General features: G+C 42.2%; 4 protein-coding genes across 7 annotated transcripts; 2 read left to right on the forward strand and 2 right to left on the reverse strand.

Annotated features, from left to right (window-relative positions):
* Positions 1–8955: 8955 nt before the first annotated feature.
* Positions 8956–22356, reverse strand: TMIE (transmembrane inner ear). Of its 2 annotated transcripts, none has more exons than XM_079300527.1 (4): positions 22201–22356; positions 19177–19294; positions 16006–16155; positions 8956–10597 (listed from the first exon to the last, which is right to left on the reverse strand). In XM_079300527.1, exons 1-4 carry the CDS (start codon positions 22285–22287, stop codon positions 10206–10208), a joined length of 747 nt encoding a protein of 248 aa, XP_079156653.1. In that variant the 5' UTR covers positions 22288–22356; the 3' UTR covers positions 8956–10205. The 2 variants fall into 2 exon arrangements, with proteins under 2 accessions (XP_079156653.1, XP_079156654.1); XM_079300528.1 differs by lacking the exon at positions 8956–10597 and adding an exon at positions 11850–13625.
* A 4785-nt stretch (positions 22357–27141) lies between these two features.
* On the forward strand, positions 27142–69190 carry ALS2CL (ALS2 C-terminal like). 2 transcript variants are annotated; one of them, XM_079300493.1, is made up of 26 exons: positions 27142–27393; positions 37198–37306; positions 38449–38641; positions 39791–39856; positions 40533–40698; positions 41776–41904; positions 43577–43696; positions 44877–44953; positions 45493–45559; positions 46020–46216; positions 49957–50022; positions 50951–51049; positions 52025–52183; positions 52434–52545; positions 53401–53478; positions 57027–57151; positions 59078–59251; positions 60242–60335; positions 61707–61864; positions 63503–63565; positions 64506–64679; positions 65545–65587; positions 65808–65869; positions 67035–67184; positions 68597–68693; positions 68948–69190. In XM_079300493.1, exons 1-26 carry the CDS (start codon positions 27157–27159, stop codon positions 69008–69010), a joined length of 3078 nt encoding a protein of 1025 aa, XP_079156619.1. In that variant the 5' UTR covers positions 27142–27156; the 3' UTR covers positions 69011–69190. The 2 variants fall into 2 exon arrangements, with proteins under 2 accessions (XP_079156619.1, XP_079156620.1); XM_079300494.1 differs by lacking the exon at positions 27142–27393 and adding an exon at positions 31896–33523.
* A 1358-nt stretch (positions 69191–70548) lies between these two features.
* Positions 70549–79392, reverse strand: JMJD4 (jumonji domain containing 4). Of its 2 annotated transcripts, none has more exons than XM_079300512.1 (6): positions 78890–79392; positions 77539–77704; positions 76322–76447; positions 74924–75191; positions 73046–73192; positions 70549–72256 (listed from the first exon to the last, which is right to left on the reverse strand). In XM_079300512.1, exons 1-6 carry the CDS (start codon positions 79146–79148, stop codon positions 71945–71947), a joined length of 1278 nt encoding a protein of 425 aa, XP_079156638.1. In that variant the 5' UTR covers positions 79149–79392; the 3' UTR covers positions 70549–71944. The 2 variants fall into 2 exon arrangements, with proteins under 2 accessions (XP_079156638.1, XP_079156639.1); XM_079300513.1 differs by having other exon boundaries at positions 74924–75155; positions 78890–79271.
* Positions 79393–80536: 1144 nt separating this feature from the next.
* Positions 80537–94917, forward strand: SNAP47 (synaptosome associated protein 47; the record flags this gene model as incomplete). Its single annotated transcript, XM_079300532.1, has 5 exons — positions 80537–80579; positions 86181–86733; positions 87989–88473; positions 92441–92598; positions 94771–94917. The coding sequence occupies exons 2-5, from the start codon at positions 86240–86242 to the stop codon at positions 94915–94917; spliced, it is 1284 nt and encodes a 427-aa protein (XP_079156658.1). The 5' UTR covers positions 80537–80579; positions 86181–86239.
* Between the last annotated feature and the right edge of the window lie 48068 nt (positions 94918–142985).

Here is a 142985-nt window from a genome sequence, read left to right on the forward strand (position 1 = left end):
CCAACTCAACCCAACTCAACCCAACTCAACCCAACCCAACTCAACCCAACCCAACCCAACCCAACCCAACCCAACCCAACTCAACCCAACCCAACCCAACCCAACCCATTGCATTCCATGGTTCTATGGAGAGAAGGAATTGAAATCCAGCTGGAACATTTCCATGGGATGAGGGAAAACAAGGAATTTTGGTGCTTTCCATGTTGGCATTTTTTCAAGGGAGTTCTCCGTTTTTCAAGGGAATTTTTAATTTTGAAAAAGGAATTTTCCATTTTGAAAGGGATTTTTTCAATATGAAAGAGAATTCTCAATTTTTTAAGGGAATTCTCCATTTTTAAAAGGGATTTCTCCATTTTTAAAAGGGATTTCTCCATTTTTGAAGGGAATTTTCCATTTTGAAAGAGAATTTTTCCATTTTGATATGAATGTTCTATTTTTCAAAAGAAAATTCTCTATTTTAAAGGGAAATTTCCATTTTTAAAGGGAATTTTTAATTTTTAAGGGAAATCTTCATTTTTAAGGGAATCCTCCACTTTTTTTGAGGGAGGATTCTCCCTTAAAATTTTTCTCCATCTTCTATTCTTTTCATTAAACTCAATTTGGGCTCTTCTGAGTCAAAAGAAGACACTAAAAAGGCTCAAAAATCCCAGGATTTTCCAAGGTCTGAGTCCTCAGGGATGGGAATGTGAAACCACCTCGTGGTGAAGAACAGAGGAAGGGACAAAGAATTTTTTCCTTTGGGATTTTTTTAGCAAATCTTCATTTTAAATGGGAAAATCCTGTCATTCTCCCATTGCAGCTCCAGCGTGAATCCCTCTAATTAATGGGATCCTTCTAATTAATGGGAAAAGCTGAAGGGCTTTGGGATTAAATCCATCCAGGATTTGGAATGGGATACACCAGGATTATTCAGGAATGGTTTTCAACACCTGGAGTTTCCTGAACCACATTGATGTGGATTTTTAGGTGAATTTCAGGAATCTTCAGGGAAGATTATCACAGTGAATTTATCAACTCCCAGATATTTCGGACAAAAATGAGTTTTTTCACCATTCCCTTAGATTATTAAATTCCCTGAGTCCCTCATGAGGAGGCACAGATTGGATTCACAATCCACCAAAATCCAGATCTCTCCACTCCCACCCATCCTGGTGCTCTCATAGGAGTCAGGAGTGAAGATTTTAACTGGGTTTTTTTTGGAACTCAGCATTTTGTGGTTGTAAAATGAAGCATTTTCTCCTAAACCACTCTTGAGGAGAAAAAGGTGTATTTTGAGAGCCAGACTCCTCGAGTGGTTTGCTGGTTTCATTTTGGGTGGTTTTGTTCAAAGCCAGGGGTGAATTTGGATTTCAGTTCCCAAAACCCTTTGGTTATGAACTGAAAATAGAAACCCTTGGCCCACTCAGAGCCAGATTTTTTTTTTAAAACCTATTTTCTTTTTCCCCCACATTTTAAATCCCTTTTTAAATGAAAGCCAGAAACTCATTTCGGGGGGGGGACAGCAGGGAGAATGTCTTGATCCATTCCAGTTTTTCTATCTTTAATTATTTAAAAATTATGAAATATTTTTTGTCTCTTCCAAAGGTTCCAACACTACTAAAAATGGTGTTTAATTAGTGCAGAAGGTTTTAATGAGGGTGGAGCACTTGTTCATCTGGAGATAGGGGGAGGACTGGGGATGTTTTCACACTGACAGAGAAGAAAAAGGAACTTCCATCATTTTTCATTTTTTATTTTAAGCATCCCCATCTGCCTTGTAAATCCCCCCCCCCCCCCCCCCCCCGGCTGCTGGGGAGTGGAACCTTCTTCCCTAAAATCCTGATTTTTTTTGAGGAGAAATCCAGCTAAAAATGCAACTTGATTCCAAATCCAGATGTTTATTGAGTCCAAATCCACTCCCAGCCCTCCAAAGGAATTCTCTGGTGGTTTCAGACCTTCTGCTCTAATGAAATTTGGGAATCATTCCTACTGAGAGCCTGGATTAACTTTAGGATTAGGATCACAGGGATGGCCTGGATGTGGGGTGACATCAGCAGTGACTCTGCTCTCACTGGTGGAAATAAAGACACCAGGAACACATTCCCTGCAAATGGCTTCCAGCAGGAACCAGATTCATCCCAAAATTCACAGATGTCTTCTCTGCTGGCCTGGGATCACAAAATGAAGATTTTTTTTTTTATTCCCAACTCCCTGGCTCTGACTCAGCTCCGTGCTCACAGTCACTGCCCTTGAAGTTCAGCTGGCAAAGGATGTGATGAAATGAGGGATGAGGGAGAACTTCCAGCAGATCATCCCATCCCTGCTGGTTTGGGGAGCAGCAGGGACACCTCCCACCCTCCCAGGCTGCTCCCAGCCCTGGACACTTCCAGGGATGGAGCAGCCACAATTTTTCCAGGAAATCCAACCCACTCCCTCCCTGCTCTCCCACCTAACCCCACTCTCCTTCAGGTTGAAACCATTCCCACTTTTTTTGTCTCTCCAGGATTTTACATTTTTACATTTTTTGCAGGTGTCCCTTCAGGATGACTCCAGGGATTTTGCAGTTTTCACACAGCACAGGAGATAATTCAGCTCCACTTGACAAAATCAGAGGGTGCCCAATTAAATTCAGTCCCTGCAGGAAAGGGGAAAATGTGGATATGCAACAGGAAATGGTTTTCCTTAAAAAACCCAAAGAAATCTGGATATTTGAACAGGATTAGAAACTCTTCTTGATGTCCCTTTTCCTCACAAACTGTGATTTCTTTCATCTCTTTGCTCACCTCTCTTTTCCATTCTCTCCATGCACAGAAATTCACTTGGATTTAATTTCATCACCTTTTGACAAACAGTATTTAATTCCTTGGGAAGAATTTGAAAAGGGAGTTATAGATTACTTTACCTGAGGCAGGTGCAGAGCCACTGCTCAGTGATGGGATGGAATTCCTGGATTTCCACACAATTCCCTGGCTACTCCTTGAACTGGGATTATTTTTCAGATCTAGCAAGAATACCCTGAAATCTTTGGGAGCTGAGCAGAGTCAGAGACAGGAAAGAGGGAATTTGTGCCAGGAGAGGTTTGAATTGGATCTAAGGGAAAATCTTTTCATTAAAAATGTTTTTCAGTGCTGGGTTCCATCCCTGTGGATGTGGCACTTGGGGACATGGTCAGTGGTGGCCTGGGCAGTGCTGGATTAATTCTTGGACTTGAAGATCCCAAAGGTCTTTTCCAACCTCAACAATTCTGTGATTCTGTGTTAATTTAAGCCTCAATCTTCTGTTCTTTGCAAGAAGAGGGGCTGAGCTGCTGTTTTGAGTTAATTTTGATTAATTTTACGAGAGCTTCAACTGATTAAACTCAGACCCACACGGGCCCCATCCCTTTTTTATAATGGAATAACTGGATTAAAACGATTCCAGCAGATAGAAAATCTCTGTTCTGTACCAAGCAGAGCCTCACAAACTTATTCTTGCCACAGAAATTCCAATCAGCCTCTGTGAGAGCAGCTGCAGAGCCCAGAAATGATTCAAATAAAGAGCTGAGGGTAATGAATTATCCCTCCTGTCCCTGGGCATGGCAGGGAGGCAGTTTAGTGGAATATCCACATGGATCAGCAGGAGATAACATCCTCACTGGGGAGCTGGCAGAGAACTCAACACAGGCATGAATGAAATTCCTGGATTTTACTCAATTGGGAAGTGCCAAAAAAAAAAAAAAAAAATCCCTGAAGGTGGAGGATTTGTGGGAAGGGGCCAGAAGAGAATGGGATGATCCTTCAGACCCCTCCCAGCCCAAATTCTGGAATTCCAGGGTTGTCCAGCACTTCTTTTACACAGGGAGCACAAAACAAATTCCAGCAGAGTCAAAAACTGCTGGGACGTGGAATATTCCCAAGGAACTCTGAGGAAAACCACTTGGATTTTCGATTTTCCTCAAAATGGATCAATATTGGGAATCTGCAGCTCCATAAAACACAGATTTGCCTCCTCTAAATCCCCTGAAGGCAAAAAACATCCCTTTCCACAATCAATCAGCTCTTATCAATTCACAATTACTTCTTATCAATTCACAATCAACTCTTATCAATTCCAAATCGCCTCTTATCAATTCACAATCGACTCCTATATTCAAAACAATCTCTTATCGATTCACAATCAATCACTTCTTATCAACCTCACAATCAGTTCTTACAAATTCCAAATTGCCTCTTATAAATTCAGTCATTCACCTCTTATCAATTCCAAATCACCTCTTATCAATTCACAATCAATCATTTCTTATCGATTCACAATCATCTCTTATCAACCTCAAAATCAGCTGAATCTCAATTTCTTTTAGCATTGATCAGCTTGTCTAGAGTTTTTTATGAGGAAAGAAAACAGAGGCAATTAAATGAAAATCATAGCAATTATGATAATTAATTAATTATTGTCTAATAAAGAAGCGATTCATTAATGACCAGATTATTGCCATGCTAAATGAAGCAGAACAATTTTTTTTAAACATTTCTTTTAGCATTTGTCAGCTTGCCAAGAGCTTCTGTGAGGAATTAAAGAAGATACAATCTTTTAAAAATTACAGAAATTATGATAATTAATTAATTATTCGTTAATAAAGAAGGAAATATTCGCTGATGATCAGATTATTGCTGTGCTAAACAAAGCAGATTAAGTTTTTTAACAGCCTAATCTCAATTTCTTTTAGCATTTATCAGTTTGCCAAGATTCCCTGAGGAAATAAAGAAGAGATGATTAATAATATAATAATATATTTATTATAAATAATGTATTTATTATAAACAATATATTTAATATATTGAATATTATATAATTTAAAATAATTCCTTTATTTTCCCTTTTTTTTTTTTTTGAGTCCACGAATTTTAACATTGATCCAAGAGTTCCCATGAGGAAATAAAGAAGAGATAACTAAATACAAACCACAATAATTCATTAATTAATCCCTAATAAAGAACAGATTAATTAATGACTGGATAAAAACTCTCCTGCTCCAAATTTTCCCAGTTTGGAAAATTCCAGACTTGGTATTTTTGTCACCCCACCTGGATAATTGAATTCCTCCTTTCCTGATCTCCTCCCACAGAATATCCCACAAATTTGAAATCCCAATAAACGCCCCTGGCAGCTTTTGTTTGTTTTTCTGGTTAACCAGATTTACTCCTCCACCTCCTCCGTGTTTTTCCAGGAAGAATATTCTGTGCAGACCCCACAATTAAATTCCAGACAGAGATCTGGGTTCTTATGAAAGACAAACCAAAAAATAAAAAACCAACAACCCAAAGTGCTCAAAATATATTTGACCACCCAAAAATGAGGTGAGGATCCTTCCAGGCAAAGGGGGAAAAAAAAAATCCAAAAATAAAAAGCTGAACTCAGCTGCTGTGGGAGGCTCTTTTTTTGGAAAGGCAAAACCAAACCCTGAGTTCAGCCCTGATGATGAATGCAAGAAAAAAAGGAAAAAATTGTGGTTTGATAGAGCTGGTGATCCCAGAATTACCTGAAATCCCAAATATCCTCCCAGTTAGAGCTGGTGATCCCAGAATTACCTGAAATCCCAAATATCCTCCCAGTTAGAGCTGGTGATCCCAGAATTGCCTGAAATCCCAAATATCCTCCCAGTTAGAGCTGGTGATCCCAGAATTACCTGAAATCCCAAATATCCTCCCAGTTAGAGCTGGTGATCCCAGAATTCTCTGAAATCCCAAATATCCTCCCAGTTAGAGCTGGTGATCCCAGAATTCCCTGAAATCCCAAATATCCTCCCAGTTAGAGCTGGTGATCCCAGAATTCCCTGAAATCCCAAATATCCCCTCCAAGATAGAGCTGGTGATCCCAGAATAACCTGGGATCTGAAATATCCTCTCCCAGTTTGAAATGTTGATTCTGGAATTCCCTGAAATCCCAAATATCTTCCCAGTTATAGCTGCTGATGCTGGAATTATCTGAAATCCCAAATATCACCTCCAAGATAGAAACTGCTGATCCCAGAACTGCCTGAAATCCCAAATATCCTCTCCCAGTTTGAAATGTTGATCCTGGAATTATCTGAAATCCCAAATGTCCTCCCAGTTACAGCTGCTGATTGCCTGAAATCCCAAATATCCCCTCCAAGATAGAGCTGGTGATCCCAGAATAACCTGGGATCTCAAATATTCTCCCAGTTTGAAATGTTCATCCTGGAATTATCTGAAATCCCAAATATCCCCTCCAAGATAGAGCTGCTGATCCCAGAATTGCCTGAAATCCCAAATATCCACTGAGAAAACAGAGAGGAATGTCAATCCCAAGGGATCATTCACTCAGCGTCCCCCTGGAATCCAAGGAATTCTCTCACCACAACATTCCCACATGGAATATTCCTCTATATTTAGACCAGCTTAGATGAGCCCAGTGCAAGCTGCCCGTGGTCAAGGGCTGGAATTGGATCTTTCCCAAAGTTCTTCCCAACCCAAACCATCCCCAGATTTGATGGACAAGATCCCAAAAATTCCTGGCAGGACAAAGACACAAAAGGCACCTCCAGGCCTCGGTTTTCAGCAGGAGGATTTAATCCCATCATGTTTTCCTGCTCTGGCACGAGTGGGAAGAGCCCATTCCATGCCCTACTCCCAAAAGTATTTTGTGGAGGTGCTGGCTGGTGCCTTGAGGAGCTTGCACATGATCAGAGTTAATTACAGGGATTAATCCAACGGCAGTTCCAGCCTGGCACGTCCCCGTGGATATCTCTGGAGACATCCACAATTCCCAACACCAAAATCCACCTGAGCTGACACTTCCACAAAATTCTGGAATTTATTTCCCTGCTCATCCACACTCCCACTCATTCCTTTTCCTTGGATTACCTTGGAAAAGGCACAAACCCAGAGCTGCCCTGACTTTTCCCTTTGGCAATTCCCAGTGCATCAGCTCCAGGCTGCAGCAGGACTTTGCTGGGAGTGTGTTTTTCATGGATTTGCTCCCTTGGGTTCAGTCTAAGAGGGAAAAATCCTTGTTGGTGTTAAGGGAGGAATTCCTGAATTGAGGGAGATTCCTCTCTTCCCACTGCAAACATAAAAAAGCAAAATATTCCCCAAATGTTCATTTCTCCACATGGATTGTATGGAGATGGATAACATGGATTTCTCTGGAGACATCCACGATTCCAACACCAAAATCCACCTGAGCTGACACTTCCACAAAATTCTGGAGTTTATTTCCCTGCTCATCCACACTCCCACTCATTCCTTTTCCTTGGATTACCTTGGAAAAGGCCCAAACCCAGAGCTGCCCTGACTTTTCCCTTTGGCAATTCCCAGTGCATCAGCTCCAGGCTGCAGCAGGACTTTGCTGGGAGTGTGTTTTTCATGGATTTGCTCCCCTGGGCTCACTCCAACAGGGGTCAGGCAGTTCCTGCTATTCCCAAAGGGGATTTTCCAAGGGCTGGTTAACAGGGGACAGGAATGTCACAGGAATGTCCCAGGAATGTCCCACAAGGGGCCAGGACTCAGGTCACTGCTCCTGCTGCCCGAGGGCTGAGCCAGCACAATTCCCTCCATCCCTGCTTCTCTCTGTTTCCATGGATTCTGCACTCCCAGGCACTGGGAATGTGCTTAACAAATGCTGCAGCACTCCATTTTTCCTTCTGTTTTCCATATAAAATTAATCCAGGGAGAAAACGGAGAGAAATCAGCAGCAGGAGGAATTTTAGCTGGAAGATTACCCAAATCCAGGCTTAATTTCTCATCCCAAATAAGCCCAAATTCCTTAAAACTGGGTCTAATATCCCCTCTAGTGGGAATTTTAGGAATATGTTGAGATCCTGGAATTTATTCCTGGTCCTGACTGGGTGATTTCTCCTTCTCCAGGACCAGCATCCCTTGAATCCAAGAAAATGAGTGATCCTGTTATTATTCCCTGGATTTCCGGGAATTCAATGCAACTTTTGGCCTCTGGAATTTCCCAAATCCAGGAGAAAAATCAAATTTTTCTCTAAAATTGTGGCTGTGGCTTTTCCAAGGCAATTTCTCCATCTGCTGGTGGAAAAGCAACTCAAAAAAATGCTGGAATTGCTCTGGGCTGGAATTTTCCATGTTTTTTTAAATTTCCTGACTTCCAGATCCCATTGGAACAGGGAAAACATCAGATCAAAGCTGGGAATTTCTTCCCTCTGTTTCCACTTCAGGAATTGGGATTTTTATGGGCAGGATAATCCCTGGAAACTCCAGGAAAGGATTCCCTGATCCCAGGGATGCATTCCCTGCATTTCACCCCCACCCTGATAATTCCAAAACCAATTATTCCCAAAGGATAAATTATTATTAATTTTTTTTAAATAGAAAATCCCTTTTTAAAAATCAATAAAACATTCCCACAATTTTTTTTTCCAGATCTGCTCCTTGATTCCAAACATTTGGAATGTTTGCTTGGAAAAAAGGGATTGAGGTGGATTTTAAAAGATTCCCAATCTCAATGAAATTTTTTTAATTATTTTGATTATTTTTAACAGGATAGAGATGGAAATTGGATGAGGCAGAAAAAATTCCATGGAAAAGGAGCAGATTTTCCTCCTGTGCACCTTTGGATTGGGAATAAATCTGCTCCTCTTCCCTCTCCAAATGGAGCCACATCCCAAATTTCCAGTGTGATTCCAACTGCAGGACAAGGAATCTGAGGTTTCCTGCCCCAATCCCAGATGGATTCCATCCTGGAGTTTTTAAGGCATGAACATCCCTTCCCAAAATTCCCATGGATCTGAGAGCAAAGCCTGAATCCAATGGATTTTTTTTTTTTTTTTTTTTTTTTGCTGTGATTCCTGAAAAAACAGGGTCTTGAATAATTTTGATTTGGATTGAAATCCCAAATAAATCCAGTCTGTGTCCATATTCCCATTTCTGATTAAACATGGCCTTGGAAAATTCAATTTCTTGGGAATTTCAGTCCCAATCCCAATCTTTGTATCCATATTCCCATTTTTCCATTGGTGCCATTCCAAGGATGGAGATTTAGGGTTGTTCTATGTCCAGGAGCAGAATTCCTGACCCTGGAATTCCAGATTTCTCTGCATCATTCTCTTCCCAAACATTTCCAATATTCTGGGCATCATTCCCAATCTCTCTCAAGTTTTCCACCTTTTCAGGAGTTCTGGAATTTTGGGGCTTTTTGGAGCTGAGTGACCTCATTCAGACAGAAAATTCCTTTCATTTTTCCAGGCTCTTTTCCCACCAAGATGAGTTGTGTGGGAGAGAGGAGAAAGGAAAATCAGGACAAGGAAAAATGGGAAATGTCTTGGCAATGATAAATCCAATGTTTTTCCAACCAGCAGGGAAATTTTTGGGATAAAATCAATTAAATATAAAATAAATCCCATTCCTGGGGATAAAGGATTGCAGGGAATTCTCCCTGTGGAGCAGACAATTCCAGGATATCCTGAGTTTTAATTATTCCAAGATTTTCTATGCTACCCTCAAAAAAATCTGGAGTTAAATCCCTCCAGCTGGAAATTTTAAGGCAGAAATTGTTGAAATATTCCCAAAACAGCTGGAAAATGCTTCTCCTGATAAAAACAGGAATTCCCAGGAAGGGAGGGAAGCAGCCACATGGAAGCTGAGCAGAATTCCTGGTCTCAGAATTGGTTTTCCTCAGCAAAAAAATCAGGATAAATCTCCTGGAAAAGATGGAATTCCTGATGTTTCCTGCAGCACTGCAGGGAAAGAGGCACCAGAGAAGGAAGGAAAAACTCCCATGTGTCCAAAAATCTCTTGGAATCCACAGGAGCCAGGCCTTGGAGAATTCCATCCTTTGGGATTTTCTGGGAATTTTCCATAATCCCTAAAATTATCCATGAGGAGATGCTGAGTGCTGGGAAATCTTTATCCAGGTCCTCCAGAAGAAGAAATTTGGGATGAATCCCATTCTCCTTTAATTCTCATCCTGAGCTTTCCCACGTTTATCCAAATTCCTCATTCCCATTGCAGCTTCCTCTTTGGTTCTATCCCATTCCTGCTGGATACTTTTCCATATTATCCAACCAAATTCCAACCAAATTCCCAGTTTTCCTTTGGAGAGCCGAATCCCAGTGGCTCCTTCTCCAAATGGGAATAAATCCATAAATCCTCCAGCAGCATCCCACAGGAATATCTGGAAAAGCACATCCTGCTCCAATTGCTCCTCCCACAGCAAATTGCTGGAGCATTCCCAAAAAATTCCAGCACTTTCCTTACAGGAATTCATTTCTTCTTTGCTGGAGTTTTGGAATTCCCACCAGCTTTTCCGTTGGTTTTGGCACCTCCGGATTTTCCAGCTTCACTTTCCTTTTCCCCCTTTTTTCCTTGTTTCTTGTCGTTTGTGTCCTTTTCCTTTTCCCCCTTTTCCTTTTCTCCCTTTTCTCCTTTCCCTCCTTTTTCCTCTTTTCCTCCTTTTTCCTCTTTCCCTCCTTTTTCCCCTTTTTCTCCATCTTTTTTTTTGCCTCCATCCTTCCCTTCCTTCTTGGATTCTTCCTTCTCCTTCTCCCCATCCTTTTTCTTGGAATCTTTGGATCCATCCTTCTTTCCTGCAGCCTTATCCACTTTTCCAGATACAGTGGGAACTTCTTCCTCTTTTTTTTCTTCTGCAACCTGAGCTGTTTCCAAGAAAAGAAAAAAAACAAATCAGAAAATAAATTGATGTGGATTAAACAACCCAGGAATTATCCAAATTCCAGTTCTCTGATCAAAATCTGGGATAAAGAGAAAATATTCCTACTGGGAATTTTCCCATCCTGCTGATTGCTCCCAGTGAGTTGTGTTTTTTTTGGTTTTTTTTTTTTTTTTTGGAGAGGAATTTGGGATAATCTTTATTTTAAAGGTGGGAAAACCCTGGCACAGATTCCCAAAGAAATTATGGATTCCCCTGGAAATGTCCAAGGCCAGGTTGGAGCACCCTGGGATGGTGGAATTTCCCCCTGTCCATGGAATGGGATGATCCTTAAATTCCCTTCCCCATTTTTAAGAAGGAATTTCACAGCACCAAACTTTTCCTCATTTTCCCAATTTCCCCCCCTTAATTTTCCCAACTTTTCCTCATTTTCCTATTATTTTTTCCCTGGGGGAAGTGGTTCCATTTCTCCCAAGTGCTCCCAAAATTTGGGATTGCTGCCCTGAGCTCTCATCCCTGGACACAAACAGGGATCACATTCCAGCTGTTTCTCATGGAAAATTTCCCCTTGGCTCCAGACCAGCAGAGGATAAAATTTTACAAAATCCAGGGAAAATCGGGGAAATTTTCCATCTTTTTGCCTTCTCTGGAAAGAGAGAGGGATTTGGACAAAGACACAGGAAAACTGGGAATGGCTTTGAACCAAAAGAGAGGTTTTAATGGGATATTGGGAAGGAATTCCTTCCATTCTGGGATGGAATTCCCAGAGAAGCTGCAGCCACCCCTGGAAGTGTCCAAGGAATGCTTGGAGCACCCTGGGATAGTGGGAGATGCCTGGATTTTTCACATTTCCCTAAAATATTCCTTTGTTGCAGGCACAAAAATAAAATTCCAGCCTTTTTCTTTGGGAATGGCTGTTTATTTATCCATAAAAATGGGAATAGAACAACACCAAGAATTCTTTACAGTCCCAGGGGAATTCCTGATATTCCATTAAAATAAATAAAAATGAGGGAAAAGCTAAAAAAAAATCTAATCCCAACCCTTTGTCTAGAAAAATGTGGTTGGAAACAGAATTCCCAAAAAATCAGCTGGAGCAGCCTTGGAGTGGAAAAGATTTTTTGGGATCAGGAACAGATTTCCAGAGGGAAAACCTGGGAATTTGGTCACATGGAATTTTATGTCAGCTCCAGGTATCCAGACAAAAAATTTCAGATTGGAGATGGATCCCAAAGTTTTCTACAATTCCTACTGGAATTCCTAAATTACACATGGAAGATTTTTGGGGTAAGGAACAGATTTCCAGAGGGAAAATTAAGGAATTTGGTCACATGGAACTTTTATCAGCTCCAGGTGTCCAGACAACAAATTTCAGATTGGAGATGGATCCCAAAGTTTTCCACAATTCCCATTGGAATTCCTAAATCACACATGGAAGATTTTTGGGATCAGGAACAGATTTCCAGAGGGAAAAATCCAAGAAATTTGGTCACACAAAGTTTTCCAGGACTACAGACAAAAATTCCAGCATGGAGATGGATGCCACGGGTTTCCACAATTCCCATTGGAATTCCTAAACTGTTTTTGGGATCTGGATGCATTTCCAGAGGGGAAAACTGGGAATTTGGTCCCACTGAGTTTTGGCAGCTCCAGGTTCTCTCACCTGAGCGAATCCTTTGGAATTCCCAAGGTTGGAGACACCCAGGAATTTTTTAGGCCCAATTTTCCACTCCTGCACCTCCCCTCCCATAAAAACACGGAATCTTTATTTTCCCTATGGATAAAGTCTGGAAAATCTGTGTTGACCCATTCTTATCCATATATATGGAGAATATATTTGGGAAGAGATGATTCCCATCCCAATATCGATTCCTTCTGGGAAATTTGGGAAGATTTTGGGATTTGCTAAATCCAAAAGGAGCGGGAGCTTCATGGAACAGCTTCTCCTGAGCAACCACAAAACATCAGCACCAGAATTCCTGGAATTTTCCACAGGTGATCACCATTTAACTGGGAAAAGGTTTGGATATTCCTCGTGGAATATCCAAATAAATGCCTCCAAATCAATGGATTTCTTATGGAAAAATTGTGGAAATTTATTCCTGAATTCCCACTGTAAGAATTCCCAAAGGAATGATTCCAATGGATCCGATCCTGCCATTGGATATCTGTAGATGTAAAGGCTTTTTCCAGGAGATCCAAATTTATTACAGGAGAAAAAACAAATTCCTTCTCTGTGTTTTTGGGGTATTCTTAGGAATGGATTTGGAATTCTGTTATCCACAACCACAATCCTTTAAATTCCATGGATTACTGATCCCTAGGAGTCAGAATTTGGGTTTTTGGGAAGCAAATCAAAGAATAATTTGCTTTCCCACCAAAATGTTGGCATTTTCTGCATGGGATTGCTCTGAGAGATGGGATTGGATCCTCCAGACCTTTGGATGACCTTGGAATTTCAAGTAATTGGATATTAAGGATGGAAGAACAAGGATTCAGTGGAAGGACAAGGATTTATTCATGGAATTGGGTTCAGCTCCAGAACTGGGAATTCCCAGTTTCAGGTTGGACACCCCTGAAATCCTGGGATTTGTGCAAATTCCCATTGTTCAGCTCGTAATTCTGCATTTTGCTGGTGTAGGACTGAATTTCTCCAAGGAATTCCTAAATTCCTTGGTGGGATCTGCCTCTTTCCCCATGGAATTGCTGTTTTTATGGAATTATGGAAAGGCCGTTTTTATGGAATTACAGCTCCCAGAGAGAGACACAGGAAAGAGGGAAAAATAAAAAGCCAACAAAAAGTGTTGAGGAAACAGGAAAAAAAATCCAGGAATGGAGAAGCAGAAAATCCAAGGGTTCTGTGGATACAGAGAAGAGAAGTCATAGGAAGGCAGGAATCAAAATTCCCTAAATTCCTTGGAGAACCATCTCATCCTCTTCCTTCAGCACAGGCAGGGAATGGAGAGGTCTGGACTGGCCATGGCCAGAGAGAGTGAGGAGATTTTCAGGAGAGCCTATGGAATCAGGAAAGGAGAGTGAGAGCAGCAGAGAAGAAACATTCCAGCAGGAAAAAAAAACCAGGAATGAGAAATTCCAACCACGCCGTTTTCGCTCCCGGTATTCCCCGACCCAAGGGCAGGCCCTGAAATTAATTCCAGCTGGGAATTTTCAACATGGAATTCTCTTTCCAGTTCCCTGACAGGAGGGTGAGGGTTGGAAATTGATGGGGAAATGGGATCAGGCCTCCAGTTTTCCCAGGAAAGGTTTGGATTGAATTTTTGGGAAAAGAATTCCAAATTGGGAAAGTGATTTAGGATTTGGAAGTGTTGGATTTGCCATCCCTGGAGATGTGGGATTTCCTGGGGTTTTTTTGTGGGATTTGGTGAAAAAATAGGATTTGATGAATTGGAAGAGGTTTTTCCAACTTTAATTTGGGAATGAAGGAATGATTCCAACCCAAACCAACAGAAAAATTCCCTCTTGTCTGAAGGATCTTATCCCGATATCCTGAATCTTCACTGGGAGGGTTGATCTTGGTGGTGGCACCATGGGAGGAACTTGGAGCTCCCAGAATCTCAAAAAAAAAGGTGGGAATTACCTCTGGGAATGTCAGTGAGCTCATTGAGGGACTTTGCACTGCCAAAATCCCCCAAAAAAGTGGGAATTACCTCCGGGAATGTCGGTGAGCTCATGGAGGGACTTTTCACTACAACAATCCCCCCAAAAAAGTGGGAATTACCTCTGGGAATGTTGGTGAGCTCACTGAGGGACTCTGAGCTGCCACAATCCAAATAAAGGTGGGAATTACATCCAGGAATGTCAGTGAGCTCATGGAGAGACTTTGCACTGCCAGAATCCCCCAAAAAAGTGGCAATTACCTCTGGGAATGTCAATGAGGTCATGGAGGAACTTTGTGCTGCCATAATCCCAAAAAATAGTGGGAATTACCTCTGGGAATGTTGATGAGCACATGAAGAGATTTTGCACTGCCACAATCCAAATAAAGGTGGGAATTACCTCCGGGAATGTTGGTGAGCTCATGGAGGGACTTTGAGCTGCCACAATCCCCCAAAAAACCTGGGAATTACCTCTGGGAATGTCGATGAGCTCATGGAGGGACTTTGAGCTACCAGAACCCCCCAAAAGTTGGGAATAATCTCCAAGAACGTCAGTGAAGTCGAGGGACTTTATGCTCCCAAAAATATCAGGAATTAGCTCCAGAACCATCAGTGACTCACAGAGGGATTTCTGAGCTCCCAGAACCCCCCCAAAACAGTGGGAATTACCTCTGGGAATGTCGGTGAGCTCATGGAGGGACTTTGAGCTGCCACAATCCCCCAAAACAGTGGGAATTACCTCTGGGAATGTCGATGAGCTCATGGAGAAACTTTGAGCTGCCACAACCCCCCAAAAAACTGGGAATTACCTCCGGGAATGTCGGTGAGCTCATGGAGGGACTTTGAGCTGCCACAATCCCCCAAAAAACCTGGGAATTACCTCTGGGAATGCCGGTAAGCTCATTGAGGGACTTTGAGCTGCAACACTCCCCAAAAACCTGGGAATTACCTCCAGGAATGTCGGTGAGCTCATGGAGGGACTTTGAGCTGCCACAATCCCCAAAAAAACTGGGAATTACCTCCGGGAATGTCGGTGAGCTCATGGAGGGACTTTGAGCTGCCACAATCCCCAAAAAAACTGGGAATTACCTCCAGGAATGTCGGTGAGCTCATGGAGGGACTTTGAGCTCCCAGAACCCCCCAAAAAACTGGGAATAATCTCCAAGAACGTCAGTGAAGTCGAGGGACTTTATGCTCCCAAAAATATCGGGAATTAGCTCCAGAACCATCAGTGACTCACAGAGGGATTCTGAGCTCCCAGAACCCCCCCAAAACAGTGGGAATTACCTCTGGGAATGTCAATGATGCCATGGAGGGACTTTGAGCTGCCACAATCCCCCAAGAAACTGGGAATTACCTCCGGGAATGTCGGTGAGCTAATGGAGGGACTTTGAGCTGCCACAACCCCCAAGAAACTGGGAATTACCTCCGGGAATGTCGGTGAGCTCATGGAGGGACTTTGAGCTGCCACAATCCCCCAAAAAACCTGGGAATTACCTCCGGGAATGTCGGTGAGCTCATGGAGGGACTTTGAGCTGCCACAATCCCCAAAAAAACTGGGAATTACCTCCAGGAATGTCGGTGAGCTCATGGAGGGACTTTGAGCTGCCACAATCCCCAAAAAAACTGGGAATTACCTCCGGGAATGTCGGTGAGCTCATGGAGGGACTTTGAGCTGCCACAATCCCCAAAAAACCTGGGAATTACCTCCGGGAATGTTGGTGAGCTCATGGAGGGACTTTGAGCTGCCACAATCCCCCAAAAAACTGGGAATTACCTCCGGGAATGTCGGTGAGCTCCTCCAGGGGGGGCACCGTGTCCAGCTTGTCCGCGTAGTTCTTGGCCGCCTTGCGCTGGGCGTAGCGCGCCTCGATCTCCTTCCGCGTGCGCGGGATGCGGCACTTGAAGATGCAGCACAGGGTGATAACTGGGGATGGAAACGAGGATGTGGGATTGGTGGGCTGGGAATGTGGGATGTGGGGGATTGGTGGGGTGGGAAATGTGGGATTCTGGGTGAGTTATTGGGAAGGGAGTGAGAGAAACGAGGATTTAACTGGGAATGGGAAATGTGGAAATCTGGGGGAGTTATTGGGAATGGAGTGAGAGAAATGAGGATTTAGCTGGGAATGGGAAACTTGGGATTGTGGGGGATGGATGGGGTGGGAATGTGGGATGTGGGGGATTGATGGGAATAGGAAATGTGGAAATCTTGGGGATTACTGGGAATAGGAAATGTGGAAATCTGGGGGATTATTTGGAATAGGAAGTGTAGAATTCTGGGGGAGTTATTGGGAATGGAGTGAGAGATATGAGGATTTAATTGGAATGGGAAATGTGGAATGTGGGGGATTGCTGAAATGGGAAACGTGGGATTCTGGGGGATTGTTGAAATGGGAAATGTGGGATATGGGGAATTGATGGGGTGGGAAATGTGGGATTGTGGGTGAGTTATTGAGAATGGAGTGAGAGAAACAAGGATTTGACTGGGAATATGAAATGTGGAAATCTGGGGGAGTACTGGGAATGGGAAACGTGGATATTGCTGAAATGGGAAATGTGGGATTGTGGGGGATTGCTGGGGTGGAAATGTGGGATATGGGGGATTGATGGGGTGGGAAATGTGGATATGGGGGATTTGCTGGGAATGGGAAATGTGGTATTGTGGGTGAGTTATTGGGAATGGAGTGAGAGAAATGAGGATTTAGCTGGGAATGGGAAACGTGGAATTCTGGATGAATTACTGGGAATGGGAAATTTGGAATTCTGGGTGAGTTATTTGAGAATGGGAAATGTGGAATTCTGGGGGATTACTGGGAATGGGAAACATGGGATTCTGAGGGACTTATTGGGAATGGGAAATGTGGAATTCTGGGTGAGTTACTGGGAACGGGAAATGTGGACTTTTGGGTAAGAGTTTGGGAACGAAGTGAGAGAAATAAGGATTTAACTGGGAATGATAAACATGGAATTCTGGGTGAGTTATTGGGAATGGAGTGAGAGAAATGAGGATTTAACTGGGAATGGGAAATGTGGAATTCTGGGTGAGTTATTTGGAATAGGAAATGTGAAATTCTGGGTGAGTTATTGAGAATGGTGTGAGAGAAACAAGGATTTGACTGGGAATAGGAAATGTGGAAATCTGGGGCAGTACTGGGAATAGGAAGTGTGGAATTCTAAGTGAGTTACTGGGAACGGGAAATGTGGAAATCTGGGTGAGTAATTGGGAATGGAAAAGGAAACAAGAATTCCCTGGGAATTCCCAGAGCAGCTGTGGCTGCTGCTACATCCCTGGAAATGTCCAAGGCCAGGCTGGACAGGGTGAGGATCTAATTCCAGAGAGGAAATTAAGGAAAAAGCAACGGGTGGATCTGACAGGGAATTGTTTCCAGCGGGATCCTGAGGAATTTGGGTCCAGGCGCTTTAGGAGAGATGGGAAAAGACCCTGGATGACAGGAATAAACCCAAATTTTTACTGGGTTTGCATTCCCCAAAATCCCTTTCTGTCAGGATTTCATTTGTTTTCCCAGGAAATAAAGATGAGGAAGAAGATTTGGGATTTGGATTTTCCATCTTTTTTTATGGGATGGTGCCACCTTGTGGAATCTGCTGGGAGCAGGGGCTGGAAGCCACACCTGGATGTGATTTATTTGGGATCCAATTTGATTGGATTTGTTTCTTTTTTATGTCAAATTTTATATTTTTCTGCTTAATTTTATTTTTTCCAATTATGGAATGAATTGATGAAATTCCAGTTGGGAATGGCCATATCTGGATCCATCTCAGTGACTGGGTCAAAAAAAATTTTTTGGGGTTTCACCATTGGAATGTTTGGAATTCCAATACATTCCACTTTGTTTTAGCAGGGATTTTAAATCCCAGGGTTTTTTTGGCCCAGTCACTGGGATGGATCCAGATGGAAATTCCAGTTGGGAATGGCCCTATCTGGATCCATTTCAGTGACCTGCACCTAAAAAAAATTGGATTTAAAATGCGTGCTAAACCAAGTGGAAAATCATGGAATTAAAAATATTCCAGTGGTGAAACTCCAAAAATTCCTTCTGGAAGATGTCCCTTCTTATGGAAAATGTGAAATGAAATGGTCTTGAATGCTCATTCCCAACCCAACGCATTCCAAGAGGTGTCCTGAGGGAAATTTGGGAATTTTTTGGGTTCTACTATTGGAATGTTTGGAATTCCCAACCCAAGACTTCCATGAATCCCAACCCAAAGGATTCCACGATTCCCAACCCAAAGCATTCCATGATTCCCAGCCCAAGGCATTCCATGAATCCCAACCCAAGGCATTCCATGAATCCCAACCCAAGGCATTCCACGATTCCCAACCCAAGGCATTCCATGATTCCCAGCCCAAGGCATTCCATGAATCCCAACCCAAGGCATTCCACGATTCCCAACCCAAGGCATTCCATGAATCCCAACCCAAGGCATTCCATGATTCCCAACCTCACACATTCCACGATTCCCAGCCCAAGGCATTCCATGAATCCCAACCCAAAGCATTCCACGATTCCCAACCCAAGGCATTCCATGAATCCCAACCCGAGGCATTCCATGAATCCCAACCCCAAGCATTCCATGAATCCCAACCCCAAGCATTCCACGATTCCCAACCCGAGGCATTCCATGATTCCCAACCCGAGGCATTCCATGAATCCCAACCCCAAGCATTCCATGAATCCCAACCCAAGGCATTCCACGATTCCCAGGCCCATGGCTCCAACCCAGATTTGGGTGGGAATGTGGAGCTGGAGCTGATTCCCATCCCAGGGACGTCTCCTCTGGGACAATCCCGATACGAATCCATGGTGATTCCCACTTGGAGAATCCCTCCTTCACCATTCCTGGGATAACTTTTGGTGCCTTCCTGGGGAGTTTCCCGGGAGTGAATCCCACCGGGAAAGGGGCAGGATGGAATTCTGGGACTCACTGATGGAGAGGACGAAGAGGGCAAAGATCCCGACCACCTGCCAGAGGCGCAGCCCCCAGATCACCACGGTCTCCGACGTCACCGGATCCGGCTTCTTCTTGGGAGGCGCTGTCGTGGCCTGGAAAAAAAGAGGGAAAACCACCAGGAAAAGAGGGGTTGGGATGGCGAAATTCCCAAAAATCACTCCAGGGAGTGATGGGAGCATGGGAAATGGTGGAGTGGTTGGTGAGTCCTTGATAATTTGGGAATGTTGGAGGGATTTTTATGGAATGGGTGTGGGAGCGATCCAGGATAATCTTTTTTCAGCCTCTCCTTGGCTCGCTCTGGAATTCTTTTCTCCATCTTTCCAACGGATTTCGTGGATTGGAGAATTCCTTCCTCTGCTTTTCCAGTGGATTTTAAGGATTGGAGAATTCCTTCCTCTCTTTTTCCAGTGGATTTGAGAATTCCTTCCTCTGCTTTTCCAATGGATTTTAAGGATTGGAGAATTCCTTCCTCTCTTTTTCCAGTGGATTTCGTGGATTGGAGAATTCCTTCCTCTGCTTTTCCAGTGGATTTTAAGGATTGGAGAATTCCTTCCTCTGCTTTTCCAGTGGATTTTAAGGATTGGAGAATTCCTTCCTCTGCTTTTCCAGTGGATTTTAAGGATTGGAGAATTTTTTCCTCTGCTTTTCTAATGGATTTTAAGGATTGGAATCACAGTCAAGGAGGGCCTGAATGAGAAAATTCCTGGAAAAATTTCTCTCTTCACTTTCCCAATGAATTTTAACGGAAACACATCCTCAGAATCATGGACACAGGGATGTGGGAAAGCTGCTGATCCAGGAGGAAGCAGAGTGGAATTCTGGCATAAAAAATTGTGGAATTTTTTGATGGAAAGATAAACTCAGCCTAAACCTAGAGGTTGGAAATCCTCAGAAATATTCCATGGGATTTTTTAACAAGAACTTGGAGCAGAAGCTGGAAAACAGCTGGAATTAACCCGGTGCCCAAAGCTGGACTTTTTGGGAAGTGGAATTCCTCAGCAATCCCTCTGGAACGAGGTGATTCCTCAAAGAATTTTATCCTTGATTTTTAATAAAGGATTATTCCAAATTTTTCCTCCTGGGATTGGCTCAGATTCAAGATCTGATTCCCAGGTCAATCCCTGCCCTCAATATCCTGGGATTGTTTCCTGATCTCTGGGATCAGGATCAGGGAAAGGGATTTTTGGGATCAAGCAGGGATTTAGGGGCTCATTCTGGGATTTAGGGATTTCAAATCCATCTCAGGATTTTATCATTATCTCCCTGAATTTTGGGATAACTTTTCCAAAAAGTCATTATTTTTTGGGAATTTTTCCAAAGGTCTGGAAGCGAGCTGATGTTTTCCTCAATCAAATCAAGATTTAAAGGGATTTTTGCCTCTTTCCCAAATATTCCCTTGATTTATTTTTCCTTATATTTGGGGTTTTGGGTGAATTTTTCCAGCTGCTGGAATTATTTTCCTCGGCTTCTTTTTTTTTCCTCATCTGTTTGCTCCAGCCTGGCTGAGCTGGAATCGAATTATTCAGGATAACTCCATTATCCAATTATTTCCAGGAATAAACTCCTTGCAGAGCTTCTGCTTTTCCAGGAAAAAAAACAAAACAGAACAAAACCCTGTGAAAAACAAAACAGATCCTGAAATTCTCCCTGGCTTATCCTGATTTTTGGGACTTGGATGTTTTCTGTTTACTGGGAATTGTCTGGAATAAAACAAATGGAAAATGTTCTGGCTGGCTGGATCGTCCCTGGGATTCAGGGAAGGATAATTTGGGAATTCTGCACTGTCAGGGAAAGTTCTGCTTCATTTGTCCCCTTGGGAAGGGTTGGATAGCTCAGAAAACCTGGAATTGTTCCTGGAGCAGCAGCTTGGGCTTGGAAAAGATTCCTGGATCCATTACTGGGGATTTATGGAATGCTCAGGTAGGGTGGGATGGGGGAAAATCAGGGATTTGGTTGGGAATTGGGATGGGAGGCCTAAAAAATGGGGAGGGAGGGGTGAGAAGCTGAAAATCCTGGAAAAATATATGTGGAAAGGGAAGTCCTGGGGAAAAAAACCTAAAAAATAAACCATGGAAAAGGGAAAGGGATGAGAGGCCAGAAATCCTGGAAAAAACTCAGGATAAGGGCAGGAATGAGAGGTTTGAAATCCTGGAAAAAAATTGGAAGGGAGGGACAAGAGACTGGAAATCCTGGGAAAAAATCAGGGAAAGGGATGAGAGGCTGGAAATCCTGGAAAAATATATGGAAAGGAAAATCCTGGGGGAAAAAAAAATCAGAAAAAAAGGCAGGGATGAGAGGCTTGAAATCCTGGAAAAAATCTGGAAAAGGGAAGGATGAGAGGCTGGAAATCTTGGGAAATTCCTGGATTTTTCAAATCCCAAAAATCACAGCAAAATCCTGCTCCAAAAAAATTCCAGGTTGGAGCAGCGACTCCAGCAGGGAAAAGGATCCAAAGAGGGGAAAATGAAAGTTTTTGGGAACTGGGATTTTTTTTTTCCAGGCAGGAATTTTCTCTGGAATTGCTGCCAGGGGTCAGGAGCTGCTTTTCCCTCCTGGATCATTCCCAGTTTTTCCACAGGAGTGGGAATGCAGAGTCATCCTCAGGGAAAAGCTCTTGTGGAGAGGGAGCAATTCCCTGGGAATTCTCTGGGAATTCCAGTTTTTTCCAGGATTACAGTGAATAAGGGAAGGCAGGAAAAGGAAAAAACACATCCCAAATATTTCCCTTGGGAACATCCATCAGGAATTGCATTTTCACAATCATTCCCCCCCTTTTTTTTTTTTTTTTTTTTTCTTCTACTCCTCAAATTGTTGAAAAACTGGGAAAAATCCATGATTCCAACCAAAAACCCCCAATCCCAACCCTTTAGCAAGCACCAAAAATTCCCCAAAAAAAACCCCTGGAACTCCTTGGATCCACCTTAAATTCCCTGCTGGTTGTTCTCCGGGGAAAACTCCAATTCCCGGCTCATTCCCACTTTTCCAGCAGAAATTTTACCTCGATCAACTGCGCCAGGGAAAGTCTGGAACGGGCCAGGAGGAGGCAGGAAAATCCCAAAGAATTCCAGGGTGGATCCCACGCCATCTTCTCTCTTCTCTTCCCAGGGATTTATTTATTTTATTTTTATTTTTTTTTTCCACCTCCTGCCAAGCTTGGGATATATATATATTTTTTTTATTATTTTTTTAGGGGGAAAAGTCCCGGCCTGGCTTTTCCAGCGGCGGGAGCAGCGGCTGGGAGTCGTTAATTAATTAATTAAATTAATGAGGCGGTGTCGATGACGGAGCCCCGGGATGGGGGGATCGGGAGCACCGGGAGCGGTTCCTGCTTTTCCAGAGGGGAAAAAAACCAAATCCTGCTTTTTCAAGGAGGAATTCCCGTTTTTCTAATAATAATTACTGCCCTTCGAGAGGAAGAGGGGGGAAAAAAAATTCTTTTCCAAGGAGGAATTTCTGCTTTTCCAGAAGGAAAGAATTCCTGCTTTTGCAAGAAGGAATTCCTGCTTTTCTAGCGGGGAAAAAAAACAATATCCTGCTTTTCCAAGGAAGAATTCCCGTTTTTCCAAGGAGAAATCCCTGCTTTTCCAATAAATAATTCCTGCTTTTCGAGATGGAAAAAAAAAATCTTTGCCAAGGAGGAATTTCTGCTTTTCCAGAGGAAAAGGATTTCTGCTTTTCCAATAAATAATTCCTGCTTTTCGAGAGGGGAAAAAAAAAGAATTCTGCTTTTCCAAGGAGGAATTTCTGCTTTTCCAAAGGGAAGGAATTCCTGATTTTCCAATCCTGGCTTTGCCTTTTCGGGTTTTTTTCCAGCTGTTTTCCCAAGCTCTTGGCTTAGGGAGGGAATTTTAATTTTTTTTTTCCTTTAAAAAAAAAAAAAAAAAAAAAAAAGGGATTCAAGCCAAGCTGGAAGGGGATGTTTGGAATTCCAGGATTTTGATCCCACATGGATTTTAGGGATGTGTTCCTCCACCTGGATTTTCATGGAATTATGGAATTCCCGAATTCTTTGGCTTTAAAGCTCATCCCATTCCAATATCCCACTGGATATTCCAGGGATCCACAGCTTTTCTGGGAATTCCATCCCAAAATCCCACAAAACCTCCCCTCCTTCCCTGATTCCTGAATTTCTGGGATTTTGGGATTCTGGATGGGGAGAATCCTGGGGAAACCTGGGACCCAGGAGGATTCCAGCATTTTTTTTTAGGAATCCAACAGAATTCCAAGATAAAAACATTCCCAAGGGGAATGAATATTCCAGCACCTCCATGGATCAACCTGGGAATTTTCCATGAATTTGGATTAATTCCAATGTGGATTTGGAAGAATTCCAAAGGGCTGGAAGCAGATTTTCCGGGAGAAAATCCTTGGGAATTTGAGAAGTGGGAAGAGCCACAGGGTGGCAGCAGCGAGACAGGGAATTCCCTCTTCCCAAATTTCCTCTGGAATTCCAAGATCTTAAGGAATCATTCCCCGAGCTGCTTTTCCAGTGGATTTTTAAAAAATTATTATTATTTTTTAATTTTTTTTTTGGAATGAGGCTCCTGGATCCAAGATTTTCCTTGTCCCTCTCCCTCCTTCTTGATTTTCCTTGTCCCGGATTTCCCAAATTTGCCGGTTTCCAAAAAAAAAAAAAAAAAAAATCGGGAGAAAATTCCAGGAGATCTCGAGGAATTTCTGAGATTTTCATTTTGGGATAAAATAATTCCCTGTGGAAGCCAAAGGGATAAAATCCGGGATAAATCCTGGATTCCACAGGATCTGGGAATGCTGAGCCCATGAAATCCATGGAAACTTGGATTGGACAACAAAGCAGAATTATGGAATTCTTTCTTTTTGGAAAATTCTGTGGAAATCTGGGATCTGGTTCCAAAGATTTTTCTGGGAATGCATTCCAGTATAAACTCTGGGAATTCTGGGATGGAAATTCCAGGATATTCCCAATGCTCTGTCCACCAATTGGGAATTCCAGCTTCCATCTTTTTTGTTCCCAGAGCTTTGGGAATGGAATGTTGGAAAATTCTGGGGGAATCTGGGATCTGGTTCCAAAGATTTTTCTGGGAATGCATTCCAGGTACTTGGAGTATAAACTCCAGGAATTCTGGATGAGAATTCCAAGTGATTCTCATCCATGGGCTGGGAATTCCAGCTCTGTCCCTTTTATTCCCAGAGATCTGGGAATGGGAACTCTGGAATCTGGTTTCAGGGATTTTTTTGGGAATGCATTCCATGAGATTGGAGTACAAACTCTGGGAATTTTGGGATTGGAATTCCAGGTTATTCCCAGTGCCTTGTCCATGAGTTGGGAATTACATCTTCCATCTTTTTATACCCAGGTTTTTTGGAATGGAATTCTTTTCTTTTGGAAAATTCTGTGGGAATCTGGGATCTGATTCTGAGGATTTTCTGGGAATGCATTTCAGGTGCTCAAAGTATCAACTTTGGGAATTCTGGGATGGGAATTCCAGGTGATTCCCATCCATGAGTTGGGAATTTCAGCTCCATCCTTTTATTCCCAGGGTTTTGGAATGGAATTCTTCCCTTTTAGAAAATTCTGTGGGAATCCTGGGATGAGATTCAGAGAATTTTTGGGGAATGCATTCCATGGGATCAGAGTATAAATCCTGGGAATTCTGGGATGGGAATTCCAGGTGATTCCCATCCATAAGATGGGAATTCCAGCTCCATCCTTTTCTTCCCAGAGATCTGGGAATGGGAACTCTGGAATCTGTCTCAGGATTTTCTGGGAATTCCTTCCAGGTGCTCAGAGTATAAACTCTGGGAATTCCAGCTCTGTCCTTTTATTCCCAAGGCTTTTTTCAATTTTATTTTTATTTATTTTTATTCATTTTGTTTGTTTAAATTTTTAAATTTCATTTCTTTTTCTTGGATTTAAAAATTTTCTTTGGAATTTATTTTATACTTTAAAAATTTTAATTTAATTTTAATTTTATTTATTTATTTATTTATTTTGTTTTTCCCTATTTTAAGTTTAATTTAGGCTTTATTTTTATTTTGGTATTTTGAAAATTTAATTTACTTTTATTTTTCTTTATTAAATTTTACTTTTTAAATTTCTTTAATTTTTGTTTTATTTCATTTTTTGTTGATTTTCTTTCTATCTAATTTTGATTTGATTTTATTTTAATGACCTAATTTTATTTCATTATTTTTACTTTTTAATTTTTTACTTTGTTTTAATTTATTATTTAATCATTCTTAAATTTATTTTTATTATTTTATTTTATTTTTGTTTTACTTTAACTTGATTCTATTTTATTCTTTTTTTTTATTTTTGCTTTAACTTTTTAAAATTTTATATTCTTAATTTTTTTATTTTTTGTTGAATTGAATAGAATTTTGTTTATAGGAATGATGGGAAAATAAAAAACCAACAGTTTGGTCTCCTTGGGAATGCTCCAGATCGGGATAATTCCACATTTATCCCGGATTAAATTCAGATTTATCCCAGATTTCTTGGAGTTTCCAATCAGATTTTCCATGGGAATCTCTTTTGTGGGAAGAGGGAATTCAGGGAATTCGCTGCTTCCCCTTTTCCAGAATTCCCAGTGGAAATTTGGGATTTCAGGGCTCTTTTCCTGTGGTTTCCTGGGTTCATCTCCATCCCTCCCTTCCCAAATTTCCAGGAATCACTTCCAACCTTTCTCCACTTTCCTTGGTTTTCCCCCAGAGCAGCAAATCCAAGATCCCAGTGCTTCCCTGTTTTTATGGATGTTTGGAAATTTCCAGGTTCCCAGTTTGTCCCAACTGGGAGGGAACCAGGGAAATCTGGGAAAATCCAGGAAAATAATCCAGGAAAATCCAGGGAAACCTGAGTAAATCCAGGAAAATAATCCAGGAAAATAATCCAGGAAAATAATCCAGGAAAATCCAGGGAAACCTGAGTAAACCCAGGAAAATCCATGAAAATAATCCAGGAAAATAATCCAGGAAAATCCAGGGAAACCTGAGTAAACCCAGGAAAATCCAGGAAAATAATCCAGGAAAATCCAGAAGGATCTCAGTTCTTCCCAACCAGGAAAATAATCCAGGAAAATAATCCAGGAAAATAATCCAGGCAAATCCAGGAAAATAATCCAAGAAAATCCAGAAGGATCCCAGTTCTTCCCAACCAGGTGGGAACCAGGGAAATCTGGGAAAATCCGGGAAAATCCAGGAGGATCCCAGTTCTTCCCAGTCAGGAGGAAACTGGGGCTGAGTGCCAGGAAAATCCAGGAAAATAATCCAGGAAAATCCAGGTAAACCCAGGAAAATAATCCAGGAAAATAATCCAAGAAAATCCAGAAGGATCCCAGTTCTTCCCAACCAGGTGGGAACCAGAGAAATCTGGGAAAATTCAGAAAAATGCAAGAAAATAATTCAGGAAAATCTGGAAGGATCCCAGTTTATCCCAGCCAGAAAGGAACTGGGGCTGGGACAATCTGGGAAAATCCATGGAAATCTGGGAAAATGGAGGAAAATTAATCCAGGAAAATCCAGGGAAATCTGGATAAATTTGGGAAAATCCAGGAAAATCTGAGAGGATCCCAATTCATACCCAGCCAGGAAGGAACTGGGGCTGGGTGCTGGGACAATCTGGGAAAATCCATGGAAATCTGGGAAAATCCATGGAAATCTGGGAAAATGTGGGAAAATCGAGGAAAATCAATCCAGGAAAATCCAGGGAAATCTGGATAAATTTGGGGAAATTCAGGAAAATCTGAGAGGATCCCAATTCATACCCAGTCAGGGGCTGGGTGCTGGGAAAATCCAGGAAAATAATCCAAGAAAATCCTTCTCAAATCCCTTTGGCTGCAAGGAAATCTCTGGAAAAGAAGGAAATTCTTCCCTTCACCTTTCAGATTTGAAATTCCCCCTGTTGAATTGTGGCTGGGAATTCTCAGTGGGAAAAATCCAGAAGAGCTTCATCGTTCCAGAAGGAAAAATCAGGAATATGGGAAATTTTGTGGCGTTTCCCTTTAAATCCTCTCCAGGCTCAGATTCCAGCTGCTGGAATTTTCCGCCTGCCAGAGGTTTCCATGCCGACCAGGAATGTTGTGGTGCACCTTGGGAGAAAAGAGAATTCCCAGAATTTCCCTTCCCTCCCTTTGGGTTTGAGTCCGGAGAGGAGTTGGAGCCAGGAATTTTCCTCTTCCCATTCCCATGGATCTGGAGTCTGGCTGATCCCGAGGTAAGAGGGAATTTTGCTGGGAGATTCTTCTGGAATTGTTCTTGTGGGATTTGATCCAGTTGGATTTTTGCTGTTGTGGAGATCGGGCGGTTCCGATCAGGAATTTTGGGATTTGGGAATTTCTGGTTTGGGTGGTCTGAAAAAGATCCAAAGGCACAGGGGAATGTGGGAAGCTGGGAATTCTGGAAAATCCCATTCTGTGGGAATGTGCCTCATTTCTGGGAGATATTCCCAAAATTGCTGTGTTGGATGGAAAATCAGGAATGGGATAGAACAGTGGGATAAATGTTCCCAAATCCCAAAGTCCCTGATGGAATGTTGGGAATGGGATAGAACAGTGGGATAAATATTCCAAAAATCCCATGTTGGATGGAAAATGAGAAATGGGATAGAACAGTGGGATAGATATTCCCAAATTTCTGAGTTCCCCATGGAAAATCAGGAATGGGATAGAGCAGTGGGATAAATATTTGCAAATCCCTGAGTCCCTGATGGAATGTTGGGAATGGGATGGAATAGTGGGATAAATATTCCTAAAATCCCTGTGTTGGATGGAAAATCAGGAATGGGATAGAACAGTGGGGTAAATATTCCCAAATCCCTGTGTTGGATGGAAAATCAGGAATGGAATAGAATGGTGGGATAGATATTCCTAAATTTCTGAGTTCCCCATGGAATGTCGGGAATGGGAGAGAATGGAGGGATAAATATTCCCAAATCCCAAAGTCCCTGATGGAATGTTGGGAATGTTATAGAACAGTGGGATAAATATTCCTAAATCCCCAAATTGGATGGAAAATCAGGAATGGGATAGAACAGTGTGATAAATATTCCCAAAATCCCTGAATTGGATGAAAAATCAGGAATGGGATTGAACAGTGGGATAAATATTCCCAAATCCCAAAGTCCCTGATGGAATGTTGGGAATGGGATAGAACAGTGGGATAAATATTCCCAAATCCTGGTTCAAATGGAATGTTGGGAATTTGATAGAATGTTGGGATTCCCTGGGATGAGGGGATTTGGTCTCTTCAGGTGGTGACAGAGCTCAAGGAATATTTGGATAATGCTCCCAGAAATATTTTGGGATGTCCTGGGCAGGAGCAGGAGCTGGATGATCCTGGAGGATCCTGGTTTTTATGGATCATCCTGGAGCTGATGTTTCTCACTTTTGGAAGTGGCTTCCAGCTCAGTGGGACAGATCCAGATTGTCCCCATGGATCTGGGAAAGGTTGGGGAGGGATGGAAAAGATTGGATAGGGATGGGAAAATTTGGATACAGATGGGAAAGGTTGGATAGGGACGGGAAAAGTTGGATAAGGATCTGAGAAAGGTTGGATAGGGATGGGAAAATTTGGATAGGGATGGGGGGTTGGATATGGGCAGGAAAGGCTGGATAAGGATCTGGGAAATATCAGATACAGGTTGGAAAGGTTGGATTCAGATGGGAAAAGTTGGATACAGATCTGAGAAGGGTTGGAAGGGATGAGAAAGGTTGGATATGGATTGGAAAGGTTGGTTAGGGATGGGAGGGGTTGGATACAAATGGGAAAATTTGGATAGGGATGGAAAAGGCTGGATATGGATGGGAAAGGTTGGATAAAGATCTGGGAAAGTTTGGATAAGGATCTGGAAAATTTGGACACGGATGGGAAAGGTTGGATAAGGATCTGGAAAAGGTTGGATATGGATGCAAAGGTCACTCCAAGGCCACCAACTCCCTGAGGCCACAGGAAAAATCATCCATGGAATGTTTGGACAACGCCCTTGGAAAAGCAGGAAAAGGCTGAATCCCAACTGGATCCTGCTGACCTCTTAAAGAAGGGACAAATCCTTGATTCCCATCCAAGGGCTGAGAATTCCCTGGGAATAAAATATTCCTGGTGCCTGTTGGTCGAGCTGGACCAGTTCTGTGACTTCCCAGGGGAATTCCAGCAGCAGCCACGTGCTGGAAGCGCCCCAGGAGCTGCAGCTGAATTCCCACAGAATTCCCACAGAATTCCCACAGAATTCCCACAGAATTCCCACAGAATTCCCACAGAATTCCCACAGAATTCCCACAGAATTCCCACAGAATTCTGGCTTTTCCAAAATCCTCCTGCTCACCCCAATGTGAGTCTGGAAAATTCCTCATATGGAATTTTATCGGCATTAAATACGGAATTCTATCTTGGTTTCCAATTGAATTTTATGGAATTAAACATTGATTCTGTCTGAGTTTCCAACAGAATGTCCTGGAATTAAACACAGAATTTCATCCTGGTTTTCCACAAAATTTCCTGGAATTAAATGTGAATTTCCATCCTGGTTTCCAACAGAATCTCCTGGAATTAAATGTGAATTTCCATCCTGGTTTTCAGCTGAATTTTCTGGAATTAAGCATGAAGTTCCATCTTGGTTTCCAAAGGAATTTCCTGGAATAACCAGAATTCCATCCCGGTTTCTAACTGAATTTTGTGGAATTAAACATAGAATTCCATCCTGGTTGCCAGTTGAATTTTCTGGATTTAAACAATGAATTCCATTCTGGTTTCCAACTGAATTTTATGGAATGAAACACTAAATTCTATCCTCATTTCCAGCTGAATTTTCTGGAATTAAACATGGAATTCCACCCTGGTTTCCAATCGAATTTTATGGAATTAAACGTCGATTTCCATACTTGGTTTCCAATGGATTTTCCTGGAATTAAAAATGGAATTCCACTCTGGTTTCCAAAGGAATTTCCTGGAATGAACCATGGAATTCCATCCTGTTTTCCCAGGAACATGAAAATCCTGGGATTTTGGCACAGAATTCCATGCTTGGAACACATTCCTTCATTTTAGGGATCCTCTAGATAAGTGAATCTCTTTTTTTTTTTTTTTTTTTTTTTTTTTTTTTTTTTTTTTTTTTTTTTTTTTTTTTTTACAGCATGAGATCTTAAAAGCAAAGTAGATCCATGGAAATTCCAGGAAATTCCAAGCTCTGTGTTCTTTTCCAAAATCTTGGATTATTCCCGGAGCAAAAAAAAAAAAAAAAAAAAAAAGGAAATCCTGTTGGAATTAACCAGGATTCTGGATCTGGTGATTCCAGAAATTGGGAAAATTTTAATTTTTTTTTCCCAAATCCCATCTCTGTGTTCTCGATGTGCATTGGAAACTCTTGAGAAAAATGCTACAGGAATTTTAAATGAAAATCCTTAAGGAGAAGAGATTTTGGGAATTTTGGGGTTGGATTTAGGATTTTTTAGAAGGAGGGGAAATGGTTAAAGATGGCTGAAGTACAGCAAAAAAAAAAAAAAAAAAACAAAACCAAAAAAAAACCCCAAAAAACTCTGGGAGCTCCTGAGAGATGGATTTGGGAATTTTTGGAGTTGGATTTAGGATTTTTTTAGGAGGAGGGGAGAGAATTCCTGGGGCTGAGATGTTTGGGATTTCCTGACTGATGGGTTTGGGAATTTTGGGGTCGGGTTTAGGGTTTTTTAGAAGGAAATTAAAGAGTTAAATGTGGCTGAGCTGCACAGGGAACTCCGAGACCTCCTGACCGAGGGATTTGTGGATTTGGGGTTGTTTTTAGGATTTTTTTAAGAGGAGGGGAAAGAGTTAAAAACTGAGGTGCAGCAGAGAACTCTGGGAGCTCCTGAGGAACGAATTTGGGAATTTTCGTGCTGGATTTAGGATTTTTTAGGAGGAAGGAAAAGAATTCTTGGGGCTGAGGTGTAATTTCTCAGAGGATTTAGGAATTTTGTGGTCGAGTTTAGGATTTTTTAGGCAGGGAGAGGAAAGAATTTCTGGGGCTGAGATGCCTGGGGTTTCCTGACCAAGTGATTTAGGAATTTTGGGGTTGGATTTAGGATTTTTTAGAAAAAAAGGAAAGAGTTAAAAGTGGCTGAGCTGCACAGAGAACTCTGAGGGCTGCTGACTGAGGATTTTGGGAATTTTTGGGGTTGGATTTAGGATTTTTTAGGAGGAAAGGAAATGGTTAAAAGTGGCTGAAGTGTCTGGGATCTCCTGACCGATGGATTTGGGAATTTTGGGGTGGGGTTTAGGATCTTTAAGAGGAGCAGAAAGAGTTAAAAGTGACTGAGGTGTCTGGGATCTCCTGAGGGACGGATTTGGGATTTTAACGAGTTGGATTTAGGATTTTTTTTAGAAAGAAAGGAAAGAGTTAAAGGTTGAAGTGCAGCAGAGAATTCTGGGATCTCCTGACCGATGGATTTGGGATTTTTGGGGTCGTTTTTAGGGTTTTTTGTGAGAAAGAGAAATGATTTTAAAGGTGGCCGAGGTGTCTGGAATATCCTGACTGATGGATCTGAGAATTTTAGGTTTGAATTTAGGAATTTTTAGGAGGAAGGGAAATTTAGGAATTTTTAGGAGGAAGGGAAAGAGTTAAAGGTGGCTGAGCTGCCGAGAAATCCGGGACCCCTGAGAGAAGGATTTGGGAATTTCGCGGTTGTTTTTAGGATTTTTTTGGAGGAGCGGAAAGAGTTAAAGGCTGAGAAGCATCTGGGATCTCCTAACCGATGGATTTGGGATTTTTAGGGCTGAATTTAGGATTTTTTAGGAGGAGACAAAATAATTCCTGGTGGCTGAAGTGCAGCAAAAAACTTCGGGACCCGCTGGGGAAAAGATTTGGGGATTTTTGGGGTTGGATTTAGGATTTTTTTTAAGAAGAGAGGAGACAGTTCCTGGGGCAGAGATGTCGGGAATCTCCTGACTGATGGATTTTGGAATTTTGGGACTGTTTTTAGGATTTTTTTAGAAAGAAGGGAAAGAGTTAAAGGTTGAGGTACAGCAGAGAACTCTGGGAGCTCCTTAGAGACGGATTTGGGAATTTTGGGGTTGTATTTAGGGGTTTTTTTTTAGGAAGAGGGGAGAGAATTCCAGGGGATGAGGTATCTGGGATCTCCTGACCGACGGGTTTGGGAATTTTGGGGTCGGATTTGGGATTTTTTAGAAGGAGGGGAAAGAATTTCTGGTGGCTGAGCTGCACAGAACTCCGGAATCTCCTGACCGAGGGATTTGGGAATTTTGGGGTCAAATTTAGGATTCTTTAAGAAGGGGGGAAAGAGTTGAAGGTGGCTGAGCTGCACAGAGAACTTTGGGATCTCCTGACGGATGGATTTGCCAATTTTGGGATGTTTTTAGGATTTTTTTAGGAGGAGCAGAAAGAGTTAAATGTGGCAGAGAACTCCGGGATCTCCTGACGGACGGATTTGGGAATTTTGGGGTTGGATTTAGGATTTTTTTAGGAGAAGAGGAGAGTGTTCCTGAGGCTGAGATGTCTGGGATGTCCTGAGGGGCGGATTTGGGAATTTTGGGGTTGATTTTAGTATTTTTTAAGAGGAAAGGAAAGAGTTAAAGGCGGTTGAAATGCACAGAGAACTTGGGGAGCTCCCGAGGGACGGATTTGGGAATTCTGGAGTTGGATTTAGGATTTTTTAGGAGGAAAATAAACGGTTAAAGTTGGCTGAGGGTCCCCCCCTCTGGGACCCCCTGAGAGAAGGATTTGGGAAGTTTAGGGTTGTTTTTTTGGGTTTTAGGAGGAAGTGAAACAGTTCGTGCTTCATCACGTGCTGTCCATCCCTCCCTGCCAGCAGGAAAAAAAAACAAAAAAAAACTTTTCCAAAGATTTCCTGGAATCTTCAGCAAATGGGAAGGAGCCAGGCAGGAGGAGGAAGAGGAAAAAAAAATCCCAATTTTATTTTTTTGTTATTTTTGTGGGAACAGAGAGGGGCTGAAAAATCGCCGGGAGCTGCGAAACTGCCCCCCAAAAATCCTCCCTGACCTTTTCCCTTTCACTTCCCGAAATTTTTCAACTTCCCCAAAATCCGGGCGTGACAAAATTCGGGATGACAAAATCCGGGATTATTAAAAAAAAAAAAAAAAAAAAAAAAAAAAAAAAAAAAAAAAAAAGCCAAAAACAAAGAAAAGAGGAAGAGGAGGAGCAGGAATTTGGGAAGCCCAAGTTTTAGGATTTTGTAATCCCAGCTCCCGTGGGTGGTTGGGATTTGGGGCTCTGCCTCCAAATGTGGGAGGGAGAGATGGGAGGGAAAAGTTCCAGCCTTGAGAACACCGAGAATTCCCGGATTTCTGCATTTCCCCAAGTTTTTTCCAGCCAGGAATTTTCCTGCGCTGCTTCATGCCAGGTAGGTCGCTCCATAATCCATCAAATTTTGGGATTTCCTGCTTGCTTTTGGGATCAGAACTTCATTTGTTCCGCAGGAAATTTGGGAATGTTTTCCCCAGGTAGAACCGGGATGCAATTCCGGAACGCATTTTCCCATAAAATCTCCGCTTTCCCCTAAGGAATTTCCATTTGTTTTTTAGGAATTTCACTAAAATTCAAACCCTATCCTTGCTCCCACTTTTTCCAGGAATATTCCCGGTGCTGCTGCAGCAGGGAGGGATTTTCCAGCCTCCCCTGGAATTCCAGGGTGGATCAAACAAAGCTGGAAAAGCCGCCAAGAGATCCAGAGTTAAAGCCGGGCTGATAAACTCGGTTTAGCAGGTTTCTGTCCGGGGGGAGGTGATCCCAAAAAAACCCCAAAAAACCCCTTCCAGGAGCTCTGGAATTCCGGGAAAAGTCGAGATTCAAGGCTCGGTTTGGAGGGAAAAGCGGCGCTTTGGAGGAGTTTTAAAAATAATTAAGAATTAAAGGCAGAGGAAGGGCTGCGTTTAAACTTGGGTTTGATTTGGATTTAGTTTGGAGCTGAGTTTAAACTGGGGTTTGATTTGGGTTTAGTTTAGGGCTGGGATTAAACTGGGGTTTGATTTTGGTTTAGTTTGGGGCTGGGGTTAAACTGGGATTTAATTTGGGTTTATTTTGGGGCTGGGATTAAACTGGGGTTTGATTTGGGTTTAGTTTGGGGCTGGGTTTAAACTGGGGTTTGATTTGGGTTTAGTTTGGGGCTGGGTTTAAACTGGGGTTTAGTTTGGGGCTGGGTTTAAACTGGGGTTTGATTTGGGTTTAGATTGGGGCTGGGTTTAAACTGGGGTTTGATTTGGGTTTGGTTTGGGGCCGGGTTTGAACCTGAATTTGATTTGGGTTTAAACTTGGGTTTATTTTGGGGCTGGGTTTAAACTGCAGCTTAATTTGGGTTTAATTTGAGTTTAATTTAGGGTTAAACTTGGGTTTAGTTTGGGTTTGGTTTGGGGCTGGATTTTAACTTTGGTTTAATTTGGGGCGGGGTTTGAAATTTAGTTTAAACTTTGGCTTAGTTTGAGGCTGGATTTAAATTTGGGTTTAATTTAGGGCTGGGTTTAAGTTGGGTTTCTTTAGGCCTGGCCTAAAGCTGAGGCTGCTTAAGGAAAATCCCTTTGACTCTGGAATTCCTGGAATGTGCAGCTATTTCCTGACAGTTTCATTCCCAAAGGGCAAAAAAAATTTTTGGGAATGTGGGCGGGATTAGCACAAAAATCTGGCCCTGAGTGGATTGTGAGGCCAGAAAATCTCCAAATTCCAGAGAAATTCAGGAAAAACAGGAAATAAAATTGGGAATTTGGAGATTCCTGATTCCAGAGTTGGGGTTTTTTTGGGACTAAGAGTGGAATAAACCTCGGGAAGCTCCTGGGTTTAGGTTTGGTTGCTAAAACCAGCTCTGGTTAATTCCAGCCTAGCTGAGCCACAGGCTCAACCTGTTTGGGAATGTTGACATTCCATTGGCATTGGAAAAACACCTCGTGTTTCCCCAGCCAGACTTTCCTTGGGAAAGGCTTTGGGCAGGAAAACACCTGGGGAATTTCCTTTGGGAATTGGGGGAATTTCCTTTGGGGATTGGGGGAATTTCCTTTGGGAATTGGGGGAATTTCCTTTGGGAATTGGGGGAATTTCCTTTGGGAATTGGGAAAATTTCCTTTGGGAATTGGGGGAATTTCCTTTGGGGATTGGGGAAATTTCCTTTGGGAATTGGGGGAATTTCCTTTGGGGATTGGGAGAATTTTCCTTCAAGAATTGGGGGAATTTTCTCCAGGCCCTGGGGGAATTTCCTCTGGGAATTGTTGGAATTTCTCTGGGAATTGTTGGAATCTTTTCCAGGATTTGTGGCAATATACTCTGGGAATTAGGGAAATATCCTCTGGGAGTTGTGGGTATTTCCTGTGGGAATTGTGGCAATTTTCTCTGGGAACTGGAAGAATTTTTTCTGCTAATTGTGGGAATTTCCTCTGGAAATTGGGGGTATTTCCTTTGGGAATTGTGGGGATTTCCTCCAGGAATTGGGGGAATTTTCTCTGGGAAATGGAGGAAATTTCCTCCAAGGATTGGGGGAATTTCCTCCAGGAATTCTGCTCTTTGGAATGCTGAACAGGAGTTGGAAGTGCTGCACATTCCTGGTTTTTGTCCTGCCTTCAGATTTATTTTCCAAGAGACTCCAAAGGGTTGGATGGGACAGGAGGAGATTCCTGGTACTCCCAGATTTTTGGGAAAGACCATGTCAAAAAAAATGGTGGAAAAAAAAATTGGGAGTTCTTGATTTTTGGATTGGAACTGGAAATGATTCCAGGGAAAATTCTGGGATTTTTCCAAGTGCCCAAAGGGATTCTAGGAGAGCTGGAGAAGGATTTGGGATAAAGGATGGAATGACAGGAAAACAGGGAATGCATCCCACTGCCAGAGTGGTATAAATGGGATATTGGGAAGAATTCCTGGCTGGGATGGAATTCCCAAAGAATTCCATGGCTGCTGCATCCCTGGAAATATCCAAAACCAGATTGGAGCAAACTTTTCCTCATATTCCCAATTTTTCTCCCCCCAGAATTGGGTTCAATTTCTCCAAGTGCTCCATGATTCCCTCTCCATTCCTTGAATTCCCAATTTTGCTTCTTGGAATTTTGTGATTTTCCTGCTTTCTGAGCTCATTTCCTGCTGGATGTTTTTTCTGGAAATGAGGAAGTTCAGGAACTTTCTTCACACCTGGGAAAGGAGTGATCCCAAAGTGCTGCTCCTGGGAAAAGGGGATTTTTGGGATGGGAATCCTGGAAAGTGCAGCTGAGCCCAAATTCCAATGAGAGGAATGGGAATGAGAGTGATGGGAAGAGATTTCTCCTTCATCCTTTGGATTTCTAGGATTTAATTCCCTCTGGTATTAATTAGGATTACCACCAGGAATTTCAGATTTTTCCAGATGTTTTGAGGTGCCAAGATCATTGGGAATTTGGGAAAAGAGGGCTGGAAATGAGCAGGATGGGAATGAGAAGGGTGGGAAGAGATTTTTCCTTTTCCTTTGGATTTCTAGGATTTAACTCCCTCTGTAATTAATCAGGATTACCATGAAGAATTCCAGGTTTTTCAAGATGTTTTACAGTGCTGAGATCATTGGGAATTTGGGAATGAGTGGGATGGGAATGAGAGGGGTGGGAAAAAATTTCTCCTTCATCCTTTGGAATTCTGGGATTTTCTCTTGGGAGAACCCCTATGGGATAAATTAGGATTACCCCAAGGAATTCCAGGATTTTCCCGACATTTTGCATTGGGACTTTGGGAAAATTTGGGACATTTTGTCTCCATTGTCTCCACTTCAGCTGTTTCCTTTCTGTCCCATTCCCAACTTTCCCCAAGGATTTTTGGGATTGGCCCCACCTGGGAATGCAGCCAAGGGCAGGGAAGCTTTGCTGAAACCTCAGGAGAGAAATCCAAGGAAAAATCTTGGAGATGGAATCCAATGGCTGATCTGTTTTCTAAAGATTTGATTCATTCCTGGTGTTTTCCTGGGCTTTCATTTATTCCTGGTGTTTTCCTGGGATTGGATTAATTCCTGCTGTTTTCCAGGGATTTGATTCATTCCTGGTGTTTTCCAGGGATTTAATTCCTGCTGTTTTCCAGGCCATGTCCACAGCTGGAATTTTGGGATCTCTGCTCCAAGTGGAGGAAAACTTCTCCTCCTGCCTGGCCCGGATTGATGCTCTCATCCTCAAACCTCTGCTCCAGGCAGGTAAATCCCAGGAATTTTTCTCTGGAATTCCCACCTGGAGTCAAGCAAAGAAGGGATTTCCAGCTGGAATTCCTGCTGGGAAGAGTTTCCTTGAAGGAAATATTTTGTAGGAGTGTTTTCCCTAAAATGAGAAACAGGGAACAAACTCAAGGTTGTGTTCTGGATATTTTTAGGGATGAATCCATGTTTTCAGCAGGATCAGCATTCCCAGTCCAGTTTCCAGCATGGAAATGGAAAATTCATTCCACAAATCCCAAAAATTTGGCCCTGCTCCCATTCCAGGCTCGTCCCAGAAGGAAAAAATTTGTGGGAACAGGTTGGGAGCTCCAGGGAAATTCTAAATCCAGGGAAATTTCTGACCCTGACTTGCCCATGTGGGGCCTTTCCAGAAATTCCTTTTGGGATGAGTCCAAGGAAAATGGGAAAGGTTCCATGGGAAAAGGGTGGGAATTTTCCCTCTGGAGAGTTTGGGATGGAGTTTATCCCATTCCAGCAATTCCTCCCTGAACTCTGAAGTTCTTTCAATTTTTTCCATTTTTTTCCCTCTCTATTTCCCCAAATTATTTATTTATTCCAGCAAATCCAGCTCCACGGACTCCAAAAATTCCTGGGATTTCCCCTTTTTCAGATCCATTTTCCATTTCTTTTTTTCTCTATTTTCCCAAACTATTTGGTTTATCCCATTCCAGGAAAAATGGCTACTTGGACTCAGAGAGTTCCTTGGAATTTCCCCATTTTCTCATCCATTTCCACTATTTTTTTCCCTCTCTATTTTCCAAAGTTTTCCAGCCAAAACAGCTCCATGAACACTGAAATTCCTGGAATTTCCCCCTTTTCTGATCAATTTGTCCAATTTTTTTTATCTCTCTATTTTCCCAAAGTATTTATTCCAGCTAAAACAGCTCCATAGACTGAAATTCCTGGAATTTTCTCTTTTTCTGACCCATTTTTCCCTTTTTTTTTTTCCTCCCCACTTTCCCCAATTTTTAAATTCACTTATTCCAAAACAACCCCACGGACTCGGAAAATTCCTGGAATTTCCACTTTTTCCCTTTTGAGGATTTATCAGACACAGACAACACATTCCACAAAATCCTTTGAGAATCCCAAATTTCCCATTTTTCCTGATTTTCCCCTGGCAGAACCCCACGATCCCAAGGAAAAGGAGAATTTCCAGCTCTTGGTGCTCCTCAACGATCGTTTCCAATCCCTCTGGAATTTCACAGAGGAGAATTCCAGGAACCTGAGGGGAAAATGTGGCAACTCTGACTCTGGCTGCATCCAGGATTTTTACATCCTCTGGAAAGGAGATCTTTTCCTCAGCCTCTACATCCAGTGAGTGCTGGAATATTTGGGATTGGAACGGGATAATTCCAAAGTGGGAATATCTGGGAAAAATGGGATGAGAGGTCACAGAGGGGAAATGTCCTTGGGAAAGTGCATTGGATGTGGATTTTTCCATGATTTTGTGCTTTTGGGTTGGGATCTGAGATCCCAGTGGGAATAAAAGTTTATGGAGAACTGAAGAGCCAAAATAATCTTCAATTCCTGGTTTTTTTCTTTTCCATAAAAGTGGCCAAAGCTTTTCCAGTTGGGGTTTTCCAGTTTGGATTTTCCAGTTTGGATTTTCCAGCTGAGAATTTCCAGCTGAGAATTTCCAGTTTGGGTTTTCCAGTGTGGATTTTCCATCTGGGATTTTCTTGTTTGGGTTTTCCAGTTTGGGTTTTCCAGTTTGGATTTTCCAGTTTGGGTTTTCCAGTTGGGGTTTTCAGTTGGGATTTTCCAACTGGGATTGTTCCAAAGGAATTTATCCTGAGATTTTATTTTATTCCAATTTTTAATGTTTAATGTGGTTTAATGTGGGATTTGCATGGGAAATTGTGGGATTTGCATGGGAAATGTGGGATTTGCATGGGAAATGTGGGATTTGCATGGGGAATGTGGGATTTGCATGGGAAATTGGGATTTGCTGGGAAAATTTTCTGGGAGAAAAATGTAAGATTTGCTGCAAATTTTTGGTCTTGGGATATGCAGCTCTTGGAAGAAAATCTTGGCAAATATGAAATGGAAAAGGAAAATTCTGAGTTTCACTTGGAAAAATAAAGCAAGCTCAGAGTGTGATAGCTCCACTGTTTACATCCCAGAATTCCCAAATTTTCTGAATTCTGATGGGAATTCTGTGGTAAGGAGTCCATGAATGAACAGCTCTGAAGTTGCAGGCAGGAATTTCATTCCCTAAAATCTGCTGGAAATGGATCCTGGTTTTATCAGCACTTTTTCCTTATCCAAGTCTGGAATTGAGACTGGGAGGGAATTCCAAGATCCAATCCAACCTTTGATCTCAACCCATCAAATATCCCAGCCTGCATTTTTCCAGAGGTGCTTTTATGGAATTAAATGAGCTTCCCAACATTTTGGGATCTGTAAACTCATCCCAAATTTCTCTCTCAAGCTCCTCTTGTGTCTCCTTGGAATTTTTTCCAGATATTTCGTCACCTTCGCCAACTTTGTCGTGGTCCAGGGATTCGAGCAGGTCACCAAGAGCAAGAGGTCAGCAAGTGGAAAATCCTTGGGAATCTTGGAAATCCTTGGGATATGGGGACATTGAGCAGCTCTGAGCACTGGAGAATCCCAAAATTCTGGAATGGTTTGGAAAAATCCTCCAAAAATTCCATACTGGGGCAGCTCCCAGGTTGCTCCAAGTCTTGGACAATTCCAGGATTGGATTTTCCCCTTTCCAAACTCCTGGAGTTGGAAACTTGGGATTTGGGGATCTAGGGAAAAGATGGAATTGGAGAGGGGAATCTGGCTGGGAATTGCCACTTATCCCAGATTTTTATGGAAGCAGGGAATGAAAAGCTGGATTTATAAGGAGCACATTCCCAAGCATGTTATTCCCTGGTTTTTCCATGGCTCCCACTATCCCAGATTGCTCCAAGCCCTGGCCAACCCTGGACAATTCCAGGGATGGATTCTCTCTTTCCAACCACCCACAGCTCCTTCTGGAGTTGGAAACTTGGGATTTAGGGAAGGGGTTGAAATGTGGAAATTCTCACTAATCCCAGATTTTTATGGAAGCAACAGCTGAAAACACGAATTTCTAAGGAGCACATTCCTTGATTTTTCACAGATTTCTCCATCCCCATCATGCAGAAAGTTTGGAGAACAGAGGTGTGGGAATTCTAGGATAATTAACAACCTTTTCTCATAATTCCCAATTTTCCAGTGAGGCCTGGAAGCTCCACAAGGTGGTGCTGAAAGAATTCCTGCGGGATTTCACCTCGGAGAGTTCCCTGGCGCCCGCCCTGCACGCTGCCCTCCAAAAACCCTTCAGGGATCACATCCAGAGCTACCTCCAGCTCCTGTCCCAGCTCCAGGGGCAGCTCCAGGAGGTGGGAATTCTCTTCTGGGTTGGTTTTGTGGGAAGAAATATTCCCTAAAATCCAATCTGGATATGCCCAAGCTCAGGATGGATGCATCGCTAAATATTCCTGAAAATACAACCTGGATTTTGTATGTTAAATATTCCCAAAAATCCAGCCTGGACATTGATAAATATCCCTAAAAATCCAGCCTGGACCTCCTTTGCCAAATATTCCTGTATATCCAGTCTGGACATTGATAAATATTCCCTAAAATCCAGCCTGGACATGGGTAAATATTCCCAAAATTCCAGCCTGGACATTGATAAATATTCCCTAAATTCCAGCCTGGACATTGATAAATATTTACTAAAACCCAGCCTGGACATTGATAAATATTCCCTAAAATCCAGCCTGGACATTGATAAATGTTTACTAAAATCCAGCCTGGACATTGATAAATATTCCCTAAAATTCAGCCTGGACCTCCAGTGCTAAACATTCCTTAAAATCCAACCTGGATATTGATAAATATTCCTGAAAATCCAGCCTGGAACTCCTTTGTTCCAGGATAGACCCACTGCTAAATATTTCCTAAAATCCAGCCTGGTTCTCTTGTTAAATATTCCCTAAAATCCACCCTGGATCTTCCTCATTCCAGGAGGGACACGATGCTAAATATTCCTGAAAATCCAGCCTGGAACTCCTTTGCTAAATATTCCCTAAAATCCAACCTGGACATTGATAAATATTCCATAAAATCCAACGTGGACATTGATAAATATTCCATAAAATCCAACGTGGATATTGATAAATATTGCTGAAAATCCAGCCTGGAACTCCTTTGTTCCAGAATAGACACATTGCTAAATATTCCCTAAAATCCAGTTTGGATCTCCCTCATTCCAGGAGTGACATGTTGCAAAATATTCTCAGAAATCCAGTCTGGACATGGCTAAATATTCCACAAAATCCAGCCTGCACCTCTTTTGCTAACTATGCCAAAAAAATCCACCCTGGATATTGCTAAATATTCCCTAAAATCCAACCTGGACCTCTCCTAACCAAAATGTGAAGTTTTCCTGAATCTTTTCTGTCTTTTTCCAGGGGTCTGAGCAGGATGTGGTGGCTGCTGTCATCCAGGAATTTGGGAAGCTGGAATCTTTCATCAGCCAGGTCCTGGATGAAGCCTGCTTTACCAAGGAGCTCTGGAAATCCTTGGGATACAAATTCACTGTGAGTCCAGAGGAAATTGGGGATGGATTGGGAATTTGGGATGAATTGGGAATTTGATGTGGATTAAGAATTTTATAAGGGTGAGGAATTTGGTATGGATTGGGAATTTGATATGGATAGAGAATTTTAAGTGGACTGGGAATTTGATATGGATGAGGAATTTGATATGGATAGAGAATTTGAAGTGGGTCAGGAATTTGATATGGACTGGGAGTTTGATATGGGTCAGGAATTTGATATGGGTCAGGAATTTGATATGGATCAAGAATTTGATATGGACTGGGAATTTGAGGCTGGAATTCAATAGAGCAAAGTTGGTGGAGGAGTTGGAGAAAATCCCTGGGGGTTTAAAGAAAAATTTGTGTCCCAAGTGTGTCACTGTCACTGGAACCTCAAGTCAGAGGGAATTGGATATGGATTGGGAATTTGATATGGATTTGCTATGGATTAAGGATTTGAGGCTGGAATTCTGTAGGGCAGGGCTGGGTGGAGGAACTGGAGGAAGTCCCTGGGGGTTTTAATGTTGTGTCCCAAGTGTGTCACTGTCACTGGAAACCTCAAGTCAGAGGGAATTTCATTTGAATTAGGAATTTGATACAGATTGGGAATTTGAGGCTGGAATTCAACAGAGCAGGGCTGGGTGGAAAAAGTGGAAAAGTTGGAGAAACTCCCTGGGGGCTCAAAGAGGAATTTGTGTCCCAAGTGTGTCACTGTCACTGGAATCCTGAGCCTGAGGGAATTTGATATAGATTGGGAATTTGATATGGATTGGGAATTTGATATGGATTGGGAATTTAATATGGATTAAGGATTTGAGGCTGGAATTCTGTAGAGCAGAGCTGGGTGGAATAATCAGGGATTTTAGTGTTGTGTCCCAAGTGTGTCACTGTTACTGAAACCCTATGTCAGAGGAAATTTGATTTGGATTGGGAGTTTGATATGGATTGGGAACTTGAGGCTGGAATTCAACAGAGCAGAGCTGGGTGGAGAAAGTGGAAAAGTTGGAGAAACTCCTTGGGGTGGGAGCTCAAAGAGGAATTTGTTTCTCCAGTGTGTCACTGTCACTGGAACCCTGAGTAAGAGGGAATTTGATATGGATCAGGAATTATATATGGATTTGATATGGAATTAAGGATTTGAGGCTGGAATTTCTTAGAGCAGAGCTGGGTGGAAGAGTTGGAGAAACTCCCTGGGAGTTTAAAGCCAAGTTGGTGTCCCAAGTGTGTCACTGTCACTGGAACCCCAAGTCAGAGGGAATTTGATTTGGATTGGGAATTTAATATGGATTAAGGATTTGAGGCTGGAATTCTGTAGAGCAGAACTGGGTGGAATAATCAGGTGTTTTAGTGTTGTGTCCCAAGTGTGTCACTGTTACTGAAACCCTATGTCAGAGGGATTTTGATTTGGATCAGGAATTTGATATGGATGGGGAATTTGGCATGGATCAGGAATTTGATCTGTATTTGATTAAGGATTTGAGACTGGAATTCAACAGAGCAGAGCTGGTTGGAGAAAGAGGAAAAGATGGAGAAACTCCCTGAGGGCTCAAAGAGGAATTTGTGTCCCAAGTGTGTCGCTCTCATGGGAACCCCAAGTCAGCTGCTCCCTGCAGGAATTCCTGCCTGGAATTCCATGGAATCCCATGTCCTGTCCCAATCCTGGCTCTCTCCAGGATGTGCTGTGTGTCCCTGAGAGGAGGCTCCTGGAGGACAGCAGGAACCTTCCCATCTCCTCTGGCAGCTCCCGCTCCGAGCGGCTCCTGCTCTTCGATGACGTCCTGGTGCTCATCCAGGTCAGTGCAGGATCCCCCATGGATAAACAGCTCTGAAACTCCACTGGAATGGCAGAAATGACAGGAATTTCCAAAGGGATGGCAGGAAAATTCACTCTTTTTTTTTTGATGTTGAAAATACAGCAGTTTGGTTGTTGGGAAGGGTTGGGAAAATTTTTTATCGGATGCATCCGTGTGTGGAAAATAAAGGAAAATCTGGGAGGGAGTGAAGGAGATGCACAGAAGATTTTCCCAGGAAATGTGGTTTATCCAACCACTACAGGCACCTTTTGAGTGATCCAAACCCTTTTCTACAGGGAACTGTGGCCCTTGGTTATTCCAAGGAATCTGATGGATCAATGATTAGATTCCATGAGCTCCCACACATTGATTTTATTGGGATAAACCAGATTTTATTTGGATAAACAAGGTTTTGTTGGGATAAACAGGATTTTCCATGTTTGTGCCACGGCTGCAAACATGGAGGTGGTTTTGGGGCTATTTTGGGAATTTTGGGATTTGGGGATGTGTTCCCATGAGAGAATTCCAGTTTGGATAGCTCCATCCTGCCAGGCAGCAGCTCCATGTGAAAACCTGGATGTGAGGCAGGGAAAGGAGGTGGAAAATTTCAATTTTCCTTTTATTCCAACCATTGGAGTTTGTTTGTTCTTTTTGGGTGCTACTGATCCCAAAAGTGACTCCTTAAATTTGGGATTTCTGGGATATTTTTGGTGGTGCCACCTGAAGTCCAAATCCTAAATAAATCCAGGAATGGATTGGATGGAAAGGGAGCTTAAAGATGATCCATTCCCACCCCATTCCATGGTTCCCACCATCCCAGGTTGCTCCAAGCCCTGTCCAACCTTTCCTTGGATACTTCCAGGGATGGGGCAGCCACAAGTCTCTGGGAATTTTGGCTGGAATGATTTGGGAATGTTGCCATGGCATAGGGAAGGAATTCCTGCGGAGGTCAGAGTCATGTGGGAAGGTTTTACTCCTGGAATTTTGGAAGAGCTTTTAGGAGTGCTCAAACAATAACTTCCCAACTTTTCCTGTAGTTTTTCCACCTCCAATGTCTCTCATCCCAATGTGAGATGATGGATGGACCAGAAAATTGGGAATTTGTGCTGCCAGTCCACTCTGCCATTCCATGGATCTTTTCCAGCAACCACAGGACCATTTATCCCCATTTTTTCCCCAGGGAAACAGTTTCCAGAGTTTTGATCTCAAGCTGGTGTGGGTGGATGAAAACTGTGGAGAGAAATCGGCTCCAGGATTGTGAGTGAGAAATTCCCACTGGGAGTTAAAAAAAAAAAATAAAAAGGAACAAAACCATTCAGGTTGATGAGAAAATGATCCTAAACTTTTGATCCATCTGCTTTCTCAGCAGTGGGATTGGGATGTGGATGTGGGGTCTCAACAGCTTGAAATTTGCTGCTGGATTGAAATCCCAGAATTTTTCAGGTTCTCTGGGATAAGCAAATCCAACCTGTGTCCCATCCCCACCTTGTTCCCAGCCCAGAATTCCTTGGACACCTCCAGAGGTGGAGATTCCAAACCTCCATGGGCAATTCCAGTGCCTCACCATGTTTTCCGTGAAAAAAATCCTGCTGAAGTCCAACCTGACCCTCCCCTGGCACAACCTGAGGTCATTCACTCTCATCCCATTCATTGCCAATGAATCCCAAAATTATTTAATCCAGCCCTGGCAAACTTGAGATCTCTCCAGAAAAACCATCTGGAAAAGCACCAGGAGGGGAATGGGAAGAGCTGATGGATTGGGAATTGTGTTTTCCATTCTTTTTTCACCCTCCCAGGTACAACCTGCGCATCACAACCCCGGAAGAGACATTTGTCCTCTCTGCCAAGGACCCCCAGATGAAGGTCAGGCGTTGGGATTTTCCCATGTCTTTATTATTTAAAGCAAGATATTAATCCAGTCTGGGGTTGGGTTGGGATTTTTTGCTCCTTTTCCAGGATTTTTGCCTCCTTTTCCAAGAAGATCCTGGCCAGAGGTGGCTCACAGTTGGTGGCGGGTGAGGAATGTTGGTGGGAACCCATCCATTTCTTGCCGCTTTTCCTGAAGTTTCTCTTTTCCAAATCAACTTGAAATTTGGATTTATTTTTTCAACTATCCAAGCAGAAATTTTTCCTCCCTTTTAACATCCAAGTGGGAATTCCTCCCTCACAGCTGTTGTGCCTTGCTGCAATGCCCACCCTCCAGGAGAGCTGAAGCTGCAGCTGGGTTTTGACGGGAACGCAGCGGTTCCTCGCTCTCTCCTGGAGCTGTCTCCAGTTGATTCTCCCAGGACTGGGGCTGATTCCCTGTTTTCCTTGCCCTCAGGCTGTGTGGAGGTGGAAGCTGGAGCAGGCTGTGCGCCAGGCTCTGAATGGGAAGCGGGATTTTCCTCTCTGGGGCCGCAGTGGGGAGGGCAGCGAGGCGCCGGCCCGACGCTTCTTCACCTACGTGTTCCGCACCGAGGGGCGGCTCCGGGGGGCCACCTACGAGGGAGAGTGGCTCTGGGGGAAGCCCCATGGCAAGTAAGGAACATTTTGGGCAACTTTTCCAAGTGGGAATGAGGTTGGAAGTGCCTTTTGGATCCCTTTTCCAAGTGGGAATAAGGTTGGCAGTGCTGGTTTGGTGTTTTCAGAAAGGTTCGTCAAGATCTCCAAGGTCAACCCAAACTTCTCCAGGTCACTCATTAAGGGGTTGCTCCTTTTCTGGGCAGGCTCTGGGGGCCACCTGCGAGGGAGAGTGGATCTGGGGGAAGCCCTATGGCAAGTAAGGAACTTTTTTGACCCCTTTTCCAAGTGGGAATGAGGTTGGAAGTGCTGGTTTGGTGTTTAGGTAAAGATTCGGCAAGATCTCCAAGGTCAACCCAAACTTCTCCAGGTCCCTAAACCAAATCATGAACAAGTGGCTCTAGGGGTAGCCCCATGGCAAGTAATGAACCTTCTGACCCACTTTTCCAAGAAGGAATAAGGTTGGAAGTGCCTTTTGGATCCCTTTTTCAAGTGGGAATGAGGTTGGCAGTGCTAGTTTGGTGTTTCCATAAAAGTTCGGCAAGATCTCCAAGGTCAACCCAAACTTCTCCAGGTCCCTAAACCAAATCATGAGCAAGTTGCTCTGGGGGAAGCAGCATGGCAAGTAAGGAACCCTTTGGGCCACTTTTACAAATAGGATTAAGGTTAGAAGTGCCTTTTGGGCCCCTTTTCCAAGTGGGAATAAGGTTTGGAAGTGCTGGCTTGGAATTTTGGTAGAGGCTGGGGAAGATCTCCAAAGTCAACCCAAACTTCTCCAGGTCACTCAGCCAAATCATGAACAAGTGGCTCTGGGGGTGGCCCCATGGCAAGTAATGAACCTTCTGACCCACTTTTCGAAGTAGGATTAAGGTTAGAAGTGCCTTTTTGACCCCTTTTCCAAGTGGGAATAAGGTTGGCAGTGCTGACTTTGAATTTCCATGGAGGTTGGGGAAGATCTCCAAGGCCAACCCAAACTTCTCCAGGTCTCTCATGAAGGGGCTGCTCCTTTTCTGCTTTATGGATTAAATCCTAAAGGCTGCCCCAAAAATGTGGTATTGATCACCCTGAGCCTCTACTTTGGATTTAGGCTTGGCTTAAAATCAAGATCTCAGCTTTGAGGTATGAAAATCTCACACTCACAAGGAGGAAAATCTCCACAAAAAAGTATTTTTTATTCTGTGCTATCAAAACCTCTTTGGACTTTATCCAAACTTGAAGCATCCGAACTTTTATCCCAGGAATTAAAGAAAGCTGAAATGCAACAGGAGCTCAAATGGGAACCTGGGAACTGTCCAGTAAATCTGAGTTTAAGTAAGGGAATGTCTGTAAATCAAAGATTCTAACCAGAATTTTTTGGATATGGGATAAAGAAGAGTCTGGGGTTTTTTTTTGGGAAGAAACCTGAAATATGACCAAGCTCCTCAGCCACCAAAACATTTGAAAATTTTCTTTCCCATGAGTTTGACACAGTTAGCTCTGGAAGCAAAAAGGATGGAGAGAGCCTTAAAATAGTGAAAAAATCCAGAACAGAAATGGCTTGGAAGGGATTTGAACCCAGTTCCAACCCCAAATCCAAAACTGAATCCTGAATATTCTGTGGAAGAGATAAAGGAGAGTTTAGGGCATGAGATCTCTGTATCATTCTCACCTTCACTCCCTCAAAACCATCTCCTGGTTTTTGTCCTCTCCTGCCTTAGAGCTGGAAAATTTGGGTAAATCCAAATCTCTCCAGTCTACCATGGTGTGACTTGGGTGAGGCAACCCAGGAAATTTGTGGCAGAATTAAGGGACTTCACATGTTCAGTTCCTTGGATTTGAGTTCCCACTCCTGGAATTCCTGTGCTGGGATTTTGTTGCTGAGAGGTTCCAGAGCAGCATCCTGACCTCGTTGGCAGCTCTGGGATTTCTGAGGGAGGAGAGCTGTGGGAGTGGGAATTTGGGCTCTTTGGGAAAAGCACTGGTGTTGTCCCCTGGCTCTGCTGGAATTCCAGGTGACCTGGGGTGGGGGAAGGCCAGACTCCCACTCAGATGTGCCTTAAACATCCCCCTGCCTGCAGCAGACATGGAATTATGGAATATCCTGAGTGGGAAGAGCTCACAGGGATCAGGTCCAACTCCAAGCCCTGCACAGACATCCCAACAACCCCACCCTGGAGCAGCCTTGGGAATGTGCCCATTCCCTGGGGAATGTTCAGTGCCCAACACCCTCTGGGGGAAGAACTTTTCCCTAAAATTCAATCTAACCCTGACCCAACTCCAGCTGTTCCCTCATCCCCTTTGGCTGCTCCCTTTTTCCATTCCCTTGCACAAAGCCAAAGGAAATTCATTTAAAAAATGGAAATTTCCAACACATCCAAGCAATCCTCTGGAAAACCTGGAAAAGAGCCACTCTTGTGGAGGTGTTTGAAACAAACAACCTTGGTGAAAGTCAAACAACCTCGTCATGGTTTTGGTGTTGCACCATCTCCTGTCAGACAGAGCCAGAGGAGGTTTGGATGAAACATTGGGATGCAATTCCTGGCTGGGAGGGTGGGGAGGGGCTGGGATGGAATTCCCAGAGAAGCTGTGGCTGCCCCTGGATCCCTGGAAGTATTTTGAGGCCAAGCTAGACATTCAGAACAGCCTGGGACAGTGGGAGGTGTCCCTGGATTGGGGTTGGAGCTGGATGTTCTGTAGGATCCCATCCAATCTCCAAAAATTGCAGGATTCCATGAGTTTGAATAGTTCCAATTGGGGTTTTGAGGCAAAGCAGACAAAATCAGCATCAGCCCACAGGAAAAATATTCCAGCATTCCCACAGGGATTCCCAAACTTTGTCCTCCATCTCCAAAAAGAGCTGAGCATTCTCAAATCTCTGATATTCCAGGCTGCTGTCATTCTCTCAGCCTAATTCCCAGCTTTTATTCCAGGCTCAAGATCATTTAAACTCAATGTGGGAAGGAATTCGTGGCTGGGAGGGTGGGTAGGGGCTGGGATGGAATTCCCAGAGCAGCTGTGGCTTCCCTTGGATCCCTGGCTGGACACTTGGAGCAGCCTGGGACCCTTTAGTAGGTTCGTCCCTAAGCCATTCCAGGATTTTGGAATTTTTTGGAATTTGTGGAATGTGCAGGGATCTGATTGTGGGGTTGAGGATGGAATTCAGGCTGTCCCTGGTGTGGGAGGAGTGGGACACAGGGAGGGAGGGACAGGCAGGAATTTCTCCATCACTGACCATTCCCAGCTCTGCTGGCACCTCCTGGAACTGCTTTTCCAACCCCCCCAAACATGGAATTCCCAATCCCTTGGACTGATACTCTGTGTTTTCCCAGTGCCTGACCTGCTGGAATTCCAGGCTATGTTGTCACCATGTCCACGGGGACGTGCCAGGCTGGAACTGCCGTTGGATTAATCCCTGTAATTAACTCTGATCATGTGCAAGCTCCTCAAGGCACCAGCCAGCACCTCCACAAAATACTTTTGGGATTAGGGCATGGAATGGGCTCTTCCCACTCGTGCCAGAGCAGGAAAACATGATGGGATTAAATCCTCCTGCTGAAAACCGAGGCCTGGAGGTGCCTTTTGTGTCTTGGTCCTGCCAGGAATTTTTGGGATCTTGTCCATCAAATCTGGGGATGGTTTGGGTTGGGAAGAACTTTGGGAAAGATCCAATTCCAGCCCTTGACCACGGGCAGCTTGCACTGGGCTCATCTAAGCTGGTCTAAATACAGAGGAATATTCCATGTGGGAATGTTGTGGTGAGAGAATTCCTTGGATTCCAGGGGGACGCTGAAGTGGCGCGATGGACGCAACCACGTCGGGGATTTCCAGCAGGGCCTGGAGCACGGGTGAGCCTTGGGAAATGGGATATTCCCTGATCCTAAATCAGCTGGAATGTGGCTCCTTCCAGAGGTTGGAGCCTGGAGAGAGGGGATTGACAGGCACTGACCCCAGGGGCTGGAATCTGATCCCCAAACCCACGGGATTTATTCCTAGCAAGTGTCTTACAGCTGTTTTTAGATTTCTTTAAAAACTCACTTAAATGAGGAGTTTTTAGAGAAAAAAAACTAATTCCACAAAATTCAAATTGGTTTTTAGGCTTCATCCACTACAATGGTGTGACTGTTTTCCATGCTGGATTTTTTCTATGCTACCCTTTTCCATGCTGACCTTTCTCATGCTGATCTTTTCCGTTCTGAATTTTTCCATGCTTGCCTTTTCCACACTGGCTTTTTCCATGCTGGATTTTTCCATTCTGGATTTTTTCATGCTGACCTTTGCTGTGCTGGATTTTTCCATGCTGGATTTTTTCATGCTGACCTTTTCCATGATAGATTTTTCCGTGCTAGATTTTTCCATTCTGGCTTTATCCACACTGGCCTTTTCCATGCTGATCTTTTCCATGCTGGATTTTTCCATTCTGACCTTTTCCACACTGGCTTTTTCCATGCTGATCTTTTCCACACTGGCTTTTTCCATTCTGGATTTTTTCATGCTGACCTTTGCTGTGCTGGATTTTTCCATTCTGGATTTTTTCATGCTGACCTTTCCCATGCTGGATCTTTTCCATACTGACCTTCTCCATTCTGGATTTTTTCATGCTGACCTTTTCCATGATGGATTTTTCCGTGCTAGATTTTTCCATTCTGGCTTTATCCACACTGGCCTTTTCCATGCTGATCTTTTCCATGCTGGATTTTTCCATGCTGTTTTTTTCATTCTGACCTTTTCCATGCTGGATTTTTCCACACTGACTTTTCCCTGTGTCCCTGGCAGCTTTGGGATCTGCCTGGTCCCGCGGCGCTCCGAGGATCGCTACGACTGCTACAAGTGCCACTGGTACCAGGGCAAGATGAGGGGCTATGGAATCTGTGAGTAAGTAAAATCCAGGATGGATTCCAGGGATTTAAAGATGGAAATATTCCCTGTAATCTTTGGAACCTGCTCTGGAAATGCTTTGTGGGCATTTCGAACTCCGGAATTGTTTGGGAGCTCAAGGATGATCCCACTCCCACCCCATTCCATTATCCCAGGGTGCTCCAAGCCCCAGTGTCCAACCTGGCCTTGGACATTCCAGGGGTCCAGGAACAGCCACAACTTTTCCGGGAATTCCATCCCAACCCTTCTCCACCCTCCCAATAATTCCTTCCCAATATCCCATCCATCCTGCCCTCTGGCAGTGGGAGCCATTCCCTGTGTCCTGTCCCTCCATCCCTTGTCCCCAGTCCCTCTCCAGCTCTCCTGGAGCCCCTTCAGGCCCTGCAAAGGGTTCTGAAGTTTCCCTGGAATTTTTTCTTCTGAGGTCACCCCAAATGCTTCGGCCCTTGGGAACACTGGGCTGCCCCTGGTTCCTGCTCATCCCTATCCCTGATTTCTTCCTGTCAAGTGGGACAAACCCAACATTCCAACTGGGATCAGGCTGTCTCCAGCCTGGATCTTCTGCTCTGTATTTAAACCTGGAGCTGCTGTTCCCAGAGGGACCAGTCCAGGGAAGGGCTGGTGGCCACCACAGTGAGATGGATCCAAACCTGGTTTCCTGCCTATGGATCCAGTTTTCCAGCCTGGATTCACTGTGCCCAGGCTGGTGAGAGGTCAAGGCCTCTCCCAGGACAATTCCAAGCCTGTGTCTTGAGTCCTTGGGTAATTTGGGAAGCTCTGGAATGTCCAGTTTGGGTGGTGCACATTCCCAACAGCAAACAAGGATCAAATCTGGTGCCATTGGACAAATATTTGGAATATTTTGAGATGGATGAGCCTGATCTCCTCGCTTCCCTGGTTTTCAACTCCAGTAGAAATATTCCCAATCAAATCAAATATTCCCAGGCTGGAATTCCATCCCTTTTCCTGCAGGTATGGGAGTGATCTGGTCTACAAGGGCTACTTCAAGGACAACGTGCGCCAAGGGTTTGGGATCCTGGAGAACTTCTCAGCAGAGCATCCCTTCAAATACACAGGACAGTGGGAAAATGACAAAAAGAATGGATATGGAGTCTGGGAAGACAAGGAGAGGTAAAGGAGGGATGGATTAGAGGTGAGGGACAGCATTGGGTTTGATGGGATAAATCCTGGAGATTTGGCATGGATGGGGCAGGATGGAAGGCTTGAATTCCTTGGAAAACATTCCTGGAGCTCAGTTTGTGTGGGACATCCAGGCTGGGGAGTTGTGTCAGGAAAAAACTCCTTCAGGAGGACAAATCCAATGGATTGAGAGCTGGGAAAACAGGGAGAATCCATCCTTTGGCTTTCCCTTGCGTTGCAGAGGGGAGAGGTACATTGGGATGTGGTTGGATGACCAGAGGCACGGAGAAGGCATCGTGGTGGCCCAGTCAGGGCTCTGCTACCAGAGGACATTCCATGCTGATAAAATGGTGGTGAGTCCAAGATTTCCATGGAATCTGGAGATCCCTGGGATGGGGAATTCACCACCAAGGGTGGGATTGAGGTTTCATTCCCAAATTCATCCTGGAGTGTGGGGGGGGCTGCTGGATGGTCACTGGACAGACTCAGGAGTTTATTATTTTCTGTTCTTCAGGTTTGTATTTTATTATAAAGTGTGGGTATAAGAGAGAGAGCTTAGAGAGAGGTTGGAGATCAGAGGTAAGAAGAAAGAGGCAAGAAGAAAGAAGCAAAAGAGAGAGAGACCTTTTCCATTTGCAGTACAATAAGTATTTTTCCATGATGAATATTCTAAATTCCAGCAACCAATCTAATACAATATACTAATTTCTTAATATTTGCATGCAACCTATAGGATCAACTAAATTACCATGTTTTATGTCTTTATCCTTGTCTTCAGATCTTTCCTGCCAAACTTAGGACAAAATATCTGCTAATTCTTTAGCATGTGTAGTATTTAGTATTATCTAAACAAGAGGTCTCAAACCTTAACATAACTATTTTCAGCATCTATTTCAAATACTGCTAAAATCTCTATTTCATCTGTTGTTTCAAAACTACTTGCTAAACATTCATAAATCTTTGTTATACTTTCACCAACACCGGAGTGTTGTGTTTTATTTTTGTTTTTTTTTGTTGCTCCAAGTTTCCTGATCTCCTTCTCCGTGAGTTTTTCCTGGAGTTTCTCCCAAACCTTGAAAAGAAATGTTGGATTTTAAAAAAAAATAAGAAGTTTGCAGAAAATGCATCCCATCAATTTTCCTGGGATGAATTGGAGCGTTGGTGGGAAGTTCATGCCAGGAAATCCTGACTTTTCTTTTCATCCCAAGGGTTCAGGAATTTTGCTCCTGGAAGATGATTCTGTCTATGAAGGAAACTTCACAGAAGATCTGACATTTGTTGGAAAGGTGGGAATTTCCTCCTTCTCCTCCAGGAATTTCCAATAGATTCATCTCCTTCCTATTCCACTTCCCCCATCTTCCTAAAAAAAAAACCAAAAAAAACAAAAAAAAAATTTTCTGAATTTTTGGGATTTTTCTCCCAGAAGGAAAGCTGCAGCTGGGAGATTTTGGGAATTTTGTGAAGAATTTGGGATTTTAATGGTTTTTATTTACTTCAGGTTTTGGTTTTTTTGACTTTTTTTTGGTTTAGGTTTTGGGGTTTTTTATTGGGTTTGATGGGACATTTTTTGTTGGTTTTTTTCCTTTATTCTTGGGGTTATATTGGGTTTTATGGGACATTTTTGGTTGAGTTTTTGGGGTTTTTTATTGGGTTTTATGGGACATTTCTGATTGAGTTTTTGGGTTTTTTCCTCAATTTTTGTGATTTTTATTGGATTTTATGGGATATTTTTTTGGTTGAGTTTTTGTGGCTTGGGATATTTTGCTTGGATTTTATGCAACATTTTTGGTTGAGTTTTGGGATTTTTTAAATTGGGTTTTATGGGACATTTTTGGTTGGTTTTTTTTCTCTATTTTTGGGGTTTTAATGGGTTTTAAGGGACATTTTTGGTTGAGTGTTTGGGTTTTTTTATTGGGTTTTATGGGATATTTTTGATTGGATTTTTTTCTCTATTTTTGGGGTTTTACTGGATTTTAAGGGATTTTTTTGGTTGAGTTCTTGGGGTTTTTTATTGGGTTTTATGGGACATTTCTGATTGAGTTTTTGGGTTTTTTCCTCCATTTTTGTGATTTTTTTATTGGATTTTATGGGACATTTCTGATTGAGTTTTTGGCGGTTTTTTTCCTCAATTTTTGTGATTTTTTATTGGATTTTATGGGATATTTTTGGTTGAGTTTTTGTGGCTTGGGGGTATTTTGCTGGGTTTTTATGCAACATTTTTGGTTGAGTTTTGAGATTTTTTTTATTGGGTTTTATGGGACATTTTTGGTTGGTTTTTTTTTCTCTATTTTTGGGGTTTTAATGGGTTTTAAGGGACATTTTTGGTCGAGTGGGTTTTTTTATTGGGTTTTATGGGACATTTTTGATTGGTTTTTTTTCTCTATTTTTGGGGTTTTACTGGATTTTAAGGGATTTTTTTGGTTGAGTTCTTGGGGTTTTTTATTGGGTTTTATGGGACATTTCTGATTGAGTTTTTGGGTTTTTTCCTCCATTTTTGTGATTTTTATTGGATTTTTGAGGTATTTTTGGTTGAGTTTTTGTGGCTTGGGGGTATTTTGCTGGGTTTTTATGCAACATTTTTGGTTGAGTTTTGGGATTTTTTTATTGGGCTTTATGGGACATTTCTCATTGAGTTGGGGTTTTATTGGGTTTTTACAGGACACTTTTGGTCGATTTTTTTTTTAGGATTTTTTTTTTTTCATTTGGATGTTTTTATTGTTTTTTATTTTTTTTTTTTTTGGAGGGTGTGGCTTTGCAGCTGCACCCAAGATCCTTTTTTAATTTTTTAAACCAAGAACACTTCAGCCTTTGGGGCCACAGGAAATGTTGCAAAACCCTCAGAGCTGCCAAAACCGAGACGGAAATTTGGGATTTCGCAATCCGGGCTCTGCCCTGGCACGTCCAAAGTTTTGTGGCTGGATTTGCACAGGAATTTCTGCTCCAAAGTGTTGAGAAGAATCCTCAGGGCGGGGAAAACAAGTTTTCCCAGAAATCTGAGATGAGCCTGGCAGGAATTCTGGGATGCTGCATAATTAATGCTCATTAATTAATGCAAATGAGTTTTGGCAGCGGAGGAAGAATTTGTCATCATCTTCCTCCTCCAGAGGTGGATAAAGTTGGGGGAAATCCAAGATTTCCTTGAGATCTGAAAATCCATGGGGTGTGGAAAATCTGGAAATCCATGGGAAACTCCAGGAGGGATTAATTCCAGTGCTGGGAATTTTTTTTCCCCACCAAAATTCAGATTTCGATTTAGTGGCGAGTGCAGAAAATTCTGGAATGTGCTTCCTGCTTTTCTGGCCGGAATTGCACAAGCCAGACTTGGGATGTTGATTTGGGTTGAATTTTGGGGGTGTTAATAATTTATAGAGAATTGAGTTATAAATTGAATTGAATAAAATTTAATAATAGAGGATTTAATAATAATTATAGAATTTGATACTAGAAAATGTAATAAAAAATTTAAGAGTAAATAAATAATAGAGAATTGATGGAATAGAGAATATAATAAAAAATAGAGAATTTGTATAATAAAGAGAGAATTTAATTATGGAAAATTTGATAATAAATAGGAAATTTATTTATTTTATTTATATCATAAATAGGCAACTTAATAATTGAAAATTTATATAATATAGAATTTGATAATAGAAAAATTAGTAAGAGAATTTAATACTAAATAGAGAAATTAATGGTAGATAATTTAACAATAGAGAATTTAACCATAGAAAATTTATCAATAGAGAATTTAATAATAAATAAAGAATTTAAGAAGATAGAATTTAAGAATGAATAATTTAATACTAAATAGAAAATTTAAGAATAGAGAATTTGATGAGGTAATTTAATAATAGAGAATTTAATAACAGAGAAATTAACAACAGATAATTTAATACTACATAGAAAAATTAACAATAGAAAATTTAAAAATTAAAAATTTAATATTAGAAAAATTAATAATAGAAAATTTAGTAATAAAGAATTTAAGAATAAAGAATTTTATAATAGAGAATTTTAAAATAGAGAATTAAATACTAAATAGAGAATTTAATACTAAATAGAGAATTTAGAATAGAGAATTTAAGGAGTGAGAATTTAAGAAACAAGAGTTTCATAGAGAACCGGTGCAGAGAAATGCCAGGAGGGAATTCCTGAAAGTGCAGGAAGGAATTCCTGAAATTCCAGGAAGGAATTTCCAAAATGGCAGGAGGGAATTCTGGAAAATCCAGGGGGAAATTCCCGAAATTCCAGGAGGGAATTCCCAAAATGCCAGGAGGGAATTCCCAAAGGAATTCCTGAAATGCCAGGAGGGAATTCCTGAAATTCCAGGAAGGAATTCACAAATGCCGGGAGGGATTTCCCAAAATGCCAGGAGGGAATTCCCAAAGGAATTCCTGAAATGCTGGGAGGGAATTCCTGACATTCTAGGTAGGAATTCCTGAAATGCCAGGAAGGAATTCCTGAAATTCCAGGAGGGAATTCCTGAAATGCCAGGAAGGAATTCACAAATGCCGGGAGGGAATTCCCAAAATTCCAGGGGGGAATTCCCGAAATGCCAGGAGGGAATTCCCGAAATTCCAGGGGGGAATTCCCAAAATGCCAGGAGGGAATTCCCAAAATTCCAGGGGGGAATTCTCGAAATGCCGGGGGGAATTCCCAAAATGCCAGGAAGGAATTCCGAAAATGCTGGGAGGGAATTCCTGACATTCTAGGTAGGAATTCCTGAAATTCCAGGAAGGAATTCACAAATGCCGGGAGGGAATTCCCAAAATGCCAGGGGGGAATTCCCGAAATTCCAGGGGGGAATTCCCGAGCCCTGGTTTTCTCTCCGCAGGGGAAGCTCTCCATGCCCAATGGCTTCGTGCTGCAGGGGGCGTTCAGCGCGCGCGGCGGCCGCGGGCAGCGCACCCGGGGCGTGCTGAGCACGGCCCCCGAGCACGGGCAGCACCGCCCTGACACGTGAGTGTGCTGCTCTGCAATGGACCCCTCCCGCCAATTGATTCCAGTTCTGAAATTAACAGCTCTCAGGTGAAGATAGGGGAATAGGAATAACAGTTATTTACTAGGACAATTAAAATAGCAATGCAGTATTACAAAGAACAATCCCAACCCTGCCAGAGTCAGAATCCAAGCTGGCACAGTCAGTCAGTCAGGGTGGTGGCACAGTCCCATTCCATGGTGCTGCATCCTCCTGCAGGGGCAGATGTGGCTCAGCTGGAGCAGTGCTCCTGGAGAAGGTGCAGTTTCCTCTGAAGCTCCAGGGATGATGTGGAAGGGTCTGGCTTTCCTCTGGAATCCAGTGGAAAGAAGGTCCCTTGGTGTCCAAAATGTCAGTTTTTCTCTGGGTAGGAAAGGCTTGGCTCCTGCCCTGGCTGGAGCATCTCCCAGTGGGATGATGGAATTTTATCAGTCCTGCACTGGGACTCAGTGGCCATGAACAGGAGATATCTCCTGGAGGGAGGATGGGCTGTGGGAAGATAAAGATGATTGCCCAGCTGGTTTAAAGATGGCCCATTAGCAGAGAATATGTGCCAGGAGATAAAGATCACTGCCACACCCAGTTTTTAACAATGGCCCATTAACAGGAGATATCTCCCACAGTGATAAGAATTGCTGCCACACCCAGTTTGTAACAATGGCCCATTAACAGGTGATACCTCCTGGATGAAGGGTGGGTCATGAGAAAGATAAAGATGATTGCCCAGCTGGTTTAACGATGGCCCATGAGCAGAGAATGTGAGCCAGGAGATCAGGGGCACTGCCACACCCTGCTGCAACAGACAGTGACAGAATTCACATTTCTGGCACATCCTGTACTGCAGCCAAGGCAGTGAGCAGCAGGATCCTCTGGAATTCTGCATCCCACAACAACTCCAGAGCCATCCCGGATTGGGTTCCTGCCTGGGAATTCATCCAGGCTGGGTTGATGGGAAAGGGATCCTGTGGGGTACATTCTGTGTGGGATTGAGGGATGGGGGGTTTTCCTGGAAAATCCTGGGATTTTCATGGAGTTAATTCCATGTGAGGATGAGGAGATGGATTTGCAGAAATCATAGGGTTAATTCCATGTAGGAATGAAGGAATTGATGTTTTAGTGCCATCCTGGGGTTTTTATGGAGTTAATTCTATAGGGAAGCAGGAATGGATGTTTTCCTGCATTTGTGGGATCGTCAAGGAGTTAATTCCATGTGAGAATGAGGGAATGGATATTGCCCTGAAATCCTGGGGTTAAATCCATGTGGTGAGTGGGAACGGATGTTTTCCTGAAATCCTGGGATTTTCATGGAATTAATTCCATGTAGGAATGAGGGAATGGATGTTTTGATGCCATCCAGCCCAAATTCCCCCCAAATTCCAGGTCCCCTCACAAATTCCATCTTTTTTCCCTCTAGAACATTCCCAGAACCTCAGAGCATCCATGGGACAGAAATTCCTTTTTCCAGAGCAGAAAAGCTCCTGGGAATGGTGCTCAACTCTTATCCAGCTTTTCTCCAGGAATTCAGAGGAGATAAAGAATCTGTAATTAGAAATATTTAGGAATATCCAGCAGTGCATGGAGCAGGAAGACTTGGATTAATTAAAAAATTCCAGATTATTTCTGTCCCTGGCAATTCCATCCCAGCCGAGAATTTCTTTCCAAAATTCTATCTAAATCTCAATTTTTCCAATAGGAAGTCATTCCCTATTTTCCTATCCTTCCATCCTTTATCCCAAGTCCCTCTCCAGCTGTTCTGCAGCCTCTTTAGTCCCTGGAATTTTCCCTTTTCTAGGAAAGAATTGCCACTTTCCCAGCCCTGTGTTTCTATCAAATCCCAGAGAATTTTCCCATTTTTGAGGGGGAAATCCACAAGAATTTTGGAAAAATCCCAATTTTGTGTTTTCCAGCCAGCTGGGCCTCAAGGAATTCCCAGTGGAGAAGAGATGGACGGGAATCTTTGAGCAATTCCTGGAATTCCTCCAGTCTGGCTGCAAGGAGGAAATGGAGGAATCTTTCACAGGATTCCACATCCAATCCAGCAAGGAGCTGAGGAAATCCCAGGAATATCTGTTCTGCCAAAGGTATGGAGGGAATCCCAGGAATTCCTGAGGAAATCTGGGAAATCCTGGAAATTCCTGTTCTGTCAATGAGGAAATCCTGGGAATTCCTGTTCTGACAAAAAGGAAATCCCAGGAATTCCAGAGGAAATCCCGGGAATCCCTGAGGAAATCTCAAGAATCCCTGAGGAAATCCTGGGAATTCCTGTTCTTTTAATAAGGAAATCCTGGGAATTCCTGTTCTTTTAATGAGGAAATCCTGAGAATTCTCATTCTGCCAATGAGGAAATCCCAGGAATATCTGTTCTGCCAAAGGTATGGAGGGAATCCTGGGAATTCCTGAGGAAATCCAGGGAATTCTTGTTCTGTCAATGAGGAAATCTCAGGAATCCTTGAGAAAATCCCACTAATTCCTGTTCTGTCAAAGGTGCATTGGGAATCCCAGAAATCCCTTAGGGGATACTGGGAATTCCTGTTTTGCTAAAGAAGAAATCCTGGGAATTCTTGTTCTGCCAATGAGGAAATCCTGGGAATTCCTGTTCTGCCAAAGAGGAAATTCTGGGAATTCCCATTCTGCCAATGAGGAAATCCTGGGAATTCCTGTTCTGCCAATGAGGAAATTCTGGGAATTCCTGTTCTTTTAATGAGGAAATTCTGGGAATTCCTGTTCTGCCAAAGAGGAAATCCTGGGAATTCCCATTCTGTCAATGAGGAAATTCTGGGAATTCCTGTTCTTTTAATGAGGAAATTCTGGGAATTCCTGTTCTGCCAAAGAGGAAATTCTGGGAATTCCTGTTTCTGCCAGAGCTACTGCAGACCCTCATTCCCACTCAGGATTGTTTTGCAATTCCAAGAATTTTCCCATTTCACATCTCAGGTGAAATTTTTGCTGCTGAGGTTCATCCACACCCATGAAAATTCAGTTTATTTGAATTTTTTGAATTCCCCTTTGGAATTTGCCCATCTGGATTTATCCATGGCTGGTTTTCCTTCCTCATTTCCCATTTTTTCCAGAGGCACTGAGGAGATTTCCTGGAAAACTGAGGATATCCTGGAAGAGCTCATCCAGCACCAGGATCTCCAGTCACTCCAGAGTTACTTGGAAAAGGTAAAGATAAAAATTATTTTATTTTAATTATTTAATAATTTAGTTAACGTTATCAGTATCCAGATTTTATGGTAAATAATTTAATAAATAATTTAATAATCAAGGATTTAAGAATCCATAATTTAATAATATAGAATTTATGGAATAAATAATGTAATAATAGATAGTTAATAGAGAATTTAGTCATGGGCAATTGAATAAGAAGAAATTAAATAATAGAGAATTGATATAATAAAGAATTTAATAATAGATAATTAATACAGAATTTAATAATAAAAATTTAATAATAGATAGGGAATCAAATAATAAAAAATTGAACAATAAATAGAGAATTTAATAATGGCGAAGAATTTGATAAAAATAGAGAATTTATTAGTAGAGAATTTATACAATAAATAGAAATGTAATAATAGAGAATTAATTATGAATAGAAATGTAATAATAATGTAATAATTAATAGAGAATTTGATAAAAAATAGAGAATTTATTAATAGAGAATTTATACAATAAATAGAAATGTAATAAGAGAGAATTAATGATAAATAGAGAATTTAATAATAAAGAATGTAATAATTAATAGAGAACATAAGAAATAGAGAATTTAATAATAAAGTGTTGGTATAAGGAAAAGAGAATTTAATAATGGAGAATTTATTAATAAATTGAGAATTTTTTAACATTGAAAAGAGAATTTAATAATAAAGAATGTAATAATTAATAGAGAACATAATAAATAGAGAATTTAATAATAAAGTGTTGGTATGAGGAATAGAGAATTTAATAACAGATAATTTATTAGTAAATAGGGAATTTTATAATAACAATAAAAATAGAATTTAGTGATAAAGCATATAATAGAGAACATAATAAATAGAAAATTTAATAATTAAATGTTGGCATAAGGAATAGAGAATTTAATAACGGAGAATTTATTAGTAAATTGAGAATTTTTTAACATTACAAAGAGAATTTAATAATAAAGAATGTAATAATTAATAGAGAACATAATAAATAGAGAATTTAATAATAAAGTGTTGGTATGAGGAATAGAGAATTTAATAATGGAGAATTTACTAGTAAATTGAGAATTTTTTATTAACATTAAAAAGAGAACTTAATAATAAAGAATTTAATAAGAAATAGAGAATTTCTATGAAAAACAGAGAATTTATGGAATAAAAATTTTATCCATAAAGAATTTTTATAATAAACAACAAGATTATTTTCCCCTCTGGAACATCCCAACAAATCCCGGCCCGGAGTCGGAAACATCCAAAACATCCCAAACTCCAGCTTGCAATTCCAGAATAAATCCAGCTGCATTTTTTGGGATTTCCCATTCCTCCTATTCCATAAAATTGGGTTTTCCAGGCTCTGCAATCCTCCCTGCACCCCTTGGGGAAGCTGCTGGGGGCTCTGGGCGTGGCATTCCAGGCCACCTACTCCGGGGTCGGCGCCAACCGGCACCTGCTGGCAATGGCGCAGGAGGAGCTCAAGTTCTACTCCAAGAAAATTTGGGAATTCTACCAGTGAGTCCAACGTGGGGCTTTGCCATGGGGTGGGAGCATGGGATGGATCTTTGGGGTCGTGGATGGATCTTTGTGTTACGTTCTACTTGGGGGTTCTTGGGAATTCTTTAAAAGTTCTTGGGAGTTCTTGGGGAGTTCTTGAAAGTTCTTGGGAGATCTTGGGAATTCTTTGGAATTCTTGGGAGTTTTTGAGAATTCTTGAGAATTCTTGGGAGTTTCTGGGAGATCTTGGGAATTCTTTGGAGTTCTTTGGAATTCTTGGGAGTTGTTGAGAGTTTCTGGGAGTTCTTGGGGAATTCTTGGGAGTTCTTGGGAATTCTTTAAAATTCTTTGGAATTCTTGGGAGTTTTGGGGAATTCTTGGGAGTTTCTGGGAGTTTTGGGGAATTCTTGGGAGTTTCTGGGAGTTTTGGGGAATTATTGGGAGTTCTTTAAAATTCTATGGAATTCTTGGGAGTTTCTGGGAGTTCTTGGGAGTTCCTGGGAGTTTTTTAAAATTTTTGGCAGTTTTTGGAGTTACAGGGAATTCTTGGGAGTTCCTGGGAATTCTTTGCAATTCTTGGGAGTTTCTGGGAGTTCTTTGGAATTCTTTGGAGTTCTTTGGAGTTCTTGGCAGTTTCTGGGAGTTACCAGGAATTCTTGGGAGTTTCTTGGGAATTCTTTAAAATTCTTTGGAATTCTTGGGAGTTTTGGGGATTTCTTGGGAGTTCCTGGGAATTCTTTGGAATTCTTGGGAGTTGTTGGGAGTTTTGGGGAATTCTTGGGAGTTCTTGGGAATTCTTTAAAATTCATTGGAATTCTTGGGAGTTTTGGGGAATTCTTGGGAGTTCTTGGGAATTCTTTAAAATTCTTTGGAATTCTTGGGAGTTTTGGGGATTTCTTGGGAGTTTCTGGGAGTTTTGGGGAATTCTTGGGAATTCTTTAGAGTTCTTTGGAATTCTTGAGAGTCCTTGAGAGTTTCTGGGAGTTCTTGGGAGTTCTTTGGGAGTTCTTTGGGAGTTTTAGGGAGTTTCTGGGAGATATTGGGAATTCTTTGGAATTCTTGGGAGTTTTGGGGAATTCTTGAGAGTTTCTGGGAGTTTCTGGGAGCTCTTGGGAGTTTTTGGGAGAGTTGCCTCCTCGAGGTGACAGTGTGGATGAGAGCCCAAATCCGTGGGATTGGAAATCTGGGAAATCTCATCCACTTCCAATCTCTTCCCACCATCCCAGGTGCTCCCAGCCCCATCCAGCCTCTCCTTGGACACTTCCAGGGATCCAGGGGCAGCCACAGATTTTCTGGGAATTCCATCCCAGCCAGAAATTCCTTCCCAATATCCAACCCAAACCATTCCAAGATTCTCTGGGAAATCAGGACAAATCCCAGCTGCTTTTCCAGAGTGGGATCATCCTTGAGTGCTCATGGATGGATCAGGGAATTGGGACCACTCTGCTCCTCGGAATCCATGGAAATTTTGGAATTCTCAGCCATTCCTGGTGCTTGTGCTGCTCAGGGAGAAACCCCTCCAACACTGGAACAACTCTTCCAGAATTACAGGGATTTTCACTCATCTCCCACTGGATGCTGGGACAGCTCCTCCTTTGGGAACAAATTATCCTTAAAAAAACAGAAAATGACTAATCCTTGTTTTTGCTTTTCCAGGGGTTTGCTCCAGCTGGCCCTGGAGCAGAAGGGCCAAGTGCCCTCAGAGGAAGGAGATTCCAGGTTGGTGGCACCTCCACAGGTTCCATGTTCAACTTTTGGGATTTATGAGGGATCTCTGAAATTCAGGAAGTTCTGAGCTTGTGTTTGTGTCCTTGAGCCAGGCTTAGTGTCCAGATTTTGTGTTTGTCTGAGCCTGGACTGGGCTCAGAGTGCCAAGTTTTCCATAGTTTTCCACAGAGCATGGAACCAGCTCCTCCTGCTCATGTTCTGGAGGAGAAAACGGTGCCAGAGGAGGTGGAAAATATGGAATAAAAATGGGAATAATTGTGGGAATCCAGCTTTAGGATTTTGGGATTGAGAAGCCAGATTTTGGTTCCTCTGGCTCTGCTTGCTCTGGGTTTTCCTGCTAATTTTTCCCCAGCCATTCCCAAAAAATCCAGGAGGGGTAAAAAGCTTGAAATTGATTTATTTGGTCTTGGTGGTCAAGTGATTCCATGGGAATATCTTGGAAAAAACAGCTGGGAATTGGCCTCTGGTGTTCCAAATTTTTTTTCCCCGTGACTTTGGAGATCTCCTGGAGCTCCAGGTTTTTCCCTGTGAATTTCCTGGAGATCTCCTGATGCCCCAGAATTTTTTTTCCCAGTGAATTTCCTGGAGATCTCCTGATGCCCCAGATTTTTTTTTTCCCAGTGAATTTCCTGGAGATCTCCTGATGCCCCAGGATTTTTTTCCCAGTGACTCTGGATATCTCCTAATGTCCCAAGATTTTTTTTTTCCCAGTGAATTTCCTGGAGATCTCCTGGAGCTCCAGGATTTTCCCAGTGAATTTCCTGGACATCTCTTGCATCAACTTGTGGCCACCACAACCCAACCATGCCAAGCTCAGAAGAGCAAAAAACCCAGAACACCTCAGAAACACCTCTTCCATGGGATGCTGAGTTTGGGACTATCCACATGGATTTCCCTGGAAAATCCCATTTTTTTTTTCCCTCTTTTCCAGTCTCCAGAAAGGCTCCAGCCTGGTCCTGCCACTGATCCTGCCCACTTTCTATCCTGAGCTCTCCATGCTCTACATGCTCCAGCACCAACGTGAGGATGATCTCTACTGCCAGGGAATTGTGGAGCTCAGCCTCTTCTCAGATATCCAGCTCCTGGAATTCCTGGATGTGCAGAAGTAAGAGGGAATTTTCCATCCCCAGGGAAAATTCTGGAAATGTTGAGTTCATCCAGGTTCATCGTTGGTTTTTTTCCCAGTTTTTCATTGGAGTTTCTTCCAGGTTTCTTCTGGAATGTGTGGTTGGAAGGAGAATTTTTTATTGAAAATTGTTTTGATTGAAAGCACTTTAATGGAAAACTGCTGTTATCCCTGGTAATCCTCATTTTTAGTGGAAAATTCCCAAATTCTTTGCTCCAAATCATCTTGATTTTACAAATAGCTATAAACTTACAAATGTGGAAGATTTCCAAATTCTTTCCTCCAAATCATCCCAAATTTAGAAATGTCTGTAAATTTAGAAATGGGGAAAATTCCCAAATTCTTTGCTCCAAACCATCCGGAATTTAGAAATTTCTTGGAAAAGGAATGTTGCTCCCTGTTAAAATGTGGGAATAATGATGGAAAAGATGGAAGAGGTGGAGGCAGATGTTTCCTTCATCCATTCTTTCTCCTGATCCACTTCTGGAAAGCAGATTGGGAATTTTCCTTTGGGATTTCAGGAGAGCAGCAGATCCAGAGTCTCAATTGGATTCCATCCAAAAGAAACAAGAGGAATTGGATGGAAAATTGGCAAAATTTCTCATGGATTATCCCAGGATCATCCCTGAGGAGTGAAAACTGATGGGAGCTCCCAGGGAAGTGGATCCATGGGATTGGAGATCCCAGGGAAGTGGATCTATGGGATTGGAGATGCCAGGGAAAAGGATCCATGGGATTGGAGATCTCAGGGAAGTGGATCCATGGGATGGAGCTCCCATGAGGAGATGAAGAACCACTGGATTCCAGATGTAATCCATCCTAAATCCCACTTTTCCCTTTCCAGGCACCTGTGGCCTCTCAAAGATCTCACCCTGACCTCCAACCAGGTGAGGAAAACCCTTGGAGCCAGCTGGGAATGGGGCATGGATTTGTGCTTGGATGAGGATGGAGCTTCACCAAATCAATCCCAGGAATCCAAGCTCCATGATCAGTTTCAATCCAGAGTTGCTGCCTGTGGATTTCCTCAGATTTCCTTCCCAGTTTTTGTGGGATGGCTCTGGAATCTCTGTCACTGGTATTCCAAAGGTGTCCCTGTCTCTTTTCCAGAGGCATTCCCTGGTCAAGGATAAATGTTTCCTCTCTGCCACCGAGTGCCTGCAGAAGCTCATGTGAGTCCCTGTCTGCCTCTTCCCACTGAATCCAGGGATTTTCTTGGGAAATGCCAGGAATTTTTACCTGTTTCAAAAGCATTCCAGCACCATTCCATTCATTTCTTAAGGAAAAGTTGTTTGGGATGTTCTTTATTTCCAAGTGAATTCCATGGAATTTTTTCCACCAAAACTCCCATGAAGACAGTGATGACTAAATCCAGCAATTCCCTGCTCAGCACCTTCCACTTCCCAAAGATATTCCCCAGGAAGGAATTCCTGGCTGGGAATGTGGGGTGGGGCTGGGATGGAATTCCCAAAGATTTCTGGCTGCCCCTGGATCCCTGGAAGTGTCCAAGGCCAGGTTGGGTCACCCTGGGATAGTGGGAAGTGTCCTTGGCCATGGAATGGGATGATCCTTAAATCCCTCCCCACCCAAATCATTCCATGTTTTCTCCCTATGGAAAATGAGACTGGAACACCTCCTCCAGTCAAACCTAAATTGGGATTGGGATTGGGATTGGGATTGTTCTGTGGACATGTTTGGTTTGGGATCCTTTCATATCCCTTGGCTTTTCTGGGAACATTCCCACTCCTTCAAGTTCCCTTCCCCCAGCTCTGCCTTGGAGACACCAGGAATGCCCCATTCCATGTTGGACACCCCAGGAATGCCCCATTCCATGTTGGACACCCCAGGAATGCCCCATTCCATGTTGGACACCCCAGGAATGCCCCATTCCATGTTGGACACCCTGGGAATGTCCCATTCCATATTGGATACACCAGGAGTATCCCATCCCATATTGGAGACCCCAGGAATGTCCCATTCCATGTTGGACACCCCGGGAATGTCCCATTCCATATTGGATACACCAGGAGTATCCCATCCCATATTGGAGACCCCAGGAATGCCCCATCCCATATGGGAGACTCCAGGAATGTCCCATCCCATATTGGAGACACCAGGAATGTCCCATTCCATGTTGGACACCCCAGGAATGCCCCATCCCATACTGGACACCCCAGGAATGCCCCATTCCACCCTGGAATATCTCCTGTCCCAACCTCGCTGTCTCTTTTTCCCTCCACCCTTTAGAGCCAATCCACGAACTCCCAATCTCCCGAAATCCCTAATTTCCATTTTTTTTTTAAATCCCACTTTCCCATGACTCTTTTATCCCAACAGCACCACAGTGGATCCCAGGGAAAAGCTGGAAATCCTCAGGAAAACCTACGAGGAGCTGGAGCACACGGTGTCCCGGCTGCTGGAGAAGGAATTCCGGCTGCCCATGGATGATCTCCTGCCCCTCCTCATGTTTGTCGTGTCCAGAGCCAAGTGAGTGGAATTTTTTTTCCCTCTGGAATATTTCCAAGTGGGAAAATTCCAATGAAAATCTTTGGGATTTGAGGTTGGATGTGGTTATTTTAATCCAGAAGTGTGGTTGGGTTTTTGGGATGTAAAGTGGTAATGGAATTTTGGAGTGTGCATGTTTTATCCTAAAGGATGTTTCATGGAAAATGGGATTTATTTTATCCCACAATTCCACAGTTATCCCAGAGGATATTTAATGGAAAATCAGATTCCTTTTATCCCAGAATTCCAGAGTGTCTGTGTCTTATCCTAAAGGATATTTCATGGAAAATGGGATTTATTTTATCCTGGAATTCCAGAGTGTCTGTGTCTTATCCCAGAGAATATTTCATGGAAAATGGGATTCCTTTTAGCCCAGAGTGTCTGTGTCTTATTTCAGAGGATATTTCATGGAAAATCAGATTCCTTTTATCCCAGAATTCACAGAGGATATTTCATGAAAAATGGGATTCCTTTTATCCCAGAATTCCAGAGTGTCTGTGTCTTATCCTAAAGGATATTTCATGGAAAATCAGATTCCTTTTATCCTGGAATTCCAGAGTGTCTGTGTCTTATTCCAGAGGATGTTTCATGGAAAATGGGATTTATTTTATCCCAGAATTCCAGAGTGTCTGTGTCTTATCCCAGAGAATATTTCATGGGAAATGGGATTCCTTTTATCCCAGAATTCCATAGTGTCCTTTTATCCCAGAATTCCCAGAGGATATTTCATGGAAAATGGGATTCCTTTTATCCCACAGTGTCTGTGTCTTATCCTAAAGGATATTTCATGGAAAATGGGATTTATTTTATCCTGGAATTCCAGAGTGTCTGTGTCTTATCCCAGAGGATATTTCATGGAAAATGGGATTCCTTTTATCCCAGAATTCTGGAGTGTCCATCTATTATCCCAGAGAAAATTGGGATAGTGGCAGGTCCCTGCCCATGGATCATCTTGAAGGACCTTTCCAACCCCATCCACTCTGGGATTCTGGAATTCCAGGATTCCTACAGGAATTTCCCATTCTCAGCAGGGACTGGGATTCAGATGGGAGATGAGGAATCCAAAATTCCATCTAGAAATTGGAATTTCCTTGGGATGGAGCATCCCAAATTGTGGCTGCTCCATCCCTGAAGCATTCCTGGTTGGAATTGCTTGGAAAAAATTGGGATAATGGGAGATCCCTGCCCATGGATCATCCTGAAGGAGCTTTCCAGCCTCAAACCCTCTGGAATTCTGAGATTCTGGAATTCTGAGATCCCAGGTTCACCTCCAGCACATCAGGATGTACCAGGAATCAACTCTGAAATTCCAGAATTTCCCTCCTCTCCAAAATTCCCCCCCTCCACATGCCCCAGAGATTTTTCCCAGATTTTGGGATTGGGTTTTTCCCTAGGATCCAACACCTGGGAGCTGAAATCCATCTGATCCGGGATTTGATGGATCCCACCAACCAGGGTGGAATGTTGGATTTCCTGCTGACAGCACTGGAGGTAAGAGAAGCTTTTCCAGGAATTCCAGCACAGCCTGAGCAGCAAAATTCCAACTTTTCCAGAGTGGAATTTTTGGGAATTTATTCCCTTGCCAAGCTGGGAAAAAAAAAATCTTTATTCTTGATTTCTGACCGATTAAATTCTGTTGGAATTATGGTTGGGATCAGCAGGGATTCTCTGGCTGCAGGAATTTGGATTTGATCCCAGAATTCCCAAATTTTTCCCTAATTTTTTTTGCTCTGTTTCCTCCCCAGTCCTGCTATGAACACATCCAGAGGATCCGGCTGCATCCAAAGGAAAACTCCCCCAGCTCCTGATCCAGAGGGGAAAATTCTCCTTTTCCCAAATTTTCTGCACCAAATCCAGCTGGAAAAAAAAATGGGAATTGTATCCCTGGCTGCCTTTAAAGGGAAGAATTCCTCCCCAGCTGATCCCAAACACACTGGAAAGGCTGGAATTTCTATCTCCAATCTCTTGGAAATTTGGTTTTCCAAGCAGAGAATGTTTTTGTTTGGTTTTTTTTTAGATTTTTTTTTAGAGTTTTATCTCCTTTTCCCACAAAAATTCCCAGGAAAAGGAAAAAAAAAAATTCCTTTTCCTACTCTGGATGAGTTTTTTTTTTGCACTGGAGAATTCCCATAAAAAAGAATTTTTTGGGAAACATCAATTTTGGATGGGATTTTTTTGCAATGGGATGGAGAATTTATCCCAGAGCTCCTCAAAATTCTTGGAATGAGAGATTTTTCCCTTTTTCCAACTCAGGATTTTCCCCATTGCATTTGGAAGCTGCTATTCCCAAATTTCCTGATTTTTTTTCCCAATGCTCCAAGATTTTTATTTCTCCTTGGGAGACTCAGAGTTGATCCTGCACTGCTTTGGAATTCCAGGGGTTTGGAAAAAGCTCAGATTTCTCCTGGATTTTGGGAAATTCTGGGAAAACAAACAGAAAACATGAAATAGAAACTCCAATCCCAGTTGGATTTGTGCCCTGAGCTGGAATTTCCCTTTGGAATAAGAATCTTTGGGATATTCCCAATGGATATTTGGGATGCTGTTCCCCAACATTCCAAAATTTTTTAGTCATAGCCCCAAAAAATCTGATTTTTGAACAGTTTTTATCCCATTTTAAAATTTTTCCTTGGGATTTTTTTCCCTATCCAGGAAAACAAAACTTCTCAGGCTTTTTCCTGCTGCTTTTTCCAGGTTTTCCTCATTTTTAAAATTAAGGGAAGTGAATCCTTAAAATTTTTGGGGATGGAAAAACTGGAAGTCCAAAGCTTTCAAAGAATGGGATTTTTATCTTTTTTTTTTTTTCATTTTTCTCAGGAATTTTTTTCCTTATCCAGGTGACTCCCAGAAAACAAAAACCCTCTAGGTTTTCTCCCCCCATTTTCCCCAAATTTTATCCTTTAATATATAACAAATTAATCACATTAATTAATATATTAATATATTAATGAGAGAATCCCATGGGAAGTTTGCCAGGAATTTTTATTTAAATAAAACTCTTGGGAATTTTGAAGAAATTCCAGGCTCCATCTGCTCCTTATTCCCATGTTTTAGTTTTCAGGAAATTGGGAATTTTCTAAATAAAGAAAAAGTAGATCCTTGATATTTTGGGGAATGAAATATTTGAAGTCCAAATCTTTCAAAAAAATGGGATTTTAGTTCTATTTCCCTTGGGATTTTTTTTTTCATTTTTCTCAGGAATTGTTTTTCCCAGGAATTTTTTTTTTTTTAATCCCAGAAAACAAAACCTCCCCAGGGCTTTTTCCTCCTATTTTTCCCAAATTTTATCTTTTAATAAATAACAGATTAATTACAATAATTAATATATTAATGAAAGAATTCCATGGGAAGTTTGCCAGGAATTTTTATTTAAATAAAACTCTTGGACTTTTGAAGATTCCAGGCTCCATGCACTCTTTATTCCAATCTTTGCTGTCTTCAGGAATCTGGGAATTTTCTAAATACAGGAAAAGCAGCTCCTTGATATTTTCAGAAATGAAGAAAAAAAAATGCAAATTTCCTCTAGGAAAAGGACATGCAAAGTACAAGGGGGGGTGGGGTAAAAATTCCAAGGAATTCTCTGGAAAACAAAGTGAATTTTCAGTTTCTTAAAACTTCCTGAAATTCCAAGTTTTTTCTTGGCTTTTATTTCAGGAAGAATTCAAGTGAGGCCTGAAGGTAACAGTGTGCAGCCATTTGTGCTTCCAGGTTTGGTTTTGGTTTTTTTTTTTTGTTTTTTTCCAAGGAAAAGCAGGAGGGAGATGGGAATATTTGGTGACATTCTGGGTGGGAATTGTGCTGTGGAAACATGCAGGGAATCCTGGATTCAATTTTTCCTGGAGGGAATGTTGGACCTTGGGATGGAACATGGAAATGTGAGAGCACATTCCCATTCCTGCTTTTTATTGGGATGAGTCAAGGCTCAGAGTTGATTTAATGAAATGATCCTGAGCTTCTCAACTTTGGAAATCCTGCTTTGGAAGACATGGAATTAATATTCCCAAATCCAGGGCTCCAGCTCCAGGAATTCCATGGAATTCACCAACTGGAATTCTCTAAAAAAGGATAGAAAAGCTGAGCTGCACCTGGAACAGCATAGGTTTAACAAAGCTGAGCTTAAGCACAGGGAATTTGCTTCATTCCACTTCCAGACTTGATCCATAGGGAATTCTTTCCCTGAGTGATGCTCAGAATCCTAAGGAAATTTGGGATTTTCCTTTGGCTGGGATTCTTTAATTCTTCCAAACTGCTCAGAACTTTGGGAATGTTCTCCCTCCTTCCCAAATATTCTTCTTCCTCCTGCTGGAGTAAAGCTTTTGTCCAAGTCAGTTTCCTCCAAAACCTCTGGAAAAAAGCTTGGAAAAGCAGGAATTCAGAGCAGGGCTGTGTCAATGGCTGATTCCAGGTGCTGGCTCCAGCTCAGGCTTCCATGGAATTCACCAACTGGAATTCTCTAAAAAAAGAGCGGAAAAGTTGAGCTGCACCTGGAAGAGGTTTAACAAAGCTGAGCTTAAGCACAGGAAATTTGCTTCATTCCACTTCCAGACTTGATCCATAGGGAATTCTTTCCCTGAGTGATGCTCAGAATCCTAAGGAAATTTGGGATTTTCCTTTGGCTGGGATTCTTTAACTCCTCCGATCCGCTCAGAACTTTGGGAATCTCCCTCTCCTGCTGGAGTAAAGCTCTTGTCCAAGTCAGTTTCCTCCAAAACCTCTGGAAAAAAGCTTGGAAAAGCAGGAATTCAGAGCAGGGCTGTGTCAATGGCTGATTCCAGGTGCTGGAGCAGAGCCTCTGGAGAAGGGGAGAGGGAAGTCAGGTCCAGCTTGCGGAAATCCTCGTTAGCTCTTAACGAGCTCAGCACTTTCACCGTCCTCTTCAGGTCAAAGACAGCGTGCAGCATTCCCAGGGTGGAAATGGCAGCTTTGGAATTGTTCTGGGAGGAGGATTCCTCATCCAGGCCCTTCTCCAAGATGGAAATGCGATTTTCGGCGATGACTTTGAGGAAGTTGTAGAATTCCTTGTAGTCGATGCCCGTGCAGGATTTCATGATCAGCTAAAGGGGAGAAAATGGAATTGGAATGACAGCAAGGAAAAATTCCCTCAAATTGATTTTATGAAGTTATGAATTCTCTGGGATTGTAAATAATTCTGTTTATTGCCTCTGGATCCAAAGGGCTGTTTTTCCCGAATATTGTTGGAATTTTGCCAAATGTTAATTAATTTTTGGAAGGAAATCAACCCAAACAGAGGGAACAGCTTCCAGAAATAAACTTGGAATTTATCTCATCCAGAAGATTTTGGAAAGAATCCCACCCATCCTCTTCCTCATGGAATTTTGGTTGGATTGTGGAGTTTTGGGTTCTTTCCCAGCTCCAGGAATAGGGCAGCCACAGCTTGTCTGGGAATTCCATCCCAGCCAGGAATTCCTTCCTAAATTAAGTGGGAAGCCATTCCTTGTGTCCTGTCATTCCATGCCTTATCCCAAATCCCTCTCCAGCTTTCCTGGAGCTTCTTTAGGCTCTGGAAGTGGCTCTGAGGTGTCACCCTGGAATTTTCCCTTCTCCAGGTGAACATCCCCAGCTCTCTTGATCCTGAAATTTTCCAGCTTTCCAACTAACATTCCAATCTGGACACAGCCAAAAACCACCAGAGCAATTCCCAAACTTTTATGGGGAAACATTCCCAAACTTTTATCGGGAATTGGGAACATTGCCAAACTTTAATCAGGAATATTTCCCAACAAAACAAAGCTGTCCCCAACTCCAACCACAGCAATTCTGCCATGAAAATCTTCATCTCCAACACTCCCAGAATTCCTGGATGACCTGGGATTGGGCTGTACCTGGCATTGGAGGTGCCAGTCCTCCATGGGTTCTTTCCATTGGCTGATTTCCCGCTGGACGGCCGCCAGCTCATCCTGCAGGAAGCTCCACATGACGGCCACGTTGCAGCCATTGACCCAGTTGTGGTTGATGGAAATGGTGTCTTCCTGAGGGAAGAAATTGGGATAATCCAGGGATAATTAATGATTAGTCACTAATTAAGTTACTAGGAATGATACTATGGAATTTGTCGCTCCAATAATCAGATCCCCGAACAACCTAAAATGTCCCAAATTCCCAAAATGCTGCTGCTGACCCAGCTGTGGCTGATGGAAATGGTGTCTTCCTGAGGGAAAAATTTGGGATAACCCACAGATAATTAATGATTAGTCACTAATTAAGTTATTAGGAATGATAATATGGAATTTGTTCCAAAAAAATACGACTCCTGAACAACCCAAAATGTCCCAAATTCCCAAAATGCTGCTGTCGACTCAGCTGTGGTTGATGGAAATGGTGTCTTTCTGAGGGAAAAATTTGGGATAATCCATGGATAATTAATGATTAGTCATTAATTAAGTTATTAGGAATGATAATATGGAATTTGTCGCTCCAATAATCAGATCCCCAAGCAACCCAAAATGTCCCAAATTCCTAAAATGCTGCTGTTGAGCCAGTTGTGGTTGATGGAAATGGTGTCTTTCCGAGGGAAAAATTTGGGATAATCCAGGGATAATTAATGATTAGTCATTAAATAATTTTTAGGAATAATATTATGGAATTTGTTGTTTCAAAAATCCCATTCCTGAGAAGGGAAATGCTTCCCTGGCATCAAAATCCTGGAAGTTTTTTTCTTTAGAAACTCAAAATGTCCCAAATTCCCAAAATGCTGCTGCTGACCCAGCTGTGGTTGATGGAAATGGTGTCTTCCTGAGGGAAAAATTTGGGATAATCCATGGATAATAAATGATTAGTCACTAATTAAGTTATTGGGAAAGATAATGTGGAATTTGCTGCTCCAAAAATCTGATTCCTGAGAAAGGAAATGCTTCCCTGGCATCAAAATCCTGGAAAATTCCTTTTTCCATGTCTGAACAACACAAAATACCCCTCATTCCCAAAATCCAGAAGGTGGGAGAAGGTGACAGGAATTTTGGAATGGAATGCTATGGAATCATTGTTAATTGGCCATGATTCAGTTCAAATTCCCAGGATTAACAATCCCACCCTGGGTCTGGCTCATCCAGGATCCCATTCCTGACAAAAGAGCAGGAAAAGGGGATGCAGGCAGCTTTTTCCATGGAGCACTCTGAAATTCCAGTGCCCCAAGGAGCTTTTGATGGTTTTAGCATCCCAGAATTCCAGAATGGTTTGGGGTGGAAGGGATCTTAGGGATCATCCCATTCCATGGGCAGGGACACTTCCCACTATCCCAGGGTGCTCCAAGCTGGAATTCCTCCTTCCTGGGAAGGATTTCCATCCTTTTCTCTTCTTTTTTTCATGGGATCTTTCTCCTCTTCACCCTAATTCTATGCCATGGAATTCCTAGAAAGGACTTTCATGATCATCCCATTCCCACTATCCCAGGGTGCTCCAAGCTGGAATTCCATCCTTTTCTCTTCTTTTTTTTCCTGGGATCTTCCTCCTCTTCACCCTAATTCTATGCCATGGAATTCCTAGAAAGGACTTTCATCCCATTCCCACTATCCCAGGGTGCTCCAAGCCTCATCCTTGGGCACTTCCAGGGTCTCTTCAAAGACCATTCCAAGGCCTCCATTCTTTCCCAACATCACCCAGGAGAACAGCTGAAATCCCAATCCCCAAAATCCAGATTTCCATCCCAACAAAACCTTTGGGATCCCCTTTGGTGATGATCCAAGAGGGATCCATTCCCTCACCAGGTTATAAACCTGGTGGTGCCATCCACTGGGAATGAAGACGATCTCTCCAGCTTCCTGGATAATTTCCAGAGGGGGTTGGCTCTGGCTGTAACGTGGATAAATCCTCTTATCCTGAAGATCTGGAGCTGTCACATCAAAGGGGAGATTCCCATGGCAATCCTTGAGGAATTCCTCCTGTCCTGCAGGATACAGGAGCCATTTCTTCCTGCCACAGACGTTGGCCGACCAGCTGTAAGAGCGGAAGACGTCGGCGTGGAACGGAGTCCTGGGAAAAATCAGGGATGGGCAGGAATCAATCCCAAAAAAATTCCAGTAGGGATTAATAGTTGTTGAAGAGATGAGGTGCTGATCCCAAAATTTCTCATGGAATTTTGGTTGGATGATGGAGTTTTGGCTATTTAAAGTCACTGTATCCGTCCCAATCCTGAAATTCTGGAATTTTGGTTGGATTATGAAGTTTTGGCTATTAACTGGATACTGCTCCCAAAATTTCTCATGGAATTTTGGTTAAAGACTTCTGGCAATTAAATGGGTACTGATTCCAAAATTCCTCATAGAATTTTGCTTGGATTATGTTTTGGCTGTTAACTGGATACAGATCCCATGGAATTTTGGCTGGATTATCAAGTTTTGGCTATTAAAAAGTCATTATATGATACCAATCCAAAATTCCTCATGGAATTTTGGTTGGATTATGGAATTTTGGCTATTAAAAAGCCATTATATGATACCAATCCAAAATTCCTCATGGAATTTTGGTTGCATTATTAACTTTTGACTATTAAAAGGTCTCTGTATCCACACCAATCCTGAAATTCCTCATGGAATTTTGACTGGATGATGGAGTTTTGGAGATTAAAAGGCCATTATATGGATACTGCTCCCAAAATTCCTTATGGGATTTTGGTTGGCTTATGGAAGTTTATCTGTTGAAAAGCCAGGATATCCATCCTGATCCCACCCATCCTTCTCCTCATGGAATTTTGCTTGGATTATGGAGTTTGAGTCATTAAAGAGCCACTGTATCCCAAAATTCCTCATGGAATTCTGTCTGGATAATGAAGTGTTTTATATCCTCTGTGCTTCCTTGAGGGTAGGGAATTCTGATAAAAATATCCCAAATCCAACTTTATAACCAACACTGGGCTGGAATTTTCCCCTGGAACACACTGGAGTTACCCCATTACTGCCATTCCAAGCTCCTGCACATTCCCAAAGGAATTTCTCCTCTCATTTCCCAGATAATTTTTTTTTTCTTGGCACAGTTTGGGTTCCCTCCCATCCAGAGCCACCCAGGACACTGGGAGACTTGCCTGGTTATCCTGAGGGATAACAGGATCATTTCCTGTGATAGTCAGCTGGAAAAGAAGGAATTTTGGGGGGTGAGAAGCTTACCAGGATCCCTTGGGTCCCATGTAGACAAACCGGAAATCATCCACGGCCACGGCATCCCAATATTCATTGAGCCAATCCGAGGAGAAATACACTGGAGTGGTGTAAACATCCTGCTCTGGGAAAGCTCTGGGAAATAAAAACACTTGGAAAAGCAGCTTGGGAAAATGGGATATCCCCCAAATCCAGTGGGAAGAGCAAGGTGGATCCTTTAGGATGGAATTTCAGTGGTTTGGGAACAGCTCATCCCAATTTTTTGGTAGCCCAGGTTGTTTCAAGATGGGCTTGGACACTTCCAGGGATTCAAGGGCAGTCACAGTTTCTCTGGGAATTCCATCCCACCCCCTCCCCATTCCCACAGGGAAAATTCCTTCCCAAGGTTCTTTTCCCACTGGAGAAGGAAAGGCAGAGCTGGAAAGGATCCCAAATCCAACATATCAATGGAATAATCCCAATCCAAATTTAGATTTGACTGGAGGAGGTGTTCCAGTCCCATTTTCCATAGGGAGAAAACATGGAATGATTTGGGTGGGGAGGGATTTAAGGATCATCCCATTCCATGGCCAAGGACACTTCCCACTATCCCAGGGTGATCCAACCTGGCCTTGGACACTTCCAGGGATCCAGGGGCAGCCAGAAATCTTTGGGAATTCCATCACAGCCCTTCCCCACCCTCCCAGCCAGGAATTCCTTCCCACATTAAGTTTAAATGGATTTTGTGCTTGGAATAAAAGCTGGGAATTAGGCTGAGGGAATGACAACATCCTGCAATATCAGAGATTTGAGGAATTCTGAGCTCTTTTTTGGAGCTGGAGACCAAGGCTTTGAAATCCCTCCAGGATCCCTCAGGGAATGCTGGAATATTTTTCCTCTGTGCTGCTGCTGAGCTCGTCTGCTTTGCCACAAAACCCCAATTGGAACTATTCAAAAATCATGGAATCCTGGTATTTTTAGGGTTGGATGGGATCTTAAAGAACCTCCCACCATCCCAAGCTGCTCCAAGCTGGCACTGGAGCAGCTTCTTTGGGAATTCCATCCCAGCCAGGCATTCCTTTAATTAAGTGCAAAACCATTCCCTGTGTCCTGTCATTCCGTGCCTTATCCCAAATCCCTCTCCAGCTCTCCCTTTAGAGCCTGGAAGGGGCTCTGAGGATTCCTTGGATCCTTCCCTTCTCCAGGAGAACATTCCCAGTGCTGGAGCTTTAGGAATGAGCCCTGACCTGCTCAGGTGCCAGTCCTTGAGGTAGAGGCAGCCTCGGGAGGAGCGATAGCCGTTCCTGATGTATTCCTGCCAATATCCCACAAATTCCTTGAAGGGCAGCTGCTCCTTGGGGTTGGAATTGTATTCCTTGACATCACAGTTGGCAACAGGCACCACAGCTTCTCCTGGAATCACAAATCCTTCAGGAATTCTCCTCAGGAATTGGGGGGGGGATTCATGGAATTACCTCCCCTTCAAGTTCAGCCCTGCGGAATTTCGAAGAATTCCAAAAGAACCATCCCAATCCCAAAAATCATCATTGCAGTGAAACACAATCCAGGAATTTCAAATTCCTCAGGAATTGGGGGGTTCATGGAATCACCTCCCCCTCAAGCTCATCCATGTGGAATTCTGAGTTTTAAATATTCCAAAAGAACCATCCAGGAATTTCCAATTCCTTGGGAGGAATGAGGAGGATTCATGGAATCACCTCCCTCAAGCTCATCTCCAAAGAATTGAAATTTTTTTTTATTTTTTGTGTTTTTATCCTGAAAATTCAATCCTAAAAAGATGTATTCATTTAGGATTTGGAATAATTAAATGATCTAGTATTTTATTTATCAATAATATTTATTTAATAATAATATAATAATACTAGTTAATAATATTTTGTTGATTTAGGATTCCAAATATTTAGGATTTGGAATAATCAAATTATCTAAGATTTTAAGTTAATTTAAATATAAACAAGAAATTAAATTTGGGAATAAATTTCAGCTTGGAATTTGCAAACCAACCGTGAATAAATGAGAAAAAATCCATGTATTAACATAGGCAAAAATCTTGGAATTTCATGTTTTTGAGTTATTTTATCCCAAAAATTCAATCTTAAAAAACTGCATCTTTAGGATTTGGAATAATTAAATTATCCAAGATTTTTAAGTGATATAAATATAAACAAGAAATAAAATTTGGGAATAAATTTCAGCATGGAATTTGCAAACCAACCGTGAATAAATGAGAAAAATTCCATGTATTAATATAGGGAAAAATCTTGGAATTTCAGTTTTTTTAATGCTTTTATTGCAAAAATTCAATCTTAAAAAACTGCATCTTTAGGATTTGGAATAATTGAATTATCTAAGATTTTAAGTTAATTTAAATGTAAACAAAAAATAAAATTTGGGAATAAATTTGAACTTGAAATCTGCAAACCGGACCGTGAATAATGAGAAAAATTCCATTTATTAATATAGACAAAATTCATTTTTTTAAATGCTTTTATCCCAAAAATTCAATCCTAAAAAAGCTTCATCTTTATAATTTGAAATCAGACAGAAAAAAAAAAAAAAAATAATCCCAGGACTTACCAAACTTCTGCAGGAGATACTCCAAATTGGGTTTCCCATCCCGTGTCACCCAAATTTTCCTGCAGCCCCAATCCTCGGTGAACTTGGCTGAGAAAATGCAGGGATGGTTGGGAATGAGATAATCCCGAAAAAAATCCGAATAAGTGAAAGAATCAACTTTGTCAATAAAATCCACGTGGCCCCCGGGAAAATCACCCGCAGCAGAATTCCCAAAATCCCGGAAAAAAGCGGTGGAACAGGCAAAGGTTGCTCTGTCCATGCAGGCAAAAAATAAAAAAAAATTCCTGGCTGAGCCAAGAAAGTTTGGAGCAGCTGTTATCCCAAAAAAATATAAAAAAAAAACCAACCCAACCTATTAAAAAATGGGATTTGAGGTTTTAAAAATGTGGAAAATCACGGGAAAATTGAGGGATGGTGAAGGAGTGTTGGGATAAATGGGATTTTCCATGATTTTTACAGCTGGGAATTCACCCTCTGGATGCTTTTCTGTCTTGTCAAAGCTGAAAGAGCAGGAAAAGAAAATTTCAGTGGGATACTCCCTCCCCCCCCCCCCCCCCCCCCAAAAAAAAAAATTAATTAATTTTCAAGGGTGGAAGGAAAGAAATTAATAAAATATTTGGGAAAGTGCGAGTGTTCCGAGGTCTGGCACCTCCCACCTTCCCGCAGAGCTTTTCCCAAGGATTTGGAGCAATCGCAGAATAAAAATAGGACCAAAAAAAAAAAAAAAAAAAAGAAAGAAAAAAAAAAAGGCCGAGTAGAGAGGGAATAAAGCAAAGAGGCTGCAGGGATTGAAGGCAAAGGGGATTTAGGGAATTCCAGGAGCGAATTCTCCCCTCACGGAATTTAAAGGGAATATTGGAATTAAAGGACATCCGTGAGGGGAATTCCTCCCTCTGCAGGATTAAGGGATTTTCATAAAAATATTATGAAAATTATGGAGCTTCCTCACGGAGTTCCAAGGGGATATTATAATTAAGGGATTTCCATAAGGGAATTTCTCCCTCAGAGATATCCGAGGGAATATTGGAATTAAGGGATTTCCATGAGGGAAGTTCTCTCTCAGGGATCAAAAAGGGAATATTGGAATTAAGGGATTTCCATGAGGGAATTTCTCCCTCAGAGATATCCAAGGGAATATTATAATTAAAGGACAGCCACGAGGGAATTTCTCCCTCGGAAATCTCCGAGGGAATATTGGAATTAAGGGATTTCCATGAGGGAAGTTCTCTCTCAGGGATCAAAAAGGGAATATTGGAATTAAGGGATTTCCATGAGGGAATTCCCATCAGGGAGCTCCCCGGTGTAGGGGGGAGGACCCGGACCCCACAGCGCGTCGCACACGCCATTCCCCCCCTCGCTCTCCCGCCACACCCGCGTTTCCCGCAGGAACCGGGAGCACCCCGAGAGAGCCACACTCACCCCCGCGCCCCGTGAGGCAGCTCCTGCTGCGAATGGCGGCGCTGGCGGCGACAGCGAGGGGCTATGGCGGGAGACACCGGAACCTCTGCATCGGGCGGGTGGGGGCCGGGGGGGAGCGAAAAGCAGAGCGCAGCGGCGCGGGGCTCAGCCAATGGGAACGCGCGGCTGCGCGGGGCTCAGCCAATAGGAACGCGCGGCTGCGCGGGGCTCAGCCAATGGGAGCGCGCGGGGGGCGCAGGCGCGGAGCGGGGCCGGTGCCGCACTGAGGGAGGTGCGTGAGGGGCCGGGGGGGGCTCCGAATGGACTCGGGGGGTGGAAATGGGGCTGAGGAGTCACAAATTGGGGCTTGGGGGGGCTTCGGGCAGGGAATGGAGGCGCTCTGATCCATGGCCGCGGTGGTGTCGGACCGGGACCGGGAGAGCTCCGAACCGCGGTGTCTGGGGAGGTTCCGAGCTGGGGCCGGGGCGGGGCTGGGCAGGAATGGGGTTTGAGGGTCGGAAATGGAGCCCCAGGGTGAGAATTCAACCCTGGGGTGAGTTGGCTCTGCAGAGAAGCCTAGCCAAGGTTTAACCCGGGAGCTGGGTTGGGAAATGGAGCAGGGAATTTATGGATAAGGGAATCTCCAATAAATTCCTGGATAGCACCGAGCTGTGTAGAAATGGGGTTGGAGAATTGCTGGGGGAGCTGGGAATGTTCATCCCTGAGAAAAGGAGGATCAGCAGGGACCTTGTGGCTCTGCACAACTCCCTGACAGGAGAGAGCTGGGGATTTGGGATCTGCTGCCAGGCAACAGGGACAGCTTGGATTTTGGGAAGATTTCTTCTTGGAAAGGCAGCAGAAAGAGCTGCCCAGGGAGGTTTGGAGTGCCCATCCCTGGATGTCCAAGGAATTCCTGGATGTGGCACTCGGGGATCAGGCACAGCTTGGGCTCAGTGATCCTGGAGATCTTCTCCATCCTCAGGGATTTTAGGATTCTCTGGATGCAAAAGTTGCTTTTCCCAGCTCCATCCCTCCTGCCCAGCCTCCAGCCCCTCCCTCAGCCCTGCCCAAACCCTCCAGGTGAATTTAGAAACTCCAGAAGAGCATTTTCCTGGGGTTTAATCCCAAACCTCCTCAGGATTTTTGGGAAGCAATTAACTCCCAGTTCCAGCACATCTGAGGGAGGCTCAGGTTGGACACCAGCAGCAATTTCCTCATGGAAAGGGTGGTGAGATCTTGGAATTTCCCATCCCTGGAGGTGACACTTGAATTTGGTGGCTTTGGGGAGCTTTTCCATGCTCAGTCCTTCTGGAATTCTGAAATTCTGCAAGAGCCTGGCCTACAGTGAAAAGGGTTTGGGTGTTGTGGCTTTCCCAAGTGGGATTGAGAAAAATGAGGAATTTTCTGGGTTTAGGGAAAAATCCTTCCTAAAGAGAGAAGGATTTGGGACAGGACACAGGGAAGTGCTGAGAAAGAGGAGATTTGGGTGGGATATTGGAAGGAATTCCTGGTTGGGATGGAATTCCCAGAGAAGCTGGGGATGCTCCTGGAAATGTCCCAGAGCAGCTTGGACCTCAAGGTCCTTCCCAACCCAAAAATTCTCTGGGATAAAGAGAGGAAAAAGGAAAAGGATGGAAATCCTTGGCAGGAGGGAGGAATTTCAGCTTGGTTTGAGGAAACAGAAGATGAGGCTTGGGAAGGAAGGAAATGAGGTCAGGCCTGGATATTTAATATTCTGGAGAATCCTAAATTTAGAATTTGTGGATTTAATAATCTTAGTATTGAGTCTTAATTAAAAAAGGGGGGGGGAGAGTGACAGGATTGGATTTATAAACTCATTTCTTGAAGGTTGGTGGCTCCCAGGAGTTTGAAACTCAGCATTTCCCAGATTTCTTTCTGGGAATAAATCACCCTGTGGAATTCTCAGCTGTGCAGGAGGAGAGATTAAAAAAAAAAATAAAATAAAACAACAAAAAGTACAGGAATGTTCTGGCCATCATTCCCAAGGGCAGGTGGGAAAAACTTGGGGATTCAGTGGGAACATCACTGCTGACAGCTCCTCATCCCTAATTAACTAATTAGTAATGCTCCCAATTAATTGGGTGAGCTCACCAAAGGTGAATCAGCTCCTTTTTATGGAAGCAGCCACTGGATGATGTTGCAGGGAAAGAATTCCTGTAAAATCCTCATGATGCTGCTGGATGGAATTCCAGGATTTTGGGGCAGATGTAGCCAAAAAAAAAAAAAAATCAATTATTTCTTTTAAAAATAGTGTGGATAATGGGAGAGTACAGATCTGATCTGGGAACATTTTGGGAAGAAATAAAAGGAATTTCTTATGGAAGGATTGTGACATTCCCAACTTTCCAAACCTATTCCTGAATTTCTAAAGCATTCAGAAGCAATTTGGAGCTTTTTTTTTGGTTTATTTTTCTGCCAATCCTGATTTTTCTCTGAATGTCAAATCCACATCTCTCTGTTCCTAATCCAGGCCTTGCTGTGGATGGAATTCCAGGATTTTGGGGCAGATGTGGCCAAAAATTCCAATTATTTTCTAGAAAAAAAAAAATGGATAATGGGAGAGTCCAGAACTGATTTGGGAACAAATTGTGAGGGAGCAATTTAGCAAGAAATAAAAGGAATTTCTTGTGGAATATTTGGGATAATGGAAGGTTCCCTTGCCCATGGCAGCTGGAATTGGATGATCCTTAAACATCCCAAACCATTCCTTGATTTTATCCCAGAATCCAGGCTGGTTCCAAATTTCCAATTGGAAATTCCAATTTCCAAAATCCAGGATATTTTTAACCATTTGTTTCCCAAGAATTCCCTTTATTTAACACTTTGAAAAATCCTTTTCTCTTCTAATTAAAAATTGAAATTTCTTCTCCTTCGAGAGAAGAATTCTCCACATCTGCTGCTAATTAAAATACTATATTAACAAAAAAAAAACCATTGGATTTCATTCCCAACTGAATATTTTTCATGGAAAATTTTCCCTCAGGCACAGCAAGGAGGTGAGTAAAGCTCAGAGCTCTCAGGTGAGTCAGGAATCACAAGATCAGAGACACATCCAGGTATAAAAATCCTGGCAAGTCACAGCTCTGCCCTGCCAGAGCTTGGATTTCTTCCTTATGGAATAAAAATCTTGGATTTTGGAAAGGAAATTTTCATTTTGGGAATAGCCTCCATTGTGTTTTCCTTTGCTTCAACTTATTTTTGTTACAACTTGGAAGAGAAAAAAAAAAAAAAAAAAAAACCAGGGAAAAAATTCCACCCTGAAGGGGAAAACTGCTGAGAATTCCATGGATACAAATCCAGGTAAGAAATTTGGGATAAGGCTCAGGAAGGGTTTATTTTAATTTATAATTAGATGTAAATCCTTGATTTTTAAAGGAATTTTTAATTTTGGGAACAGCCTCAGTTGTATTTTCCTTTGGGATTTTTTTCCTTGGTGAAAACTTGGGATAAAAGGGAAAAAATTCTTCCCTGAGGATTCCATGGATAAGGCTCAGGAAGGGTTTATTTTAATTTATTATTAAGTATAAATTTTTGATTTTTAAAGGAATTTTTAATTTTGGGAACAACCTCAGTTTTATTTTTCTTTGTAATTTTTTCTTTGGAGAAAACTTGTGATATAAATCCTGAGGGGAAAAAAAATTCTGTGAGGAGGAAAAAAAATTTCCTTGATTATTCCATGGATGCAAATCCAGGTAAGAAACTTGGGATAAAGCTCAGGAAGGGCTTGATTTAATTTATTATTATTAAGTATTATTTATTATTATTAAGTGTAAATTCTTTATTTTTAAAGGAATTTTTAATTTTGGGAACAGCCTCAGTTGTATTTTCTTTTGGAATTTTTTTCCTTGATGAAAACTTGGGATAAAAGGGAAAAAATTCTTCCCTGAGGATTCCATGGATAAGGCTCAGGAAGGGTTTATTTTAATTTATTATTAAGTATAAATTCTTGATTTTTAAAGGAATTTTTAATTTTGGGAACAGCCTCAATTGTATTTTCCTTTAGAATCTTATTTTTTGGTGAAAACTTGAGATAAAAATCCTGAGGGAAAAAATTCTTCCTTGAGGATTCCATGGATAAGGCTCAGGAAGGGTTTATTTTAATTTATAATTAGATATAAATCCTTGATTTTAAGAATTTTTATTTTGGGAACAGCCCCAGTTTTATTTTCCTTTGGAATTTTTTCCTTGCTGAAAACTTGACTCCTTTAAATCTGATTTTGGTGGGATTTTCCTCCCTCTCTTTTTCCACAATTTTCTCCAGGTTTGTGGATTTATTGGATCTACAGATGTGTAGAATTTTCACTTGAAATTCCAATTTTTTTTGTCAATTTATTCCTGGACTTTTTTCCTATTTCATCTCTGAAATCAATGATGAAAAAAATTACTAAAAATCCATGGAAATGAGGGAAATATTCCAGGAAAATTCCAACCCTTGTCTCCAAAAAAACTTCAAAGCTTTTCCAGGGGTGGAATTGCCCATTCCAAAAATCTGATTTTTTTTTTTTTTTTTTTTTTTTTTTGGGCTTTTTCCCGCAGAATTCCAGGTTCTGCTTGGATTTGTAATTTTTGGGATCATTTGGGAAAAGTCTCTCTGGAAACCTGCAGGGGAGATCTGAGGGTGTGATAATTCCTGGGGAATATTGGGAATATTGAGAATTTCTTGGGAATATTGGGAATTCCTGGAGAATATTGGGAATATTGAGAATTCCTGGAGAATATTGGGAATTCCTGGGGAATATTGGGAATATTGAGAATTTCTTGGGAATATTGGGAATTCCTGGGGAATATTGGGAATTTTTGGGGAATATTGGGAATATTGAGAATTTCTTGGGAATATTGGGAATTCCTTGGAAATACTGACAATTCCTGAGGAATATTGACAATTTTTGAGGAATATTGATAATTCCTGGGGAATATTGGGAATTCCTTGGGAATATTGGGAATTCCTTGGGAATATTGGGAATTCCTGGGGAATATTGGTAATTCCTGGGGAATATTGACAGTTTTTGAGGAATATTGATAATTCCTGGGGAATATTGACAATTGCTGGAGAAATTGACAATTCCTGGGGAATATTGGGAATTCCTTGGGAATATTGGCAATTCCTGAAGAATACTGACAATTCTTGGGGCATATTGGGATTTCCTGGAGAGTACTGGGATTTCTGGGGAATATTGGGGATTTCTGGGGAATATTGGGGATTTCTGGGGAATATTGAGAATTTCTGGGGAATATTGAGAATTTTTGAGGAATATTGACAATTCCTGGAGAATACTGACAGTTCCTGGGGAATACTGGGATTTCCTGGAGAGTACTGGGATTTTGTGGAAAATACTGGGAATTTCTGGGGAATATTGGGGATTTCTGGGGAATATTGAGAATTTCTGGGGAATATTGAGAATTCCTGGAGAATACTGAGAATTTTTGAGGAATATTGACAATTCCTGGAGAATACTAACAATTCTTGGGGAATACTGGGATTTCCTAGGAATATTGGGAATTCCTGGGGATTATTGACAATTCTTGAGGAATATTAACAATTCCTGGAGAAATCCTGAAATATGCTTAACAAGCCTTGGTGTTGATTTGCCAGAGGGGAAGGGGATGGAACAGGCATTTATAAAGAAGGATAAGCTGGAATTTTGGGATATCCTGGAATTTCTCAGTACCTCTTAATTTATGTGAGCTGGGAATGGGAATATTCCAACAAATAAATGGAATTATTGAGAAAATAGATGGCCAGTGATGCTGATGGGCTTTTTCCACTCCCTGTGGTTCACAATTCCCAGATTCCTTGGATACCCAGCTGAGCAGAGCTGGGATCCAGCCATGGATTCCTGTGTGTTAATGAAGAATTCCTGGTTTTTTTTAGTGACTCCCACTGGGCTGGAGAGAGTTTCCCTGGGAGAAGAGGCTGGGAAGAGCGAGCTGATGAATGAGGACATCAGGATCCATTCCTGGCCCTGCTCCTACTACCTGGACAGCAGCAAGCAATGGATCCCTGGGAAGCTCTCCCTGACTCCCCTTTCCATCCAGTTCAGAGCTGACAAAACAGGAGAGCTCCTGCTGGATTTCCATCTTTCTGGCATCAGCGAGATCAAGAAGGAATCTTCCCATTTCATCTTCAGCTCTCTCACCATCCTGGAGAAGGGCACCAAGCACTGGTTCAGCTCCCTGCAGCCCAACAGGAATGTGGTGTTCAACATCCTGGAGCATTTCTGGAGGGAGCAGCTGATCTCCAGGCAGGAAGCTGGAGCAGGAGCAGCCTTGGAATCCAGCAAGGGCAAGGAATTAACAGGAATGTTGGAGGGATCCCAGAAACGCCTGGAGGACACGGCCAAGGTGCTGCATTCCCAGGGGGAGCAGTTTGATAACATCATGAGGGGGCTCCACAAGATTGAGGGGGACATGGATGTGGCTGACAGGTATGGGATGGGAATGTTCCCAGAGCTGGGAATGGTTGGGTGGGCTTGGAATGAAATTGTGGAGTTTTGACTGAGCAGCTCCGTGAGGAAAGGATGAGGGAAGTTGGGAATGTTGAGCATGGAGAAAATCCAGGAGAGCTCAGAGCCCCTTGGAGGGGCTCCAGGAGAGCTGGAGAGGGATTGTCAGGGGTGGGGAGGAATATTTTTGCCAATTATTTCCATATCTTTGACCTCTGTGGATAAAATTCCAGCAGCAATGAGGGGAATGCAGGATCTGGAGTGTGGGGAGAGGAAAGAAATGAGAAAGGACTTGAAATTCCACAGATTCAAAGGCAGCTAAACATTACCCAGCTCAGAGCTCCAGCAGAAAATTCCAGAGGGCTCTTCCCAGTTTTTATAAAATTTAAGGAGCAGGGAATATGGACTTTAAAACAGGGAATTAAAACAGAATTAAATTGGGATTTTAAGGATGTTTAGTGTTGGTTCTCTCTTGGAAAAAAACCCAGAAATATTTTCCTTGTCCTTGGAGCAGGAGCTGAAATTCCAGCCTTCCCTGTTTTTTGGAATGTCTTTCTTAGGGATCTGCAGCAACACTGATGGGAAGGTGGAGCCAGGACATTTCTGGGAAGTTTCTGCTGCATTTTAGAGCCTCAAGCTGGAATTTTTAGTGTTTTATCTGGGAATTCGGGTGTGGAGCAAAGGAAAAAGTGAGGAGGTAAAGGAAAAGGAGCAGCAAAAAGCCTTGGAAGTGATGATGGATGGGCAGGAGTGGAATATTGAGGAGCAGACATGTGGGAATGGGCCTGGAAAAATCCAATTCAGTTCCTTCTTTCCCAGCTGGAATTCTGGGAGTTTTCCCAATGGATTCTGAGGAAAAGGTGGAGTTGGAACTGGCTGGATCATGGGAGTTTTCCTAGTAGATTTTAAGGAGAAAGTGGAGTTTGAACTGGCTGAGCACTGGGAATTTTCCCAATGGATTCCAGTGAGAAGGTGGGGATTAAACTGGTTGAATCCTGGGAATTTTTTTAGTAGATTTTAAGGAGAAAGTTGAGTTTGAACTGGCTGAGGACTGGAGTTTTCCCAGTGGATTCTGAGGTTTGAACTGGTTAGATCCTGAGAAGCTGAGAATGGGTTTGAGGAGGGAATAACAGGCTGGATTTGGGATTAAGGAATTTCCATGTGTGTGAGAATTTTCTTGGAGCTGCTGGAATGTCTGGAACTTTTCCCTCTCCAAACCCTCCCTCCCTTCTTCCAGGCTACTGACAGAGCTGGAATCTCCTTCCTGGTGGCCCTTCAGCACCAAACTCTGGAAAACCCCTTTGGAACCCAAACCCAAAGAAACCCCTCCACCTCCAACTCCCGAAACGCGCGAAGAAATCCTTCTAAAAATCCCCGTGCTCATCACCCAGAGAACAGACTCCAGCAGCAAACCCGGCACCCTCACTCTGCTCCCCTCAGGCCTGGAGATCAGGGATTGCGATTCCCAGCTGCTGCAGCGCTTCGAATGGCGGCATGTGGACGATATCCTGCTGCACGGCCCCTACGAGCTCAGCGTGCGGCAGCGCTTCATCGGCAAACCCGACCGCAGCTGCCGCCTGCTGGCGGCGCGCATGCCGCGCCTCATCCCCCTGCTGCGGCTCCGCTTCCCGGGCAGGCTCCAGCTCCTGCACGGTGAGCTCGGCTTGCCTGCGGCCGGCGCCGCTCCGCACACGGGCAGGGCACAGTCCCTCGGGCAGGCAGGTGGGTTTGCAGGGGAGTGCTGTGGAGCTCAGGGGAGATCCCCAGGTTATGGATTGCTGCTTCTCCTGCAGTTCATTGCCAGCTGGAAGGGAGTTTGAAATATTTGATAGTCAGTACCTCTGTAATTAATAGCCGACATCTAGATTTAATATCCAGTATTTAATATCCCATATCAAATATTCAATAGTCAGTATCCCATATTAATATCCAATATCCAGTATTTAATATCCCATATCCAATATTCAATAGTCAGTATCCCATATTAATATCCAATATCCAGTATTTAATACACCATATCCAATATTTAATATCTCATGTCCAATATCCAATATTCAATATTCAATAGTCAGTATCCCATATTAATATCCAATATCCAGTATTTAATATTCCATATCCAATATTAAATAGTCAGTATCTCATATTAATATCCAATATCCAGTATTTAATATCCAATATCCAGTATTCAATAGTCATTATCCCATATTAACATCCAATATCCAGTATTTAATACACCATATCCAATATTTAATATCTCATGTCCAATATCCAATAATCAATATTCAATAGTCAGTATCCCATATTAATATCCAATATCCAGTATTTAATATCCCCTATCCAATATTCAATAGTCAGTATCCCATATTAATATCCAATATCCAGTATTTAATATTCCATATCCAATATTAAATAGTCAGTATCTCATATTAATATCCAATATCCAGTATTTAATATCCCCTATCCAATATTCAATAGTCAGTATCCCATATTAATATCCAATATCCAGTATTTAATACCTCATGTCCAATATCCAATATTCAATAGTCAGTATCCCATATTAATATGCAATATTTAGTACTTAATATCCCATATCCAGTATTTAATATCCAATATCCAATATTTAATATCTCATGTCCAATATCCAGTATTTAATATCCCATATCCAATATTTAATATCTCATATCCAGTATTTAATATCTCATGTCCAATATCTAATATTCAGTATCCCATATTAACATCCAATATCCAGTATTTAATATCCCATATCCAATATTTAATATCCCATATCCAGTATTTAATATCCCATATCCAATATTTAATATCCCATATCCAATATGTAATATCCCACGTCCAATATTTAATATCTCATGTCCAATATTCAATAGTCAGTATTCCATATTAATATCCAATATTTAATATCCCACAACCAATCCTATATCCAATATCCCATATTTATTAAATATCCCACATCCATTGTACCATATCCAGTGTCCCATATCCCATATTTAATATCCTACATCCAATATCCCATATCCAGTATCCTATATTTAATAAATATCCCATATCCAATATTTAATAATCAATATCCTATATCTGATGCCCTATATCCAATAATTAATGTCCAGTATCCCATATCTAATATTTAATAATCAATATTCCATAGCCCATATTTAATATCCCATATTCAATATTTAATATCCTACACCCAATCCTTTATTCAATATCCCATGTTTAATAAATATCCATATCCAGGATTCCATATCCAATTTTCTATATCCAATATTTAATAAATATCCCATATTTAGTATCCAATATCCAGCATTCAGTATTCATTATCTCATGTCAAATAATTAATAATCAATATCCCATATTTAATATCCCATAGCCCCTAATAATTAATCAATATCTCAATCCAATATCCCATATTTATATTAAACCTTTAATTCCCTCCAATCCTGAAAATTTACCCCAAATACCCAGGAAATCTTTAATCAAAACATGAGATAAAAACCTAATTTTCCCAAATTTAAAAACCAGGATTTTGATATTAGATAAATCCAGGTGTTGAAATTCTAGAAATTTTGGAATCATTTGAAGAAAACTTTAGAAATTGAAAATTCCCAACAAGAAAATTGACATTCCCTACTATTAATCCTAAAATTCCAGCATGGGTTGATTTTTTTTAACCCAACCTTGGGAATTTTAGAATTTATTCCACCCAACATCCCTGAATCCTTTTTTTTAGCTGATTTTTCATCCCAAAAGATCAAACCAAAGATGAATTCAGTGCCAAAAACCCAACTTGTAAAATTGAAATAAATTAAAAAATCCACCCATTTCCCTGCTGGAATTCCATATCCTGTTATTGAAGAATATTCCAACTTGGAAAAACTGTTTTATTTTTTTTTTAGGAAGTGAATTTTGGCTTCTGGAATTCCAACACAACAACTCCAAGGAAAAACAACCTGCTGGTTTCCTGTTATTCCACCAAATTCCAAATCCTGATGAAATTCCAGAAAATAATTAGATTTTTCTGGGTTTTTTTTTCTCTCCATCCCTGTTGAATTTGGAAAAGCTTGGGAAGCAAAGGGGAGGTGATGGAAATTCAGAATTTTCCAGGTTTTTTTTCTTTGTTTTCCTTGGATTTGTTGCTGTTTCCATCCTGTCACAAGGTGGCACTCATGGACTGTGTGAGATCCTTGGGCATTTTTTTATGGAAAACTGATTTGTTTTCTGTTTTTCTCAAATCAGAATTTAAAAAAATTCTTTTTTTTTTTCCTGTTCCTGTCTCTCTGTTTTCCAATAAGGATTGATCCAGGGATTTTTAGGAGAAATACCCCTGCAGGGCATGGGAATCTCTCAGAAAATTATGAATTATGGATCCATGGATCCTTTGCTTACACTAATTCTGCCCTCAATTTATGCATAAATTTATCAAATTAAATTCCCAAACAAGTCAATTTTGGCTTCATTCCATGTGGAAAAGGAATTTAGGGATTATGTGGAATTCCTTTTTTTTTTTTTGGATAAATGTTGAAATTTTGGAACAGCTTTTATCCAATTTTATCCCAAAAAAACTGCTGAGAATTTCCCAGGATGAACAACTTGGATTGAAATCCTGAATTCCACCTGCAGAGGAATCATTTAGGGCAACTTCATCCTGATATTCCCAAATTTTTATCCTTGGAGAGGATAAATTTTCCCTTCTTATCCCTGTGAACAAATTCCCTGATTGTTTTGATTTCCTAGGAATTCCTGGAAAAAAATTGGGTTATTTTTTTTGTCTTTGATTTGAATGAACCCAAATATTCCTGACTTAATTCTATCCCTAAAAAAATTCTGGGAATTCCAGGAAATTTTTTTTTTTTTTGCTGGCTCTTTAACATTCCCACATTTTCTTCCTTATTCCAGGAATTATTCCTGTCCTGTGGGATAAATGGAGTGGCAAGGATGGATTAATTAATTTTCATGAAATAATTAACAACTGACTGGTGATGACCATTAGAAATTTTGTCATTCCCACTTTTCCTGAGGAAAATTGAGAATTTTTCCAATTTCCAATTCTGAATTCCCAATAAACAATGCCTCCCTTATAAAACAAGGACAAGGAATAATTTCCTTTTTTTTTCCACTTGGATGGAAGCAGAATCCAGAGATGATCAGATCATTGGATAATCCCAATAATTCAGAATTTATAGGAATTCTCAAGAGGGATTATTTAGGATTTGGTGCTTCTGGGGCAGCTTTTCCCAGGGAAGAGTAATTGGGATATTGGGAAAGAATTCCTGGCTGGGCTGGAATTCCCAGAGAAGCTGATCCAAGGAAAGTTTGGAGCAGCCTGGGATAGTGGGAGTTGTGGAATGGGATCATCCTTAAACTGCATCCCAACCCAAATCCTGGGATAATCCTGATTTTTTTTGGGAATATGCTGCTCTGATGAATCCCCACATTCCCAAACATTCCCATTTCCCTGCAATAAAAAAATCCCCTTCTGGCAAATTTGCCACATCCAGGAGAGAAATTATAAGGAATACACTTTGAATATTCAAAAATAAAAAAAAATTCCACAACGATCTTTTCCAAATTCCATTCTCCAACTACCCTTGAACATTTCCAAGAAGCTTCTCTGGGAATGCTGAAACCTCCCCTCCTTTCCAGGCAGGAATTTTTTCTTTCATATCCAAAACAGGGCAAAGTTTGGCTGAACATGGAATTTTTCTGGCAGCCAGTGAATTCCTGGGAGCGACGGCAAATCCCGGAATCGCGGCGGGAAGCGGCGAAGGGACGGACAAGGAACAGACACAGCTGCAAAAAGTTTCCCAAGAAGAAGCCAAGGAGCTCAGACAGGTAAAAAAAAAAATAAAATCAAGATAAATAATCATTGAATCCATGAAATAAAACATTAAATTCCTGATTTTTTTAAAATTGCTTTGGTTAATTATTCCCGTTAATTAATTTCCGCGGGAATATTTGAGATATTCTTCGATCCCGGGGGGTGAAAATTCTCTTGAGAATTTTTAATTTGGGTTTGAATTTTTTTTTTTTTTTTAATCCAAGGATGGATTGATTGGAATGTGATTTCTGGAAAATGGTGATTTGAAGAATTTTATTGTTTTTCAGCTTTTTTGGGGTTTTTTTTTTCCTCTGGTGTTTTATTCCAAAAAAATCCACAAAATATTCCATAAACATGCAGAGGGAATTTTGAGTTTGGAATAAATGTGGAATCCAGTAAAGGAATGAAATTTCCTTGAGATTTCACTGGAAAATAATCAATATTTCAAGGAATCAGGTTGGGTATTTTTCATGAAATGGATTTTTAAGGAATTTCTCTCACAGAATTTTAAGAGAAAGATTTCTCTTTTGAATTTTTTCCAACAACTTATTTTTTTTCTGAATTCTTTGCTAATTCATTTGCCTGCAGTTTTCCAGCTATTTTATTGTATTGTATGGTATTTTATTTTAATTTCATTTTGTTTTCATTTTTCAATTTCTTTTTTAAATTTATTTTATTTTATTTCATTTTTATTTTGTTATTTTATCTTAATATCTATTTTTATTTTTAATGTTATTTATGTTATTGTATTGTATAATATTTTATTTTTATTTAATTTTTAAATTTATTTTTTATTATTGCTTCTTATTTGATTTGATTTTTATTTTGCCTTATTTTGATTTTGTTGTTGATGTTATTTTATACTAAAATAATTTTTAATATTTAACATTTTCTTTCTTTTTAAAACTTTCAAAAATTCTTTTATTTGCTTTTTAAATTTTAATTTATTTGATTTTAGCTCATTTTTTAAATTTTAATTTTATTACTTTATGTTTATTTATATTGTATTTCTATTTTAATTTTTTATTTATATTTTGTTATTGACGTCATTTATTAAATTCAATTATTTTTATTTTTTTCAAGAAAGATATTTCTATTTTAAACTTTATTTATTTGATTTTAATTCATTTTTATTTTATTTCATTTCATTTTATCCTTCCCTTTCCCTTTCCCATTCCCTTTTCCCATTCCCTTTTCCCTTTCCCTTTTCCCTTTCCCTTTTCCCTTTCCCTTTTCCCTTTCCCTTTCCCTTTTCCTTTCCCTTTTCCCTTTTCCCATTCCCTTTTCCTTTTCCCTTTTCCCTTTTCCCTTTCCCTTTTCCCATTCCCTTTCTTTCCCTTTTCCCTTTTCTCCTTTTCTCCTTTTTCCCATTTTCCCCTTTTCCCATTTTCCCCCTTTCCTTTTCCTTTCCCCTTTTCCCTTTCCCCTTTCCCTTTCCTTTCCTTTTCCCGTTCCCTTTCCCTTATTTCCCTTTCCCTTTTTTCTAATCCCGTTTTCCCTTTCCCTTTTCCCTTTGCCTTTTCCCTTTCCCTTTCCCTTTTCCCTTTCCCTTTTCCTTTCCCTTTTCCTATTCCCTTTTCCTTTTCCCTTTCCCTTTTCCCTTTCCCTTTTCCCTTTTCCTTTCCCTTTTCCTTTTCCCTTTTCCTATTCCCTTTTTCTATTCCCTTTTCCTATTCCCTTTTCCCATTCCCTTTTCCCTTTTCCTTTTTTTTTTCTTTTTCTGTTCTTTTCCTTCCTGCCCCTTTTGTATCCTATTCCCTTTCCCCCTTTTATTCCCTTTTTTTCACCTTTCCCTTTTCCTTTCCTTTCCTTTTTCCTCTTCCCTATTCCCTTTTCCCTTTCTTTTCCTTTCCTTTGACAAACATCCTGCCAGAGGGAGGGATGGGTGTGATATTGGGACTTGGGAATTCCTGGCTGGGATGGAATTCCCAGAGCAGCTCTGACTCCCCCAATCCCTTCAATGTCCCAGGCTGGGTTGGACCTTGGCACAGCCTGGGCTGGTGGGGGGTGGGATCATCCCTGAGACCCTGCAGCAGTTCAGGGACTGTGGGATGTCACCCACCCCATTCCTGCTGTCCCAGATCCTGCAGCAGCTGAAGGGGCTGGTGGGGGTGGGATCATCCCCGAGACCCTGCAGCAGTTCAGGGACTGTGGGATGTCACCCACCCCATTCCCTGCTGTCCCAGATCCTGCAGCAGCTGAAGGGGCTGGCGCTGGAGGCCGAGGCGGAGCTGCAGCGGCAGGACGAGGCGCTGGAGTGCATCGGCGGCTCCGTGGATCGCGCCGCGCTCACCGTGGAGCGCCACAACCGCCGCATCCGCCGGCTGACGTAACCCGCAGCGCCCCGCAGGCTGCTCCAGGACACCTGGCATGGCTGGGGCAGCTTGGGGAATGGTGCTGCTGGGTGAGCTCCTGACAGGGGGAAGGGCTGCCAGGCCTTGGATCGTGGTTGGTGGTGGATGGTGGTTGGATCTTGGATGGTTGGATCATGGGTGAATCTTAGGTGGTTGGATCGTGGTTGGATGATGGTTGGATCTTGAATGAGGGCTGGATCTTGGATGATGGTTGGATGGTTGGATGATGGATCTTGGATGAGGGTTGGATCTTGGATGATGGCTGGATCTTGGATGATGGTTGGATCTTGGATGATGGTTGGATCTTGGATGAGGGTTGGATCTTGGATGAGGGTTGGATCTTGGATGAGGGTTGGATCTTGGATGATGGTTGGATCTTGGATGAGGGTTGGATTTTGAATGAGGGCTGGATCTTGGATGATGGTTGGATGGTTGGATGATGGATCTTGGATGAGGGTTGGATCTTGGATGATGGCTGGATCTTGGATGAGGGTTGGATTTTGAATGAGGGCTGGATCTTGGATGATGGTTGGATGGTTGGATGATGGATCTTGGATGAGGGTTGGATCTTGGATGATGGCTGGATCTTGGATGAGGTTTGGATCTTGGATGATGGTTGGATCCTGGATGGTTGGAACATGGGTGAATCTTAGGTGGTTGGATCATGATTGGATTGTGGTTGGATGGTTAGATCATGGTTGGACCTTGAATGGGGGTTGGATCTTGGATGATGGTTGGATCTTGGATGATGGTTGAATCTTGGATGAGGGTTGGATCTTGGTCATGGTTGGGTCTTGGATGGTTGAATCTTGGATAGTTGGATCTTGGTTCATGCTTGGATTTTGGATGAAGTTTGGATCTTGCTTGATTTGATCTTGGTTGATGGTTGGACCTTGGAAGAGGTTTGGATCTTGGTTGATGGTTGGATTTTGGATGTTTTTGGATGTTTTTGGATGTTTTTGACAGTTGAATTTTGGATGAGCTTTGGATCTTGGATAACATTTGGATCATAGATCGTGGCTGGACCTTGGATGAGCTTTGGACCCTTTTTTTTTTGTTGGAAAGATCCAAATTTCCAATCAGGATGAAACAGAACTTGTGGATTCTCTACTGCAAAACCCTGTAAATAGGAAGGGACAAAACCTGACTTAATTTAATTAATTCATTAATTAATTAATGTGCTTTATCATGTTGCTGCTTTCCAACCCATGAATTGCCTCTCCAGCTCTTTCCCTAAAATCCTTCAGAGCTGATCCTATTTTTTTTTTATTTATTTGCACTTCATGGTGATGAAACATTTCTAGAATTCCTAAAAAAAAGGGAATATTTCAATTAAAGTCTGAAGTTTACACTTGGCTCTGATGAGAGCAGATTCTCCCTCCTAAATTATTGATATTCCATAGGAAAAATTCCTATTTCATCAATCCCAACCTTTTCCAATTTTACCTCCATGGAGCTGTTATAAAATATCTTTTCTTAAATTTTTTTTAATTTTAATTTAAATATTTTTAGTGTCATTTTCAAACACTTGCAGTCCAATATTTTTCAACAGTGAACCTTCAAATCCTTGGATTCAGTGGGAATTTTTCCCATTTTTTTGAAATCCATCTGAATTTTGGGAGAAAAATCCACCAAACCACATCAAGGGTGTTGCTTGCAAGGTTTGTATTCCTTCATCTTAGTTAGGACTGGAATAAAAAATATTCCAGGTTTTTCCTGGCATGCACTTTATTGGAAAATCCAGTGATAATTCCATATCCATCAATTTTTTTTCCTGGGAATAAAATCCTCTTGGAGCTTCTCCTTTTGTATCCCACCCCCAAATTGCTGCTGCTTTACTCAGAGGGGAAAAGAAACTTCCCACCCTTCATTTTTCCATGGATTTCCAAGTGGATTTTGCACCAAATCCAAGTTTGTTGAGGCTGGGATGGGATCTGGGAGCAGGATGAGTCCCCACCCAGAATTCCCAAAAGGAAATCTTTTGGTTTGGAGCATTTTTTGAGTGTTCTTTGTGCCATATTTTTTTATTGTCGTGGGGTTTTAGCACTGACTCGTTATTTTGTGGGTTGTGTTGAGTCCAACATATCCCAAAAAACTTGGAATATTCCTTGGAAAACCCATCCTGGAGCTGTACATTGGCTGAATTCCATGTGCCAGAAGGATTTTCCACCTGTAATTCCTTCTTATTAAATCTCTTGGAATTGTGATTTTTTCTCTCCTGTCTTCACTTGGCTGGGAATTTGTGGGGAAAAATGAAAAATCCATCCCTGTTTTCCTATGGAATGGGATTTCATGGATCCTCTTAAGGGAGGGGGGGTTGGATTTTAGGATGGGTTTATTTGGGATTAAAAATATGGAAAATATTCCCTGCTGGGAGGTGGCCCTGAACGAGCTTTAAATTTCCAACCCAAACCATTCCAGAATTCCAGAATTTGACCAGGCTGGGAAGAGTGGCTGATATTCAAAATCCTGCAAAAATGGGATTTAACAAGAAGAAATCCTGCCCTGGGCAGGAGCAATTCTGGGAATTGGGAACACCCAGCTGGAAAACAGGAGCTGGATGGAATTCCCAAATGGGTTGGGTTGGAAAGGATTTTTTAGGATCACCCAGTCCCATCCCCAGGGACACTTCCCTATATCCCAGTTTGTTCCAAGCCCTTTTTTTTGCTGTGAGAAACCATTCTGGGATTTTCTGGGATTCTTTGTGCCATATTCCTGACTCCTTTTGTTGGCTGGAAAACCCAAACTCTGGTGGAATCCCACATTTGTTTCTACAGGTGTAGAAATTCCACAGGGAAATCCCAAAAATTCCCATCTGCTGCTGGATTTGAGGGATTCCAAATAGGAATTCCATGTCCCAGGTGAGAAATGTGGAAACAGAACCCAAAAATTGAGATTCTGGAGACCTCTGAAACAACCTGGATCATCAAAGGAACCTGGAGATTTCCTGAATTTGGGAATTCTTCCTTTCCAGCTCCTGGAGTTGAGTCAAACTTGGCAAACTCATCCCAAAAAAGTGAGGAAACATCTTGGGAGCTGCTGCTGTTGTATCCCAGAGAGTGAAATTCCACAATTCCAGTGCCAGCCCTGCTCTGTGTCCTTAGGGCTGCTGCTTTTTCCACACTTTTTTTATGGATTTTATGGATTGCTGCTTCCAAGCACAGCAAATTCCCAGAGTGAGCAAAATCCTGTTCCAGGTTGGGTTTGGCTCCTCTGGCCTCATTTTTTCTGCTTTATTACAGCAAATGCCCGTGGGATGTTTTTTGGGAGAGCCATTAGGGAAAGGAGATGGAATGGAGGGATGTAAAAAACAAAAATTTAAAAATGGAAAAAACTCCTGAAATGCATAGTTTTCTACCTTTCCATAAAAAAAGAAAAAAAAAAGTTGGGAAAACTTAAGCTCATAAACACCCCTGGAGAATGGGGTGAGGTTTTGGCTGTAACCACAGTTGGGGGATTTTTTTTTTTTTTTAAATCCATGGAAATAATGGGGAAAAAAAAAAATCCTGTTCCAATTTACAAGGAAATACCTTGAGCCAAATTCCTTAAAAACAATCAAGAAGAAAAGGGAAGGAAGGTTGGTGGGAATATTGGATATGGCTGGATGGGGAATGGGAATGTGGATTTGGAATTCAGGTTCTGCTGTTCATCCTGTTTGTGGGAGAACAGAATTCCAGGATGGATTGGCTGGGAAGGGACCTTAAGGATGATCCCATCCCATGGGCAGGGACACCTCCCACTGTCCCTGAGTCCTCCCAGTGTCCAGCCTGGCCTGGGACATTCCAGGGATCCAGGGGCAGCCACAGCTGCTCTGGGAATTCCCAATATCCATCCATTCCTCTCCTCTGGCAGTGGGAGCCATTCCCTGGGTCCTGTCCCTCCATCCCTTCTCCAAAGTCTCTCTCCCTGTTTCCTGCAGCTCCTCCAGGTCCTGGAAGGTCACACTGAGCTCACCCCAAAGCTTCTCCTCCCCAGCTGAACATTCCCAGCTCTCCCAGCCTTTCCTGCTCCATCCCTGGGATCATCCTGGAGCCTCCTCTGGATCTCTGCAGCAGCTCCAGCTCCTCCCTGGGCTGGATCTGCAGGTGGAGCTCACCTGAGCAGGAACAGAATTCCCCCTTCCCTGGATCTCCCAGCCTCATTTCTTTTGGATCCTCATTTTTTCAACAGAACTGTTGCCTCAAACCCTCCTAGGATCATGTTTATTATTATTTTTTTAATTCCTCTCTGGTTTAGGATTTTTAGACTTTGTTCTTTCTGGTGTTTCTCCATGGAGACCATCATGGGCACCTTTAATTTTTTTCCACCAGCATCTGGGATCCACATCTTGGTGGGATTTCAGGAATTCCATCCCTGCACCACTGAGATCCTCCAATTCCTTCAGGTTTATTCCATCTTGGAATCATCCAGAGCAAGTTTTATCATTCCCTGACCACAGAACCATGTTCCAGGTGCTGCCTGAACTCCCCCCCTCTCCAACTTTTTGGGCTCCCAGGAAAGTGCATATTCCAACAGAAAACAGGAGGAAAACTCAGCCAATTCCCAGCTTCTCCAGTGCCAAGGAGTTTGGCACTAAGCAGCTTTTTGCTGCCTGGTGTCTGGCAGTGCTGGGTCTTATTTTCAACAAACCCTGTTAAAGGATTATGAGGGCCTTGTTAAAATAATGCCCTTGGAGCTTATTCCTTATTGGAAGGAAAACAAGGATAAACAGAAAGGCTTCTCTCATCCCCAGGGTTATTGCTTGGAGTGCTTTGAAAGGAGAAAAAAGGAGGAAAACTGGCAGGAATTAGGGAATATATAAACACACACACACTTGTCTGGGAATATAAAGTGAGTTTTGTTTCGTTTCTGCTTTACAGCCCTTGAAAAAAAAAAAAAAATTAACAGCTCCCCCCGCTACTTAATCTAATTAATGCTGATGTTTGGCCATTGCATGAAAAGTTTCACCTTGGAGAAATAATCAATTAAAAGGGAAAAGGGAAAGGAAGCCATTCCAAAGGGGAGTTGCTATATTTGCCTTTTTAATGGAGTTTAATAAATGGGAATTAGAAATCCATGGGCAGGAACAACAACAGCAAAATGGGAAAATTTAAACAGTGTTTGCCACAAAGTGCTCACGTTTTCCAAATAAAAGGTGGAGAGGCTGGATGGCTCCATGGGGAGCTCTGGGGGTCCTTCAGCTTCATCCAGGGGGGAAAACAGGGGAGATCCCAATTGTGCTGATGCCTGAGATCTGCTGGGCTTGCAGGGGATCAGATCCACCTCTCCTACTGCAGGGGGGGAATTGAGGATCTGGGATCAATGGGAACTGTCACCCCAACAGCAGCTCAGATTGGATGGCTGAGGGGGAAATGTCATTCCTGGTGGGATGGGGGATATCCCAGAATCTCAGAATTGCAGGTTTGTGTTGGAAGAGCCCTCAGAGATCATCCTGCTCCAAGCAGGGACACCTTCCCCTGTCCTGGACACTTCAGGAATCCAGAAGCAGCCACAGCTTCTCTGGGAATTCCATCCTAGCCAGGAATTCCCAATATCCCATCCAGCCCTGCCCTTGGCAGTGGGAGCCATTCCCTGTGTCCTGTCCCTCCACAATCATGTCCCAATCATCTTTGGGATCCTTGTCTCATCCCCAATCCCTCTCCAGCCTGATGAGTGACTGGATTCCATTCCCAGGCCAGTCCCTGGTGTGGATTTCTCTCCCCAGATCCAGGTCTGACCATGGAATGGGGCAGCCCCAAGCCCCTCCTTGTGTCCCTGCTGGTTTCTGGGGGCAGGACTGGATCAGGGCAGTGTCCATTGCTCTTTTCCCCAAATAATCCATATCTGGAGCTGGGAGAGCTGGAGATGGATCTGATTCTGGAATCCTGCTGGTTTCAGGCATCCATGGATTCTGTGGTAGGGAATTAGTGCTGGATATTCCAATTTCTGATTCCATTTGAGCCTCTCTGGCTCTTCCACTGAAACCAGCAATGACCAATCCCTTTTTCCTTTGTTTTCCCTGCATTTGATAACCCTCCATCATCTCCCCTCAATATATCCTCAATTGTTAATTATTCCTCCCATCCTTTTTTTTTTTTTGTTTTGTTTTGTTTTGTTTTTGTTTTTGCCTTTATCCCAAAGGATTTTTTTTTTCCATCTTTATTGTGGTTTTCAGGCCTTGTTTGGCTTTGGGAGCTGCTGTGACCAGAACTGTTTGGCAGCAATATCCTGACAGGAAAGGGGATGTTTTCCTCATCCCATTCCAATGGCACCACACATTCACACCTGCACTGGCCCCTATTCCCAAAATTCCAGCCTACTTTAATCAGATTAATGGAGCAGGCAGAAAGCCTCAACCTTTAATTAAATTTAATTAAATGAAAATGTTACACCCAGATCGAGTCCCTTGTTTTCTTTGCTTGTACACAAGCCTGAATCCCCTGCAGGCAGGAGCAACAAATTCCCAAAGATTTTCCAGGAATGCTTTGTGGAGGTGATTGCTGACCAAGAGGAGGGCAGTGCCATGGATTGTTCTCACAGTTTGCTGGGATTGAGCTGGGAACATTCCTTGGCACAAACAATTTGCTAAAATTGGTGCAGCCATCCAGACTTTTGGCTGAGGCTGGAGAAGATTCAGCTGCTCCTCGGATCCATCATTTGGTGAGTAAGAGCAGCACAACTCTTCTTTCTTCAAATTCCTTAGGGATGTCTCAGGGAGCCTTTGGTGAGGGGGGAAAGGCTGATTCTGTCCCAGATCACCAATATTTGAGGTTTCATCTGATTATAAAGTCTGGGAAAGCCAGAGGAGATTTTAATCTGCTCAGGGAATCCTGGAATGGTTTGGGTTGGAAGAGACTTTCAATCCCATCCATTCCCACCTCCTGCTTGGGCTGAGACACCTCCCACTATCCCAGGGGGATCCAGCCTGGCCCTGGGCACTGCCAGGGATCAGAAAATCTGGGAATTCCATCCCATATATCCTACCCATCCCTGCTCTCCTTCAGAGTGAAGTCATTCCCCAGGAGAATCCAACAGAAGATCTGAACTGGGAATCTGGGACACATGGACAGAGCAACAGCAGCTGTTCCAACATTTACAGGAATTCCCATCCAAACATTCTCTCCTGCACTTTGAGGCCATTCCCTGTGTCCTGTCCCTCCATCCCTTATCCCAAATCCCTCTCCAGCTCTCCTGGATCCCTCCAGGCCCTGCCAGGGGCTCTGAGTTCTCCCTGGACCCTTCTTTTCTTCAGGATGAACATCCCCAGCTTGCTCAGGAATTCTCCAGGCTCTTCCCAGCTCTGTTCCCTGGACATGCTGGTGGAAACTGGAGGTTCTGCTCCTTCCCATCTCTCCCATTCCTTCTCCTCAAGGAGAAGAACCACTCTGTGTTTGCTGAAAAATCTCCAATTCCACCTCTCCATGTCCTGGGATTCCATTGGTTTATCTCTTCAGAACTTTTCAGGTTGTCTTAAAATCATCAGAATTTTTAGCAATAAAGTTCTAAGATTTTGGACTTTGGTGGCAGCATTCCCAAAACTTCCATGGTGGTTGCACCAGCTGGGAATGAGAATACACTTCTGACTCCCAATGAAACCTGAGGTTTTCCTCAAATTCTGACAGTTGGGATTTTCCCAGGAAAAGAACAAAGCAAAACATAAATTTTCCTTTCCTTTCCTTTCCTTTCCTTTCCTTTCCTTTCCTTTCCTTTCCTTTCCTTTCCTTTCCTTTCCTTTCCTTTCCTTTCCTTTCCTTTCCTTTCCTTTCCTTTCCTTTCCTTTCCTTTCCTTTCCTTTCCTTTCCTTTCCTTTCCTTTCCTTTCCTTTCCTTTCCTTTCCTTTCCTTTCCTTTCCTTTCCCTTTCCTTTCCTTTCCTTTCCTTTCCTTTCCTTTCCTTTCCTTTCCTTTCCTTTCCTTTCCTTTTCCTTTCCTTTCCTTTCCTTTCCTTTCCTTTCCTTTGGGAACAAAGATAAAGGAAAAATAAATACTAAAAATAAAATAAAAAATAAAGATAGATTCTGTCTGAGGAGGATTTCAGAACCTTCCACCCATGTATCCAATGAAACAAGAACTTTTAGTCTCATTTTCCACATTTTTTGCCTCATTTTCCTCTGCCAAAATTGAAGGAAATTTTCTTTCTGCTTTTGTCCTATTTTTGCTATTTTTTTTGCTTTTTATTTTTTAAAATTTCTTTAAATCAGGTTAAACTTCAAGAGTTTTTATGGATGACTTCAGGAATATCCTTCCCAATTTTTTGCTCTAAGGCAGCTGAAACAAAACGTGCTGGGGAAAGATTATGGGTTAGATTTAGATTTAGTCCCTGAAAATGGGGGGTCAGGAACTGGAAGGGGGCACATTCCCAAGGCATTGTAATATTTTTAGGGAAACTCACCAATTTTTTTGGGATGAAAGAACATCCAGGAAATTTCTTTCCAGAAAAAAAGGATGGAATGCCCAAGCCCTCCTTGTTAAGGCAGAATGTGACAAGGTTTGGTTGTGTGAAATTAGGAATAAAGGGATGGATTCAGGAATGCCAAGGAATTGGGGGAAATAAAAAAAAAAAACCAAACCAAAAAAAACAAAAAACAAAAAAAAAAAAAAAAAACTAAAGGAAAGAAAAGATTTTGAACTTGGAATTTTTTATTGCCACATTGCAAGAAATGGAATTTTAGTGGAATTTATCCACTCACAAATCTCACCCTTGCAGTACCTGATGCTCCTTTCTCCAAATCCCAAATCCTGGCTGCTTTCTCAGTGGGAAAGATTCCAGTGTTGGCACTGGCAGTGTCCAAAAAGGGAAAGTTTGCTTGTTCTCCAAGGAGGAAATAATGGTGCAACTCCTGGAATGTGAAAACATCCAAAACTTTATAAAAGAGGATTAAAATCTGAGAGAAAAAGCCTTGAGCTTTGCAGGAAGCAAAACAATTCCAATGAGAGCCAGCAAGGACTATGAAAAAAAAAAAAAATTATCTATTTATCCTGCAAATAGAGGGAGCTTGGAAATCATAAAAACTTTACAAAAGCATTCCTGTTCATGGGAATATTCTGGGAATATAAAAAAAACCCAAACCAAACCAAAACAACAATAACAACAAAACAGAGAAAAAAAAAAAGAGGGTTTTTTGCTCCTTGAAAAAACTGCAGAAATTTAAAGTTTATCAAGGCTGACCCTCTGTGCCTGGGGTTTTTAATGGAAAATAATTCACTCAGTTTGGTAGGGAATATGGATAAAGTGCAAAAGGCAGATGGAAATCCCAGTGTCCAACCCAGTGGATAGTATTGGAAAACTCATCTTTAAGCTGCTCCTAAGTGAGCCAAGCTTAGCTGCATAAATTAACCCAATTAATTTGGTCTGAAATTAGCTTTTAAAGCAGGATTTTCAAGAATTTAAATAGATTTGAGCCCAAATAGCTCTGGGAGAGTGGGATGTGTCCATGAATAATTCCCAACTCCTGGTTGCTTCCTAGTTTTCATCCTTGAGCAGTTTAATTTAATATTAGGAAAATAATAATTAATATTAGGGGGATAAAAAAGCATATTTTAATTAATTTTCATGATCCACCCTCTCCCAGAGAAGATGAGCAGCCCTAATTTGAAGTCAGGGAGGTTGAGGCTGGATCACCACAAACCTGGAATGGGAATCATTGCACATGGAGATCATTGGGTTTGACATCTGGATCACCAACATCTGGAATGGGAATCATTGCACATGGAGACTGTCCCAGCCAAGGATTTCCTACCTGGATGACCAACATCTGGATGGGAATTATTGCTCAAGGAGAGAATTCCAAGCATGGATTTGACACCTGGATCTTCACATACCTGGAGGTCACTGCATGGAGATCATTCCAGACTTGGATTTCACTCCTGGATGACCATAGACCAGGAAAGGGAATCACTGACATGGAGACCATCCCAGCCAAGGATTTCCTGCCTGGATGAGCAAAATCTGGAATGGGAATCATTGCACACAAAGGTCATTCCAGCCAAGGATTTCCTACCTGGATCATCACACCTGGAATGGGATCACTGCATGGAGATCATTCCAGACTTGGATTTTCTACCTGTCTTGCCACAAACCTGGAATGGGAACCATTGCATGGAGAGGTCATTCCAACCTTGGATTTCACACCTGGGTCACCACAAACCTGGAATGGGAATCATTGCACAAGGAGATCATTCCAAGCATGGGTTTGACACCTGGATCTTCACATACCTGGAGAGATCATTCCAGCCTTGGATTTGACACCTGGATTTACCACAAATCTGGAAGAGGAATCATTGCACATGGAGATCATTCCAGCCTTGGATTTGACACCTGGATCTTTACATACCTGGAAGGGGATCACTGCATGGAGAGATCATTCCAGACATGGATTTCCTACCTGGATCACCCCAGGCCAGCCCAGTACTGTGGTTCCTTTTGAACATCCCATCTCCTCTCTGGAACACTTGGAATATCCAGCAAGGAAACAGCTGTGGACAAGTTCAGAGATTGGAGATACAAAACTCCAGACTCTGCTCTGGGAGGTGCAAACTCCTGGAATCCTGTGCTCTTCCTCAAGGTTCCCACCAACTCTCTTCAGACCAGAATCTGAATTTTCAGCCCTCATGGGGATGATCCTGGGCAGTTCCCAATCCTCTTATTCCCCTTGGATCAACTGCAAATTCCTCCCTCTCTCTGATTTTTTATTCCAGTGGGTGATAATTTCTCATTTGGCCAAAAATTCCAGTTGGATTTAGGATCTTGATGGGTTGGAGAGCTGGAGGGAACAGATGAAATTGGGAATCTCCAGGGAGATTTGTGCTTGTAAAAAAGAGAGAGAGGGAGTGACAGGTAAAATGGGGATGGTTTTAAATTAAAAGAGGGAAGATTTAGGTGGGAAATTAGAAGGAAATTCCTCCCTGTGAGGCCCTGGAGAAGCTGTGGCTGCTCTGGATCCCTGGGAGTGTCCAAGGCTGGGTTGGAGGAGGTTTGGAGCAGCTGGGACAGTGGAAGGTGTCAGGCTTGGAATGAGATGATCCTTCCAACCCAAACCATCCTGGGATTTGGTAATTCTGGGGTAAGGAGTGAAATCCCTGAGTCAGGGAATATTCTGGACACACCACTTGTGGCAAAGATGCCGCAAATAAAACAATGGTGAAACAAAACCCTGAGAGGAGGAAAAGCTTTGAGTTTGTGTCCAAAAAGGGACAATGAAACATCAAATTTGGGATCTTAAAATCCATGAAGTGTGAAAATTATCCAAGTCATGCCTGGAAATTTATGCAGCGCTTGGAATTTCCTCCTCATTATATTGAAGAGCAAAAAATCCAGTGGTTCTGGAGGGTCAGGGACGCTTTGATTCCCAAATATCCCAATACTCCAGGAGCTGGATCTAAACTCCAAATCCTGCTCCTGCTCAGCCTGATCCATGGGAATGTCCCCAAAGTTTGGAAAGGGCAATTCCCAATCATTGGGGTGGCCAAGGACCTGATTCCACACAAATCCTACAGAAATCCCACACAAATCCCACACAAATCCCACACAAATCCCACAGCATCCCCCTGCTCTATCCCAGATCTGGCTGTCCTGGAGAAAATCCTATGGGATATGTGGAATTATTGCCCAAAACCACCAGGAAAAAGGTTGGAATATTAGGGAAAAACAGGAAGGAGGAGCTGGAGGATGATGCAGAACTGGATAATTTGAGGGAGCATCAATGAATTTAAAAATCCTGGAGAGTGAGGCAGAATATGAAATTAACTGGTGGAAGAAAACAGGGAAAAAAAACATCTTAGGAAAACATCTCCAGAAAATTCCTTGGAAAGGTTTCATGGCCAATACTGAGGGTTTGATGCCCAAAATTCCTGGGGGAAATTCCAGGGCACAAAAACCATTTGAGATTCCCTGAGCAGCTGCTGGTGCTGATTCCCAGAAGGGGTCAGTGTTTCCCAAGGATTTGTGTGGAATTACCCTGTTCTTCCAAAGGCAAAGTGCAATTCCTGGATGGATAAATATGGATAAATGGGAGTAGTGGGAGCAGCCTCAGGTGAAATCGAGCTCATTGCAAGTGGGAACTCACCTGGATAATTCCACAAATAATTGACCTGGGATGTGGGAATTAACTTTGGAGCAAGAAGGGGGATGAAATGGGAATATTGTGCTCAGGAATTCCAGGATTTGGGAATTAGCTCTGCCTTGGAGTTAGCAGGGGGATGAGATGGGAATATTGTTCTCAGAAATCATAAAATGTGGGAATTAGCTCTGCTTTGGAACAGGCAGAGGGATGGGATGGGATGGGATGGGATGGGATGGGATGGGATGGGATGGGATGGGATGGGATGGGAATATTGTGCTCAGAAAATACAATATGTTGGAATGAGCTCTGCCTTAGAGTGAGAAGGTGAGATGAGATGGGAATATTGTGCACAGAAAATGTAAAATATGGGAATTAGCTCTGCCTTGGAGCAAGCAGGGAGATGAGATGGGAATATTGTGCTCAGAAATTCCAAAATGCTGGAAATAGCTTTGCCTTGGAGTGAGAAGGGGGGGATGAGATGTGAATTTTATCCTCAGAAAAGTGCTCAACATTCCATTCCCACTTTCTCTCCCTAAATCTCCTCTCAGCTGCTGTACCAGGAAAATCCTTTTCTTTGCTTTGAAGTTCTGGGAATTTCCAGCTCTGGCAGCAGAGATGGATCTCAGGAGAGTCTCAGGGAGCCAGGGCCCTCCAGAGCAGCTGTGGAATTAATGAATCTGAGTGATACCAGGGGAAAGTGGGAGCATCCTGATTCTCCAGCTGTGAAAACATCAGCACCTTCCACCTGCACCTGCAGCACTTTTCCCTATCCCATTCCTGAGTTTCTCTCCTAAATCCCATAGGGATCCATCCCTCTGGATTTATTTTTACAGCCTATTATATAAATATATAAAAATAGATTTATATAAATGTATAATATATATATAGTTATTTATACAAATATAAAACAAAAAATATTTTTATTTTTTGATGTTGGCATCAACTTTAAAAGCTGTTCCTGTGTTGATTGCTGAAATTTGGGGAGACCCTGGAAGATTCTCTCTGTAATTTCATCCCTCCTCTTTTCCACTGGAGTCTTACCCAAAATTAAGCTTGGAATCCCTGGAAAGCCCTGGTGGAGGAAAGGCACTGGTGATTCTGGTGGATGGAATGACTGGAAAAATGGGCATGAAATCCACATGGAAATCCTTGAATTGCTACAGTGAGGGGGAAATCCTAAAAAGAAGAACCTAAAAGGAAGATCCAAGGTAAGAAGCAAAGAAGGGAAAAGAGGAAAATGGGGACACAGGTGACATCCCAGGAATATTTTAGTTGGTCACAACAAGGATAAACTTTTTCCTGGTGAAATGAACTATAAATCATTGGATAAATAACAATTAAAAGCCATTTTTAAAATGATATTTCCTGTTTAAACCCTGGGATTAAATATTTCACCTCATAAAAACCAATGCTTCCTCCTGCATCTCCAAAATCTGTTGACTCTGGATTTGGTGCAGGATACAGCCCAGAATTTCACCTGGAGACATTCCTGGAGCAGGATCCCACCTAATTCCTTCTATGGATTGGTGTCCCTGGAAAACCCAACCCAAACTTGTCAGAATCCTTCAAACCAGGGCAAAATGTTCCCTTGGGACATGTGCAAAAAGCCAGGAGGGAAAGATTCCCTTTCATTTAAATGCTGTTCCCTTTTCTCTGTCCATCAAGAAAAAACAAAAAAAATTCAAATTCTGTTTGTTCTTCCTCATTATCCAGGCAGATTTCAGTCATGAGGACAATTCCTTGGATTTAAAAATAAATTATAGGAGTTTCTGGGAATTCCATGAGGAAATCTCAATGATTTTTGGCTCTGGTTTGGTCATTTTCTTGTTCCATTTCTCCGTGTGTATCAGAGGACAGAAATAAATATTTTTCAGAATATTCCTAAGGATAATTTTCCATAATATTCCTAAATATATTTTCCATAATACTCTAAGTATATTTTCCATTACATTCTAAAATATATTTTCCCCATGTGCAGCTGTCAGGATCAGAATTCCAGCATGGAATTGATTGGATTAAATAAAGAAATCTACCTTTTCCTAATAATCTGTTTGCTCCCATGGAGGCTCAGGATGAGTGGAATCCATCCATCTTTCCTGAAGAAATTAATTAATAATTATTTGAAACACCATCAGCTTCCCCTTTTCCCCTTCCCCCATCCCACTCTCCCTTTCCCCCCATCCCAACTCCTGGAATATAAATCATTTGCTGTGGTCTGCAGCTCAGCTGGAAAAACCAACAACCCGGGTCTATAATGTCACCAGCATCTCATTTAGGGGATTTATGGGGTCTGGCCTTAAGCACTTGCTGCTTTACAGCCTGTGAGTTCACTCCTGCAGGAATTCCCTGGGAATTCCAGCTCCTTATCCTTGACTCTGGCTGGCTGACTGATCCCAGGAGCTTTTCCAAAGATAGATCCCCATCCCTTGGGAAATGGGATCTGGGTTTTGTTTCCATCTCTGATTGGTCCTAAAGAGGATCACAGCACATTTGTGCAGCTGGGAAGGGTTTGGAATTGGGATGTACTGGATGCAGGAGCAAATGGAATCATTATCCAAGGTTTGTTCACACACTGAGTGGGAAGAACGTGGCTCCCTCTTCCTTTGGGCTCCCTCTGAGTTTTCTGATTTTCCTTTGAGTCTTTCCCAGTGCCTGGAATTGTCAGGGAGAAGGGAACCATCAAGTTGTCACTGCCTGGACAAAGGAAGGATGAGGGGAATTTTTGGGGGTGGCAAACATCCCTCAGCTGAACCCTGCTGGCCCCAGTGACCTGGTGACAACATTCCAGGAGCCACCTGTCCCTGGGAGAGCCAACCCTGGGAGCAGCAGCTCCAACCATCCAGTACCAGCCTGGCACACACCCTGGAGGAACAGGATCCAAACTCCTTGGAGCCAGATGTTCCTCAAGGACCAGCCAAAATGTGGTTCCACATTTTGTTACAAACTGTGCTGGATTTAGGTTGGGTTTTTGGGAAAGGTTCTTCCTCCAGAGGGTGCTGGGCACTGCCCAGGCTCCCCAGGGAAAAGGGACATTCCCAAGGCTGCTCCAGGATCCCAAGAATGCCCAGAGTGAGATTTTTGGGATGATCCTTCTGGGTCCATTCCCACTCAAGATATTCCATGGTTCTCTGCATGGCCCCAAGCACATGGGAATGAGACTGACCACGGTGAAATTCAGGATTAGGTACTTCCCAAAGACAACAGATATTTTCTTTTAGCTCCAGATTTTGGAAAAGGTTCTTCTGCCAGAGGGTGCTGGCACTGCCCAGGCTCCCCAGGAATGGGCACAGCCCCAAGGCTCCTCCAAGAGTGTTTGGATAATGCTCCCAGGGATGCCCAGGGTGGGATTTTTGGGGTGTTCTGGGTGATCTTGTGGGTCCCTTCCCACCCAGGATATTCCATGACAGACCTCAAACACATGGGAATGAGATTACTGACAGGAATTCCAGGATTATCTTTCCCAAAGACAGCAGACACTTCCCTTTAGCTCCAGGTAGATCCACACCCAGCTGGGACTGGCCAAGCTCCTGGGATAGCACCTTCCCAATCCAGTGAAGAGCAGCAGGGATCCCAGAGTGACTTTTCCTGGAGCCAGTGTCCAAATTCCTCTGACATTTGGAGTAGGGACACCTGGGTGGCTTTGGAGGAGCTCACTCAAACTGGCAGTGCTGGGAGTTAAATTTCCTGGTTGGAAACTGATCCTGTTCTGGAAAGGCATCTCCATGATCTTGAGGTATGGGAGTGACACCAAGATTGGGTTTAGCAGCACAAGAGCCAATTTTTCCATGTTCTCAGCCACCTTCTCCATGTTCCCATCCATCTTTGGTCATTGGTTGGGCTCCATGATCCTGGAAGTCTTTTCCAACTGAAGTGATCCCATGATCCATGATTCTCCTCCATGTTCTCATCCATTTTTTCCATGTTCTCATCCACCTTCTCCATGTTCTCAGCCATCTTCATCACAGGCTGAACTGGATGATCCTGAAGGTCTTTTCCAACCAAAATGATCCTGTGATCCTGTGATCTCCTCAAACTTATCCTTCACCTTCTCCATGCTCTCATCCATCTTCAATCACATGTTGGATTCCATGACCCTGGAAGTCTTTTCCAGCTGAAATGATCCTGTGAATCTTCTCTTTTCCCTGAGAATTTTAAAATTTTCCTTTGTCTTGTTCCTGTTTTGGGGAGGGGGAGTTATCAACGAATCATGGAATCATGGAATGGTTTGGTTTGGTTTGGTTTGGTTTGGTTTGGTTTGGTTTGGTTTGGTTTGGTTTGGTTTGAGTTGGGTTGGGTTGGGTTGAGTTGGGTTGGAAGGGATTTAGGGATTATTTAGTTCCTGGAATCCCTGGAAGTGTCCAAGGCCAGGTTGGAGCAACTTGGGGTAGCAAAATCCCTGTTAATGGGATGGGATAAGATGATCCTTAAGGTCTCTTCCAACCCCAACCATTCTGGAATTCTGGGATTCTACAATAAATTGTTGATCCTTCCTTGTGCTTAATGGAGAGGGAGACACCTCCAGGAGATGAGTATTCCCAAATCCACCTCAGAAGACCACGGGATGAATCACCTGTCAGTGTCAGACCTTACAGAATTCCTGGGATTGATTTTCTCAAGGAAAATTGCTTTTCTCCATGGATCTCTGGGACTGTGTCCATCCCCTGGGATTGTCCTGGGAGCTCACTGGGAATACTCACCCCTGCTCTGGGATAGGAGACCCTTTTCTAGTGACCTCTTCTGGGATTTCTGCCCAGAATTTTGGGATTCTGGTTCTCATCTGCTGCACATCCCAAATCCCACATCGTTGGCTTCCTTTTAAAAACATCCCCAGAATTTGGAGCTTAATTACACAGCTGTAAATGACACTCTGAGAGTTCTGCTCCTGGAAAACAGAGCAATTCCATCTCCCAACACCACCACCTCCACTTTTGGAATGAATCCTGTGGAATATAAACAGCAGGGAGCCAAGGGGGATGTGAAACTGGGATTTTTGTTGGGTGACACTGAGGTGTGAGCAGGGAGAATCAGGAGCTGATCCAGCTCCACTTCCAGCCCCTTCCTTCATCTCATTCCCTTCAAATCTTTCCCCTGCACACAATCCAGCAAGGGAGGAATTCCACACTTTGGGATTTTCCAATGGAAAACAGAAATCAAAGAAATTGAGAACCTGCAGGGTGGGTTTTAATTAAAACTGGTTTTAGTGGAATGTGTCTCTGCCTATGGAATGGGATGATCCTAAAGTTTTTCCAGCCCAAAGCATCCTGGAATTATGTTCACACGAATTTATTCCTAAGCCTAATTTAAAATTAAGTAAAAATTAGTCTTAGTTTAATTTAAAATTAAGCAAAAATGAGCTTTTTGTGCACAGGAAATGCTTCAGTTCACTTCCAGCTGGGCATCCCGAGCTTCACCTCCAGTGACTTGGAAAAGCAAATGGAATATCAGGTAGAACTCCTGGATTTTTGTCTTCATAAATCCTGGGGGTGATTCAGCTGCAAAAGTTTCAAGTTGTTGAAAATATTAATTGTAAAATTCATATTCCCAATTTCCATTAAAATATCCATGTTTGGAAGAACCTTTATTTTTAACCTTCTTTCCTATTTTTAAAGCAATCTGCAGATCCTGATTTGTCCCTCCAGTGATGATTTATACAAAAAAATTGCAGCATTTTGACAATTTAAAGTTTTTTTTTTGTTTTGTTAGTTGGTTGATTGTTTTTTGTTTTAGTTTTTGGTTTTGGTTTTTTTGTTTGGTCTTTTATTGTTTTGGGGTTTTTTGTTTGTTTTTTGTTTTTTTGTTTTTTTGGGTTTTTTTTTTTTGTTGTTATGTTTTGTTTTGTTTTCTTTTTTCTTTTTGTTTTGTTTGCGTTTTGGGTTTTTTGTTTAGTTTGGTTTGGGGAGTGTTTTTTGGTCCTTTTTTGCCCTTTTTGTGGACCTGGTTTGGAATATAACTATAAAAGAAGAGTGAGGATCAAAGAGGCAGAAGAAAAAGCAAAAAAACAGGAAGGGATATTTCCAATGGATTTTGCCTTGGTAAAATATCAAATTAATATAATTAACTTATTAAAAATTAATTCAATTAAACAGAAACTTAATGATTTAAAATAACTGAACATAAGGAATGGGGATTTATCCTGATGTCTCCCAACTTTCCTTTACAGCTGATAAACACCAGAGCTAAAGGAATATGGATGTGCTGGCTGGAATTTTTCCTGGGAAATCTTTAATCCAACCTTCCACTTGGAGCAGGGAGAGGTGAAGGAATGTTGGAATTTTCACTGGATCAATCAAGATCCAGAACAAAAGCCAAGTTGGATGAGGCTTGGAGCAAACTGGGATAGTGGAAGGTGGCACTTCCCATGGAATTAGATGATCTTGAAGGTCCCTTCCACCCCAAAGTATTCCATGGTCCTATAAAAATATTCCCATTATGCATTTTTTTATTATTTGTTAAAAAAAGTAAATATTTTAATCATTATTTTCCATCTCACAGGAAGAGGTGCATTCCCAATTCAAAACCCCAGAATCCCAATCCCCATTTTCCCATTGGGAATCAGTTGTGATGGAACATTTCCCCAAAACTCTGGGGCAGGATGGAATTTGTTAATCAAGAAATAAATAACAAAGATGAACTAAACTGACAGGCAGCAGCAAAGAGAGGCAACATCCACCCACCCCTGATTCCTGCTCTCAAATTATGTATTTCTCTTAATGTTTGTTAAAAATAGATATTTTAATCATTATTTTCCCTCTCACTGGAAGAGGTGCATTGCCAATTCAAAACCTCAGAATCCCAACCCTGAATTTCCCATTGGGAGCCAGTTGTGATGGAAAATTTCCTCAGAACTCTGGGGCAGGATGGAATTTGTTAACCAAGAAATAAATAACAAAGATGAACAAAACTGACAGGCAGCAGCAAAGAGAGGCAACATCCACCCATCCCCAAATTCCTGTGCCCACCTTCCCCAGGTTTTTCTCTCCCCTTTCATGGCTGGGAAGGGCAGGGTGGGATTAGGGACCCCTCTGTCTGTGTTTGATGCCCCTCTGAAGGCTGATAACATTCCCTGCTGACAGCACAGGGATGATTAGCAGGGATATAAAAGAGGGAAGTGTCCGGGAAGGAATTTTTTCCATGCCTTGGTCACGATGGCATCAAAGCCTCCATTGTTGCTGGTAGCCAGGTGAACAATTTGTGCCTCTGAAGGAGGGAGATAGGGATCTCCCCTCCCTCTGCAGAGCCATCCCAGCCTCCGGGACTCCTCCAACCTGCTGGAATGGCTTCAGAGGGCTCGGATGTCAAAAGGGATGTGGAGCCTCCCGGAATTTCCTCAGCTCTGGCTCCACACCGTGTCCACCTGTGCAGGTGTTGGATAAAAACACCAAATTCTGACTTGCAGGGATATTCCCCAAATCCCTCCAGGTAGAAGTTTATTTGGGGGATTCCTCATTGTGAGGATTTTTTCTTTATCCATCCGTGCCAAGTGAGAGTTTTAGGGATGTAATTCCTTGGATAATTATCCTGGTTTGTTCCTGATTCAGGCAGAATTAATCCAAGGCCAAACTGGACAAATAGAATAATCCTTGAGCTGCTCCAGAAAAATTCCCACCTTGGACAGGTTCCACATTGCACCAGGATGAAAATCTCCTTGGGGGTCTTACAGGCTTGGAATTATTGAATAAGAGACTCCCTCAAATTTATGGAGCTGTTCCAGGGGAGGTTTAGGTTGGATTTAGGAAAAGATGACACTGCCCAGGCTCCCCAGGGAACAGGCACATTCCCAGTTCTGCCAGAGCTCCAGGAGTGTTTGGAAATCACTCCCAGGATGCCCAAGGTGGGATTTTGGGGTGTCTGTGCAGGTTCAGGACCTGCATTGGATGATTCCTGTGAGTCATTCAGAATATTCCATAATTCCATGATTTTTCCTAATGCAGAACATGAGATTCAAGTAAAATTCCCACTTTTGGTTCCAACTGTGTTCCTGTCCTGGGGCTTGGAACGAGCTGATCTTTGAGATCCCTTCCAACCCAAACCATTCCAGGGCTCTGTATTTCTCTCCCCAAATCCTAGAGGAGCTGGGAGATGCTGCTCCCTGTATGTGTGGAGGCTTTGGGAACACAGCTCAGCAGAGCTTCTGCTGGGCTCAGTTTATTTTTACCCACTGAGATCAGATCCTTGATATTTTTAAAAGAAATTAATGGAATTTTGGGACACCAGGAGCAGCACCTTTATGGGATTTTGGGGGAGTTGCCATGTCTCTTCTAAGGCCCCATTAAAGCGAGTTTTGAACCATGAAAGTGAGTTTTGAACCCATTAAAGTGAGTTTTAAACCAGAACAAACAGATTGAATGTCAGACTTCATCCCAAAGTGGAGGACGACGTCGTTTGCCTTTGTTCCATCCATCTGTAGCTTTATCCCAGGTTGGAAAAGCAGGATATTCATTCCAGTGGGACACCACAGAGGGATCAGCAAACCCTTCTGCTGCTGCCTGGAGGCTCCCTGAGCTGTGGCAGTTGTTTTTTTCCCCCCTGGTGAGGATTTATGGCCGGTGATTCACGGAGTGAAGCCGCGTTTGTTTGTTTTCCTTTCCCGACGCGATTCCGCGCTGCCCGTGTTCCAGGAAACATGACATAGCTGTTATTGCCAGGAATGAGCTGCTGCTGCTGCTTCACATCCATCCTGCCCTCGGAAGGAAGGAATTCCTGGCCCTGCTCCTCATGCTGAAGAGTTTTGTCCTTTCAGATATTCCTCCTTTGGGTTTTTTCCCCGCCCCGGATTTGTAAATCCAACCAGGAGTTAATGAGGAATTTCCACTTGGGGAAAGGGATTTGGGTGTGGGTGGGGGGTGTGTGTGTTGTCTCCTCTGGAATGGTTTAGCACATTCCCAGTGTTTGCATTCTGCAGGATCCAGAAGGATTTGCATCCATTTGTGGCCATGTGCTCCATTCTCAGGGGGAAAAATCCACCTCATCCAAAACCATGGGAAAATCCTGCCTGGGTAAGGGGGTCCAGCTCCAAGGTCATGGAATCATGGAATGAGTTAGGATGGAAGGGACTTGAATCATCCCATTCCACGGGCAGGAACAGCTTCCACATCCCAGGTTGCTCCTTGGACAATTCCAGGGATGGGGCAGCCACAGATTTTCTGGGAATTCCATCCCAGGGCCTCATCACCCTCCCATCCAAAATCCCATCCAAAATCCCATCCAAACCTCCTCTCTGACAATTTGAATCCATTCCCTTGTGTCTTGTCCCTCCATCCCTTGGGAATTTTCCCTCTCCATCTTTCCTGTTGCCTCCATCAGAGGAAAACACAATGAGGTCACCCCAAAGTTTCTCCAGTCTGGAATAAATCCACAGGAAGTCCAAGTTTTTCAACATTGCTGCCCAGAATCCAATGGTTTTAGGGAAAACTCTGCCTGAGGAGGGGAATTATAATCCTTGCACTTGGAATGACCAATTTTCCAATGGATAATGAGTGGAATTCTGTTTGTGGGTTGGTAGAACAGCAATGGGAAGAGTTTGGATGGGCTTGGAGCAACTTGATCTCCATGGGGATGTCCCTGTCCCTGTGACCCCTCAGGTCTGTTCTGATCCAAACCATTCCAGAATTCCACAAAGATCAAAAGCTGGGTTGGGACATCACAGTTCCACCAAAACTCTGAAGACGAAAAACCATGGAAATTTCTGGAATATTGAACATGAACCATGACCAAAGACAGGCAGTGGGAAGCAGGATCATTCCAACAGGCATGGAAGATGTTTTCCCAAGGTTTTTCCCCTTCTCAGTTCTCATCCAAACCCTGGCATTTTCTGGAGACCAGGAATTTGTGGAGCACTCTCTGATTTTGCAGGTTTTGGCCAGCATTGAGCTGCCCCCATCGGGTCTATCAGCATCTCAAGGAAATTATAAGTGCTTAACAAAGAAAATCTGAATTGTGCCAAATGTGGGATATTTTGGGCAGCCTTTGAATCCCAGAAATCTAATTCCAACTCTTTTATTCCTTCATTTTAGGGAACACACCCTTGTAACAAAGTTTTCTTGGAAACACCACCAAAACTGATGCTTTTAATTAAAAAAAATAATAACAAAAACAAATGAAAAGACAAATTGCAATTGAGAGGGGTTTTTTTGGGTTCAATTTTCCAACTGGAAAGTTGGAAAAGCTTATGGAAATAAATATTCCTTTTTGCCTGTGCCTAAGCATTTTTATTCCAAGGAATAAATGTATTCCCTGGATTAGGAAAACAAAAATATGAGGGCAAAGCAGCTTTGCTTTCAAAAGTGGAATTAGAAACCAATTCAAGCAGATCCACCTGGATCCCTGGAATATTTGGAGGAAGATTCTGGATCTTGGAGTGGGAGCTCAGCCTTTAAATGGGAAATATTTTGTGTCCCACCAGGCAAAGATTTATTCCTATGGTTTTTAAATCCTCTTGGGGGTGGGGACTCCATCACTACCCTGGGATGGAAAACCCTTTCCATGAAGGAATCATCTCAATATCCAACCTAAATCTCCTCTGGAACAACTTTCCTCTCATTCTGTTCCTTTTTCCTTGGGAAAAGATCCCAATTCCCTCCTGGATCCACTGTCCTGTTTGGGAATTTTGGAAAGTGAGAAGGTCCCCCCTGATCCATTGCTGCAACTGAAAGTCCTACACTGATCAGGATTGCTGGAGATGAAATTCCTGCCATCTCCAGTGGGAAAAACTGGGATTTAAGGAAAAAATCCCCCTCTCATAGATGAGAAAATGGAGTCACAAAGTATCTCTGTGCTCTCCTCTTCAGGAATATTTTTCTGCTTCCCACATTTTTCTTATTCCTTTCAAATATTTCTTATCATAAATTCCAACCTGGCCCATCGTGGCTCACTCTGTGTGAGATGGGAATCTCGATTTCTGCCCAAAATATACAAAAATGGGGATTAAACCCAAGTTTTCTGCAGTTTATGGAATATTTTAAACCTGTTTTTCAACCAGTTTGAAACCTGTTCTTAAACCAGTTTGATTATCTAACTGGCAATGTCAGAGCTCCTGCTAGTGCTGCTCTGGGAGAAATTCAGAGTTAATTGCAATTAAAAAATGAGATTGTGCTAAATTTATGCATCCTGCATTTCCTCACTGCTCCATTCCAGATGAAATTCCCTTCCTGGAAAAAGGAATCCTTGGTGTGAAAACCTCAAAATCCTGCAATTTCCAGGAAATTCCAGCCTTGGAGCATGGACTGACAGCTGGAATCACATTCTTCACATTCCCAGCGTTTCATTAATTATTCATGGCATTAATTAGCACCGGCTCCAAAGGCTCCACAACCCAGCAGATTTCTCATTCCAGCCTGGAGCAATCCTGCTGGATGGCTGGAATTCCTTCCAGGAGCTGTAAAACTCCACGGCTGAGTTATTTTAATGAGGATTCCCCCCAGGGCTGTCCAGACAGCAAATCCCATCAGCCATGGAAATCCAACTCCTGACCTGAGGCTCCAAATCCATTCCCAGCCTTATAAAACCCTGGATGAGGTGGGAATGGCTGGAAATTGTGGAATGCACAGGTAGAAAACTCCTTTTTTTATTTCCCAGCGCTGATTTGTCTCTGATTTCTCCTCACGAGTCCCAGGGTGGAGTTAAATCCACTCTCATTCCCTGAGCCACCAGGGCTTTGTGCCCTATAAATTTCCAAACAAACCACTCATTTTTCCCTTTTTTTTTTTTTTTTTTTGGTTGTTCCTTCAGTTCTCTTGGAGTTGCTGCAGGGCAGATGTTGGTGAATAAATAAAAATTCACTGGGGATATGGGAAAGTTGGGTTTCCATACAAAACCTAAAAATCTGGGAATAAACAAATAAATCCTAATTGATTTGGAGGGCAGGTGATTTGTGATTTGTGGATTGGGCTGGAAGGGATTTAGGGATCATCAAATTCCATCCCTGCCATGGGCTGGGACCCCAATGTCCAACCTGCCAGGGATCCAGGGGCAGCCACAGCTGCTCTGGGAATTCCATCCCAAAATCCCACCAGACATTTCCAAGCCATTCCCCAATCATGACAAATTATTCTGCTCTTCTTTATCCCCCCACAGCCTCAAAGACATGAAGATGATTCCAGTGATTTCTGATTTTTTTGTGGAAGAGGCAGTGGCTGCATCCAGTGAATATTTTTCAATCAGATTTCCATAAAATCCACATGCAGAGAAAATAATCTTAATATTAGAGCAGAGCTGGTGGTGAAACTTCCTTTTGGTTAGGGAGAACTTCTGGTTTCATAAATTTCCCTGCCAGAACTTGACCATTTTTAGCAGCCCAGGAATCTGTGGAAAATTCAGGATGGGAGAGTGATTTTGGGGCTTTTAGGTCACTAAAAATCCAAGAAAAATCAAAGATAAGGAATGTTAAAGGAAGAGGCGTTTAAATTTTAATTAAAATCTTTAATTAAAGATATTTTGCCTTTTCTGTAGGCAGGAGACAGGATTTAGCCTGGAATTTGGCAAAACCTGGGAGCGTGGATGAAGGGAAAAAAAAAAAAAAAAAGAGTGGTTGACCACAAGAAAATGAAATCTCTGGTGGTTGATGGGGAGCTTTGGAATGGTGAAATTCCAGCAGTTTTTGGGACATTCCCAGCTGTGTGCTGCCTCTCAAACCATGGGAATTCTGCAGGGAAGGGAAGGGCAGAGGGATAATCTGAGCATTTGGGGAATTCAAAGGTAAAAATTTTGATTTTCTCCCTCTTCTTGCACTTTAGGGACAAAAACCCTTGTAGGAATGAATTAAAAAAATTAGGGAAATCTGTTTATCCTTGGATGATATAAATTTCTGGGATTCTGAATTTCTTCTGGATTTTCCCATATGAGTGGGAAGTCAGGTGGCTTCAAACCTACAGCTCATCCCATCAGGAGAATTTCAGGATTCACTCACAATTCCAAGAGGTTCTGATGGATTTCCTCTAAGCACTGGGAATTCAAATGGAACAGAATTTCCTTAAAACCAAATTATTTGAACTCTCCTGGATGTTTTTCCCTTGATTTTCCACTTTCCAGGATAGGACCAACTCTATCTCCACATGGATTCTCTCAAGCTTTTTGTGCTGTATTGAAAAAAAAAAACTTAAAATATTAAAAAACCTTAAAAAATTATTTGGGAAAGAGGAGGGAATTCATTGATGTTCAATCCATGTTGAGTTTAAGGAAAGCTAAACCAGAATAAAGTGAAAAAACAACCCAGAATTGACCAAAAATACAACAGGGCAAAGAAAATCTCCAGCCAGGTCACAAGAGGTTGAATTTCAAGGAATTCTCCTGGATTGGGCAAAGGAAGAGCCTGGACAGGGATGGAAAATTCCTGGAACCCCTGACAGGCAGGAAAAGGGGGAATTCTTGTCCTTCCAGTGTGCTCAGAAACTCATCTGGAAAATCCTGGGAGAAAAGCTCCATCAGGATCTCCACATTCCCCAAAAAAATGTTCTGCTTCAACACATCTGCCTCTCCCAAAATTGCAAAGGCAGAAAATTCCTAAACAACATTCCCAAATTCTCCAGCAGCCAAGGGCTGAATTCATCCACCCAAAGTTTTGAGGATCTTTCAATGAACAGAAGGATTTAGCTGGATGGATCCAAGTTACATCCCAGAATAATCCAGCACTCTGTGATCCAGCAGGGAAGTGCAAAAATCAAGGATCCAACATCAGACTTGGGATATTTTGGAATTCCAGCATTAAGGGACATTATTTTAATGTCCTATTCCCTGCATTTGGGATAGCTTTTGGTGTTAAAGAAAAGGAAATCCCACCTGGTTGCAGGTACAAATTCAGTTTTTAAATTATTACTATAATTATTTTTTATTTTTAATCTTTATCACCATTATAATAATTACATTTAGCATTTCCTCCTTACTCTAAAAAACAATAAATATTAAAATGTCCACAAAACCATAAAGATAAAAACCTGGAAAGGAGGAAATTTTAGGATCTGGATAATCAAGGAAATTATCCTTGGGAATGTTTGTGTCTTTAGTTGTCAGGACACCTCCAACTCCTTTAATTCCTGATTCTCTGCCCTTGTTGTGCTGCTTTTTAAATCAATCATCAATCAATCAATCAACCAGATGTGCTAATTATATCCACATAATTACTTGTGGATCTATATATATATATATTTTTTAAATTAATGTCCATATTAATTGTGCTAATTCTCTTCCCCCATAATTGAAGGGGAAGATGACCCTGCCCAAGCAGGGGTTTGGATCCTTGAGGAATATTCCTTAAAATCCCTTCCAACCCAAACCATCCCTGAATTTTATAATTCCGTAGGTTTAATCTCAGTTTTATCTCTATTAAAACATCCAAGTCTTGATATCTGATGGGAATTTTTAAACCTTCTATAAATTCTTTCTTTTCTTTCAATGCTAAATCATTGCTTGAACTCCCCAGGATGAAATTTCCTATTTAAATCACTTCCCCTCACTCCATAGTTTGAATTTAATGTTTATTTGGGGTTTTTTGTACCTTCTTCCAGCCACCCCAGTACAAACCACTTGAATTGGGGTGGAATTCCAGCCCAGCCCAGCAAAACTTTTAGCACCCTCCCTTTCCTAATGAATTTTAATCCCTAGTTATCCACAAGGGGAAAATCAAGCATCAAAGCTGTTGTTGTTTCATACCTCCCCTGAATTTTTATCCCAAGGGGGTGGGAAATGCAGGATTTTATCCCAGCCCTGAGCAAACCAAACCCACAGAGCCACAGAGTATTTAATCCTGCCAAATTAAATCCCACTTTACTTAATTAGGTGCTGCTCCAGGTGTTTGTGACCAGGTTTTTTTTTTTTTTTTTTTTTTAAGGTTACCACTACAAGGGTAAAAAAAAAAAAAAATAAAATAAAATAAAAATAGGGAGAGTCCTCCCCTCCCTCATCCCATCTCCAGGTTTATGAGCTCCACTCCACCAGGCTGAGGAGATGAATGAGCTCCCAGTCCCTTTGGCATCCTAAATTTTATGGGGTAAAACATGACCTAATTCCCTGAATTTGTGCTTTGCTCCCCTCAGAGGAAAACTCAGTGGTTTTAAGAGCAAATAATTGGGGGAGGTTTGGTGTCCAACTGGGAAAAATAACTGAGGTTGAAGGGAAAGTTGGTCAGGAAGAGCTGAGAAATTGGAGATCTGCCTGGGTGTGATGGGGGAAAGGAGCAGATTGATCTGATGGTTTTGTCTTATTATCTAATTATTCTATTTAATTTTCTTAGTTCCCAAATCAGAACAATTATTTGTTCTTGATAAATATTCTTGGTAAATGTTCTTGATAAATTTGTGTGGCTGTGTCCATATCCTGCCAATGCAATGGGGTTGGAATGAGATGATCACAAACTCCCTCTGTGATTCTGCAATTTTTTTATATTCATTATTTCATACAATTTTGGACCTTCTGCTTGAGGAATTTGGTGTAAGTGAACTTTGAGGGGTTTTGCACCAAATGGTGGCACTTTCTGAAATGTCTTCTTTTGGTGGAATTTTGGTTCACAGTCAGAAATTTCAAGGAAATGTCCAGATGGAAGTTTTGTCTCCTTGCTCAAGAAAATGGGGATGCTCAAAGCTAGAATTTGGTTTGCTGGGTTTGGAGACAGGGATTGAGCTCCTCAGAGGAATCTGCCATTCTCATTTTCCCATATTTTCAAGGAATTAAAAAAAAAAAATTATTTTTCCAATTTTCAAGATCCCAGTGGTGCCACACCTGTCCTGACCTGTCTCAGGTGAGCTCCACCTGCAGATCCAGCCCAGGGAGGAGCTGGAGCTGCTGCAGAGATCCAGAGGAGGCTCCAGGGTGATCCCAGGGATGGAGCAGGAAAGGCTGGGAGAGCTGGGAATGTTCAGCTGGGGAGGAGAAGCTTTGGGGTGAGCTCAGTGTGACCTTCCAGGACCTGGAGGAGCTGCAGGAAACAGGGAGAGAGACTTTGGAGCAGGGATGGAGGGACAGGACCCAGGGAATGGCTCCCACTGCCAGAGGAGAAGTTTAGATGGGATATTGGGAATTGGGAATTCCTGGCTGGGAGGGTGGGGAAGGGCTGGGATGGAATCACAGAATCACAAAGTTGGGAGAGACCTTCAAGATCATCAAGTCCAACCCCATGGAATTGGAATGGAATTCCCAGAGAAGCCTCTGGATCCCTTTCTGTCCCTCCATCCCTTGTCCCCAGCCCCTCTCCAGCTCTCCTGGAGCCCCTTTAATCCCTGGAAGAATCTTTAAGTTCTCCTGGAGGAAACAACAACTCCATGAGAGCAAAATATGCTCTGGGGCATTTTTTGGGAATTTTCCAGATTTGCTGGGTGGCTCATGGAAAGTGAAGGATGGGACGAGGACATGGAATGTAAACTCATTTCAGGGAGCTTGAATTGTGGAGGTGAAGTAGGTGATTATCATCTGCAATTATCAGGTTTGGATTATTCTGGTTCAGACTATTTTTGGGCTGCTCCAAATTGAGCAGTTTGGAGGAGAATCATCCAAATGAGCACCTGCAGAGCTTTCCCTGGAATTGAATTTATTTTGGGGCTTTGCTCTTGGCTGTGCTAAAGCCAAGGAGGAGTTTTGCTGCTGGTTTTGGAGTGGTTGAGCCACGGGATGGTCCCTTCTGGAGGAAATTTCCAAGCTGGAACACAAACCAGAGCAGGAATGCAAAGGAGCTGCTGTTTTCCCTCATTGCCCCTTTTATTTTTCTGCAGTCAATCAACTCCTGCCTAAATTACACTTCAGAGAACCCACAGCCAGCAGGATTTGAAGGGCTGATTCCCAGGAGAATTCCCCAATTCTTGTTTTGAAAGGGGCTGGATTGTGTCACCTGTTAAATAAATGTACAAAATCCTCTTTTTTTTCAGCAGCCTCTCCTCACACCTCGCCCTGACAGGGGAATAATGGCTGGGAAAACAACTCAAGGGCCACCTCCTGCATCCAGCCCCTGCTCAGTCCTCAAAGGAATGGGAAAAATGGGGTGAGGGTGTTGGAATTCTGAAACCCGGGAGTTTTGAACTTTCTGTGCTTTCTGAACCCCCCAAAAAAAACACTTTTGACATGAGGCCTTGGAGAAGACTTCCAAAATTGAGTGATGGAGTTGGGATCACTGGTGTGTAGTTAGAACAGAAGTGATAACAAAGGCAGGAATTCATATTCCTCCATCTGGAGCTGGACACTTAAATCCTAAATTACCATCTAGAAAAATCCTGGATTTGAAACCCTTTCTATATCCAAGAAAGAATCCAAATAATTGTGGGTGCAGCCAAAGGGTTAAACCCCTTCACCACTGGGAGACTGGACCAATTTTTCCAATTGCACCCAGAATTCAGGGACAGCTTTATCAATCACACCTGGAGCAAACAAAAACTCTGCTCCAAACCATTCCTTATCTCCCCGTGTTTGCCTTGGGCTGTTTGGTTTCCAAAGGTCACAGTGGAAGCAGAAGGAGCTACCCAAGGGTGATGTTTCCTTTGGAATTGGGTGACAAATTTGCTGGAAAATGATTGGAAAATGGGGTAGGGAAGGTGGAGGGGGGAGTGAAGAGAAGAGGCCAATAAAAAGGTTTTAAAAAAAAATTTAAAGGAAATTTTTAAAGGGAATTTAAAGGGGGAAAAGAAAAGAGGGATGTGTCTGCAGAGCTGCAGCTGTTGAGGAATAAAAAGGAAAGACAGATGAAAAAGCAGGATTTCATCCAGCTCCTGTCTTTCTTATTTTTTTTTTTTTTTTTTTTTTTTTTTTTTTTTAATTATAGGGAATTGCTTCTTTCTTGAAGGTCCTTTTGCTTGCCATGCTGCAGGTGTCACTTTCATCAGGTTTAAATGCTCACTGTGCACCTTTATCAGGGGGCACCTGGTGAAAATTCCAAATTTCCTCCTGGAATCACTGAAATTCCAGCCTGGAAAGGAGGTGGGAAGGGGGAGAGGAGCCACTGCAGCCATTGCAGCTGTTAATGAGAAAATAAGAGAATTTGGAGCAGAGAATTTCCCTATATATCTAAAAAAATCTCCAAAAAACTCTCTCTGGGCTGGGTCATCATTTTGGAAAGGCTTTGGAAAATGGAGAAATTATTTTAGAGACCAAGACCCCTGGATTGAAAAAAATCAGGGATTTAATTAAAGCTGGATATGGAAAATTTTAATTCTGTGCTATTGGATTTTGGTGTTTCTCCTCCTGGTGAACTGCAGGAACTGCCTGTAGTTGGGCAGCATGAAAACAGGGGAAAATCTCAGGAATCTTAATTTTTTTCTGAAATAAAATGATGATATTTACAGTTTATAGCAGGGATTTGTGGAAAAAAAAAAAAAGAAAATAAAAAAAGGATTATTTCCTTAAAATCTGTGATAAATCAGGATTTTCTCCTGGTGCAAACCAACAGCTCCTGTCTGGTTCTTAAAACAGAAACTCAGGGAGCTCTTCAGTGATCTGCAGGAAAAGCTTAATACAGAATTATCTGAAATATTTTAAGGTCCATCCTTTCTGTGGCAAAGTTCCTTTTCCATATTTCGTGTAAAACCACAATCCATTTGCTGGAGAATCCCTGGAAATTCCTGGTGGTGAAGGAATCAACTGAGCACAGGGAGGACAGACTTAACCTCCAACTGTGCATCCCAAAATTACTTCCCTGTGAAAATTTGAGCCAATTCTCCATCTCAGGAGCTCAGAGCACTTTGGAAATATAAAGGAATTAAACCATGTCTGGTCTGAAGTAAGGAATTGTTTCTATTCCAGATTTTTGGCTGGGAAAACTCAAGCAGGGAGATCTTCAGTGATTTGGGGAATGGGAAAAGTCATCCTGGAGTTGTGTTTAAACCCATTTGCTCTGGAGTTTCTCTGCCTAAAAAACCCCCCAAAATTCCATTGAAAGGAGATTGGGAGTGTGGGAAGAAGGAATCAAGGTCAAAGAGGAACACAAGGACAAGCTGGCAGGGCTGGAGCTGGATAAAAGGATTAAGGAGCTGGCTGCCTTTGGGAACAGGAAACTCTGTCTCCTTCTGGAGGGGCTGGAAGGAGTTCAAAGTGCCCTGCATGGGATGGGAAATGAGGGGAATGGGCAGGAGCAGCATCCTGGGATGTGACCTCAGGACAGGACAGATCCACAGCCCAGGCCAAGAGCTGCAATTCCTTCCTCACCTCTGCTGGTGCCTCCTTGGGTGACCTGAGCAGAGAAGGAACAATGGGAATCACCTGGGATGAGCTGGAAATCCAACAGGGGCAGGAATCAGCTGCCAAAGGTGCCAAAACCCAGGAGGGTTCCCAGGGGACACATCCAGAGCTCTCCATGGGGGCATTGCATGGTTTTCCCAAATGAAGTTGTGTCTCCAGGGGGGTCAGAGCTGTCCAGGGACACTTTTGAGGTGTCCTGGATCCCATCTGGTCACAGGACATTTTCCTGTCCTCTCCATGTTCACCTGGGACAATTTCCCCACACTTGTTCCCTCTATCCATTTAAAGCCCTCATTAGTACAGCCAATTAATCCCAAATAATTGTCCAACTCACCCCAAATCCCTAAATTCCCTCTATCCCTAAAATGGAATTAAAACCATAATTAGTACAGCCAATGGATCCCAAATAATTGTCCAACTCATCCCAAATCCCTAAATTCCCTCTATCCATACATGGAATTAAACCCCTAATTACTACAGCCAATGGATCCCAAAATAATTGTCCAGGTCACCCCAAATCCCTAAATTCCCTCTATCCCTAAAATGGAATTAAACCCCTAATTAGTACAGCCAATGGATCCCAAATAATTGTCCAACTCATCCCAAATCCCTAAATTCCCTCTATCCATACATGGAATTAAACCCCTAATTACTACAGCCAATGGATCCCAAAATAATTGTCCAGGTCACCCCAAATCCCTAAATTCCCTCTATCCACACAATGGAATTAAATCCCTAATTAGTACAGCCAATGCATCCCAAATAATTGTCCAAATCACCCCAAATCCCTAAATTTGGTCTATATTTTGAGTAATTTTCTCTTTTCCTGACTCTTCACCAGAAGGGCCCACATTTATCTATGTAAATTTGGAAATTAATTAGCACAGAGAAAATGAAGGGAGTTCAATCCCACATTTACACATTCCAGTGCTCCATTCCCAAACTTTGGAAAGAACAAATACAAGCAAAAAAATGGAGTTTATTTGCATTTTGAGCCCCTGGGAAACTGCATTTCCTTCAGGAAGGTGGATTAACTTGGATAACAATTAAAATCAGGCAGTGGGATGGGATTTTTGTCTGGATTTGGGAAGAGATTAAAGGTAGGATGGCAGTTGATGGATATCCCTGATTTTTCTAGAAATGTGCCAATATTTTTCCTTTTATAACTTATGGAAAACATTTTTGGTTCTTCTCTTCCTGGCCAATTCCTGCAGTAGCATCCTTTGGATTTTGTGGTCTGGAAATTCCAAGTTTTATATCCAAAGCTGTGTTTTTATATTTGTATTTTTTTGTACTGCTTTTGAGACAGATTGGCAAAGAATTTGTTTTTTTTTTATATATATATATATAAATAATTGTAAAATAGGAATAAATAGAATTAAAAAGATATAATTTATATAATGTAGAAATAACTATTTTTGTAAGTTTATCTAGAACATTCAGCTAGTATTTGGGTGTACATTTAGATGAGAGAAAGGAAAAAAATCTGAAATAATTTCTGTGGTGTTTTAAATCTTGAACACTCAAAGGTTTTTCTTTAATTAATATTTTAACACCGAATTAAAACCAACACCTCCCCAGCTGCCTTCCCTTGGAAATAAAATCTCTTCCTTAATTTAGATTGAACCTGTTTCATTTCTGAGATTAGTGGAGATATTTAAACCAAACTGAGATTTTTGAGATAAGGGAATCTGGCATGGAGAGAAACAGATGCTTGGAAATTCTCTGAGCAATCCCTGGGATAATCAAGATTATTTTGGAATCTCCTGGGATTTTCCAAGGCCAGGCTGGAGCACTGGGACAGTGGGAATTGTCCCTGCCATGCACTGGATGGATTTAAAGGTTCCTTCCCAACCCAATCCATCCTGCCTGGAAAAATGTGATATTTCAGATTTTTTTCCACTCCCTCACTTCCATTTCTCTATTTTAGCCAGACACAATTTCCCCAGAAATTCCCAGATCAGGATTTGTAATCCCTGTGACAGTTCACTCCTCTTTTTCCTCTGATTTCTTTTCCAGAGGAACCTGCGAATCCCATTCCAGGTTCCAGCCACCCTCCTCCCACTTTGCTGCCATGGGGACAGTGACATCAAGGGGATGTGACATTTCCAGGTGGTGACACCACAGTGGAGCACAGATCCTGTTTGATTTTCCATCCTTGCTCTGAGCTGTGCATTGGAGGACAAACATCCCTCTTTGGATAGAGAATATTCCTGTTGAATTTCCAGCACTTGCCTCTACCCACAGGAATATTCTTGAGAGGTTTTAGAGATGATAATCCCATAATTTCATGATAATCCAAGTGCAGCATCAAATACAGAAATTTTCACTCAGGGGATTTTTATAGAATTTTAATCCCTAATAACAAAAACTCCAAACTTTTTCCCAAAGTGACAAATCCATCCATTGTCTTACAGGTGCCACTGGAAAATTCTCCCAGAGATAATTTTCTGTCAAATTTCTGGAAATTTCTCTTTAAATCCCTGAGTTTGCTCACCCTGGGCTCCCTTTGCAGGCCATCAAGGGATTTCAAAAGTAAGATTCCCTGGATTCATCCCAAATTTCTGGGTCTGGATAATTTTCTCCCTCCTTGACTCCATTTCTGTATCTTCAGCAGCACAAAGAAATCCTGCCCCAGTTATTTTGGCATTTCCTTGGAAAAAAATATTCCATGTGGTTTTGGAAAAATATTTAAGACATTTCTTTAGTTTTCCTTGCATATTTTTGCTTCCAGAACAATTTTTCTTTCCTTCTGCCCATGATCCTGTCATTTTTTCATATCTCCAAGCACTTTTGCTACACCCCATTCCTAACTGATCCCAAAAGAAGGAAAGAATGATAAGAAGAAAGAAAAATAATAGAAGAAAAAATAATGATAAAAAATGTGGGGCAGAATGACAATAAAGGGACATAAAATGTAAAGAAAAGGCCAAAAAAATAAAGAATTTTGTGGATTTGGCTGGAATATTTCCTGCTGGGCTTTTCCATAGGAGCCACCTTGTGATAGAAAAAAATTTCCTTCCCTCAGAAACCCCTTTTAACCCTTGACTTTTCCTCAGCTCCAAAAGATCAGGAATGGTTTGGACAGCCAAAAATCCACCTGGGAAGTGCCACCAGCTCATCCTTCAATCCCAGACCCTGTTGGACCCAAAATTCTGATGCTCTTGGATCATTCCCACCTGGGAATCACTGACCCAGGAGAGTGGATGGGGCTGAAATCCCATGTGCAGAATTTTGGGTTGTTTTGGCCTGATCCTCCCTGTTGGGATCCCTAATTGAATTATTCACTCTGTGGGGAGCAGTAATTAGGGAAGAGCTCCCATCCCCTGGATTTTGGCTGAGCTGGAGCAAACAGGATTAGAATTCTTCCCCCCCCCAGCTCTGCAGTGCAAATTAAATGTTTATTCTTTCATGGAGGGGAAATGTCAGCTGCTTCAAATTACCTGGGAAAGATCCCAAAAAGGTTGGGAAATTTGGGAGATACAAACTTGAATTCTGGAGGAGAATGTTCTGTAGGTTTGGATTTTTTTCCCCCACCTTTTAAAAATCTCATTGGATTGAGAACAACCTGTGAACTGATATTGGATTTATGTCTTTTTTTTTCCCCTTTTCCTTCATTTTTAAATTTGTTTGTTGAAGTCAGGAAGGTGCTGGAATCAGAACTGATGGCTTTGCTTTTATATCCTGTAAAATTCCAGGCTTACAAGGATCCTGTCAAGTCAAATTTGACTCCAAATTAAATTTTGGGCTGGGAATCAAGAGATGTGGATGCTAATCCCAGTGACCTGCTGTGTGACCTCTCAGGACCTCAGAATTCCTCTGGATAAAATAGGGATACAAAGCTCCTTTCTCCCTGACCTTTATCTCCCAGGATGATCCCACAGTTCCAGGCATCAAAGAACAATATTTCCTCATTACAGAATGGGGAAAAACGGGGGAAAAAGATAATTTAGTAGTGAAAGAAACAAGTTTTGGAGTCATTTGAGGATTTCCAGGGTCCAAATTGTCCCTTTTGCAGCTCTGCTGGTGCCAAGTGCTGCTGAATGGGATCCAATGTGTACATTGCACTTCCTGCTGAAATTCTGCCAGTTGGAAAACTCATCCCAAAAAAACCCCCAACCCCAGAGCTCCACCTGCTCCAGCAAATCCTCTCCCATCTTATCAGTGCTCAGCCCTGCTCTGACCTCACACCATTTTGGAATTGGAGTGGCTGCAAGGAGGAAGGAGCTTCCTGAACTTTGCAAAATTCAACTTATTTTTCCAAATAGTCCCATGCCCTGACTTGCTCTCAGTTCCAGAAGGGGCACATGGAGAATATTTGATTTTATTTTGGGAATTCGGATGCACCTCTGTGAATCTGCATCATCCTGGAAGTGCAGGTTGGAGGGATTTAAAATCCAGGAGTGCTGGATTTGAGCAGTTGGACCCCATGGATTTAAAGGATTTTCCAACCTAAAGGATGCTGGGATGTGATGCTCCCATGATGGTGCTGCCATCCAGAACAATTTAGCTTTTTTAGGACTCTGCCAAAGCACAACTTTCCTCCTTTGCCTTCCATAAATGCAATTTTTCCTCCTGCTCTGTAAATCCCACCTGGTGCCTGCCTGACATGAAGGAAATTTGTCACAAACTGATTATTCCCTCAACTGGAATTTGGCTTTCCAAGACTCCCTGAGCTGGCCAGGGATGGGGAGAGGTGCCTTTGGTATAAGGATGGGAAAAGAACAAGGGTTGGAATGGCCACAACTCCAGGAATTTCTGCTTCCTCAAGGATAAAAATACCAACCCAGTGCCTGCCTGAAGGAAATTTGCCACAAACCAATGATGACCTCACACTGGAATTTGACTTTCCAAAACCCCCTGGGCTGGCGAGGGATGGTTGGTGGTGGCTCTGGTGGAGGGATGGGAAAAAGGAGAAAAGGATCTGTGCCCCTGTTGAGTTCTGGCAGCTCAGAGGATCCTGGAATGCTGGAAGGGTTTGGGTTGGAAGGGACCTTTGAGGATCACTGAGCTCCATCCCATGGCAGGGACCCTCCCACTGTCCCAGTCTGTCCAAACCCCATCCAGCCTGGCCCTGGGCACTGCCAGGGATCAGGGGCAGCCACAGCAAATCTGGGAATTCCATCCCCAAATCCCATCCCCAAATCCCATCCCCAAATCCCATCTAACCAGCGGGACCATTCCCTGTGTCCTGTCCCTCCATCCCTGTCCCTCTCCAGCTCTCCTGGAGCTTCTTCAGGCACTTGAGATTTTCCTGGAATTTTCTCTTCTCCAGCCTTCTCCACTCCCAACTCCCTGCCAACACAGCTCAAGCTGTTTAACCCCTTCAATTCCTCAACCCCAAGAATCCTGAGGGATTTCCCACCTAAGGGGTAAATCCACACCAAATCTCTGCTCCTGCTGAGCCAAGCTCAGCATCCCAAAGCTCTGCACCCCCTGGCTCAGAGCCAAGGCAAAGCTTGCTTGGGGCTTATTTTATGAGCCCTTCCACCTGGGGCTCTTTTCCTGCCCCTTTTCCCTGGAATTACAAGGGGACAGCCATAAATTTGTGCCACATCATCACTCCCATTCCTGCCTGAATCCAATATTCCCTGGGTGAGGCTTCATTAGCAGGAAATTCATGCCTTAAACACCTTGCAGGCTGGGCTTTTGACAAGTCATCACATTTTTGTGTGCCCTGCTTTGTTTTAAAGCTCCTCTCTAATGACATTCCTGAGCTTGGCCACCTCTGGAGGGGGAGGAGGAAAAATGGGATGTGGAATATTTATTGCAATGCAGGAGGGACAACCTGGCTCCTCACATTGTCCCTGTTTGGCTCAGGACAGAAAGAAATTCCTTATGTTAAATCAGGAAATAATCAGGCATGAGCAGGAGCTGTTGAAATGTGGATTTAAGCACATGGAAAAATGGGAAAATTGTCTTCAAACTTCCCATTCCACTCTGATTTTTCATTGGAATGTTGTCCCCACCCACCCAATTTTCCTCATAGGTACCTCAGGTGAATTCCTCTGGTCTGGAATTCTTCAGGATAACCTGGGAGAGCTTTCCATGACTGGTTTTATTTTTATTTTTATTTTTATTTTATTTTATTTTATTTTATTTTATTTTATTTTATTTTATTTTATTTTATTTTATTTTATTTTGTTATCTTTTTCCTTTCCTTTCCTTTCCTTTCCTTTCCTTTCCTTTCCTTTCCTTTCCTTTCCTTTCCTTTCCTTTCCTTTCCTTTCCTTTCCTTTCCTTTCCTTTCCTTTCCTTTCCTTTCCTTTCCTTTCCTTTCCTTTCCTTTCCTTTCCTTTCCTTTCCTTTCCTTTCCTTTCCTTTCCTTTCCTTTCCTTTCCTTTCCTTTCCTTCTAATTTAATTTAATTTAATTTTCCCAGCTTGGATGACTAAGCAGAGTTGCCCAATTCTGTATGTAGATATCAGAAGGAATGATTCTTCTAGAAATCCACAGTCTTGATAAGAGATAAAAAAAATATTTTAATTTGAGTTTTACCTCTATTAAAATCTCACACCAATAAAAATGAAATAAAGACAAGTCCTAACTCCCAAATTTCCATTATCCCCTACAAATGCCTTTATTAAATCCAAAATTCCAGGGAGAAAAATCTCCTTTAACAATCTGATTTTTTCTGCATTTCTCTAAGTAGAGAAATCTTCCATGTTCTGAAGGTTTAGGGGAGCTGTGGAGCCACTTTTAATGATTTAATTGAACATTTCCATCCAATTAATTATGACCAAAATCTCTTACAGTGAGAACCTGATGGATTTTGTGAGTGTAAATTCCAATAAATTTGATTAAGCTGGTTTTATTTGGAATTTCATCTAAATCCTGTGAATTTTTTCACTGAAAAAAACCCCAAATGCGCTGATATCCCAACAAAATAAATAAAATTATGTAACTGTGCAATAAACTGGGTTGGTGAGTTGGGATTGGGAACTTCTGGAATTTCACTCTGGAAATTCCCCTTCAAGGTGAATCCTACAGGATTTAATTTTGCAGCTGGACAAAGTTCAGGATTAAAAAAAAAAAAATTCTGAGATGATTTTCCTTTGATATTTGATCACTGAAATGAGGGAATCTGGAATAAAAAGCTGCTGGTTGGAATTGCAGGGAGTTCACTGGGGCTGCCTGTGGAATATGTGCAGGATCCTTTATTTTTTGGGATTCTGAACAAAGGTAGAAATAATGGAAAATAAAAACAACTTTATTTAAGTTTCCTGTGAGCTAAAAGTGGGGGAAATATTCCTTGGTTTAACTTCAACCTGGAAGTTCACAGGGATCTGTCCAGGAATAATTGAACATTCCTGAGCCAGGAATTTAAATTTCTTTAAAAATTAGACTGAGAATTATCCTGTGCCAATGATTTTCAAAATCCAGTTTCCAGGAGATTGCTTATTAATTATGGATAAAAAGGAAGAAATAGTTGAATTTGGAACAGGAGTATCTTGAAACTGTAGCTTAAAAACACAAAGAAAGAGGAAATAAATCCACCTGAAATTCCAACATCCTCACTTTGGGTCTCTTCCTTTCCAGGAGTGGCTGGGCAGAACCAGAAGGTGACAAAAGGTACAGAGGTGGCTTTTGTCACCTCCAGCTGTGCCCACACTGCCAAACCACCTCTCTTCCCATCTTCCCTCACCTTTCCCAGTTTGGGGGTGAATCTTTAAGGCTGCCTGGGATGTTTTATTTTCCCTTTGAAGACATTTCCCTCTTTGCTTTCCTTCCCCTCTGTGGATTTCTCTCTTTTCTGTCCCCTCACTGCAGAGGATGGAATAAATTAACGAGCAGCATGTGAAGCCCTGCTCTGCTTTAGTTACACCTAAATACTTCTAAGCCTATTAACTTTATTCCTGGAGCTGTCCTGGCCTCCCACCCCCAATCACTTTTTTTCCTTTCAGGAGATTTCATTCCCTTTGTTCTGACTTAATTTCCCTGCAGCTCCAGAAGCCAGTCACAAGCTGGCTGTTAATTAGCTGGCACTAACAGCCTCTGGTTCCTTTGGGGAATGTTTGCTGGGAGTCACATGCTGGGACAGCCTTTAATAACAGATTCCTGCTTTTCCCTTTTCCTGTGCAGGCTGGATCCATCGGGGTGGTTTTTTGGAGCAGGTGGAAAAGGAGGAGAAGCTCTTTGGTGTTGCTTTTTTTTTTTTGCCTGGAGTGTCTGGGATCAGGTGAGATGTCCCCACGGATGGGATGTCCTCCCTCATCCTGTTCCCTGCCACCACGTGTCCTTAATTTGGGAATCACCACCCTGCTCCCCTCTTCTCCTCTGACACTGTGATTTCTTCAGGGTTGGGGATGGAAATTCAGGAATAACAAACACCCCAGCTCCTGCTTTCAGCACATCAGGTGGTGTTTTTCCTGGCAAATGGAGAGATCTGGTGATCCAGGGAACTCAGCAACCATCCCCACACCCTCCCCAAACCCCAAAGATGCAACTTTTGGCACTTGCCAAGCACCAGGTGCCTCTTTTCCATCTGGGCAAACCAGGAAATGAGTCAGGCAGGGAAACAGGCTCACATGAGGAACTGGGGAGAGAGGTGTTTGTTATTCCTGGGTGAGGAGGAGACATCTGGACACCATTCCTTGAGGTGGCACAGCTGTGGGATGGCAGGAAAGGTGGGGAAAGCTGATGTATTCCAGCACCTGATTGATTCCAACCCTTCTGGCTTGTGAGGATTCCTCCAAATCCCTTTTCCAGCCTCTGGTGCTGGAGGTGTTTTGCATTTCCTACAGGCCTGGTGGAATCCTGGAATGGTTTGGGTTGGTAAAGACCTTAAAGATTATTCAGTTCCAACCCTTGCTGTGAGCAGGGATGCCTTCCTCTATCCCAGGTTGTTCCAAGCCTCATCCAAAATCCCAAACCTGGATTTTCATGGAATTTCCCAATCCCTGAGAGGTGCCAGGATCCTTCTGGGAGATTCCAATCTCTCTGAGGATTTACTAAGGAAAAAAGACATCCCCTGTATTCCAGGGAGAACTTGAGATTTTGGAAGTTGAGAGAATATTCTGGGAATTATCACAGTGTGCTTTATCTCTCCAAAGCCTTCCAGGGCATCTGGATTTGGGAGGAAAAAGGGGAATTTATGGAAATAAATTGTGTGAACAGAACCCTACAGTCTTACATGGTCACATCCCTGGAATTTGTGGAAAGGAAGGGCAGGCTGCTGTTTTAAATAAATCCCTGATAAATTCAGATCCCATAAATAGGAGGGAGTTTCACATTAGGAAAGTTCAAAAGAATTGAGGTTAGCATGAGGCAGAATTGAGAAATTGTGGGATTTTGTTTGGGATTTTTTTTTTTTCTTATTCTCCAGATAAGAGCTGCACACATGAATATTCCTTCCAAAGGTGGGAAATTTCCCAAAGCAAGAGGATCATACCTCTGGGTGGGTGAGGAATGGAAGGGAATATCTTGAATAATCTCAGAATAATGGAAAATGATGGAGGAAGGGTTGGGATACCTTCTGCCACTGAAGGAAAGGCTCCAGAGTGAGCCTGATCCCAGTGGGATGTGTGATGGCAGGGGTGGGAACTGGATTATCCTTAAGGTTCATCCATCCATCATCCATCCATCCATCCATCCATCCATCCATCCATCCATCCATCCATCCATCCATCCATCCATCCATCCATCCATCATCCATCCATCATCCATCATTCATCCATCCATCCATCCATCCATCCATCCATCCATCCATCCATCCATCCATCCATCCATCCATCCATCATCCATCCATCATCCATCATTCATCCATCCATCCATCCATCCATCATCCATCCATCCATCCATCCATCCATCCATCCATCCATCCATCCATCATCCATCATCCATCCATCCATCCATCCATCCATCCATCCATCCATCCATCATCCATCATCCATCCATCCATCCATCCATCCATCCATCCATCCATCCATCCATCATCATCCATCATCCATCCATCCATCCATCCATCCATCCATCCATCCATCCATCCATCCATCCATCCATCCATCATCCATCCATCCATCCATCCATCCATCCATCCATCATCCATCATCCATCCATCCATCATCCATCCATCCATCCATCCATCCATCCATCCATCCATCCATCCATCCATCCATCATCCATCCATCCATCCATCCATCCATTGCACAGCACAGAGATTTTAAATTATCCAATTATTAATAATTATCCAATAAATTCCTATTAATGGTTTTATTGATTGGATACATGCAGAGATACGATGGAAATACAATTTATCCACAGCTCCTAAAAATAATTTTTTCCCATTTATCCCCAAATGCTTTTCCACGTTTAACGTGAGGTCAATGCTGGTTTGCACCAAAATTCCTTCATTTCAGGTAGACACCATGTGGATATTTTTATCCTTGAGGAAGCAGAAATTCCTGGAGTTGTTGCCGTTCCAGTCTAGAGGGACAGAGCCTGGTCAGGCTTAGATGGGAAGTGCTGGATCTGAGCTGAATGTGCTCAGATGTGATAGAATCATTCCATGGACATGGTGAATCCATAATTATCTGCAGAAATGAATGGAATTTACCCCAGATCTAATTGGCTCCCAAAATAAACCATTAATTCCTGGAAAAATGGCAAATACAGGGAGAGAAGCAGAAGTAGAGACATTCTTCAGTCAGGGGGAATGAAAAAAATTTTCTATCCCTAAATTTTTGGGGTGTCTGCATTGGGTGTGTTCATCTTTGCCAGCTCATGTGGACAGATCTAGACCACATTTCCATGGCTTCTCCAAGCTGCATTTAAGTTCTATTTTGTTAGACCCTTGTGACAAGTTTTGAACCTTTCCAAGGATTTCTTGGATGTCAGGGCTATGGCTCAGAACTTCCAGGTGGCAGCAGGAAAAGAATCCATGTTGTTATACAATCATCTCCTACCAAAGAATGGTAAAAAAAACCAGCAATGGACTTTAGAGGATGTATTTTCTGACAATTTCTGATGATTTTTTTACAATTTCTGCTGTATTTTTTCAATGTACTAGAGGTGGAACCCATCCTCACAATTATTGGACAACAATGGAAAATTTTACTGGAATTTCATTCCAGATTGCAGCAAATTAAAGGAAAAGCTCTGACACATCAACAGACTCAAATCACAGGATTGCTTCCACTGAGGAGTCACGTTTGGCTCTGCTGAGAATTCCAATATTTGCCTTGTGTTCCACCAAAATTCCACCTTGGATGGCCCAGAAGATGGGGACAATTGAGCAAGGGAAGATGTTTTGTTCCTTTGAGTGACTGAGGAGATCAGTGACAGCAGCTCCTTTGGAAAGGACATCCCACTTAGATTCACACTGAATTCCTAGGAAATCATAGCCAAGGGAAGACAGGAGGCAGCCTTGAGCTTTCTTTGGAAAACCATTTGTGTCCATCCACAACATTTGGATGCTTTTCCCGAGGCCTGGATGGAACTGGGCTCAGTGAACGGGTGTAGGCCGGGAATAGGAAATGAACAGCAATTAATTTCCTTAGGTAAGGAGATATCTGAGCTCCTGGGATTATCTCTGAGGCATTTCCTCCCATTGTCAAACCCTTTCTGCATTCTCCTGTCCCTCCTACCCGTTGGTTTTTTGGGATCCATCCAAAGGCTGGGGTGTCATGGAAGTGGCACCCAGAAGGGATCATGTCACACTCTCCTCTGCCTGTCCCCACATCTCTCCTCCAAACACTTTCACAACCTTGGCTATGACTTCCAGGTCAGGGAATTTTTTGTTGCTTTTCCAGGAATTTGGTATCTTGTCCTTTTCCTTTTCCGTGCTCCTGAGGCCTCACAGCATTTTGACATTTCTTAGCTGTGGCAAGCACGTTTTGGAGGAATAATTTCATTGTTTCTAACCCTTTTCCCTTTCTCCCTGGGGGAATATCTTGCACATCTCCTGGTTTTTGTTGTTTGGAGTTGCACTAAGCTCCTGCCCAGGTTCTACTGATGGCTCAGCTCAGCTCTGATCTGAACAGGACCCACTCCTGGTTTGTAAAACCATCCCAGCTGACAGTCAGGGCAATATAAAACAGCAAAGAGAGTCCATAAGAGAGCTGAAAAATCCCACATTTGACCAGCCTAAAGGTGGATTTTCACAATTTACAAATCTATTGAGGAAAAATAATCGTGTACAAAAAACTCTATTTGTCTGAACTGTTTTAAATCTCCACTTTAGAGTGAAAATATTTGTCCCTGTTGATTATGCAGAGCTTGAGATGAGCTTCTCATGGAATCCTGGAATGGTTTGGCTGTCAATCCTGGGTACTCCAAACCATCTAAACACACAAATCCAGCCAGGACTGGGTACAACCCTTGGCACAAAAACAAATCCTTGGTGGTTGTGGGGAGTGGCTGTGACTTAGGGACCATTTGTAGGAAGTAGGTGACAGTGTCCACTTTATTTTGGGAGCCAGAATTTTTTTTTTACAGGAATTTGCCTCAACCAGTGGGAGAGGGAAGTTCTTGGAGTTCTTATTTAATGTAAATAAGGAGTAAGAGACTCCCAGAAACACAGAATCCACAATCCAGAAAAAGCTGAGCTGGGACTCTCAGATATTATCAAGTCTCCAGGAATGCCAAGGACACCTCTTGTCCCCAAGTGCCACATCCACATGGCTTTTAAATCCATTTCTACATGTACAAGGGGCAAACAGGATCCAGATAAATGTAGTTTGCAGGGATAAAATTGGATTTGGAAGCAGCTCCCAAGGGTTTGCTGTCCAAAAGGAAGGATGAATCCAGCTGGGACATGTTGTCCTTTTGCTGGTATTCACACCTCCATCCAGGACAGGGGAGGTGAAAAAGAACAGGATCTGTTCTGGACTTCAAGGTATGTCCCAAACCAGGATTAAAATTCAAATGACCTTGGTACAATGAAGGGAAAAAAAAAATAACAACCAAGTGAAAAAACACCCTGAATTTGGGATAAAATTTCCCTTCAAATTCCATCTGGAGCAAAGGGAAACATTCCACTGCAAAACTCAAAAATTTAAGGTTTAAAAGCTAAAAAACAAGGGGGTTTCTAATGAATCACTCTGGGTAGGGAGGGTGTGGAACTCCCTGATTCTGGGGATTTTAGGCACTGAAAGTTTTCCTGAGTTCACAGGGAAGCTTAAAAAACATTTAAAAAATCAATGTCAGAGAAAACCATTAAAATGTGCAGAAATTGTGTCCAATTCAAAAAAATCCCCAAAGCAGGAATTGTTATAGACTGTGAGAGGATTTGATGGAAGCTTTTCCATCCATTCCTTGCACTCATTTGGGATTTGCAGCTTTAGGAAATGGGATATTGTGTGAGGCAGAGATTTGGGCTGACCCATTCCACTGGTTTTAGGTGCTAAATCCCCCAAAATTCCAGATTTTGGAGCAAGTTCTCCCCCCTGTCAGTTAATTGAGTCTGTGAGCTCACATTTTTAACCTGACAAGTGTCAAACAGGAATTTTCTAACTCAGGTGGGAGGAGATGCTCAGGCAGGGAGGAAAAAAAGAACAAATTTTGGGAAGAATCTGAATCTGTTTCTCCCTTTTTTCCTCTCTCTCAGTACCTTGGCTCCAGCCCAGGGTATTTTATTGGTAGGCTGGGAGTCAGTTTTATCAGGGATTTGGTGTCAGGTTTATCAGGGATTTGGTGTCAGGTTTATCAGGGATTTAGTATCAGGTTTTTCAGAGATTTGTGTGTTCATCCACATCCAATTTTGGGGAAAATCCAGATAATTCCCCACCATGGATTCTTGCCACTCCAACTCTTTTCCAGAGGATGATCAAATATTGAGGAAATCTCAATATTGGGAGCAAATCCTGTGACCATTTTCCAGAGATATTTTTTTTTTAGAAGGAGGAAAAACCACTAAAAAAAGGATCACCAGCTCCTTTTGCCCCAAATCCTGGAATTTAATGCACTAAATCTAGAATTGGACATTCCTTTTTCTCCTGTCTGCTGCAGGAATAGAAAGGACTCATAAACCAGCACAGAAAAATAATTCTGACACTGATTCTCCTCCTCTCCATGGTGGGCCGTCCTTCCAAAGACAAAATAAAATGATTTTCCCAAAGTCCTTATGGCCTGAAGAAGAAGAAGGAGAGAAAATTGAGATGGGATATTGGAATTCCTGGATGTGAGGGTGGTGAGGCCCTTGATATCCTTGAAATTCCATTGATATCTTTTCAAGGAGATAAAAAAATTTAAAAAGAGAAAAAAAAATTAAAAAAAAAATTTCAAAGCCATTTTCTGAGCACTTCTGGGCCACATAGAAATAAATCAATAGGTCCCCACTAATCCATGTAGGATGGGGACTGTGCCCAACTGATCCTGCCTGTTAAGCCTGGCTTAAAACCCAGACCTTGCTTGGGGAGGGGAGGAATTGGGGGCCCTCCCACCCTTGTGCTAGGCTGAGCTTTTGGTGCTGTGAGTCCTGGCTGACCCTGAGCCTGACTTAGTGCAGGTGTAGAAGAAACCAGGGAGCCAGGATGGGTGAGAGGAGCTGGACTCAGCCCCTCTGGGGTTCTTCTCCTCTCTCTCCTCCATTTTTAGGAATTTTGGGGATGAGGTGTTCATGTGTCTGAGCTCAGCTAAGCTCAGCTTAGTGGCTAATGAAGTCTGGAAGAAATAACCATGGCAAGTCTTTAGGAAGGGGTTCTCTGGGGTGAGTCAGGGATGCACTGAGCTTTCAGCACACTAAAAAAAGGATTTTTCCACCCATGGGAGCTGATGTTGTGCATCTCCTCCCTCTTTTTGTTAAACAGCTGCCCTGGGCTTGGCCAAGCATTTCAAGCTGCATCTCATTCCTAAATACCCTGAGGATGAAAGATGATGATGATGAAATTCCATCAATTTAAGCAATAATTATGACTTGCTGTGACATTCTGCTTAAGTTTATCCCACAGAAAAAGAAGGAGAGGGACAAAAGATGCTGTTTGCCCAGCAGAAGGAGCTGCAGATGTCCAAAGGTCATTTCCTGCTCCAGTAGCACTGGATGAGCTCCTCCAGATGTTGGAATTTCCCATTCCTGCCCCATCAGCTCATTCAGCAGCACTCAAGGAGCTCCTCCAGATGTTGGAATTTCCCATTTCTCCTCCATCAGCTCATTCAGTGGCACTCAAGGAACTCCTCCAGATGTTGGAATTTCCCATTCCTGCTCCATCAGCTCGTTCAGCAGCACTGGATGAGCTCCTCCAGATGTTGGAATTTCCCATCCCTGCTCCATCTCCTCATTCATTGGCTCTGGATGAGCTCCTCCAGATGTTGGAATTTCCCATTCCTGCTCCCTGGGACACCTCTGAGATCCATTGGGTTGATGTTTTCAATGAGGGATGTTCATTTTTGGGAAAAATGTGTCATTTTTTCCATGCTCAGATCCCCAGGTTTTGGCAGAGGGGGATGGAAAGAGAGAAAATGTCCTGAAAATAAAAGAGGAAAAGTGGATGGAGACCAGCAGCTTCCAAGGATGTGAAAAGGTTGGGAATTATAGAATCATGGAATGGTTTGAGTTTGAAGGGACCTTAAAGTTCATCCAGTTCCTCTGGCAGGGACAATTTCCACAATCCCAGGGTGCTCCCTGGCCTCTGTGAATAAAAATGAAGAATTTTGGGTTTCCATCTTTAAATTCCTGATTAAAATGCTATTTCTGGTGTGTGACCAGATTTTTTTTTTGTTCCTGCTATTCGTCCTGCCAACATCCAGCCTTGTTCCTGCAGATAATTTCTCCTCATCAATTAAAAACATTGTTTTCCCAAACTAAAACAATAAAACAACTTTAAAAAAAATTAATATTTCCCATCTTCCTAATACTCCACAGGAATAAATTCCCTTAATTTGTTCCTGCTGGGATCCTATTCCAGCATCTTTTAAACAAATATTTTGCCTCAGGGGTGGGGGTTGAGTTGCAAATTTGCCTTTACAAGTTTTCAGCTGCTCCAGCTTCAGTTTTATGGTGCTGAAATAAAAACTGAAGCCCCAAATGTGTGGATTGGCCATTCCAATGGTGTAGGAATTACCATTCCCCAAGGAGAAAATACTTCAGCTGGGATTTCTGCCAGGGAGAAATTTCAGGAGCCCTCTGTGATTTTTTAAATTCAATTATTGGGTCCCTGTGACTTCAGGAGACACAAGTTGCTTTTCCAGACTTAGTGTGGAAATAAAGATTTTTGGGTTATTTCTTATAGAAATGTGGCCACCTAAATTTTTGGGTGTTCCTATTGGATCTTTCATAAATTTTGTGTTGGTTTTGCCAAAATCAGATTTTTTTCCCAATCACTCCAATCTCGGAATGAAAAATCTGAATGGAAAAAATTTCAAATTTTGGAATAGTTTGGGTTGGAGATAAAAAATAATCTGATTTATTTCATCCTCCCTGACTTCTTTGGAATATTGTTAATGCCAGCTCCAAATTTCAGGATTTGGGGCATGATCTCTTCAACCTTTAGAGCATTTAGTGATTTTCCAAGGATTTTTCTAAGAAGCCTGAGGATGTAGGGATGAAAGGTCATGGAAGGAGAAAGATATGTGAAAAAAAAAGCAAATTTGGGATGACTTTTGCTCATCTGGACTGGATTTTGCTGAGAAAAAAGGCTAAATATATAAATTATAAATATTTATATATAAATATATAAAATAAAAATTTTATACTTACATTTTTATATATCTATATATTTGTATAGGTATATATTTATATATTTATATATTTATATATTTGTATATTTAGATATATAGATATTTATACATTTATATGTAGATATTTAGATATTTATATTTTTAGATATGTATATATACATATATTTATATATCTGTATATTTATATATTTGTATAGGTATATACTTACATATTTATATATTTATATATTTGTATATTTGTACATTTAT

This window comes from Erithacus rubecula (assembly GCF_903797595.1).
Source record: "Erithacus rubecula genome assembly, chromosome: 3".
NCBI classification, from domain to species: domain Eukaryota; kingdom Metazoa; phylum Chordata; class Aves; order Passeriformes; family Muscicapidae; genus Erithacus; species Erithacus rubecula.

Excerpts from the sequence above, each read along its gene's own strand:
- TMIE (XM_079300527.1), bottom strand. The coding sequence starts at position 22,287 with ATGGCGTGGGATCCACCCTGGAATTCTTTGGGATTTTCCTGCCTCCTC. Across the intron at positions 19,295-22,200 it reads CCCTGGCGCAGTTGATCGAG|GCCACGACAGCGCCTCCCAA; the intron begins GTAAAATTTCTG and ends CTTTTTTTCCAG. Across the intron at positions 10,598-16,005 it reads GCTCACCGACATTCCCGGAG|CTCAGGTTGCAGAAGAAAAA; the intron begins GTAATTCCCAGT and ends TCTTGGAAACAG.
- ALS2CL (XM_079300493.1), top strand. The coding sequence starts at position 27,157 with ATGGGAAATTTTGTGGCGTTTCCCTTTAAATCCTCTCCAGGCTCAGAT. Across the intron at positions 44,954-45,492 it reads GAGAAATCGGCTCCAGGATT|GTACAACCTGCGCATCACAA; the intron begins GTGAGTGAGAAA and ends TCACCCTCCCAG. Across the intron at positions 45,560-46,019 it reads CCAAGGACCCCCAGATGAAG|GCTGTGTGGAGGTGGAAGCT; the intron begins GTCAGGCGTTGG and ends CCTTGCCCTCAG.
- JMJD4 (XM_079300512.1), bottom strand. The coding sequence starts at position 79,148 with ATGGACAGAGCAACCTTTGCCTGTTCCACCGCTTTTTTCCGGGATTTT. Across the intron at positions 75,192-76,321 it reads ATGGGACCCAAGGGATCCTG|GACTCCGTTCCACGCCGACG; the intron begins GTAAGCTTCTCA and ends GATTTTTCCCAG. Across the intron at positions 73,193-74,923 it reads ACCACCAGGTTTATAACCTG|GAAGACACCATTTCCATCAA; the intron begins GTGAGGGAATGG and ends TTCTTCCCTCAG.